The following is a 113,533-nucleotide window of genomic DNA, read 5'->3' as shown; positions in this document are numbered from 1 at the left end:
GTCATGTAAGTTCTCACAACCTAAGATACTGATTGCCAACATGGAAAAATATTTGGATCTAGTTATCTTGGGTGGAAGAAATGTAAAGTGTTTGTAGAAGGACGAACCGCACCTCTCTTATAACGTAGTTATTTATGTTCTGGTCTTTCTGAATCATTGTATGCATCATTTACAGATATTAACTACTCAAGCCGGTGCCAGGCGGTATTGGCAGTGTCGCATATTTTGTTTCGGCACATGATCAGTTTCAATTAAAAACCGAGACTGCCATGTCCATAATTAATGTATGTGGTTTGTGTTTCCGAAGGATCTATCCTTTCAAAATTAATTTAAGACAAAGCATAATTTAAGACATAGCATATTAAATAAGTTAATAGTATTCATGAACTCGTATACAAATCATTACCGCTTCCAGTAGGGATCTTGCTCCAGTGTGATCGGGTTACCAACAACGAACAGTAACGCACGTGCTCTGGTTATTGCGACATTGAATCGCTGAATAAAAAAATGTCAAGGAGAAAAATGTTCGATTAAATATTAAATAAATTCACAATCGTTTGGTTCAGTTACTTTTTCCCTTTTACATAAATTTCAACCGATTTCTTATCATAAATATGCGCTTTTTAAAATCACAAAATGGAATACGGCAATGCACATGCTTCCAAAAGCATGCAATGTTTTTACATAATGTACAAGCATAAAACTCTTCCTAACCAAATACAGCATAAAATATAAATAGTATTTATAACGCAGCAATTAGTCCCTGATATGCGTACCTTTGGGTTCCCCAAGAAGCCAAGGTTAAATAGAAGGTCAATTTCCTGATATGCTAAGCTCTTGTTGCTCCTCACAGTGGAAATAATAATGACCTTGAACTCTTGACCTTGAAACTCTTCCACTGACCCCACCATAATATCCCCTTTCTTCACATTGTATTTCTTCATGCGAATCATTTCTCGCAACTTTTGAACCTAAATTAGGAACACAGTTTTACAAAATATATTTAGTAGATAATTATCATGCGTTGCTATCAATCATACACTCAATATATAAACTTATATGATACCTCTTATTAAAACTGACAATGTCCGAGAAGTTGCTCCGACTGCTTTCCAGCCATAATCACTTGCTCACTATCGTTTCAATATGCTGCAACCCACATAAGAATACATATTTGTATTCTAGCCAGAAATAACTAAAGGCATGTTGAAATCAAAGGTCGAGCATGCTTTTACAACACTATGGATAATGTAAACATTTATAGCATTAACTAATTGACATACATGTATATATGTTACAAAATTCAGCTTGCTTTCATCTCAACCATAAACTTTATATCATATATCATTTGAGCAGGAAAGCATGTTGCCTGCGACAGGTCATGATGGTTATAATGTTCTGGGTGACTCCTTTTTGAGAACATGCAGTTGAGTCTAAAACTACACTTGGATCAAATACACGTTTTACCAATTGTTCTTACACTTGCATCGAATATTTTTAGAACTAACTGTAACCGTTTCTGATAAACAATATACATTCCTCCAACGGGAAAGGACGTCCACTGACCTGTTTCCTATACGGAAAAATGATGCCAATGTCTGCCTGTTTGATCTGTAGTCCCTTCTTCTTCTTGTTTAGCAACTTGTTTAAGTATTTGTCCACTTGTGCGATCTCATCTCTTATAAAAGAACATAAAATATTGCCATGCTAAAAAGGTTCTTGCATTTGTTTTTAAAGAAAAATGACACAATCGTCATAATATCAAATAGCATTTAAAATGCTCACATGGTTGTGTTATTTTATATATAGTACCATAGCTGTGTTTTGTTTAAAATGCTTCAGTATGTTTTCTATGCTTATACATATTTAGTTAACATGCACATTGACATGGTCGTTCTGGTAATTTTACCTTTTGAAGAAAGAGGGACTGTCTTCTTCCCGTTCGTCATTTCCAAACACTGAATGGAAAAGGATTGGGAACTTCTGATTAGGCAGACCGTCCCATCCCAGCATGGAGTTGAGAATCATCTCGTCTCCACATGCTATCAGCTCATTGTCATAAAACAGTTGCCGTGGGATACGTAATATGTCGTCATGGGAACGGTAGTTACGGACAAGTTTGGTGATATAACGAACATTGTAAGCCTTGTCGTCTCTGTATTGGTGTTCTCTTACGTCTCTCATCAGTCGCTCCATTATTGACAAGTCTGCCAGAGCAAACCAAAAAACAAAATAAACATTCCTTAAATGCCATTTAAGTAGATCCATAACAGTGTATTTTAAAACTGTATGTTCCTTGTCAAATTTAAACCGTCAAGGTATGACATATGTCCATTGTTGAATGCATTATGAGGTTTGATATTGAAAAAGGTCCATACATTGTTGCTCTTTTCAGAAAAACAACAACAATCTATACACATGTATTGAAATACAAAGTAATGTCGATGCAATATAATTAAACTTACCAAGTCCATACTCGAAGGAGAAACGAGACCTGAGGACGGGCCCAAGCTGTTTGGGGTCACCAGCAGTGATCAGCTGGGAACAAGATTCTTCACATCTTGAAGTCCTGTTATTAAAAAAAGGTTTTCTAATTTATTTATTGAAAATGCAATATAGGAATTAAATGACCAAAATTTAAGAAAAACTCAGTAAGACATATTATCGTTTCTTATGAAATGTTCCAAACCACAATAATTAATAAAAACAAACTCTTATTTCTACTTATTATAACATTTCTTAATTTTCAATTGTTTTATAGAATTAAACAAATTGAGGTCTGTCCTCATACTGTCCAGCAACCAGTTGTGTTAATTTATGATAAGTAGTTATAAAATTAAGTAAACTGAGGTCTGTCCTGATACTGTCCAGCAACCAGTTGTGTTAATTTATGATAAGTTGTCCACGTGCTATCTGTTGACTTTCGATAAATAAAACCAATAAATTTTGGTCCATGAATAACCATGACCAAATCAAAACCTTATTTTTACAATTAGTTTATATCATTGACTGCTGACAGTTATCGGACATTGATGTCAATTGTAAAGCAACCCTGACATAACCCTACTGACCAAAGAGGCAGATAAGTCATGGAACCATTCATACTACTGACCAGCCAAAAACCGAGCGATATGAGCAGAGCTATATCCTCAACCAGTTTTGTTAAACATGTTTTGGCCAGTCTGTAAATGTCCTTCACCTGCACCGTGCCTGATAAACTCTTGCTGATCAGTTTCAACATGACAATATCGGCGGCAGTGTTCTCCGGGCAGCAGACAAGAATCCTTGACGTCGGAGAAGAGTGGTAAATCTGAAATTATCATTGTTTGATAAATATTTGTTGAAAGAATGGCTATGCTAACTGAATTGTTTTAACACACCACATTAATAGTGTCATGTTAATGAAAGTATAAAGTTGTTTATCACAATATAACTACATTCATGCCACGGTTTATATGCTGGAATTAAATCGAATGCGACCATCGATTAACTTTACAACTGGATGCATAAGTCAGGTGCTACTGTTCACATTTTGATGGATATCTTTATTCATATTCTGCGAGAATTTATAACTTGCGACTCATGAATGGGACCAATTACATTCTTAAGATAGTGTATTTTCTTTTGAAACGTTATATGAAATCAAAGAGCTGCGCATCTGGTGAACTAATTGTGATTTGAATTTTAGTTGAACTCTTTTTCAGTCCGATAGTGTACGTCAATGGTCTTCGAAATTTAATCTAATTTTACCGAACGGATCTAATTACATTATATTTAACTTGACAAAGTATACTGACGAATAAGGCTGAGCCAGTCAAATAGAAAAAAACAACAACATTATATGGTGTCCGAGAGCAAATGCCATTGCCAGAGTTCAAATTACAGGGCCATTATCAAACCAACCACTTAACGACAAATTCATCAAATACGTGATGTGGTAAAATACTATACGGAAGTAAAATCTTTTATACTGGAATAATTTTATAAAGAAGACTTTAAAAAATCATTCTGATAAAAACAATGACATTGAACCTCTTTGGTCGGCCAGTCAGAGTGCTGAAATTACTTATTTGATCTTACCAATAAATGATCAAGACACTGTGTCCATTGATAATTTAACAAAGTTTGAGGACAATAACAAGAGTCCTGGCTAAATAATACGTGTAAGTCTCAAGTTCCGGTAACCACATTTGGCTATTATTTCTGCACCTGTTATTTCCAGTTGTACATGTTTGCGATAAATAGTCCAACCCTTCAGAATCTGGACACAAACAGCAGCTACAAGCACAAAACAATTTATTTATTTAAAAGATCAATCGTTCATAAAAAGATACTCTTTGAATGATGTTCTATTGTCAACATTTAATAAACTTTAATAACAAAATACACACACATACGTAGTATCTTTACTAAATATATCAAATCAAACGGCAAACAATATTTCATGAGCTCCTTTTCTCTAATAAATGTATAAAATAGATACAAATATCACTTTTAAAAATACTTTTACATTTTAGATTTTTAAAGGGAAATCTAAAACGCACTGTGTTTAAATACTACCTTTCATCAACACCTAAGTGAACCCTAGTCTCTTCAACCTTGTGTACGATGCCAATAAAGCACACAGTCAGCTCTTCATGGATGAAAATTTGGATCTTATCGCACCTCATTAGTGATGGTCTTCGTTCCGCTAAACCCGGAACTTACAGTTAACAATAACATAGTATACATCTACTCGACACTCTGTCAGTGTGCTGTTGTTGTTTTTAGTAAGATTCAGTATGAGTGTGTATAAGTTATACTTCTGCGTTCTTTCACCACGCTTATTTTGTTGACATATTGTCATGTTGTCTACAGAAATGTCAGTTGGTTTAGTGATGACCCTGAGGCGACATCAAGGATCAACATCTGTGTTTTCATGTCTAAGATCATGGTGACCCCAACCAGGTCATACTTCTTGATGTCTATCTCCATTTGTATCTCTTCGACCCACAGCAGTGTCTTCATCCTCTCCTTGTAGGTTTCAATAGACAAACCGCAGTCCAGCACAGACCTGATAAAAAGGATTTAGTTTAGTTTATTTGTTTTAGCATCATATTCAGATATGGATGTAATCACTCTTAATGACTGTAAAATGATAATTATCAGTTGCATACTGTATCAAATGCACATGTATTATAACGGTCTATGTCTGTCTATACTACGATTACTTAAAAATGTGGTGTTTAATTCTTCACGGTTTGTCAAAAGGACTGAAACCTCGCATAATCGTGTTGTCACAAGTAAATTGCTTATATTCATTCATTCGTTCGTTCGTTCGTTCGTTCGTTCATTCACAAACAATTAATATCTGAACTGAAATGCTGTGATATTAGTCTCTAATAATAGTAACACCACTTTTATAAGGCACGTGGTTCAAGTGACATTCTTCTAAGCATTATAATGTTAACTTGCCTTTATAGCGGATGATATGGTAATATTAATTTGATATATAAGATTATTACACATACGCAAACGTAAGAGTATTACCAGAAGTGTATTTGTTGTGAGCATGGATGTAAATTATTGCGACGTATGAGCATGTATAACCAACCTGCATTCAGAATGTGCATGTGTGATCAATGCAGCATGATAACACACATTGATTGATACCTTAGCTCGCTACGTTGTGTCGTTTCCGTATGTCTACTTTTAGCGACTGCGCCTTCCGTCTGCACGTATCTTCTTATTTTATCGGATATACGGGCTGGAGGCAACTTGGTTCCAGAGGTTAATGCATTCTTTTTTAACCTGAATTGAAAATTGTATTTAAGGCTATATTTTGGGGTATTTTTCAGCTGTATTTTAAGATTATCGCATTTGGTATTGTCATCTTAAACATTGTTATAATTGTTTATGTTTAAAAATGAAATAAACGTATAAATTGAGTTTGACATATGCATTGACTTTCTGCTTTTCTCAGAGTCAGATATTTTCTTTGTTGTAGAACGACTCCTCCTTCTTTTATATTGCAGCCAGACTTTTTTGACTTTCTCCTTTTCATAGAAGTCTAAAAAAGATGTCAGATTCAAAGCAACGTGGCGAATACCTCTAAAAACAGGAGCAAGTCCCGCAATTTAAGCTCCAGTTCAAAGAAAAGATCTGCACCTAAGAAAACTCAGCAAGTATTACACGAACGTGTTTGCTTCACTGAACATATATATTTACACAGCTCTTTATTTTACTCAACTCTTTGATCTTTTCCCCAGGGATTCTTTCCTTAATATCCTTGTCAGGAATTCGTTTCGGATACTCGAACGGTGCACGTGGTTTGAGCTCATCATGTAAATCACCTGAAAAAAGATACGTTTAATTACAAGTAAACAAATTATACACAACATTAAAAAGCAATGCATCTCAACAATCGCTGCAAGTAAATAAAACATATGAATATCTATCCTTTCATCATATATTTGCAGTTTTGTAAAATATCAACAATTTTAATATGCCATGTTTTTAATATACCAATAAATGCTTGGCTGAAACAGTAAAATTTGACATCAGTTATGAATACCAATGCGGTTATGGTAGATACTTTACCTAAAACATGTAGCGAGAGAAGTCGAAGCACAAAGTCCTGTTCCCCGGCGTTCTCCTCTATAATCTTTCCGGCACTTGTTTTCTTCTTAAAATAAAGCGCCAACGGAACAAAGTGCTCCCCATAATCGTTTGGAGCACTACAGTTGATGGCCACTTCATAAACATGCCGATTGTGTCTAAATGCTGCACCTGTGTTAACATTCACACAGTATGCTGTTAAGGTAATATAAAGTGCATCTACAACGCGAGTTATTAACGTCATACACGGGCGTTTCAGCACGAATGTATAATTTCAGGCACGGGGGTATTAAGTAAGTATATGTTTTGTACCATTATATCAAGGGCAAAGTTCAATACCTATCATCCTTATAAGTAAATAGCATTGTAATTTATCCGCACGATAGTCAAAGCATGGTTAGTATCAGTATTCTTGTAATCGTTCCGATATAAGAGTTCATGAAGGGACGAAAACTTTAATACTCTCCAACATGATTCAGTGTTTACATATTGTAGTTTTTTCTTCTTGCATTGCACGCCAGTGAAACAATCAATTATAAGCGCATTAGTAGTACTTTTTAAGGATATATTTGATAAATATTAGATAAGGCACTTCATTTGTTTTCAACAGACGAAACAAAATCTAAAGTGAAAAATGATTATCCCAATGCAAACATTCTGGGTCTCACTTTCTGTCTTGAAACAAAATGAAAAACATAAAACGATTTCAAACTATACCTTTTGGATAAATGTTGCAGTTTCTATACACTGGGCTGCCTTTCCTACAATCACGGAGTTCAAACATGCCTGTGTCCCAAAGCAAAACATGCCTGGCGAAGACAATAACAGAACCATCTCTACAGTTGTTTTCTATGGTCATCATCATGGTCAAACGCTCACCAGGTCGACACTGCACCTGCATTTTCCCGCCATCTACTACAGTCGGATTTGAATACAGAACGACTCCTTTCGGAACTTTAAACAGTTCATTGCTGAAACAATTTTAGAGTTCTTTTTAATTTATTTTTGTGTACAGTTTATTAGATTATTGTGGCAATGACTGATCTTAATTTTTACCACTTTTTGAAATATGTATTCACCAAACAAATGATAACATACGTGTATCATGACATGATCAGGTATGATTTTAAAACCGATCAAGAGTCGATCTACATACTAAGATCAGCCAATCTTCAACATAAGGCAAATTAAAAAAATCTGTATAAAGCGTATTGTTAAAAGCTAACTATTGTGAACCATTCATCATGAATGGTTTGCGTTACCTTTTGTTGTATATAGCGGCTTAAAGTTTGTGTATCCTGTGTCTGTTCCCAAGTGTGTGCTGTTCAAAATTGATTTCTGATTGGCAGTCGACGCCACAGTACTGACAAAATGTAGGGGTTTCTGTCGACTGTGTCCTCCATTTCTCTAGAATCTCCTCGTAGTCATTTGAGGTATTGAGCTTCTCGTACACTTCCTGTGTATCCTTAGCAAAGGAGAAGTAGTCACCTAGTTCGTGAACGAGCTTGACATCTTTTAAATACTTTATAACATGGCGAAAAGCCAATCGTTCGTGTCTTTGTGGAACGAACTTGGTGTCATACATAGCCCGCATTTCATCTCTTTTGTACATATCTATGTTATTAGTCTTATCTTCATGATCAGATTTATCTTTGTCGACATACTCGTCATTGTTAGCTGCCTTATTTGTATCTGCCGCATTTTCGGATTTTTTTCAGGAACTTTACAAAAGCATCAGATTCCCTCTGAATGTTCCTGTAAGAAGGTCTTCGACTCATAGCAGTCGACTTCTTGAAGAGGGTTACTAATTCTTTCAGGCGGGAACAAACCCTTTTCTTTTTGTAAAAGATAATGCATAGCATTTTGTATTAACACAAAGAACTATTAATAATAGGCCATAACATTAATTAGTCTTATCATTACTGTGTTGCGTTAATGTGCTCAAACGCATCATTGCAAACCTCGCGTTTGCCATAACAAGATTAGGGCCTTCTACAATAATAATGAACGATACCACTGATCAGTCAAATTTAACCGTTAAAATTGATACAGCTTCAATGAATCATTGTATCATTATTTATTATTGAGGTTACATACACTCAGTGATTATAAGATTAACATCGTACGCCAATAAAGTCTTGAATTCTCATATCGTAAAAAGTCATATTTCAATGTTAAAAATATGATTTACATTGCAAATCCATTTACCCGTTTAAATCACACAACTGCGGTTGTTTCCTGTGATACAGCAGAGGAAACTCGGACATGTAAAAACTTCGGACTGGTAGATCAATTTGTAAGTTGCACTTATACCGGACAAGAAATGAGGGCAAATAATAAATTACGTTATTTCAAAGTTATCATGATGACCAGATTGGTGAGATTAGATGACTTTCAATGAACCTACGCTTGAGATTGTAAAACTAACATAGGATCACCTACATGCAGTAGTTTCCTGTGTATATCTTTTTATATAAATTTGTATATATTATTAAGCTACAATTCAAAGACTGTTCGATAAATAGCTCGCTTTCATCTAAATCTATTTATTAATAACAAACCACTTGCTCACATATGATAACACTTAAAACTACTTGTAAATATTATATCGGAAATATATATAACATAGTCTTTGGTCGCTAGAACGATATACCAAGCATTCAGTCATTATGGCGAGTTTTGTAAGTCGTTGTAACGATTTACTTAGTCGTTATACCGTTCTATATATGATCCTTTATATAATGCAACGTGACACGTATAGGTTTCCGTAGTTGTCCGATCGACTTGTGTAAGTTTAAGAGTAACAATATGAATCTTTTTTCAAAACTTAAAACGTTATTTCCACTCCCACGAACCAGTTGATTTCATAGGACTATAACATATGGCTAGAACACAGTTTAAAGATGCACCCTTACTCCCAAATAAGATTTACCTTTACAATTAATACAATTGCTTTGATTTACCAAACAGGGTTAATAAATCTCGAAATCAATGGTTTTTATGAAGGATACCAAGTTGCATTTTGAAGAAAGGCGCAGAAAACATGGTATTTCTACCTTATGAGACGATAGTAGATTGCAGTAAATCTTTAAGCACTCACCAATCAATTGTTGCGTATTCAGTTATTAAAACACGGTTACACGTGTTATCAGTATTAATATTTTCCATAAATGCATTATTTAGGAAGTAGTTAAAGATTTATCACTCAAAAGTACATGTGTATGTACTGATTTTGAATAAGAGTACCACTTTAATATATCACAAGTATAAATTATAAAATCTCATTTAGGAATACACATATCACTTATTTGAATCTGTCCGATTTTTTCGGGTGGGGTGAGGTGGGTCGGCGAGGAAGGGATACCATTTAATATTTTATTCTATGCATTTATCCTCGCACTCTGAAAACTTGCCCATGGTACGGTCCATTAAACAAATCACAACAATTCGTATTATCACTAACTTTAATGGGTTAAATTGATTAAATCTATATGTATATCTAATTTAACAGCTTGCACCTATATATCAATATGACGATTAACTTGCAAAAATGTATCTTTCATTAAGTAAACCAAAACACAGTTTACGAACATGATTTTTACATCTTAAAAATAATTTACCTTAAAGTTATCAAAATTTCTTAAAAGAAAAATGATACATATAGAATGATTATATTTCTATCAAAATCATAAAAAATAAACATTAACTGAACTTACGGCGAAACAACCCCACTTAGCCTAAAACTGCTTTAATTTTTTTTTTAAAATGACAACCTACCTTTGTTTTTGCCTATGTCAACTGATAATTATGTAATCGGAAAAGCTAGGTTACGTTTCATTTATATGCACAATGTGAGACTGAAAGTAAGCGTGTGTTTTTTTTAAAAAACACTATAAATTGGGCATAGTTATTAGTTGATTACAGCAGTGATAAGCTGAGATAGGTCGTTACAATCTCCTACGCAATGATATCCACTGACAAGCAGAATATATCTCTGCACCCAGTGCGAGTATAGCCCGATTTCATTTTCAACTTTAAAAAGTAAATAAAAAAATTCTCTCTTTTCATGGATAGTTTTATCAAATTTCATTAATCAAGGTGCATTCAGTTTAGAATACAAGAATATAATTAAAATGAATTTATTTATTGGTGTGTCTTCATAAATTTTATCGAATCATTTACCCTTCAGTACCAAATACGGGTTTCGTACATATCATGAAGTATTTGCTCTCTATATGAATGTAAGTCACCGTTTTCATGATCTGGGATCAATATTTAAAACCAATAATTAGAAGATATTGAGATATACAATAATAATCGCGATATAACGAAGTCGTGGCCACAAGATAACTGAAGTATGGTGACAGGATAGTAAGTCGTGGCCACAAGATAACTGAAGTATGGTGACAGGATAGTAAGTCGTGGCCACAAGATAACTGAAGTATGGTGACAGGATAGTAAGTCGTGGGACTTATATATCACACACCTCTATGAACGGTGACATATTTTCAGATGGAGAGCAAATACTTCATGAGATGAACGATAAGCCTCTTTGGTACAGAAGAAGTAATAATTTGGAAAAGTCTGTGAAGACATGCCAATGAATCATTAAATATGCTACAGAAACTGCTTGCACCTTACCTCATGACGTTCGATGTGATTTGAAAAATGACTAGTAAGAAAAGAAGTAAGGTGCAATCGGATAAAAGTGACTGCAATTCCGAGTAAAAACCGCGCTAGACAAGGCAGCTACTGGTACCCACTTTTTAACGAAATAACGGTATGACGCAGTGGGGGATGGAACCCGTGACATTTTCAAACCGTAGCGAACTTGAGTAATCCGGGAAGGTAAACTCAGTTCGTAGGGGGTCTGACTTGCATGCAGGGTAGAGCCTGTGGTCTTCCTGCTTGCAAATTCGATATTCAGAACACAAGTGTTAAGGAATAAACAATTAAACATGGAGAGCGCATTATGTTGATAGCCAGGACAGGATAAAGAACAATGTAAACATGCTCTCGACGAAACCGCGGTTAGAATATTTATTACACGTTATAAATACTTTGGTCTGTTTATTTCTTTTTTCCCTAACCAACCGGTATAATAATTGTGTTGGTTGTGCTACTGCCCCTGTGTGTCTAGCAGCCGTTTGCCAACTATTGCTATTGAGGGTCTGATTCGTTTTACTTAGTCTGAAGCTTGCGCAGTTCCGAGCTGGTATTAATTTCCGGCATCCAAGATAATTTACTTCGTTTTCCCCTTAACCCTTAATGTGACCCTACCCAGGCCCAGGAGCCATGATTTGAATAATTCAAACTTAACTTCATGGCCATGCTTGCACAAACTAAATTAAATCGACCTTAAAATATGTTGTACATAAGAATAATATATATTAAAAGTGTTCCCTATATATTTCTATGTAAAACGTTGAACCTCTATTTTGGCAATGTTTTGTAATGTCTGGCCCAGTGGTTCTTGAGAAGATTTAAAATGTCCCACCCGGCTTGGTTGAATGTTACAGTGGTTCTGTCAAATATAACAAAATTTTACGTTGAACATACAAACATTCGCAACTCCTTCTATATTTGGCCGTATTAATGACTTTTTTGTCAGACCATGAACATATCCTATAAACATATGTATTAACTTCAGTATGATAAGTCAATCACTGATTGTTTTTAGTAATAGATTAATTGAAACAGCAAAGTAGTGTTATGTATATCAAAAGAAGTTGGTACATGTCGGTTATTCATAAAGAATTTTAGTTACGGGTATATCTGATTATATGATGTCAAAGCTTATCATTTTAAACTCTACTAAAGGACACATTTCTGCATATCGTGGTTTATATAAACTCTACTATACGTAATCAATACCGTTTTTTAAAAACTGCTTACTTTCGGTTTCATTGTGCAGATAAATGCCACGTATACTTGTTTTACCGATTACATTTCAAACGGCAATAGTGAAGAACCCAGGTGAGTCGTATTTTTAAATTTAGTTTTTGTGTGTTTTCAAATCATACGTGAGTTAAGGTTATGTTTATTTATGTTCATATTGATAATTAAAAAAATCATACGGACAAATACATACATATTTAAGACAACATTAGTTCAGCAGTGTCCTTATTAAAGCCAGCTGAAGAAGTGTTGTATTTTTTTTTTAAATAACAAAAGTTACCGTCTCTAGGGCAAGTATGACTTGGCTCCTTTTTCTCGAACTATCTAACGGGACCTTAAATCCCTCATAACATCAAGATAAGCTCATTAGATTTGTTGTTTTTGGTATAGATTGTGTTATGTTCTCCGATTTAAGAGTTTATATACCTTTAAAGGAAGTTATTTAAAAGGTGTAGAAATCATGATAAACTATGCTTTGGTGTATAAAATACACTGTCAGCAAGTTTGGTGGCTTAGTGAAATATGATTCTGTTTGGCATTGAAATCAATCGTCATATATATATATATTTAAGTCGAGTCACTGTTTTATAATACATCGTATAAAAGGGTATTGTGGTACAAATCGATGGGCCTGATTTGCTTTATAGAACATTCTATGGGTAAGCATGCGGGGAGACCTAGAAGGCCTAGAATAAAATATTAAATGTTTCCCCGACCGACTGAAATGATTGTAATGCGGTTTAAATATGTGACGATATTTTTTTGGGACACGGCTTGTTACAAAACTATTTGCTTAAACAGCATTCTAGTCGCAGTTTGTAGTAAATATATCAGTATGTGTTCTCTTTGTGAGTCTGACCCTAAAAACTAAATCACAGTTACTTCCGTAAACACGGACCTATCCAGTTCGTTCTCCATTTGGGAAATTATTATATTTAAACCATTTATTGACCCACACTCAATAAACCTGTAAACAAATAGTGTTTTAAGTCTGGCCTTAGATAAACACTGTCATTCTTTCATTCTTTAACACAATACACCACTGGATCTGATAACTACGTAAACCTGTACATGTCAAGTAGCTTATATTAAAAGATCCTAAATAAGTAGATATTGTATGTAGGTGACCCTTTATACATTAAATATTGCTGAGCTTAAGTTCTTTTAAAGATCATCTATTCTCATCAATTTGATCATCACTAGTATTGTTATAGGATGTTTTATTGTTTGTCCAAATTTGATGTCCAAACTTAGTGTAACTTACATTTTGATCTACTTGTTTGAAGCTAATAACCCAAGTTTCCTCTACTATATAACAGGAAACTAACTCCTCTTTGTGATTTAGATGGGTAAATGGACTAACAATGTGTATTGTAATTTTTGTACATTGAAATGTGAAGCTTTGCGATATGAGCATATCCCCGCGTGACGCATGAAGCCGCATTAATGCATAATGATAAAAAGATTCATAAAAGCTTTATCACATTAGCTTGTTTAGTAAGACTCATCACGTTTGATTTTCAGTTTCAAATAAACTAAGATACGAGTATTCAAGGCTTCGATAGGGTACGAAGTTTTGTTTACTTATTCAAAATCAATACATACTCATGTAAAACAAATCTCAGTTTTGAGTGGTACTCTCTCAACTACTTACTAAATAATGCATTTATGGAAAATATAAATTACTATTAACAATATTATAAACGTGTATTAAAAAGCTGAAAATCGCAAAAATGAGAAATGATTGGTGAATGCTAAAAGATTTAATGCGATATGCTGTGGTTTTATAAGGTAGCAATACCATGTTTTCTGCAATTTCTTTAAAATTAAACTCGGTATCCTTCATAAGCATTATTGTTTTCGACATTAAAGTCATTAAAGCTGTATCATACATCTTTAGTGGTAAAATTAGTCTAATCGATAAGTCTTATCACGTTCAATTTATAGATCAATTAAACGTCATCATGTTGGCGATTCCGCACGTTTATTTGGCAACCATGTGGACAGACTAGATATTTGGCTGGTTGAACCAAAATGCCAATAGATGAAACAATGAAATGAAATGAAACTTGAGTTATACTTTGGTGACCATGCCTTTTCGGGGAGAAAATATCTGCAGACCCAGTTTATTCTGTTCAATTAAAGGCCGGCCACAATGTAAAAGTGGGTGGGGAAGGTCAAAAACTAGAACGTTAAAAATACCATGTTTTATTTTGTTTTCAGGAACGATCGTTTTAGGAGTGAAACATATATTCTTGGTGACATGTTTTAGGGTAGTAAGGAGTTAAGCAAAGTTTTACAAAAGACGATTTAAACAGATTTTTGATCAAAAAGTACTCACATTATTAAAAGTATGTCGACATTATTACTTTGTTTTTATGTCAAAATGCCTCAGACTATACCTATTCAACAATATCTTGAGAGTTCTTGATAATATCTTGTCAAATAAGAAAGTTATTTAGAAAAATCATATCGACTTTTGCATCGCTGTCGGCCCTCAAGACATTCTACCATATGGTTAACACATGTAACTTTTATCAAAGCAGTTTGTTCAAAGTGATAAAGAAATTTCCACAATACAAAAGTTGGTTCTTCAATTAAGATCTGAATCGTATATTGTGTTATATAATTGTGTGAGGTAAATGATAGCCCATTATTACAGTTAAAAACAAAGTAATGAAAATGATGAAATAATATATTGCCGAGAGTGGTGTTCCGAAAGAGTTAAAGTATTTGATGTTACGATTAAGATCCCTTAATTGACTGGGCCTTAGGAAGAGAATTTAACCCATTAATTTCCCAATTGTTTTTAATATATTTCTTAGTTAAAAATGTATCATTAAGAAGCCGCAATACACTAAGTTAAACCTTTTCAGCATTAAAGGCAACGGTTTATCATTTTGCTGATTCCTAATGGGTTTTTTCGAACTCCCGTAGATTGGAAGAAACATTGTCAATGACCAGATCATTGTGTTATGTTAAATTTTTTTAATTATTATGCAATATAGTTCCAATGAGTTCACAGTCAGGGCTATTTTAAAGATGTTAACTGTTAATATATCCAAATTATTACACTTTCTTACATCTTAATAAACATGAAAATAATTTGTAAACCAAACCTTATTCGAGGTATGTTTCACAAACTGAGGTATTAACTGATTGGTAATGTATATGATGTATGTTCTTCTATCCAACCAAAAATTTTACTAGGTAAATGTAGTTAATTCAGCTAACCTATATTTCAGAAGGGAGAAAACTGCATTGAATTAAAAATAAATTGTGTAGCTGGGTTCCCCTGTAATAGGTTGTTCTTCGTTATTTATATAATTATTATGCAATATAGTTCGTATGAGTTCAAAGTCAGAACTGCCAGTAGGTTTCGAGTTCAAAGGAGTTTTTAAAGTTTGATAACTGTTAATATATCCAAATCATTACACGTTCTTACTTCTGATTAACCCTGAAAATAATATGTAAACCAAACATTATTCAAGGTTTGTTTCACAAACTAATTTGTATTGAAATTTGGTACTGTCGAGTATGATTGTCAACTCTACATGGACAGTTGAATTTTTTGGTCAATAACAACAGCATTGATCTAAAGCTGAAATCCTATGGCGTCAACAAGAGGTATAGATTAGAAGCGTTTCAGTAGAAAACTTCGATAGTTACAGTGACTGCTTCTTTGCCTTTATAACGGTAGAAAATTCCCTCACCAGGTCGACTGCTTTATCCCTAGATAAAAACCTAAAGCGCCAAACAACAAGTCTAGACGCTTTTCAGTAGATAACTTCGATAGTTACAGTGACGGCTCCTTTGCCTCTATAATGGTAGAAAATTCCCTCACCAGGTCGCCTGCTTTAAATATCCCTAGATAAAAACCTACAGCGCTAAACAACAAGTCTAGACGCTTTTTCAGTAGATAACTTCGATAGTTACAGTGACTGCTCCCTTGCCTCTATAATGGTAGAAAATTCCCTCACCAGGTCGCCTGCTTTATCCCTAGATAAAAACCTACAGCGCCAAACAACAAGTCTAGACGCTTTATTTGTCTGTCAGGACTCCACAAATCCCCAAACTTATACGAGTAAGAGCAGGCATATTTGCACACATTTCGTAAAATGAAACTGTACAATTTAAATACTTATACGAGAAGGGAAGAACCGGTTTTATATTGTTTAATTATATTTACTACTAAACAAGTAATGTGGACAGAAGCGACTAACTAACAACCTGTAGTATTTTTCTTTCAAAAAACAGCTTAATTATTTTAGGACAAAGGCTAAAATCATTACAAGACGTAAAATTGAAACAACCTTTTTAAAATGTAAACCGAGCGAATGGCTGCTTGCGCAGTACATTTAAATGACAAACGAGTCACGTGGGTTTACAACACTGTAATATGTGATAATATATTAATTTGAACTTTTTTCATATTTGCAATAACCCGAAAACGTTAGAAATAATGTTTTTACTTTTACAAAGTGATGTTTTTAAAATAAAATAATTTCATCTCTCTTAAAGCATTTTTATTTTAGGAGTTTTGCACTTAATTTGGAATCGTGTAAAACCCTTAGCTTGTTAGGACAAAGAAGAAGCTTGCAAAGACACGTTTGAGCACAATAGTACATTAGCCCAACAAAGCAATAATAATGCAATTAAATGTAATGACCTATTTATAATGGCTCTGGTATAACTTAAACTCTTAATCTGCTTTATCTTTTCCACAAATGAATAATATGTTTTGTTTCAGAATAATTAAAATAGTCCTCTACATGACGTGACAATTGCCATGAATAAAAACCCCTTTTACCGGGACATACAGAGGGAATCTGATGCTTTTGTAAAGTTCTTGAAAACATCCGAAAATGTGGAACAGAAAGATAATGCAGAAAACAAAGACGAGGCTGTCGACAAACATAAATCTGAACATGAAGATAAGACATACCATACAGACATGTATAAAAGGGATGAAATGCGGGCTATATATGACTACAAGTTCGTTCCAAAAAGAAACGAACGAGTGGCTTTTCGCTATGTTATAAAATATTTAAAAGATGTCAAGCTTGTTCACGAACTTGGTGACTACTTCTCCTTTGCTAAAGATATACAGGTAGTGTATGAGAAGCTGAGTACCTCCGATGAATATGAGAAGATACTGGAGAAATGGAGGACACAATCGACAGAAAACCCTTATTTTTGTCAGAATTGTGGCATTGACTGCCAAACGGAAATCAATCTTGAACAGCACACAATGGGGAACAGACACAGGATACACAAACTTCAAGCCGCTATATTTAACAAGAGGTAACGCAAATGTTTTCGTCTTACATTGTAGATTGACTGATTTAATTATGTTGACCGCCTTGACCCAAATAAGTTTTAAAATCATAACTGGTAATATCATGATACATATTTGCTTAGAGATCTTCTTGACTATGTAGCCAATCTGCTTGGTAAATATATCAATCACAAAAGTATTATATGTAAGATTAATCATTGACACAATTATGTTTCTTTCGTTAAATAAAAACATATATTTAATTAGTTGTATTAATATTTTCTTTCAAATTGTTTCAGCGATGAACTTTTCAACATTCCGAAAGGAGTTGTTCTGTTTTCAAATCCGACTGTAGTCGATGGCGGGAAAATGCAGGTGCAGTGTCGACCTGGTGAGCGTTTGACCATGACAATAAACATAGAAAACAACTGTAGAGATGGTTCTATCATTGTCTTCACAAGGCATATATTGCTTTGGGATACAGGCATGTTTGAACTCCGTGATCGTAGGAAAGGCGGGCGTGTGTATAGAAACTGCGATATTTATCCAACAGGTAAAGTTCGAAATCGTTTTCTACTTTCCGAAAAAAGAAAACACAGAAAGCGAGTCCCATCATGTCTGCAGGGTGGTATTACATTTAACTTTGAATGTTGAATATCTTTTTTAAAATAAATTCTTAATAATAGAACTGCTTTTTTCATTAATAACTGAAAAAAAGACTGCAGAAACTTAACATTGTTGAATGTCCATACACTAACTTCCATATCGGAACGGTAACAAGAAGGCGGAGATTTACCGTGCTATATCTAGTGTGTGGTTAAATTACAACGCTGTTCACAAAACGCATGCTATGTTTTACGTTGCCGTTGACATAATATATCAAAACATTTACTTCGCCCACTACTCTTATGATTGGAATGTTACTTTCGCACTGAAAAGCTCGTGTATAATTTAAATAATTCGCGTTGTGGATTTAGTAAATATTACTTAAATAGTATTTTTTTAACGTTACCATAGATGCGGTATTTAAACACAATCGAAAAATTTACAAAGTGGCTATCAACTGCAGTGCTCCAACCGATTATGGGGAACACTTTGTCCCATTGGCTCTTTACTTTAAGAAGAAAACAAGTGCCGGAAAGATTATAGAGGAGGACGCATGGGAACAGGACTTCGTGCTTCGACTTCTCTCATTGCATGTTTTAGGTAAAGTATTACCGCATTGGTATTATTACCTGATGTCAACTTTTAGAATTACAGCCAAGCATTTATGAATACACTAACAACATGACATATTCAAATTGTTTATATTTTACATAACCTGTATAATTATTCTTAAAGGAAAGATCTTCATATATTTCACTATCAGCAATTGTTGACATACAATGCTTTATATTCTTATGTATAATTTGTTGACTTGTATTGTAACGTATTAATTTCGTCAGGTGATTTACATGAGGAGCTGAAACCACGCGCACCGTTCGAGTATCCGAAACGAATCTCTGACAAGGATATTAAGGAAACATTCCCTGGGAAAAAGATCAAAGAGTTGAGTAACATATTTGTCACTGTGTATACATATTTATTTCTTGAAGTAAACACGTTCTTGTTGTCTGAGTTTTATTTGGGGCAGCCAACTATAACGACGTGGTAGATGCCATTGCCAAATGCGATAATATGAAGACGGCTTATACAGTACCCAAAACTATAGCCTCGAATACGTTTTCAAATTCAGGTTAAAAAAGAATGCATTGACCTCTGGAACCAAGTTGGCCCCAGCCCGTATACCCGATAAAATAAGAAGATACGTGCACAAGGAAAGCGCAGTCGCTAAAAGTAGACATACGGAAACGACACAACGTAGCGAGCTAAGGTATCAAAGGATGTGTGTAATAATGCTGGATTGATCACACAGGCACCTTCTTAATGCAGGCTCATATATCGCAATAGTTGACGCTTTTGCTCGATCAAACTCTTACTAGACCCTTGCGTATTTCTTTCTATATTCTCTTTTTAATGTTCATTACCATAGAATCAACTAAGCTCACAATAAACGTCTTAGGAACATTGCACATGCATTATGTGTCTTTATTCAGTTGGAAGTGATCACAAGTATTGTAAAGTAGACTAAGATTACAGTATTTCAGTTAAGATGTTGTCCTGTTCTTGTTTGTTAATGAATTATAGCAATGTCACATGCCACCACTGCACGATTATGTGCCCAGCGAAGTTTGAGTTGTAGTTATGACATAGAAGGTCATAATACACAGAACTACATGTAGTACAATACGCAACTGTCTAAATTTGATGTGAAAACAAATAAACTAAACTAAACTAAATACTTTTATTAGGTCTGTGCTGGACTGCAGTTTGTCTACTGAAACCTACAAGGAGAGAATGAAGACACTGCTGTGGGTCGAAGAGATACAGATGGAGATTGACATCAAGAATTATGACCTGGTTGGGGTCACCATGATCTTAGACTGGATAACACACATGCTGATCCTCGAGGTTGGCTTAGTAAACACAAGCTTAGCAGCGAATTGTATAAAATATTTACAAGTTGTTCACATGTATTCTTTAGGCTATCTTGCACGTTTGAATTATTTGATTGGATAATACATGTAGAAGCTGTTGGATGATTTTTTCACAATCATTGCACGTTTTGCTAACCTTGACACAACCAAATAATTTAACTTGTTTTATAAAGTTGGCTGTAGCTGCTTTTGGTTTTGTTGAGGTGACGAGACATATAAACCACGCCACCCAATTAAAATACCCCATTCATAGTGATATAATCCGGGTTTCTATTTCATTGATCTTGATGAGGCTCAGGAGGTCAAATGTATATGGATATGAAGAATAATAGGTTAGTGCCGTTGATGGGGACGGCGTAGGAATATATCGGGTGAACCGAACGTGTTATTCTTTTTGTCCTCTTCCATATTTGTTTCATATCAAATACGTTATTCAACAAAACACCTGTTTTAAAAGGTGTTTTTCATTTGTAAAAAAGTTAATTACATCTAACATACTCGGCGAATTTGACAAACCTAATGTAAGATGGATATATACATATTTGACTTACCTTGCATTCTCGGAAATCATTATTTTTAACATTGTTCAGCAGATAAAAGCCCATTTACAGTAACACTTACCTGAATGTTCATGTCGCGATTAACGGCTTTCTGGCTATGTGCATGCGAAGAGTCATCACTCTTACAACTGACATTTTTAAACAAGGTGAAATTTTGTTAACACAAAAAGCCTGGTGAAATAACAAGGACGTATTACTAATACATGCACATACCTAGAGTTTGATAAAAAACATGTCGTATATGTGGGTTACGAATTTAAACATAATTTTATTTACTTATCAATAATTAAATTAGAAGATTTTTAACATTAAAACATTAATACTAACATTTCTACATTTCGGTCTTCATCAAATTGTATGCAATACAGGAAAAATGCTGCCATGGACAGGAAATGCTTATACTCACAGAGATCAGAAGCAAACTATTTCAATGTTTTCCTAGCCTATATATTCTATATACAAAGTCTTTGTGTATAAAGAATATATAGGGAAGGATTACATAATAAAGATTGCCTCTGCCCCCTGTGGTTATACTAAATACCAATAAGATGAAGAATATGTAACAATAACTGAATCTAACCAAGTACCCAGCATACTGATTGGACAGAGTGTCGAGCAGATGTATACTGTGCCGATGTAAACTGTAGGTTCCAGGTTTAGCGGAACGAAGACCTTCACTAATGAGGTGTGATAAGATCCAAATCTTCATCCATGGATTACTGACTGTGTGCTATATTGGCATCGTACACAAGGTTGAAGAGACTAGGGTTCACCTAGGTGTTGATGAAAGGTAGGATTCAAGCACAGTGCGTTTTTTTAGATTTCCCTTTAAAAATCTTAAATAAAGTAGAAGTGCTACAAATGACATTTTTAACTATTTTTGTTTATTTATTAGAAAATAGGAACTCATGAAATATCATTTCCTGTTTTGTTTGTTCGATTAGATATATTTAGTTTATATACCGTCGTACTTGTTTTTAATTTAAGTTTAATGAATGTGGACAACAGCACATCGCTCTAAAATTAATGATTCAAAGAGTATCCTTCAACTGACTGCAAATTTGTGTTAATGTTTAGAGCAAATCGATATCTTATTAATCAATATTCAAAAAATTGCTCCAGACTTGTTCAGCGGTGGGTAGAAAATACACGGTTTGATGTGAGGTTTAACTTTTCTCGGACGAACTTGTGGGTGCAACACAGAGCAGTGAGTAAGGGGTCGTTGGTATGGGATGTCCTATTTCCTTCGGCAAGCTCAGCTTTTGAACAGGTCGAATGTTTCACCGAGGTCATGGAAACGGTTGAAGAACGGGAATCCACGTGCTGCCATTCCACACAAAGGACTAGCCCCGATTCGATGCCGATGTATCAACCAAATATGTCTATCGACAAGCCCATACTACAGGGCAAGCCGAAACCCAAATTCACCATAACGGCAGAAGCTCGAAGACATACTATTTTGGCACCAGTTCCACCAGTTCCTGAACCAAGCAGAGAACATATTCAACTGAAGTGAGACAAAAGCTTGTTTACTATCAATATTGTTGCCCATAGCAAAGTTCATTTTAAGAACATTTAAAAGAGATAACTCTCATCTCACCTTTGAATGAATTATGGAGTGTTTATCTGGTATACAGTTAATTGTCTTATACTGCAGTGCTCTCATAATCCAGTTTTGCTCATTCCTTGTTTCTGAGCCAGGTTGTCTTGTCTTTTCTTCAAAAACGACATTAGATATAGATCAATGACACCAATCTTAAACAATGTGTAATCTTTTTTTTATTTTTTATATTCAACTTCACAAATATATGTCAATTGAAAACAAATTATAAACTTTTTTACGTATGTCTGTCTGGTTCATACTTTCAGACCGTGGTACGATAAAAAATTGAACGAAGAGCAGCAGGTAGCAGTAAGCAATATCGTGCAGGGAACCAGCCGACCAGCGCCTTATATGATATTTGGTCCACCGGGGACGGGCAAAACTGTGACAGTCACTGAGGCCATACGTCAAGTAAGAACGTTTAAATTTGTTACATCTTAAAAATGATTAACTATTTAATAAACTGTTTAAGGCTTGTAGTTGCTTGCTGCCTCCAGCAGCCAAGTGAATACAACTTGGTTAAGTTGTCCACAGGTTATCTTTAGGCTAGCTTGCACATTTAAATGATTTGATTGGTAAATATATATAGTTTTGATAAATATTGACCAATCAATAAACGTTTTTGCTAACTTTAACCAAACCTAAACCTTAATCGGTTTTATACAATTGCAATCACAAACAAGTACCACTGGGACATTAAAAGTAAACACGAAAAACATGACATGTACGAGTATTCATGATGCCGCTCTATAGCCAAGATAGTTGCTATTTTATTCAAACTTTATTAACATATAAATGGACACATTATCTCGATCATTCATTGGATTGATCCAAATGCTAATTAGAGCACTATGACTGGCTAACCAACTAGTGCCAATATCATTTGTTTTTCTTCTTAAGATTTAAGCAGCCTTTTTATTAAAAAACTACTATTCGAAAGGATTCAAGTGTAAAAGGTTTCATTACCTTTTAAGTTATTTAACGAATTTGTTATTTAATAAGTGATTTGATATTGTCCCTGTTTTTTGTACCATGACAATGGCATTGACCTTTCGAATCATCCTCGGATTTATTCTTCATAGTTCGTTGTCAAGATAAATGCAATGTAATCAGATCTGGTCCGAAACAATAGATTGGATTTCGAAGATTATTGACGTACACTGTCAGACTGAAAAAGAGTTCAACTTAAATCGAACTCATAAGTTCACCGAATGCACAGCCTCTTCGTTACGTAAAAAAATTGAAATTAAAATACACTGTCTGTTATTGATCCCATTCATGAGTCGCAATTTGTACACTTTTACTATTGATCCAACTAGTTTTAAATCAAATGTGGACAGCAGAACCTGACGTACTCATTTATGAAGTATTCCTTTTTGATTTTTCGATTTAACTCAACCATATTAACCGTGGCATGTATGTAGTTATATTGTGATAGACAACTATACAGTTTATTAACATGACCCTGCTTTTTATGATCATATGTTAATACAATCGGATCAGCGTAGCCGTTCTTTAAACAAATAAACAAATAAATTACCAAACAATGATAATTTCAGATCTACCACTCGTCTCCGACGTCAAGGATTCTTGTCTGCTGCCCGGAGAACACTGCCGCCGATATTGTCATGTTGAAACTGATCAGCAAGAGTTTATCAGGAACGGTGCAATTGAAAGACATTTACAGACTGTGCGCCGTGTACAGACCGTTCGCCAGCATACCCAGTGCCATCAAGGTGATTACCCGTATGTTTAGGCAATAATGTAAATTAAAAGCAGGATAAAGTTTCCATGTACGTTCAACATTCGGTTTAAGCTGTCCATAAACGCTACTTACAAAACTGATTGAGGATATAACTCTGCTCATATCGTTCGGTTTATTGGCCGGTCGGCAGTACAAACATAGTCATATGACTCATATGCCTCTTTGGTCAGTAGGTTAAGGTCACGGTGGCTTTAAAATTGCCATCAAGGTCCGATTAATATCTGGGCAGGACCCAAACAGACCTCCGTTTCGTAAATTTTCATTTGAGAATTCGGAAGTCAGAGTATGTAGTTACTAATTATTGAGCTATGCAACATTTCAACAGAAAAGATCCAAAGCTTTCTAGAAAATTCCAAAATTTTTGTCATTTACTACCTATATTGAATTTATTAATAAATGAATTAGAAAACATTTTTATAACAGGACTCCAAGATGTACAACTTTGACGACAAGGAGAGGGATTTCTACTATCCGGCGAAGTCTGAGCTGGAAAAATACAGAATTCTTATTGTCACCCTTAGTACAAGTGGCAGGTATAGATTTAGAGAGATGTTATAGGTTAAGTAATTAAGTCGGTCAATATATATATATATATATATGTGGCCCAATTTCTCGAAAATTCTTCAGCGTTACAAGCATATGTACCTTATTTTGTTTATCCAAATTACTTACTTAAACTTGATTTTGCAAAATAGACTTTCATCAAGATAATTTTCTTTTAAATCTCAGAATATCAAAATGCCAAATACAAATAGTAAGGAAATACGGTATCATTAATTACAATTTGAATATTATTTCAACATTTATATTATTAAATATAAAATGCGCTTTTCCTTTTCCCAAGAATTTATGACAATCGCTTGGTCCACGTACCAATGCATTAGGTAATGATACAATATCAATTAAACATTGGCAATTCTTTCAGTGGCATTGCCACTATTGATATTGAGGTAAATACCATTGTTTGGAAAGGCTCAGTATGTAAATGGAACCTACTGATTGGCTGACAAAGCAGGGCAAATATAAGTTTGAGCTAACAGATTTACATATTTTAAAATGCTATTTCTGTGTATGTAAGCATATAATATAAAAGGTTCGTGATTATCATACCCGTTTTTTAAAAAGCGGCATTGACGCTCGACCTTTGCCCTCGGGCCAGTACCACTGCCCTGGGACAAATAACAGAGCCAATATCAAATCACTATTTTTTATATCCTACGACCGATGCTTAACTGAGTTATATTTGTATTATCGACACGACTTCAGACTGGTGTCAGCATCTTTTGAGAAGAATTTCTTCACGCATATCTTTATAGACGAGGGCGCTCATGCCATAGAACCCGAGTGTATAGTTCCTATAACCGGACTCATGGACGCCACAAAAAAGGACACATGTCCCCAGCTGGTCATTTCTGGCGACCCCAAACAACTGGGGCCCGTCCTTAGGTCTCGTTTCTCCCTCGAGTATGGACATGGTAAGCTCACTCACCTTGTCTGGACATGGATTTGCATTATGATATTTAGTGTGATTGTAAACAACAACAATGTATGTGCATTTTTCAACTTCAAACCTTATTTTCAATGCAATACTTGCAATGCATTCAGCAATATACATGTATACGAACGGTTTAAATTAGAGACTATTTTAAAATAAACTTTTATTATTACGTTAAAGAAATCTACTTAAACGGCATTTACAGAAGTGTGACAATGTTTATGGTTTGCTCTGGCAGACTTGTCCATAATGGAGCGACTAATGAGAGACTTTGAGGAATACCAACGCAGAGACGACAATACTTATAATGTTCGTTATATCACCAAACTAGTCCGTAACTACCGTTCCCATGACGACATAATAAACATTCCACGGCAACTGTTTTACGACAAAGAGCTCATGGCATGCGGAGATGAGATTCTCAACTCCATGCTGGGATGGGACGGTCTGCCCAACAAGAAGTTCCCAATAATTTTCCATTCAGTGTTTGGAAATGACGAACGGGAAGAGGATAGTCCCTCTTTCTTCAATAGGTAAAATAACCAGAACGACCATGTAGGTGTGTGCATGTTAACTTAATAATTTTACGCATACAAAACATATTGAAGCATTTCAAATCAATCACAGTTATGATGCTTTATATAAAGCAACAGACATAACCCTATGCGCATTTTAAATAACATTTGATTATGTTGTGACGATTGTATTATTCTTTCCCTTAAAAACAACTACAAGAATGTTTTTAATATTTTAAATGTTTGCGATTTTTGAACGTAAGTGACTATCGTTCAGTGTCGTTTGAGCCCAGATCTGTGCCCCTAAACAGGATTTAAGGCTTGTCTCAGAAGTCTTAATTGTATTATTGAAAGCATGGAAATATTTTATGTTCCTCTGTAAGAGATGAGATCGCACAAGTGGACAAATTCTTGAACAAGCTGCTGAAGGAGGAGGAGGAGGGGATAAATATCACACAGTCAGACATTGGCATCATTTCTCCGTATAGGAAACAGGTTAGTGGTTGTCCTTGTCCTATGGATGAATGTGAATTGTTAAGAGAGACATTTTAATAAATCTTCAAAATTGCAAGTGCAATTTCTTTAACGTTTTAACCCTCCGCTATTTTGTATTTGATACAATATTCAAGGGGTCATACTGCTATCAATTCAAAAGAGTTGAACTTTAGGTTACCGAAAGAAATTGGATATTAATTTCTCCGAAACGAAAATAGATACATGTTTCATGTATTCAGACTGAACTTGTTCAAACTTGACATACTGGATAACCTCCATTAATAGCAAAATGATTCAAAGGGGTTTAAGACTCAATTGATCCTCCTAGACCATTATGTCATTTCGCATGCAACATGTGTTCCTGCTCAATTAATATTCGCAACACGGTATTAAGTAAGTGTATGGCCAAGCATACCTTGACTTGGTTTAAAGAGAGAAATGGCGGTATTACAGATCATTAAAACAAGCTGAGTTTTGTTACACATGTATGCCAATTAGGTAATAATATAGATGATCACATCATACAAGGTTCTGTTCAAAGCTCGTTGGCTGCAACCTGCCTTCAGTTATACACAATAATATATTTCTTATTTTTATATACATGTATGTGTGTTGCAGCATAGTGAAACGATAGTGATAGGTAATTGTGACTGAAAGCAGTCGGAACTTCTCGGCCATTTTCATTTGTAATAAGAGTTATCTTATAATTATTCGTAATATGGATTGTATGATGGAAAAGAAAGTATTATAATTATCTAAAATATGTTTCGTTAAACTGTGTTTCTTTTTTAGGTTCAAAAAGTGCGACAAATGATAAGCAGGAAGAAATACAATGAGAAGAAAGGGGATATAATGGTGGGGTCAGTGGAGGAATTTCAAGGTCAAGAGTTCAAGGTCATTATTATTTCCACTGTCAGGAGCAACAAGAGCTTGGCGTATCGGGATATTGATCTTCAATTTAACCTTGGCTTCTTGAGGAATCCCAAGGTACGCTTATGTGAGGACTTATTGTAGCTTTTATATAATAGATATATTCACTTGTTAATTTAGAAGCAAGTACATTGCTGGATATCATATTGTCATTTTAAAAATGTATATATACGATGACACATCGGTTGATATTAGTGAGTGCTTAAAAGTTAAAATGAAGAAAATACCTAAACCAAACAATTGGGCATTAGTATAATCTTTAATTGAACATTTAAAACCTTGAATTTTCATATTCTTTTTACAGCGATTTAATGTTGCCATAACAAGAGCAAGGGCGTTGCTCATCGTTGTTGGTAACCCGATCACATTGGAGCAAGATCCCCACTGGAAGAGGTATTTAGAGCTCTTGGTTACCATTAACTATTTTATATTCGAAGCCAAAATATAATTCGAAAATTATTTTCCGACGTTTGAATGTAATGAATCAGCTGTATGATAATTTCATTGGTCATAACAAACTTGTTATGATAGTCACCTGACCAGTGGTCAGTCATTCGATATTGATGTATATTGGTCATTCAGCGTTGGACTCTCGTTATGAACACTATGGAAATTACTTTTTGACAGACAAAATCAAATGTATTGATGTTTATATGTTTTATAATGCAAAAACATATAGCATGATTGAATATATCGATTTTGGATAGGAATGTATTGTTGAATGTTTTTTGCATGTGTTTGTAACAGCATTGTGCAAGCGCTATCTTACAAATTACTTTTTAACATTGAACTATTTAATAGTTTCGTAATGTATAGTCAATGGATTGGGAATGTTAGAGGAAGGATATATACTGAGAAAGCACACACGCATTTTAGGAAAACAATCGCAGTCTCGGTTTTATTGAGACTGCTCCTTTTCAGAAACGAATATGCTACAATGTTAACCCTGTCTGTCATCAGCTTTAGCATCTCCTCTGAGCAAAAGTTACATTAAATGATTCCGAAAAACTAGAACATAAATAATAATAATAACTATACTTTTAGTGAAGTATGCGGCGACGTTTTACAAACGCTTAACTTGTTTTTATACTTTTAAAATCATATGTAAGGGAAGGTTTTTATCTTTTCATTATTGCCTACTTTTCTAGTCAAACTCAAGACATAATGGCTTTGCAAAAAAAACAAGCAAAGGTTGACAAGTAGTCAATCAAAAGCTTACTTTATAATTGTAAGTACAAACAATTGGTTGTCTTCACAAGTGATTGCTAACTCCCAAAACAAACTAGTGAGACGATGCATTAGCCTCGCCATGTTCTTGCAACGCTGTTGTCGTTCACTTTTGAGAACAAAATGATGCTATTTTAGTTATTTCATTTTGTTTTTGCGTTGTAGTTTCATCGACTTCTGCGATAGGAACGGAGGGTTTTGTGGACCACGGGGTCAGTTCTCCAAGAGAAAAGGTGGGAGCGCCCAAACCGAGGCTTCAAAGTCTGCAAAATAGATCAAAGGTTGACAGTTTATGACTTCTTACAGTTAATGATCAATATCATTCATCTATGAGTATGAACTGATAGAAACGATAGATAATTAATGTTTAATCGAAGTCAGATACTTTTTAAAGGTCGTAGTGTGGTTTAGAGCGATGTGGATGAAAGCTGAGTTTAAATCGTGTAAATTGTTTATGATGAATTATTTCTGACGTGAACTAACATGAACATATACAGACCGACGTGAAAAGTAATAAAATATTTGAGGTTTGACCAATTTTGTCTGTATGTCCATTCGTAAGTGTGGCAACGAAAAGGTACAATTTGTTTGATAATTAACACAATTTTGTAGTTCGAATCATAACGTACACTCCCACACGAGACGTTGTATTGTATATTTGATCTGTGCTTTTATGTTACGACTCTACTGGAATATCTATGTAAGTCGGTCCCAGTGAGAGTATCAGTTTGTTAGGTGGTGGTGCATAGTGCACTCTCAGAATGTTACTCTGATTGGAGCTATCCCGCTTATACAACGCTCGACACAGTATCACATTGTCAACTCCCGGAAGCTGATTGGTAGTCTTATGGTGATGTGGTGGTTCGAAGCTGTAATTCCTGTGTGTTGCCAGTGTATACATTCATCTTCATATGTATATATACATACGTGTTTCAGGTGAGATGGACGAGGTAGGAGCCAGCTATGTGGCTCTGACCGAAGACCCCGAACGGCCTGCGAATAATTAGAAGTGATATCTCAATTCGTGAGATATATTCCAGATGAAAGCTGCATCATTACTTCCATGTTCATTCAATGTTTCTTTACATGAGTGTAAAATATCGAACGATTTAAGGGTGTACTCACGTGCTTATCTGCACTATTGCAAAGAAATCTCTTTTTTAGTATGTATGTCGTAATCTTTAGCAGATTTTGTCGTTTTGTTTTTTGTAAAAATGATTATATTCATAAATATGTAATTGCACCAAAATCCTTCTAAATGTTCAAACATAAATTGAGCACATTCGTTATATAGGTGCAGAACGGCAACTGTTTTAACACATAAAATTAAATACAATTATTGCAAGGAATTGAATTTGTAAACACAGTTTATATTTTTCTGCATATTTCATGCCAGTTAAAGAAAAAAAAAACTAAATAATATTTTTGTTTTTTTATCAAGTTCGATATTTTCAATGAGAACATTTTGATCAAAAAGCTCGATAACGGCTTCTATCTTCCGATAGAGTTTTTGAAAGAAAAAACATAATTTTAGAAGCTTATTTGTTCATGAAATCTTTAAAAATAGTGCATTGAATTTGGAATATGTGAATCCCTAATACATTCAAAACAAAACCTTTTTAATTTGGTATTTTTGTTATGTCTGCTTACTCGTGTAGAAATATGACAGACGTGTTTTTAACGTGCAAAAGCACAAGAACAAGCCCAGATGCTGGCTTTCTTTTAAATGTGTGTTTATATTTGTATAAACGTCATATGTTGTGACCATTATTCAGGAACCATACTAAGATATTTATAAGTCAAGCTTTAGGAAGCAAGTTCAATCTTACATGCACAATTTCGCCGGTATTCTTTTTTTTCTGGTTTTCTGTTGTTTTTTTCCCAAAATATTCGTTCATACAAACAATTATATATGAAGGGTACCCGGGAGAGAGGGTACCTGTGATATAAACAATCAATAGCAAAGAGGTATCCCGTGCCGCTGCAAACCCGAAAGTAGGGTGTTTTTATGAATTTACCACATAATTTAGACTGTTAATTGCCATTCGTATGAATATGATATATAAATGAATACATGTAATATGTATGGTGTGTACATAATCAAACCAGTGGTTCATTTAAGCCCGCAGAACATGCAGAGGCGGTGGGCGAGGCAAGACATATCAATATTGTGTAGCTTATTGTGGAGTTGCAGTAATTGAAAAATGGGCACATAACTTAATAAGACATAGCTATAACATTCTATTGTTTCGTGGTACACTTCTTTTGCACATGACATACCTCCTTTCATCAGTTGAATGAACATTTACTGGCTTGTTGTCCATCGCCGATTTGTTTTCAGCAGAGAATGACCGGGGCATGTGCAAAGAGGGTATCGTTTCAGTAGATTTCGCAAAGAGGGTACCGATGTGGATATGCACCGTGACTCATGTGAATACTATTTATAAATACAGCAGATCTAGGTAAGGGCTTATGTTCGCTTATAAGCGCAAAATCAACATTATATTTATCTAACATATTTGCTAGAGGGAACGCAGAGGACATTATTCCCCTGCAGTTCCAACATAATACGTTTAAAAACATGGATACAATAAGATAAAGATAAACTAAGATTCTTAATTGATACATTGATATTTAGATTTAGACGCTATGTATCTAAGACGATATTGTCAAGAATGTGATCAGTATAGCTCCCTATCATCCATTTGGAGCTCCTCGGCCATTTTATCGAAAACAACCTCGGATGTATGCCGGTACATCTGTTGAAGTAGTTCGTAAAACTTTGAATTATAAAATGTAGTGTTTTAGAGTTGTATTTATTGATCTAAGTTTAAATTGATTGTCATTGAATTGTATTATTGCAAACATAATGAAGAATCCAAAGAGTTAAATCACAAAGTTTAACTGCTAAATAAAATTACTACGCGATCTACTTGTAGCGGACTTAAACGTACCACTTTTTGAGTATGTAAACCGTCCAAATACATCCGAGGTTGTTTTTGAAAAAAAATGGCCGAGGAGTTCCGAATGCCTATCATCTTCACATCGCCATGAGTCGCGCTGAGGATCCCGGTCGTCAGCGTCCTCTTTCTGTTCTCTGAGTCTTTCCCAGTAAGACTCATGTTTACGGTTGTCATTGTAAGCGTTGTCATGGTAGCTCCCGCCGTGGTCGTCTGTTGTCGAAATTGTAATTATCGACTCTGTGAGAGGCCGATTTGAAGCGCGTGTCGTTTACGTGGTAACTGTCGTAGGTTTTTTTGCGATCTTTCTGTTGGTAGCGGTCGTAGTGTTGGGAGCACAGATATGGCTTGCGCTCTTTTAGGTGTTCCTCTTTCGACTTCCATTTCCAGTAGGTTACGCCGTTCGGCCAGAAATATTCGTTGTCTAGAATGTGTTCTATTTCTTCTGGAACGTTTATTTTGGCAGATGACCCATATCAGCTGTGAACCACGATAAAATATGTCATATACTTTCTCAATTTTTCCATGAACGCGTATACGCGGTAGCGAGGCGTTGGCGCTACCACGTATCCGCTGCTTGACGCACGCCCCCAGCACTGAGAGTGCTATACGATTATATTGAAGCGTACGTATTTTGGTTGTGGCGGTGCGGATGAACATAATTGAGGTTTCACTGTGTTGCAAGTTTTGGGTCATTTTCATCCATTTGATCATACGTTGTCATTCCAATAAATTACTAAAGCAGTTTCCATGAGCATTTTTTGTATTAAAAAATATACCGAAGAAATCGCAACCCTCCTCCAAGCATGTAGCATGCTGACAAATTACCTAAAAAATAATGATGATTTCGAGAATTTATTTATTCATCGTACATGCCAAATCTCACGGCGGGGGAGACCATCCCCCGTTTCCCCGGCAGGGGATGAATTTCCTCCAGAATTAAAGATGATGAAAACGGCGATTATGAAAATCCCCTGGAATTCTGAAAAAACTCACCTGGGGAGCCTTTCATAAATATGGCATGTATGATAAGATTTAATGACAGGTTCTTGATACAAAACCAACCTCCAGTCTTCAATGGGAATAACACTATCTCTCCTAAAACGCTTTAAATAATAAATGGTAGTTGGGGTGTGCACCTAATACCGGCATTGGCTGCATCCCAAACTCAGTGTAATATTATGTTCTCCCATCTCCTGTGTATGCTTATCGTTTAAATACCTATGTTTATCTTCAAATAACATAAAATGATGTGTTCATATTTCAAATTTCCAAATGTAACCTTTATAGACTGTTTACTTTAAAAACGTGAATACAAAATAAAAGTGTGGTAATTTTTAAAACTTTCAAATGTGTTCATCTCTAAGACCCTCAAAAGCATACATTAAACAAAAGGCCAACGGGGGCCTATGCTCTACTGACTTGGCTTATTAGGTCATTTTCTATCCAGAGTATGTACTCTGCAGTTAGCTAAAATAGAGTTATGGTACATGTACACTGCACTTCATTGAATGAAGTTTAAATACACTCTATCCAGCGGTTTTTAAATTATGATCTGAACAAGGAAGATTGCAATGGACTGACCGACCACAGTTGACACTGACCAAATGACTGACCAACCACAGTTGACACTGACCAATTGACTGACCAACCACAGTTGACACTGACCTCATTTCATCGTAGTTCATATCAAGTCCTACTACTAATTTAATATATTGGTGCATTAAACTATAAAACAAAATGAATCAAGTCTTGTTGCCATTTATTACAAACGTTTTATTATATATTTTTATTGCCTCCATTCACTGAAGATGCATAAGACACGTTATGTAAGTATATAAACCAGGAAAATTATAAAAGATACACATGACAAGGTAACACATGAAAATTGCATTTAAGATAACATTCATCCAACACATTGTCACACACATTGTCAGACATCATCAATATTATATGGTAGTTTTCCAATGGGCGGTTGTAAGATACCCAAATGAGTGTACATGTGTGTGTTGTCGATAGATGTGTCCCCATACATTATCTGGCTGGGCTTATCACCCAGGCTGCGTTTTCCTCCCATCTCCATATTCGCACATTTTGCCATCTAGTAGGCAAAACTCCACATCTGGGCTTACTCATGCTGACCATCAGCTGAAGGCCATAATGACTGGTGAAAAGGAGGACAATGTAGTCAGCTGGAGCTGTAGCGCAGATAGGCTGTTCACTTTCAGAGTATTAACCAAATTTAAACCTGCAATAGAGACATGTATATGCTACCTTGCCTCACTCAATTGTCTGAATCCCGCTGCAGTGTATAGTACAACACGTTTAGGAATGTTTTTTTATGTTTTTTTATTTCTGTTTAAGATTGAAATTAACATTACTAGATGTCCTTGTTACTAGTGCATACGACTTATGTAGTATTTCCATCCTCAACAATTGAACTGGGCATTTTGTGTTTCATTGTTGTAACTTTATTTTTCTATTTTCTTTCAACTTTAACAATCATCATTACTTACTAAATGACTTATATGTATTTGATTAGGTTTAATGAACTATTTGCACTTGGCTGCTCAACATCAATGTTGGTGTACACTACATACAAAACCAGGTCTTTTTATTTATGTAGCATCAATTTGAGCTGATATCTTGTACATACCAATCATGTATGCAAGGAGTAAATACACCAATTTACATCATTCTGTTGTACATGTACCTTCAAAAATAATAAAAAATATATACATAGAAAATATTTATAACAAAAAATATAAAACTTAAATGCATTTTACACGCAACTGTTGATTTGCTTAAAAAAATCTCCTATGATAAGAAAAAAACAGGAGTGAAATTACGCCTTAACAATCATTAACCATTACTTTAAGACTTATTCACATATATACGTACGTACACATATTAACAACAACAAAAACAGAACTATACATTCATTCAAAGTTTAACATAAAATATTTCAGTAAAAATCAGAACGCAGATTCTTAAAGCAGTGGTAATATTTCTCATAAAATATGGCACATTTATTCGATCAACAATATTGTTTATTTTTCTTGTTGGCTCAAGTGCCTGAGCCATGATTATTACTCTATTTGTAGGAAAACCATTTATTTAAATATATATTTTATTGCCAAAATAAAATAGAAATTAACTTGGACTGAGTATTTTCAAATCACATTTAAATTGCCTTACAGCATTAAAGGTAAAAATCAATCAGCAAGCTCAGAAACAATTTAGAATACAACCTACATTTTCAGCCAATGAGATTGCAGACAGGCAACCATTAAGTAGTAGACTTAATCATTAGTAATTTCAACTTCTGCGCATGTTTAAAGGTCCGCCTAATGCCAATCATCCGATACACACTCCCTGCTTCAGATATTACGCCGACAATGACCGGTATCAGCCAATGAGATTATATTCTAAGTCGTTTAGATGCCAACTCTTAATCATTAAGAATTCACTTCATGTCATCTAACTTTTACTAAGTTCACATTGAAACTTTCAGTCTTAATCATAAATAAACTTAATTTGAAGCCATACAATTGTTGACAGTAAATCTTTCAGTTGAGCCTTAGGGGTGAAAGCAAGATGGTTCATTTTATATCTGTTGCAACCTTTTTGCACTTTTATTCTTCGATGCCAATCCAACATAGTGTGCATGTCATATTGTGGTACATCCAATTACATCCATCTACCAGCCTTCTATGATCCATCTTATTTTCTTCATCTGGAAGAGTGCGGTCAGCAGTAAGTGACCTACAACAAATAGGAAAAACATAGAATACATGTGAAATAAAATGGTGTGTGGTAGCTGGATTTACCCACAAAATTTGTGTCAAAATGGTTAATGAAACCTCATAAGACAGTTTTATGAGAGTTGAATTAGACTGTGTATAATGAATTGTGTCTCCAATAAGCAGTAGGAAAACACAGTATTATTCAGTCACCACATAACACATTCCTGCCAGTTTAAAAAGTAAATTAACCCAGAAATATTTTTTTTATTACTTAATTTTGGGTTTACAGAAGGTGAAACAAACAATAATTGTGTCAAAGTACACAATTTCGGAGACAGTAACAGTTATTCTCTTTGGTTTATACTAATTTATTTTTAGCTAGATTGTGACGAAAGCTGATAGCTTATAGAATCACATCGAGTCCGTTTCCTGGGCAGAATCCAGTACTGTGTTCTTATTGACAGGCTATGAAAAAGTACCCCTGGTGGGGATCGAACCCACAACCTCTTGGGGAGAGGCAGACACCTATACCACTAGATCACTCTCACCCTTGAATTCTCACCCTTGTAATTCTCTTTGCTGCTCATTGCAAGTTTTATATTTCTTTTTTCCCCTGATGATTCATTTTTCTTCAACATGTGCATCAGCAGAATGCATTATCATCAATATGTGCACAAATCTATGCTTGGGAATCCCAGATTGGTTCTCAAGACAAAATTAATGGATGTCTTTACAGTCCTCTTGGTTATAGCAGTAAATATTGTGGCTAAGTAAGAAAGATAACTTACAATTCTACAGTCCCCTTGACAGCCCTCTTGGTTACGGCAGTAAATATGGTAGCTAAGAAAGAAAGATAACTTACAGGCTTCCAGTTCTCTTGACAGCCCTTTTGGTGATGGTAGTAAATATTATGACTATTAAGTAAGAAGGATATCTTACAAGTCTACAGTCCTCCTGTCAGCCCTTTTGGTTGAGGAAGGCACTGATCCATGAGCTGTGTCTGAAATGTCACTATGGAGAAAACATTAAAGTAAAGGCAAAATAAATTGTGAATTATTAACTAGAACTCTGCAAGTCGGATGTGTCGCCTGACAAACGATTTATTGTCATTATTATAGCTGTAAGATTGGCATTTTATACATTTATACACATTGATGTTGACATTTAACTTTCAAGTGCAGGTGGCATTTGAACTGAAGGTAACAGCATTAAGCCAGACAAAAATTAACAAGGAAAATTAAAATGGGCAATAACTCTAAAAATATGGAAGCAAGAGTTACAGATCTTGTGCAATGCACTTGCCCTCAATGAGATCTATCTACCTATAAAGTTACAGGTTGATACTTCTTATTGTTTACGATATATGCCCCTGACAAAATTTAAGCCTGAAAATTAACTACGGGCAATAACTCTAAACATAAATATGCACAAGTTATGGTTCTTGTTCACTGCACTTGCCCTCAATGGGATCTATCTACATCTGAAGTTTCAAGTCTCCAAGTCGATAACTGTTATATTCTTTTCAGATATGCCCAGGACAAAACTTTAAGCATGAAAATTAACTAAGGGCAATTACTCTAAAACTAAATAAGCAAGAGATACTGTTATTGTGCACTGCATTTGCCCTCCATAAGATCTATCTTTATATGAAGTTTCAAGTTGATAACTCTTATATTCTACAAGATATGCCCTGGACAAAACTTTAAGCATGAAAATTAACAAAGGGCAACTACTCCAAAAATATGGAAGCAAGATTAACAGTTCTTGTGCTCTGCACTTGCCCTAAATGAGATATATCTACATATGAAATGTACCAAATCTTCTTCAGGGGCAAAAATAGCAAGATGTTCAACAAAATATCGGGGTAATTGATCTTGTTCTTGTGTGTGATGAGGTACTACCACGTGGATGTTGGCCTCTCAGACTGGTAAAAGAGGTAAATAAAAACGAGATATTTTGGTTTGCTCGTGCAAGGTACGTGTAAATGGATCAATGAAGGCAAGACCTGCTATGAAATTATGTCTGCTAGAAAACAGTGCATAAACACGTACATGTTGCTTAAAACTATATAAAATTTAGAAATTGTTTTAAAGTAAGTCGTTGGTCATGTAGTATATGATGGTTGGGAAGTATACAACTTGCATTTGTGTACGTCCTATAAACACGTAGTGTAAAACTGTAAGTTCCTATTTTGTTTTTGAGAATTTTATTCCTAGTTGCTTTAGGTAAATGTTAAATGAATTTCAAAATGGAGGTTCATTGAGGGGCAGTGTGCCGCAGCTTAGGGAATATGTTTATTAAATTCATAAGCTTTGTGGGTCGCTTACGAGCATGATTCATTGTAATAATGATAGCAACAATTAATAAAACCCATTGTTTAGATTATTTGCCCAGAATATGCAAAATACATATACAAAATATCCTTAGCATGGTTACCATGGGCTTGTTTTGGGTTTTGTTGGCTGGCAGCTGCGAGGGCTCTGGGCGAAAGTAAATTAAATATTATCCTCAGCTTCCCCTCTGACAAAATTGGTGTTTGTCCTAGCAAAACGGCTTCTTACTTCTGTAAGAGGAAGAAAAGAGAAAACTCATACTGTATCTATTACTTTATATCCTATTGTGACTGCTATCACAAATACTGAGTAAAGGAGAGAGTGACTAATGTTTTACTTTTTATCTTCTCAATCTTTATGATGATAAATGTACATAGTACATGTGTTGTTTCAATGCATTTTCAAGAAACAAATAATGTTTAAATTAAATAATAAATTTAAAGGCATTGTTTAAATACCAGAGCAATCAATTTCTATATTGATTATATTGAAAGAACATTCTATCACTACTTAGTAATGTGTGTTACGCAAAAATAGGTGTTTATTCCTTACATATCCTATATTCCTACAAATATACAAATCCTTACATATTCCTTTCATAATCACTTGCTCATATCTTTTGCAAATATTAGGACATTAGCTTAAAACTTTCAGCTCAAAAATGACTTCATAAACGTAAACAATATATATTAAAATACAGCCTGTATGTTATGTGCAAAAAATTTAACATCTCTCTCACCTATGGCAGTCTGTTTCCCAGAAGGGTTTTTGTCCCCACCCTCAACACAGCTTTTGGACTTCTCCATGAGGGCTCCATACAGGAAAGACCTAAAATGGTTAAAATAGTGTATATAGCAAAAAGAGTGCTGTTGTGCAAACCCCAGCAGGTATGTTCTTGATTTCTCAGTATCATTATAGCCAGAGTTAATAACGCTCCTTACCATATTGTATGTATTATATTTGTTAACATGATTCATGATGTATTACAGTATACCAAGTTTCATTTGAATATCTTGAATGGTTTTTGAGTTATGGCCAAAGGTAGATTTTACACACCGGCATTTCTGACATCAGTGCCACCAATGTTATGGTTTTTGAGGTATGGCCAAGGGTTGTTTTTGCACACCGACAATTAGTGTTTGAAAATCGGACTCAATTTGCTATCGATAATCGAATGGAAACGGACCAAGCATTTGGATTTACTATCGGACCATAATCCAAAGTTCAAAATATATTTTGGGAATACATTCATATACATAGTATCACCATGACTATTTAAATGGTTTATCCAGGAGTCAGTAAGTGTGATACTATAGTCATTGGAGCAGTTAAAAAAATGTCCCTAAACTTGTAGTGACTTTAATACCTTCACGAATAAGCAAAACAACAAAACACATATATTAGATGCAAAATGATGCACACCGCATCAAGAACATTTTATTACAGGAAGCAACATAAGCGACATCGATTTTGGACAACCACTATCGATTGTCGCAGACATTACATTGTCAGCGACTTTTTATCGGTTGTACTCAATAATCATTTCATCACTACCGACACTCCTTCGATTTTCAGCAACAGGTGCTCCATTCCATACAAGGCAGATGTACGTTGTAACATTAAACTGTAGAAAATGAAAATTTAACTCCTGTTTGTCTTTTAAGCCTGGATTTAAATCTTAGACTTATATAAAAACTGATATGATCTAACAAGTACTAACTTGTCAAGTGATTGCTGTAGCACAAGAAATTCCAAGTTAAAGTTTGATGGGAGATCTTCGGGCAAGTCTATATGGGTTGTGGAAACCTGTTTCTTCCAGGCCTGTAACAAAGCATAGATATGTATATCATAACTGAATATAATGCTTCCCAATGGTTTACAGAGATTTATCAGTGAAATTAAACTGCATGTTTCAAAGCCTGAAAATATCTACTTCCTATCTTTCACTGTTTTAAACTTTAGCCCAGACCATTAACTAAATCAAATTCCAACCTAAACAGGGCTGGCACATAATATCAATGCAGTACTTTTTCAGATGATTTTACATTTGCATACAATTTGGCATGCATTTCAGATAAATCCAAATAAATGTTATTTCTTTTAGCATTTAATAAAAATAATCCTAAAAGCAAGTATGTAAATTCAACCATGTGAGTTTCAACAATGTTCTTAATGTTCAAAAGTTGTCAAACTACGTCATTGAGAAAAAGAGTGGTCTAGTGGTATAGGTGTGCGCCTCTCACCCAAGAGAGCTATAAGCTATCAGCTTTTGTCACAATCGAGCTTAAATAAATTAGTATAAACCAAAAAGAGTGAAAATTAGATTCAATGATTCATAAAACCACTGAAATCAGAGTTCAGTCACACTTAAACTGTCATTATTACAAACACAAGCCAACACCTGTAAGATATTCCCAGTCCATCCTACACATGTGCTTCTTGTATATGTGAAAACATTTTTAATATGGTTTACAGCCGAGGTAGAAGTTTCTGCACGATGATGGAGCACCAAGGGTATGCCATTACATCAGCTTTTTTTCGAGGAAGAAGAGAACCTAAAAACCAAGTTTTTCACTTCCAAAAATATACTGTTTCTACTACGAGAAAAAAGAAATCACAGTACCTGCCAATCGCTTTCAAGAGCATCTTGCGTTGACTGCGGTATGCTTCACTTGCGAGGGAGTTGGATGTCAATCTCCCTTGACAGGAAGTTGGCTTGCTGCGGGCAGGCGTGACTGGGTTGGGTCAAGCTGGGCGACAGGTCAACAGGTCAATAAGACGCGTAGAGGTCACATAGCTCTGATAAAGATAAAAACCGGCTTGTGATCGCTGGGTCGTACTGGCCAAAACATTCCACTAATTCAAGGGAAGCAACTCCGGCCAAGTCCTGTGATAAATTTGAAATGTTACATAATTTATTATGGAACACGAATTTCATTTACTTAACTGAGTAAAATTGTGTTTTTGGTGATTACTTGTGACACAGCTTATATGTTTGAAAGAGGGGTTTAAAACAAAAGAATATCAGGACGACCTGCAGTAAAAACAACTTTTCAGATGTACATTTACGTACTTCATCCATGTTGATTTTATAATTAATTAAAGTAAGATGTGTGATGCTTTTTTCCGATGATCAGACGGAGAATACAACTATGTTAGAATCATGAGGTGCCATTTTGTTGATTGCAAGAGAAATGGTACAAAAAAAATTTCTAGGGATATTGACAAAATTTGTAACAAGATAAAACCATTTTTACCATATTTCTTGTTTAGGGCCCGTGAAGGACAAGAGTTTGTACGAGACTCTCTGTTGCCTGCACAAGAATACTTGTGTGACACTTTGTAACAAGTCTGTAAAAGAATTATCAAAATCAATTAAAGAGTTTATTATATACAGTTCATAAATCCACACACAAAATAAGGTAATCCGTATTCCACTCAAGTGCAAAAAGCCGTATTCCACTCTTTTGATGTCACATCATAACAAGTATTATTGCACAATGTTAAAATGATTTCATAAAACAAATAAGAATACAACCTACATTTTCAGCCAATGAAATTGCAGGTAGGCAAAAAATTAAGTACAGGTCTTCATCATGAAGAATTACAACTATCACAAGTGTTTAAAGGTTTGCCTTCGGCACTCATCTGGTACACAACCCCTGCGATGCTAGATGTTGAGTCAACATTGTGTCAGCCCATGAGTTTGTATTCTACGTCAGTTAGATGACCTAAAGTAATATCTTAATGATTACGAAGGTCTTCTTTGCTACACTCACTCCAACCATTCTTTATCATTAAGGTTTTACTTCATGTCATCTACCTATTACATACAACCCAATTAAAATGACATTTATTATGAAATCATAAGTCTTATCAATGATATTTATCAGTAATATATTATATAATATAAGGGTTATTAGTACTGCGTTTCGATTAAGTATGTCATATGACTCTCAGGGATTTTTTCAGTTTTTGATTTTACTTGGTTTAGACCTCGTGCAATTTGAAACTGTAAAAATCCACTTGAGTTGAATACAACCTCCTGGATCAAAATGCAGTACTTATATTCCTATTTCTTATTATAGATGATATCACCATCATGAAATAAATATAATTTAACATTTTACATATATACTCATGTAGTGTAATAAATCTTCAACAACATTGAATATAATAAAGGTTTCTCTAGAAAGCCTGAACAAGTATGTACCTTGATGTTACATATATCAGTTGGATGTACTTCAAGAACTATCTAGGGTGAGGGTCAATTTGTCTAATATATATTGTCACCATAATGCACAAACTCAATTAAAAATGCTACGTTTTTTGTATGTGATAATTAAGTTCTTACACAAGGATGACGATTAATTTAATATTTTATGTCTGTCGCATCACTTGAAAATTAGCCCAAAGAAAACTTTTACAAATTTAGACATCTGACTTGTGGACAAAAATCCAGTGTAAGACTCTGTCAGCAAGCTAAAGAAGTAAGTCAATACCTTGATGTTATGTATCTGTTGGGCGTTCTTGAGGAACTGTCTGGAATGAGGGTCCAGCTCTTCTTCTTCCCCACCCTCATTTCCTCAGCGATGCTGGACAACTTTATAAGTTCCTGTTACAGATAAGAGTTTTTTTTCAATTATGTGCAATTCTTCCTAATGCTATCACAACTATTATTAATACCTGATATATGTCAATACCGGTAAGTTTATATTAACATTTTCAAATATCTATTGTGACAAAGAAGCTAACAGCTTATGATTCAAAGCTGCACTCTCACAGATATATCATTTTGACCACCTTTTTACTTATTGTCTTGGATAGAGCAAAATCTTGCGTAAATATCTGCAAACCAATGATATAACTAAAGATTGCTGACAAAAAATCAGATTGAAGATTTTTATATTTCTTTTTCAAAAAATTAATGTTTTATGGCTTAAACTGTTACTAACGGTTTAAGAAAAATGCATAAAACATTAATTTTAGAACTTAAATATCAAAATCTACGATCTAATTTTTTATCAGCAGTCTTATATAACTGATTTCCATGAATTTGTCAAAAGGTTCAATCTGTGAGAGTGCATCTTTAAGAATTATGCTTGAATCTATTTGCTAGGAAGTCAATAACCAACAAGTACAGAGGCCATAAGGAAGTTCCCAAAGTACAAATAGAAGCCCAGAATCTTTTTACTAGTTAGATGTGTAACCTTTACCACTAGTCCATTCTTACCAAAATATATTACTACATAATTTTATAACACTTTGGCCATAATCATTATGGTTGTTTATTGCACCATGTTCTTTAAAGTGACAGATTAATATGGTATTTTAGCATGGTTGATATAATTTTGAGATTTTTGAAAGAACATTTAAGGCCAATTTGATATAATTTTGCAATTTTTTAAAAGAGCTTTAAATAGCGGTAGTTTTCAACGGTAAAACGGTATGGCTTTAGAAGGGTCTCAAAAGCGGTATATTTTACCTACCACCAATAGAGTTCACATGTATGATAATGACTGTCATGGTACAATTAAACTTAATTCTCACAAAGGTTCCATTCAAATTGGTGTTATTTCTACTGAGCTTGTAGTTCCATTTACTTCTTTTAGCTATTTTGGTAAGATTACAAATTTCGCATGTAGAAATTGATACCGGGAAATTGACTCAGGAAGTGTACTTAAATCCTAGACTAAAAAGAAACATTTCAGTTTAAGGTAGCACCCCCCTAATGAAAACCTCCACTTGAAACTCTTCAATTTTAATGCTTTCGCCTTTGTTGTTAAACACAGGACTACAGATCTTTTGAGGGTTTCAAGGTAGTGGTTCGATTATCCAGCCAGAAGCACAAATGTTTTTTTTACCTTTTTCTTCATTGTTTCATTAGCTAACATTTTTCACAGAAGTTAATATTGTTTTTTCATTAAAAAGTAATTAAATTCATTTCTACACATAAATATTAGCTTCAGTGAAGATCTTATAACTTGCAGGCATGGCTGAAATAGGTGGTTGGGTATTACAAACTTAATTTTCTTTAAAATGAGACGGTAAAACATTTTGATTTTTTTTGCATAATGTTCCCAAAAGATTAAAGATAATTATTAATAAAGAACAGGTCATAAGTATTTCTAAAACTAAAAATGTTGCTTTTGCTTTTAAATGTCGATGTTCCAATTTTACGCGGTCAAAAAGTATGTTAAATTGAAATACCATATGGCTATTTCAGTACAATATGATTATATTTGTTGGTGATGTGATCAATAATGTATAATTTCTGAAAGCAAATATATATTTCTTGTTACTCTGATACCAAATTATTACCAAAATGTTGAAAAATAAATGAAATAAAGGATTGTTCTTGTCTCTCGGGTGATGTCGTTTTTATCGACAATTCTGAAATGGGGTAAATTTCTTTTAAATTTTGTTTTTGAATCCAGGAAATGATACACATTAAGAAATTATCAAGCTGATCATAGTTTGAAATGGTGCCCATTACCTACCTTAATGGAAACATAGTTAAATAACAGCTTTAAAAATAACTGAAAAAGCCTGTGATCGATTCACAAGATTAACCAATCTACAGTAATTAAGATCAAGTTAATTTAAGGGAGAAATCACATTTTATAATCATTGAACTTCATGTTATTAATTTTCTTTAAAGAAAATAGAAAATGGATATTCAATCACGATACATGAAACTTTTACTTCATTACTCTATTATAAATAAATGCTAACAAGCATTCAAACAAAATGCATCATACACTGGCTCAGATCCAAAAGTTCTGTCATATTTGTCATTGAGTGCTCGGCCAATATCAAGCAAACTCGGCCAATATGAGTTTCCTTGTATAAACGTATTTGGAATACTTGAACCTATTTAATGCTTGAACCACTTTGTACGGTTTGATATTACAGTTGTATTTAACCCGTTGGTGGATTTTAAAATATTATGATTTTGTACACCGACAAAATAGACGACCAAGTTGAAACATTTGACGAATGATTTGCCACCGACACATTAAATTTTGGGTGTTAAGTTTGATAAACAATAAGTCAATCTATGTATTTGTACTGAACATATAACAACAGCACAATGATGTTTCCAGAAGGTCTCAAGTCTGAGTTAAGACTCAAGGCTGCAAATGTTCATTTTATTTATTCTAGCAGAGCACTGATTATGAGATTATTTTTATTAAAACAGAGCTTAATATTATCTTGGAAAAAACAAGGAAAAATACATTTAGTTTAGACTTATTTATTTTACAACGATTATGAAACAAGCTTTTGCAACTTATATCAATCACTCTCGTTGGCACGATGTTGCGCGAGAGGGTGGTCTTGTGATGTGGGGGAAACTGGAGTACCCGGAGAAAACCCACTTGTCTGACTTGATGACCACAAACCAAACTAACATGCACCCAGGCCGGGAATTAAACCCAGATCACCTAGGTGAGAAGCGAGTGTGCTAACCACTGCGCTAACCAGACAACCATAAATTCATTTAAATAAGGACTGCATGAAAGATTTCTCTAGCTTAAGAACTTGGTAACCTATACTCAAATGTATCGACCCATTCTCGTTCCATGTGGGTTAATAATGATCTAGGGTGGCACGGATAAAATCTTCCACCATCTTGAGCACGAAGCCTTCAAGTTGGTCCTCGAGCTGTAGCGCGCTGGTTTCCCGGGCATGAAAGCGGAATATCTCCAGCAGAAGTTCCCCCCATGCAAGTTTAATATCTCCAGTCTCGCGTTGTACAGGAAGTGACATGCCACGAGTCTGCAAATGAAATTGTAGATGATAGTAGCATATTTTTTTCAAGTACAAACTATTTTTTGTTATAGTGTGCTCATATATTTATAAAAAAAGAAGAAAAGCTGAAATGTTAGAAAAACTGCAGATTTTATGTATTTCCATGAAATATAGTATGGGCTATTCCATTTAAACATTTAACCCCAAGGGGGAAGACACTTTTTAAGTATACCACCCCCTACAGAAACAAATTTACCTTTAAGGGTCCAAATTAGCGAAAAAAGACAACCACCCATATACTATTCAAATAATTGCCTTCCCCCCGTGGGTTACATGTTTTACTGGAACAGCCCTAAAGATTAAAACGTTAAAAAATGATGATTTAAACATCATTGTTAACTTCTTTAACACAAAGTTCTGAACAATCAACCCTTTGTTTTTATACAATTTTCCACAATTGTTATCGATGTTTTATTATTTTAGGACAAAGTTGAGTCAATCCATATTAAAGTTCATAATTCAGAAAAGAAGAATTGTAGGAAAACATGTACTTTTATGACAGCTTCAACTGGATACATAATTGCACATAGGGTTACCTTTATGGTGTTTAAACCATGTTGTTGTTGTTTTTCCATATTATACTACCTTGTAAAATAATATCATAATTTGAATCTGCTGTTTTCATTAAATTTTATTAAACAAACGGTTGACAAGGCCCATTTAGGTTTTTTTGTCACATTTCTATGATAGCCCATGGTTTAATATTTTATTTGTGCATCCAATATGGATATAAGAATGCTACCATGTACCTCTTTTAGGAGGTGAGTTTCTGTACATCTTGTAGAACCAGATCCGCAGCCCATACGGCCTCCCTTAGAACAATTGCCGGCCGAAATAAATAGAACAATTTTTTCCAAATGGTATGAAATTTCCGTTTTAGAATTTTGTGAATTATATTCTTCTTCTGTTGTTATTGGTTTCCAGTGTTATAATTACAAGCCTTTTTTTGCACCAAAAATTGTTAAGATGTGACAAATGTCGTCATTTTCGGAAGACCTGTCGGACCCGTACTAAATTTTACACATGTCCAGCGGACCGGCACATTTCGGGAAGACTGCAGGTATATTCAAATATTTACAATACCTGAAGATAGACTGTGTCGAATCTCAGGTTCCAAGGAATAGTGCGCCATACGTGTGAGAATAGCTGCATGTTCAGGCATCAATGGTAACGCCTCTTGTCTATAACCCAGCCGAACATTAGTGAGCCTATACACTAATCATATTTCTGAAATGCAGCTTTTTCTCGTTATAATTTACAATTTGCATCGGTTTAACACAAAAATTCCAAAATTTCTTACTGATTTTATTTTTTTAGAAATTTCATTATTATTATCATTATAATGATAATGATGATGATTATCATTATTACTGTTAGTATTATTATTATTATTATTATTACATGTGGTCATAACGAATTTATTCATGACATCCTTAAATCTTGGAACATACTTAAACCAAAACAAGAACAAGTTGATATCAGAAAATTCATCATATGGAACAACTCAGAAATTAAATGCAATAATAAGATTATATATTACAAAGAATGGCATAAGAAGGGAATATTGTACCTAGGACACATATTTGACTTCAGGGAAAAGAAATCACTACTCATTTGATAATATACAATTTTTATACCAAATTCCTAATGGTGATTATTTAATTTATCAGCAACTAATCCACAGTATACCACACTATATGAAATCAAATCTTCAGTGTTCAGATATCTCGATTCCAGCTGCATATACATCCATCCTTGAAAAAATAAAATCCAGAAAGAAAATATCTAAATTCCTATATAATACACATACCAAAAATAACTTATTAGAACTAAGCACAAACAGAAGTGGGAAAGCTCTGTAAATAAGGTTTTTGTCTGGAAAGAAATTTACAGAATGCCATACATTGCAACAATTGATACATGTATACAAGCTTTTCAATTTAAGCTAATAAACAGAATCATACCTACAAACGAATATTTACTCAAATGCAAATTATCTAACACTAGCTTATGCGACATGTGTTCTAGCAATATAGAAACTATTAATCACTTATTCTGGGAGTGCCATATCATACAAGACCTATGGAATAACTTAAAGACCTATCTCCAAACAAGAAGTACATTTATTGAACTCAACCTGGTTAACGTTCTATTTGGAATAAATGTAAGTAGTAAATATAGCAGTATTAACTTCATTATTCTACTCATGAAATATTACATATTTTGTTCAAAATACCGACAAGTGATTCCAAACTTTCCTCATTTTGAAAAATACTTGCACATACGCATTCAAATTGAACGTGAAATAGCTATCATGAAAAACAAACTTAATGTCCCTCCCTCCCTTCCTTCCTTCCTTCCTCCCTTCCTCCCTTCCTTCCTCACTTCCCTTCATCCTTCCTTCCTCCCTTCATCCTTCCGTCCTCCTTCAGGCCGAGGCTACGCCACTGCTAATCTTTGTAATAAATGCAATGCAGATCGTACCGAATGGAAAACAACAACAATATTTCATTAAAAGTAAAATATGCATTGATATCGGCATTGTTGTCTACTTTTTAAATCATGACGTATTCATTTTGCCTTTTAAATTCTCATATTTGCAATAGTTGATAATGTATTTTAAGTGAGAAATGTTTTGTTTCAGGTTAGATGCATCTGGGTTTTTTTAGGGCTGAAGTTTAAGTGTTTTAATGCTCTTAAGGTAGCACACCCCTAATGAAAACCTACAATTGAAACTCTTCAATGTTAATGCTTTAGCCTATGTTGTTCAGCACAGGACTACACTTATTTTGAGGGTCTCACGGTAGTGGTTCGAATCCAGTCCGAAGCACAAATATTGTGTTGTTTGTTTTCATTAGCTAACATTTTTTACAGAAGTTGATATTGTATTTTCATTAAAAGGAAATTAAATACATTTCTGCACATAAATATTAGCTTTTGCGAATATTTTATAACTTGCAGGCACGACTGAAATAAATGGTTGGGAATTACAAACTTTATTTTTTTTCAATGAGACGGTAAAGCATTTTGATTTTATGCCATAATGTTCCCAAAGATCAAAGATAATTAAAGAAGTAGTCCCTTTGCTTACACGTACAAACCGTAAGAGGGCTTGTGCAGACAAACGCTTCAAGCCCGTATTAATAAAGAATAAACAGAATGTTAAAATTGAAATAACATATGGCTATTTCAGTACAGTATGATTATATGTGTTGGTCATGTGATCAATAATGTATGATTTCTGAATGCAAATATATTTCTTGTAAGCCTGATACCAAATTATTACCAAAATGTTGAAAAATAAATGAAATAAAGGCTTTTTCTTGTCTCTCGGAACATGTCGTTTTTATCGACAATTCTGATATGGGGGTGGGGTAATTCAAATTTAAATAAAACTGTAATAAAACGGACAGTAAATTTCTTTTAAATGTTGTTTTTGAATTCAGGAAATGATACGCATTAAGAAATTATCAAGCTGATCGTTTTGAAATGGTGCCCATTAGGGGTGTGCTACCTTTAACGGAGTTGTTAGTATACATTTCCTGCTTATGATTTCCGGTCCTCTTTATAAGGGAAACTCTCGATTTATCATTCACGCTTTTTCTTTATTTAGGATTGTTGGAACAAGGGTCTTGGAGTGAGGTTTGTGCACGTAAACTGGGACTGTACACCAGATTTCTGTAACGAATCTAAGGACAATTATTTAATAGATGCTTTGATATCATAATTGTAAAAACAGTACCAGAATGTAAAAAAAAATTGTGTCGGAGACCGGGTTTGAACCCGTGTCGCCAAAATTGCAGTCCAGCGTCGTATCCACTAAGCTACGACAGCTTTTTCTTTTTGGGTGACATAATTAAGCTATACACCTAACTCGGTAATATCACGTGATAACACCGACTAGCCAATCACGCGTAAGGAATGAGTTCTATTAGGTAGACATACCCAGTTATCTTTTTTGATGGAAGAATACGAAATAACTCCTATACTTAAATAAATTGCAAACTATGTGGTACTTCTGTTAGTAAGTTTCAATGCATTGTACACATCGATGCCAAGTTTATGTCAGTTTTCGACAACTTTCTTTTTTTCTTGCAAATTGATCATCTGGTGCACAGTTGCTTTAAACCCCCAGTAAATTTATATGTTGCTGACCGTTCCAAGGCGGTACTTAACAATCCTTGATAAACATACCTAGTTTTTTTATATATAGTATGTATGCACTGTGCTGTTTATGTAGTTTTGTGCTGTTCTTCCATGTTTCTTGTTTGTGATTTTTTTTGTGTTGTATGTCTTTAACGTTTACCTAGTTTACCCAGTGCCATTAAACCGGGTTTATGTTTAAACTTTATGCTACTGAGCTTGTTTCTGTAGTTTTTCAAAAAATTATTTCAAAAGTTCGATTTTTTATTATTATTTTGTATTTACATAACAATGCTTCTCGAATTAATCTTTGTAACGTATTTCATTCGCCTTTTGGGGATGTCCATTAGTTTAGTGTTGATATTTTGTTTATTTTGATATTTTGGTGAATGGCAAAATGTTAAATCCATATCTTACAATTATAAGGATTGTAATTGGTTTGAAAAAAACACTTTCAGGCTGCCGAACCAGCATGCTCTAAGTTCGACTTCGGGGAGCGACTGCTTGCCTAAGTTGTAAAACTGGAACATACGCTTCAGAAAACTCAGGAAAGGCTTGCATCTATTCAATCGAGAAAAAGTAAGTCATTAAATTTTGTGAACAATTTATTCGTAGCGCCTCAGATAAAATCAATTTCAATACTTCGTACTATTTTAATAATATGTACAAACACAAATGTATCATTTAAATGCGTGCCAACCACGTAGTCTAGAACACTTCGTAAATAAAGGATGTCAAAAATCAACTGACATCTCAGCTCTGACGGCATATATGTTTCAGCTGCTGGGTTTGTGTGTACTAAGTAACATTATGCACCAGTCAATTGTAACCACGCCCTCCCCCCCCCTCTGGTCCGGGGGTATACCGGGGATAGCCGGGGAAATGGGCCGTGTTTTTACCTTTCAGGTGGCCCCGTAGTGCCGGGCAAATGCGTTGGTTTTGTCTTCGCTTTAAATATAGCGGGGAATAGGCCTTAACTATGGTCCCTGGGGTGCGGCGGCATTTGGCGGGGATTTTACAATCTGTTCGTCCCCGCAGGGTGGGGATTTTAGCCGGGATTGACTGGACCGAAAGTCAAAGTCCCCGCTATTCCACGGACCTGGGGGGGGGGGAGGGGCGTGGTTACAATTGACTGGTGCATTGACACGCTTGTGACTTTATGTTTCTTTTTTTGGTCATTTATGGATAATAAACAGTTACAAGGAAGAGTGATCGACAGTTATTTACAATAAATCTCCAACGTTCAAAAATAATCTGAAAACTTGTCACTTGAAATGCTTTAGAATAGTCACATTGCACAATGTCATAAATGCCTCTATACCACTGTGTGTATACCATGTGATAAATTGCGTCATAAATGCTACGTCAGAAGGCAATATTTTGTTTAGAATGTAGACATTAAACAAAGATAACTTCACTATTCTTTCAACATATTGAATGAAACTTAGCGCCGCTTATACGGAGCTCCGCCTTCGGGTATTTACCAGAGTTTGATTGAGAGTTTAGTTTCTTTTCTTTAAAAACTTCGACAAAACTTTTCACAATACGGCCGCCAAAACATTATTTTGAAAACAGGTTTTCAAGTGTTTGATGAAACCCATCACCATATCAAACTTTGGTAATAATATTAGACAAAGACTGCCCATTGTTTTAATTGAAATGTTGGAGTAAAAGAAAAGAAATCTTTGAATTAAGTCTTCATTTTAAGCAAAATGTTGCCTTTCGACGTAGCACATATATGACGCAATTTATCACGTGGTATACATACACTGTTTACTAGCATTTTGAAAATCGTACGACTATAACGGTATCAATGAAACACCATCTAAATTCTATTAAGATATCATTAACATCATTTAATCTTATATAACATTCACAATTTAATTGATTACCCTTGTATGAAGCCGACTAGGCCACTTTTCTACACAATGGTAACAGTTCCACGTTACATTGAGCATGGATGCTTTAAAAAAATATCTACTACATTGGTAAATTATTGCGTCCAGGAAAAACAAAGGCAAAATTAATGTAAAACATGAATTTAACTTGGCCGAAATATTAGGCTGCTAGATTGGAAATGAAATTAACATAGATACAAGAAAGAAATTAATGTATAGCATCAAGTCGGCGCAATCAAATTAGAAGAAAAACGTGCATGTAGATAACCAAAAATGGTTATTATTTCAATTAAAATTTGTTGGGTATACAGATGTTCGAAGGACATTGTGGTTGATAATATTGTTACATTAGTCTAAGCCCGGAATTATAGATATTCTGTTTTTTCCAAGCTAATCCTCCGGTACAAACTAAATTATACCAAAAATATAAACACGTTACTTCGGAAGAAATAAGAGGCGTTGGTCTAATACATGAATTTCAATAGCATGAAATTTACCTTATATTTGTACCGGCATGGGAAAACCCAGTTAATTGAATTCCGGGCTAAATATATATTGATTTTTTGTTTTTGTGAGTACATTTTATTCTTGAATAAATAGAACGGGGATAAAAAATACTATATATTCAGAGGGAATTATCTGGAGTTCATTCTTTCGAATGACATTTTCGAAACAAACAATTAAGCTCAATGTAAATTGTTCAAAACTCGCCCTTTCGCTCTCGCCAAGGGAGCTTACTGCGTTGGAGGTTTAGAAACATAAATGATATTGTAATAGTACTGTGTAACCTTCATCTATGGGGGGATGGTATGAATCGGAACACCTCGGCCAGTATCTATCTCGAAGCCATTCGGAGCTCCTCGGCCATTTTTTTCAAAAACAACATTCGGAGCTCCTCGGCCATTTTTTTTCAAAAACAACCTCGGATGTATTTGGACGGTTTACATACTAAAAAGAGGTACGTTTACGTCCGCTGCAAGTAGATCGCGTAGTGATTTTATTTAGCAGTTAAACTTTATGAATTCTAAAACACTACATTTCTATAATAATTTAATTAAAAAAATAAGAACTACTTTAACCGATAAACCGGCATACATCCGAGGTTGTTTTCGAAAAAATGGCCGAGGAGTTCCGAATGTCTCGAAGCTTGTCGGAGGTGGCCGAGTTGTCATTTGTGATTTATCCTCTGCTTTAGATGTATTCTGTGAAATTTTAGTTCTGGCTTCCATAACTTTAATGTTGATATTTACTTTTTTGATGTTTACAACGCATTAAAGTTATGGCGTAACCCCCATAGTAAAGTCAACCAGAATCAATTGAGTGTGATGATGCAATGCAATCACATGACCATGATGACGTCGATGGATTCTATTTATAGCATCGGATTCACATTGTTCATTTAGTTGAATCCAATTGCAGTAAGGCTGTAAATACCTTTTGATAAGTAAAAACAATTTATTTATTCCAAATTTGTTATTAGTTATTTATTAATTATTCGAAATAGAAAAAATAACAGCAAAATAAACACTAGGTCACATGGGTATTTTCTGAAAATCTTGGTGTCACGTGATTAAATTTGAACACAACTATGACCTAGATAAGGAATGCTTGTAATAGGATTTATTAAAATGCTAAATCAACTATCTTTAAAGCGTTTTTTGGTTTTGAAAATGAGTTTGTGAACTACATTTTACTTCATTAACCTATGGATACAGCTATTTTGTCTGTACAATGCATACAAGTGAAATAACACCGTGACATAAAAATGTCACGAATTCTGGTAGGGTTTGGATACGGCGTTCTCTTCAGCGAACACATCCAAAAAGGTAATATATAACGTGTTCGCTGAAGTTCTTTAGCTAGTGAAATTTAAACCTGTTTTGAACAATCAGCGTATCTCAGTCTGGTAGAAAATACAAAATATAGAAATGTTTTGGCTAAATTACGTCTTTCTTCGCATAAATTAAATATAGAGATAGGTCGACATAATAAAATTCCTAGACATGAAAGAAAATGTACATTGTGTTTTTTAAATGATATTGAGGACGAATCCCATTTTGTTCTTAAATGCCCTGTGTATGCAGACCTTTGACGCCAGTATATTCCTAAGTACTTTTATACTCATATTAGGTTGATGAAATATATTTTATTGATGCAAAGTAGTAATAAAATACTCATTAGAAAATTAGCAATGTATTGTGATAAGGCGTTCAAACTTCGTGATTCGTTGATATAATGTATGTGTCATGGGTGTTTTTTATCTTATTTTTGATAGGGTAAAAAACTCATATTGGGTTGTTGTATTCTCCCTATGTTTTGTTATTTCGGTACATGTTTGCATCATGTTCCTGGTCCTTACGATGTAATCAAATATACTTTCATTACCCACTATACGCAGTCATATGTGGCTATACACATAACCAATACGTGATTACTGTTTGATCAATCTTAAATAATGTCCGACTGTATGTAATATTCAATTAAAAAAATATATGATATAATATTCATAATTCATTCTCACTTGTATATCCCAGAAACAATCAAATCAAACGAATTTAGCGTATAATATGCTATGTGTTAAATTTGTTGCTTGCCATGTAGAATGGGTTTAGTGAAAGACAAAGTTGGTTGATTCATCGGAATCGAATCGGCAGAAGTGCTTGGTTTGGAATGACAGCATATGGATTCCCGATCCTCGACCGTTTCTATAACCTCTGTACCATATTCGACCTGTTCAAAAGCTGAGCTTGCCGAGGGAAAAAGGACATCCCAGACCAATGACCCCTTACTCACTGCTCTGTGTTGTACCCACAAGTTCGTCAAAGAGAAATTAAACCTCACATCAAACCTTGTTTTTTCAACACACCGTTGAACAAGTCTGAAACACATTTTGGAATCTCTTGATATATAAGACATTTATTGGTACTCAACAAGTACATTCATTCATTTGCAGTTAGTAAAAAGATACTCTTTGAATGATGTTCTATTGTCAACATTTAATAAACTTTAATAACAAAATACACACACATTGGTATCTTTACTTAATATATCAAATCGAACAGCAAATGATATTTCATGAGCTCCTTTTCTCTAATGAATGTATAAAAATAGTTACAAATATCACTTTTAAAAATACTTCTACATTTTAGATTTTTAAAGGGAAATCTAAAACGCACTGTGTTTAAATCCTACCTTTCATCAACACCTAAGTGAACCCTAGTCTCTTCAACCTTGTGTACGATGCCAATAAAGCACACAGTCAGCTCTTCATGAATGAAGATTTGGATCTTATCGCACCTAATTAGTGATGGTCTTCGTTCCGCTAAACCCGGAACCTATAGTTAACAATAACATAGTATACATCTACTCGACACTCTGTCAGTGTGTTGTTGTTGTTGTTTTTAGTAAGATTCAGTATGAGTGTGTATAAGTTATACTTCTGCGTGCTTTCACCACGCTTATTTTGTTGACATAGTGTCATGTTGTCTACAGAAATGTCAGTTGGTTGAGTGAAGACCCTGAGGCGACATGAAATTTGAATACTGTAAATGATGTGTTCTCTACTAAAGTATGTCAAAACAATGATTCCAGAGCATGCAAGGTATACCAAATATTTCTATATCCAACTTTTTCCGAACATGTTAGGTGTTGTTTACTTTTCAAACAGATGTTTTGTTCAAATGAAGTTTTTGATATGAAACAATATATGAGAGGATAAATATAATAACAGGTATGGTTATCTCGATCAATTCCAACGCCTCGCTAGATAAAATTGCCCCATCAACCGCTATACAGTTGACTGTGCGAGTCTATCAAGATCAGTGACATAAAACCTCTGATTATGAAAGGTATTTTTTAAACAAGTGGAAGGAGAGGTCAATATGTCTTTTTACCTCAACACAACGACAAACAGCTACAGTCAAGTGAATACAACTAAATCTTTAACTTTGTCAATGTTAGTCAAACTATTGATCGATTGGTTTAACTGTTTCCAATTGATACTATTATCCAAAACAATAACTAGGCTTAAGATTACATGTGCACAACTTGACACTATATTATAAAATTTGCTGTTGAGCTTGTTTTTACTAAGCCAACCTCAAGGATCAACATCTGTGTTATCATGTCTAAGATCATGGTGACCCCAACCAGGTCATAATCCTTGATGTCTATATCAATTTGTATCTCTTCGACCCACAGTAGTGTCTTCATCCTCTCCGTGTAGGTTTCAGTAGACAAACTGCAGTCCAGCACAGACCTGATAAAAAGGATTTAGTTTAGTTTATTTGTTTTAGCATCATATTCAGATATGGATGTAATGACTCTTAATGACTGTAAAATGTTAATTATCAGTTGCATACTGTATAAAATGCACATGTATTATGACGGTCTATGTCTGTCTATACTACGATAACTTAAAAATGTGGTGTTGAATTCTTCACGGTTTGTCAAAAAGACTGAAACCTCGCGTAATCGTGCTGTTACAAGCAAATTGCTTATATTCATTCATTCGTTCGTTCATTCATTCATTCACAAACAATAAATATCTGAACTGAAATACTGTGATATTAGTCTTTAATAATAATAACACCACTTTAATAAGGCACGTGGTTCAAGTGACCTTCTTCTAAGAATTATATTGTTAACTTGCGTTTATAGTGGATGATATGGTAATATTAATAAGATATATAAGATTATTACACATACGCAAACGTAAGAGTATTACCAGAAGTGTATTTGTTGTGAGCATGGATGTAAATTATTGCGACGTATGAGCATGTATAACCAGCCTGCATTCAGAATGTGCCTGTGTGATCAAAGCAGCGTTATAACACACATTCATTTATACCTTAGCTCGCTACGTTGTGTCGTTTCCGTATGTCCACTTTTAGCGACTGCGCTTTCCTTGTGCACGTATCTTCTGATTTTATTGGGTATACGGGCTGGAGGCAACTTGGTTCCAGAGGTTAATGCATTTTTTTTTTAACCTGAATTAAAAATTGTAATTAAGGCTATAATTTGGGGTATTTTTCAGGCTGTATTTTAAAATTATCGCATTTGGTATCGTCATCTTAAACGTTGTTATAATTGTTTATGTTTAAAAATGAAATAAACGTATAAATTGAGTTTGGTTTTGACATATGCATTGACTTTCTGCTTTTCTCAGAGTCAGATATTTTCTTTGTTCTAGAACGCCTCCTCGTTCTTTTATATTGCAGCCAGACTTTTTTGACTTGCTCCTTTTCATAGAAGTCAAAAAAGGATTCAAAGCAACGTGGCAATACCTCTAAAAACAGGAGCAAGTCCCGCAATTTAAGCTCCAGTTCAAAGAAAAGATCTGCACCTAAGAAAACTCAGCAAGCATTACACGAACGTGTTTGCTTGACTGAACCTATATATTTAAACTGCTATATATTTTACTCAACTCTTTGATCTTTTACCCAGGGATTCTTTCCTTAAAATCCTTGTCAGGAATTCGTTTCGGATACTCGAACGGTGCACGTGGTTTGAGCTCATCATGTAAATCACCTGAAAAAGATACGTTTCATTACAGGTAAACAAATTATAACAACATTAAAAAGCAATGTTTCTCAACAATCGCTGCAAGTAAATAAAACATATGCATATCTATCCTTTCATCATATATTTGCAGTTTTGTAAAATATCAACAATTTTAATATGCCATGTTTTTAATGTACCTGAAACAGTAGATTTTGACATCAGTTATGAATACCAATGCGGTTATGGTAGATACTTTACCCAAAACATGCAGCGAGAGAAGTCGAAGCACAAAGTCCTGTTTCCAGGCGTTCTCCTCTATAATCTTTCAGGAACTTGTTTTCTTCTTAAAGTAAAGCGCCAACGGGACAAAGTGCTCCCCATAATCGTTTGGAGCACTACAGTTGATGGCCACTTCGTAAACATGTCGATTGTGTCAAAATGCTGTACCATTTTGTCAAGGGCAAAGTTCAATACCTATCATCCTTATAAGTAAATAGCATTGTAATTTATTCGCACGATAGTAAAAGCACGGTCAGTATCAGTCTTCTTGTAATCGTTCCGATATAGGAGTTCATGAAGAAACGAAAACTTAAATACCCTCAACATGGTACAATTTTTACATATTGCGGTTTTTTCTTCTTACATTTCTCGCCAGTGAAACAATCAATTATAAGCGCATTAGAAGTACTTTTTAAGGATATACTTGATAAATTTAAGACAAGGCACTTCATTTGTTTTCAACAGACGAAACAAAATCTAAAGTGAAAAATGATTATCCCAATGCAGACATTCTGGGTCTCACTTTATGTCTTGAAACTAAAGAAAAACGGAAAACGATTTCAAACTATACCTTTTGGATAAATGTTGCAGTTTCTATACACTGGGCCGCCTCTCCTACAATCACGGAGTTCAAACATACCTGTGTCCCAAAGCAAAACATGCCTGGCGAAGACAATAACAGACCATCTCTACAGTTGTTTTCTTTGGTCATTATCATGGTCAAACGCTCACCAGGTCAACGCTGCACCTGCACTTTCCCGCCATCGACTACAGTCGGATTTGAATACAGAACGACTCCTTTCGAAACGTTAAACAGTTCATTGCTGAAAAAGTGTTGTTCTTTTTAATTTATTTTTGTGTACAGTTAATGAGATTATTGTGGCAATGACTGATCTTAAATTTTACCACTTTTTGAAATATGTATTCACCAAACAGATGATTATATAGTCGAGAAGTTTTACATGCAAAATACGTATATCATGACATTATCAGGTATGATTTTAAAACCGATCCAGAGTCGATCTACATACTAAGATCAGCCAATCTCGAACATAATGCAAAATAAAAATCTGTATAAAACGTATTGTTGTATATAGCGGCTTGAAGTCAAAATTGATTTCTGATTGGCAGTCAACGCCACAGTACTGACAAAATGTAGGGTTTTCTGTCGACTGTGTTCTCCATTTCTCCAGTATCTCCTCATAGTCATTTGAGGTATTGAGCTTCTCGTACACTTCCTATATATCCTTAGCAAAGGAGAAGTAGTTACCTAGTTCGTGAACAAGCTTGAACTCTTTTAAATACCGTATAACATGCCGGAAAGCCACTCGTTCGTGTCTTTGTGGAACGAACTTAGTGTCATACATAGCCCGCATTTCATCTCTTTTGTACATATCTATGTTATTAGTCTTATCTTCATGATCAGATTTATCTTTGTCGACATACTCGTCATTGTTAGCTGCCTTATTTGTATCTGCCGCATTTTCGGATTTTTTCAGGAACTTTACAAAAGCCTTAGATTCCCTCTGAATGTTCCGGTAAGAGGGTCTTCGACTCATGGCAGTCGACTTCTTGAAGAGGGTTACTAATTCTTTCAGTCGGGAACAAACCCTTTTCTTTTTGTAAAAGATAATGCATAGCATTTTGTACTAACACAAAGAACTATTAATAATAGGCCATAACATTAATTAGTCTTATCATTACTGTGTTGCGTTAATGTGCTCAAACGCATCATTGCAAACCTCGCGTTTGCCATAACAAGATTAGGGCCTTCTACAATAATAATGAACGATACCACTGATCAGGCAAATTTAACCGTTAAAATTAATACAGCTTCAATGAATCATTGTATCATTATTTATTATTGAGGTTACATACACTCAGTGATTATAAGATTTACATCGTACGCCAATAAAGTCTTGAATTCTCATATCGTAAAAAGTCATATTTCAATGTTAAAAATATAATTTACATTGCAAATCCATTTACCCGTTTAAATCACACAGCTGCGGTTGTTTCCTGTGATACAGCAGAGGAAACTCGGACATGTAAAAACTTCGGACTGGTAGATCAATTTGTAAGTTGCACTTATACCGGACAAGAAATGAGGGCAAATTATAAATTACGTTATTTCAAAGTTATCATGATGACCAGATTGGTGAGATTAGATGACCTTCAATGAACCTACGCTTGAGATTGTAAAACGAACATAGGATCACCTACATGCAGTAGTTTCCTGTGTATATCTTTTTATATAAATTTGTATATATTATTAAGCTACACTTCAAAGACTGTTCGATAAATAGCTCGCTTTCATCTAAATTTATTTATTAATAACAAACCACTTGCTCACATATGATAACACTTAAAACTACATGTAAATATTATATCGGAAATATATATAACATAGTCTGGGTCGCTAGAACGATATACTAAGCATTAAGTCACTATGACGAGTTTTGTAAGTCGTTGTCACGATTTGCTTAGTCGTTATACCGTGCTATATATGATCCTTCAAATAATGCAACGTGACACGTATAGGTTTCCGTAGTTGTCCGATCGAGTTGTGTACTATGTTTAAGAGTAACAAAATGAATCTGTTTTCTTAGGCAAAACTTAAAACATTATTTCCACTCCCTTGAACCAGCTGATTTCATAGGACTATAACATATGGCTAGATCACAGTTTAAAGATGCACCCTTACTCCCAAATAAGATTTACCTTTACAATTAATACAATTGCTTTGATTTACCAAACAGGGTTAATACATCTCGAAATCAATGGTTTTTATGAAGGATACCAAGTTGCATTTTGAAGAAAGGCGCAGAAAACATGGTATTTCTACCTTATGAGACGATAGTAGATTGCAGTAAATCTTTAAGCACTCACCAATCAATTGCGTATTCAGCTATTAAAACACGGTTACACGTGTTATCAGTATTAATATTTTCCATAAATGCATTATTTAGGAAGTAGTTAAAGATTTATCACTCAAAAGTACATGTGTATGTGCTGATTTTGAATAAGAGTACCACTTTAATATATCACGAGTATAAATGATAAAATATCATTTAGGAATGCACATATCACATGTTTGAATCTGTCCGATTTTTTTTTATTCGGGCGAGGAAGGGATACCATTTAATATTTTATTCTATGCATTTATCCTCGCACTCTGAAATCTTGCCCATGGTACGGTCCAGTAAACAAAGCACATCAATTCGTATTATCACTACCTTTAATGCGTTAAACTGATTAAATATATAGGTATATCTAATTTAACAGCTTGCACCTATATAACAATATGACGATTATATTCAATGCAAATTTTTGCATTGAAGTTATCAAAATTTCTTAAATGATACATATAGAATGATTATATTTTTATCAAAATCATAAAAAAATAAACATAAACTGAACTTAAGGCAAAACAACCCCACTTAGCCTAAAACATTTTTTTTTGAAAATGACAACCTACCTTTGTTCTTGTCTATGTCCACTCATATGTAATTGGTAAAGCTAGGATACGTGTCATTTATATGCACAATGTGAAACTGAAAGTAAGCGTGTTTTTTTTTTTGAAAAACACTATTAATTAGGTATAGTAATTAGTTGATTACAGCACTGATAAGCTGAGTTAGGTCGTTACAATCTCCTACGCAATGATATCCCCTGACAAGCAGAATATATCTCTGCCCCCATAAGCGAGTATAGCCCGATTTCATTTTCAACTTAAATTTTTTTCTCTCTTTTCATCGATAGTTTTATCAAATTTCATTAATCAAGGTGCATTCAGTTTAGAATAAAAGAATATAATTAAAATGAATTTATTTATTGGCGTGTCTTCATAATTTTATCGAATTATTTACCCTTTAGTACCAAATACGGGTTTCGTTCATATCATGAAGTATTTGCTCTCTATATGAATGTAAGTCACCGTTCTCATTATCTGGGATCAATATTTCAAACCAATAATTAGAAGATTCATGCCAACGTTCAATTGAGATATACAATAATAATCGCGATATAACGAAGTCGTGGCCACAAGATAACTGAAGTATGGTGACAGGATAGTAAGTCGTGGCCACAAGATAACTGAAGTATGGTGACAGGATAGTAAGTCGTGGCCACAAGATAACTGAAGTATGGTGACAGGATAGTAAGTCGTGGGACTTAGTTATCACACACCTCTATGAACGGTGACTTATTTTCAGATAGAGAGCAAATACTTCATAAACGATAAGCATCTTTGGTACAGAAGAAGTAATAATTCGGAAAAGTCTGTGGAGTCATGCCAATGAATCATTAAATTTGCTACAGAAACTGCTTGCACCTTACCTCATGACGTTCGATGTGATTTGAAAAATGACTTGTAAGAAAAGAAGTTATGTGCAATCGGATAAAAGTGACTGCAATTCCGAATAAATACAGCGCTAGACAAGGCCGCTACTGGTACCCACTTTTTAACGAAATAACGGTATGACGCGGTAGGGGATGGAACCCATGACCTTTTAAAACCGTAGCGAACTTGAGTAATCCGGGAAGATAAACTCAGTTCGTAGGGGCTTGATCACAGAGCTGCCGCATATTTTTCAGAGCCTGTGGTCTTCCTGCTTGCAAATTCGATATTCAGAACACAAGTGTTAAGGAATAAACAATTAAACATGGAGAGCGCATTATGTTGATAGCCAGGACAGGATAAAGAACAATGTAAACATGCTCTTGATAAAACCGCGGTTAGAATATTTATTACACGTTATAAATACTGCTGATCAAAAAACAGTTTAATGTCAGATCCATATTGTGCAGATACATGACACATTTACTGGCTTTACCGATTACATATCAGTGGACAATAATCAACTTGAAAGGTAGGTCTTCATTTATTTATTTTTTTGGATTCGTTTACCTTTTTCGTTTTACTGTTGTTGTTATGTTTTAATTATAAGTTAAGTTTATGTTTATTTTAAGGTTTATAGTCATTGCCGAGCGTCCGGAAGCATTTTTTTCTCAAGTTTCTGAATGTTATTTGTTCTTAGCCATTGTAACGTCGTTTTACTTAGTCTGAAGCTTGCGTAGTTCCGAGCTTGTGGTAATTTCCTACATCCTAGATAATTTACTTCGTTTTCCCTTAACCCTTAATGAGACCCTACCCAGACCCAGGAGCCATGATTTGAACAACTCAAACTTAACTACATGGCCATGCTTGAACAAACTAAATAAAAAGACCTTAAAATATGTTTTACATAAGAAAGTATATATTAAGAGTTTTCCCTATATATTTATATGTAAAACGTCGGATCCCCATTTTGGCAATGTTTTGTAATGTCTAGCCCTAGTGGGTCTAGAGAAGATTTTTAATGTCCCACCCGGCTTGGTTGAATGTTACAGTGGCTCTGTCAAATATAACAAAATTTTACGTTGAACTTACAAACATTCGCAACTCCTTCTATATTTGGCCGTATTAATGACATTTTTTTTGTCAGACCATGAACATATTTTATAAACATATGTATTAACTTCAGTATGATAAGTCAATCACTGATTGTTTTTAGAAATAGATTAATTGAAACAGCAAACATAGTTCTGCATAACTGAGAGTAATTTGCAATTCAAGTAGTGTTATGTATATTAAATGACGTCGGTACATGTCAGTAATTCATAAAGAATTTTAGTTACGTGTTTATCTGATTATATAATGTCACAGCCGATCATTTTAAACTCTACTAAAGGACACATTTCTGCATATCGTGGTTTATATAAACTCTACTATACGTAATCAATACCGTTTTTTAAAAACTGCTTACTTTCGGTTTCAAATTGTGCAGATAAATGCCACGTATACTTGTTTTATCGATTACATTTCAAACGGCAATAGTGAAGAACCCAGGTGAGTCGTATTTTTAAATTTAGTTTTTGTGTGTTTTCAAATCATACGTGAGTTAAGGTTATGTTTATTTATGTTCATATTGATAACAAACAAAAAATACGGACAAATACATACATATTTAAGACAACATTAGTTCAGCAGTGTCCTTATTAAAGCCAGATGAAGAAGTATTGTATTTTTTTTTTATAAAATAACAAAAGTTACCGTCTCTAGGGCAAGTATGACTTGGCTCCTTTTTCTCGAACTATCTAACGGGACCTAAAATCCCTCATAACATCAAGATAAGCTCATTAGATTTGTTGTTTTTGGTATAGATTGTGTTATGTTCTCCGATTTAAGAGTTTATATACTTTTAAAGAATGTTTTTAAAAGGTGCAGAAATCATGATAAACTATGCTTTGGTGTATAAAATACACTGTCAGCAAGTTTGGTGGCTTAGTGAAATATGATTCTGTTTGGCATTGAAATCAATCGTCATATATATATATATATTTAAGTCGAGTCACTGTTTTATAATACATCGTATAAACGGGTATTGTGGTACAAATCGATGGGCCTGGTTTGCTTTATCGAACATTCTATGGGTAAGAATGCGGGGAGTCCTAGGAGGTCTAGAATTAAATATTAAATGTTTCCCCGACCGACTGAAATGATTGTATTGCGTTTTAAATATGTGACGATATTTTTTTGGGACACGGCTTGTTACAAAACTATTTGCTTCAACAGCATTCTAGTCGCAGTTTGTAGTAAATATATCAGTATGTGTTCTCTTTGTGAGTCTGACCCTAAAAACTAAATCACAATTACTTCCGTAAACGACCTACACTCAATAAACCTGTTAACAAATAGTGTTTTAAGTCTGGCCTTAGATAAACAGTGTCATTCATTCATTATTTTACACAATACACCACTGGATCTGATAACTACGTAAACCTGTACATGTCAAGTAGCTTATATTAAAAGATCCTTAATAAGTAAATATTGTATGAAGGTGACCCTTTATACAATAAAAATGCTGAGCTTAAGTTCTTTAAAAGATCATCTATTCTCATCAATCTGGTCATCACTAGTATTGTAATAGGGTGTTTTATTGTTTGTCCAAATTTTATGTCCAAACTTACATTTTGATCTACTTGTTTGAAGCTAATAACCCAAGTTTCCTCTACTATATAACAGGAAACTAACTCATCTTTGTGATTTAGACGGGTAAATGGTTTAACAATGGGCATTGTTATTTTTGTACATTGAAATGTGAAGCTTTGTGATATGAGCATATCCCCGCGTGACGCATGAAGCCGCATTAATGCATAATGATAAAAAGATTCATAAAAGCTTTATCACCTTAGCTTGTTAAATTAGACTGAACGATAAGACTCATCACGTTTGATTTTCAGTTTCAAATAAACTAAGATACGAGTATTCAAGGCTTCAATGAGGTGCGAAGTTTTGTATACTTGTATTTGTAAAGTAACACTCTTATTCAAAATCAATTCATACTCATGTAAAACAAATATCAATTTTGAGTGGTACACTCTCAACTACTTACTAAATAATGCATTTATGGAAAATATAAATTACTATATAACGTGTATTAAATAGCTGAAAATCGCAAAAATATTAAATGATTGGTGAATGCAAAAATATTTACTGCGATATGATATGGTTTTATAAGGTTGCAATACCGTGTTTTCTGCACATTTCTTTAAAATTAAACTCGGTATCCTTCATAAGCATAATTGTTTTCGACATTTGTTTATCCTTTTATATATATTTCATATTGTATTAAATTTGTTAAATCTATTTGGAAGTAATTGTGCACCTTATGCGTAGCCTCACAATAAATAATGGAACAATGAGTCATTAAAGCTGTATCATACATTTTTAGTGGTAAAATTAGTCTGATCGATAAGTCTTATCACGTTCAATTTATAGATCAAATAAACGTCATCATGTTGGCGATTCCGCACGTTTATTTGGCAACCATGTGGACAGATTAGATATTTGGCTGGTCGAACCAAAATGCCAATAGATGAAACAATGAAATTAAACAAGAGTTATGCTTTGATGGCCTTTTCGGGGAGAAAATAGCTGCAGACGAAGTTTATTCTGTTCAATTAAGGGCCGGCCACAATGTAAAAGTAGGTGGGAAGGTCAAAAACTAGAACGTTAAAAAAGATCATGTTTTATTTTGTCTTGAGGAACGATCTTTTTGGGAGTGAAACATACATTCTTGGTGACATGTTTTAAGGTAGTAAGGAGTTAAGCAAACTTTTACAAAAGACGATTTAAACAGATTTTGGATCAAAAAGTACTCACATTATTTCGGAAAGGTCTGTCGACATTATTACTTTGTTTTTTATGTCAAAATGCCTCAGACTACCTATTCAACAATATCTTGAGAGTACTTGATAATATCTTGTCAAATAAGAAAGTTATTTAGAAAAATAATATAAAAAAGTGGATGAAATTTATTTCCGGGTTACAAAAATGCATACACCTTTGTTAATGTAGCTGCAATCAACACAAAGCCCCAAGACATTGTTGATGAGGCAGTTCCGATAAATTTGAATTATAAACATATTATTTTGGTATTAAGACAATTCCGGGAAAACGTAAATGCTTTTTGATTGGAAATCTGATAAAATATTCTTTCGTAAAAATGCTTGACTCCTTTTTACAGCTTTTCATGTTGCAACGGATATATGAATCATGCTTGTTAAATATTGAATCTCAAAACTAAATAGACATTGATTTTTTTAAACATTTTAAATTTTGGTCCTTCAACCGACTTTTGCATCGCTGTTGGCCCTTAAGACGTTCTGCCGTATGGTTAACACATGTAACTATAATCAAAGCAGTTTGTTTAAAGTGATAAAGAAATTTCCACAATACAAAAGTTGGTTCTACAATAAAGATCTTATTCGTATATTGTGTTATATAATTGTATGAGGTAAATGATAGCCAAATATTACAGTTAAAAATAAAGTAGAGTAAATGATGAAATAATATATTGCCGAGAGTGGTGTTCCGAAAGAGTTAAAGTATTTGATGGTACGATCAAGATCCCTTATTTGACTGGGCCTAAGGAAGAGAATTTAACCCATTAATTTCAATATATTTCTTAGTTAAAAATGTATCATTAAGAAGCCGCAATACACTAAGTTTATCTTTTTTAGCATTAAAAGCAACGGTTTATCATTTTGCTGATTCCTAGTGTGTGTTTTTTCGAACTTCCGTAGTTTGGCAGAAACATTGTCAATGACCAGATCATTGTGTTATGTTACAAAGCTTTAAATTATTATGCAATATAGATCCAAGTAGTTCACAGTCAGAACTTTTTTAAATATTGTTAACTGTTAATATATCCAAATTTTTACACTTTCTTACATCTGAATAAATATGAAAATAATTTCTTAACCAAACCTTATTCGAGGTATGTTTTACAAACTCAGGTATTAATTGATTGGTAATGTATATGATGTATGTTCTTTTATCCAACCAACAATTCTACTGGGTAAATGTAGTTAATTTAGCTAACTTATATTTCAAAAGGAAGAAAACTGCATTGAATTAATAATGAATTGTATAGCTGGGTTCCTTCCCCTGTAATAGGTTGTTCTTCGTTATTTATATAATTATTATGCAATATAGTTCAAATGAGTTCACATTCAGAACTGCCAGTAGTTTTCGAGTTTTCCCTACCCATATCCGTATTTTAAAGTTTTACTAACTGTTAATATATCCAACTTGTTACACATTCTAATTTCTGAATAACCATAAAAATAATTTGTTTACAAAACATTATTCAAGGTTTGTTTCACAAACTGATTTGTATTGAAATCTGGTATTGTCGAGTATGATTTTCAACTCCACATGGACAGTTGAATTATCTGGTCAATAACAGCTCAAGCCTAAAATCCTTCGGCGTCAACAAGAGGTGTAGACTAGAAGAGGTGTAGAACTTCAACAGTTACAGTAACTGCTCCTTTGCCTGTATAATGGTAGAAAATTCCCTCACCAGGTCGCCTGCTTTATCTCTAGACAAAGTCCTTCAGTGCCAAAAAAGGTCCAGACGATTTTCAGTAGATAACTTCGATAGTAACAGTGACTGTTTCCTTGCTTCTATTATAATTGGAACTGCCCTTACTTGAAAGTTTGCTTTGTCTCACAGGACTCCGCAAAGCCCAAAAGCCAAGCGACTTTTAAACTTATACGAGTAAGAGTGGGTATATTTGAAAAGAAAAGAAACTGTACAATTTAGATATTTATACGAGATGGGTAGAGCATTTTTTATGCTGTTTAATTACAATATCTACTGAACAAGTAAGGTGGACAGTAGCGACTAAGTAACAACTTTTTTATGACAGAGGCTTAAATCAAAACAAGACGTAAAATTGAAACAGTTACATCTGTTTTGAAATGTGAACTGAGCGAATATTTGCTTGCGCAGTACCTTGAAATGACAACACGAGGGGTTTACAAAACTCAACTATGTGATCATATATTAAAGTGACACACTTATTCAAAATCAAAACATAAACATGTATAAAAAAACCCATCAAATTTGAATGATGAACCTTTAACTACTTACTAAATAATGCATTTATGTCATTTTTAACTACTAATAACAATATTGTAACAGTGAATTTAATAGCTGAATACACACAAATATTAAATGATTGGTGAATGCTAAAAGATTAACTGTGATCTACTACCGTCTCATAAGCCGGTTTAAATATCGTGTTTTCTGCGCCTTTCTTTTAAATTCAAGACGGTATGCTTAACAAGAACCATTGTTTTCGACATTTATTAATACCTTTTTGGTATATTAAAACATTTGTATTAAATTTGGTAAATCTTATTTGGGAGTAAGAGTGCATTTTAAATGCGTATTTTTTTCATATTCGCAATACACCGAACATGTTGGAAAGTGATGTATTTTTAAACATTTACTTTTTATTTCTAAAGCACTTTAATTTTAGGACTTCTCCACTTATTCGTGTAAAGCCCTTAACTTGTAATGACAAATAAGAAGCTTGCAAAGATACGTTTGAGCACTTAAGTACATTAGACCAACAAAGCAATAATAATACAATTTAATGTAATGACCTATTTATAATGGCTCTCGTAGTGTTTTAACACTTTATCTGATTTATCTTTTCCACAAATGAATAGCATGTTTTGTTTCAGAATAATTCAAATAGTCCTCTACATGACGTGACAACTGCCATGAGTCGAAAACCCTCTTACAGGAACATACAGAGGGAATCTGAAGCTTTTGTAAAGTTCTTGAAAAATGAAGAAAATAAAAATAATGCAGATAACAAAGACGAGGCTGACAAACATGAAACTGAACATGAAGATAAGACATACCATACAGATATGTACAAAAGGGATGAAATGCGGACTATGTATGACTACAAGTTTGTTCAAAAAGGAAACGAACGAGTGGCTTTTCGCCATGTTATAAAGTATTTAAAAGATGTCAAGCTTGTTCACGAACTTGGTGACTACTTCTCCTTTGCTAAGGATATACAGGTAGTGTATGAGAAGCTAAGAACCTCCGATGAATATGTGAAGATACTACAGAAATGGAGGACACAGTCGACAGAAAACCCTTATTTTTGTCAGAATTGTGGCATTGACTGCCAAACAGAAATCAATTTTGAACAGCACACAATGGGGAACAGACACAGGATTCACAAACTTCAAGCCGCTATATTTAACAAGAGGTAACGCAAATATATTCTTCTTATATTGTAGATTGAATTGTTTAATTATTTAGACTGTCTTGATCCAGATAAGTTTTAAAATGATACCTGATAGTGTCATGATAAATGTTTGCTTAGAGATCTTCTTAACTATTTCACCAATCTGATTTGTAAATAGATCTTTCACAAGGGGGTTATATGCCAGATTTATCATTGGCACCATAATGTTATTTTCGTTAAATAAAAACATGTCTATGATTATGTGTATTATCAATTGCTTTAAAATTGTTTCAGCGATGAACTTTTCAACATTCCGAAAGGAGTTGTTCTGTACTCAAATCCGACTGTAGTCGATGGCGGGAAAATGCAGGTGCAGTGTCGACCTGGTGAGCGTTTGTCCATGACAATAACCATGGAAAACATATGTACCGATGGTTCTGTCATTGTGTTCACCAGGCATTTATTGCTTTGGGACACAGGAATGTTTGAACTGCGGGATCTTAGGAAGGGCGGACCTGTGTATAGAAACTGCAATATCTATCCAAAAGGTATAGTTTAAAATCGTTTTTCACTTTTCCTAAAAACAAATTGAGATAGAATGTGAGTCCCATAATGTTTGCAGGGTGGTTTCATATTTCACTTTACATTTAATATAAATAAAATGCCTTATCTCAAATTCATCAGTAATTCATTTTGCACTTATAATTGAATGTAACGTTAGTTTGCATTGAGGAAAAAGACTGCACTAACTAAACATTACTCCATGTTGGAGAGTTTTTTCTATATTTTCGTCTATACACTTACTCCCATATCGGAGTGGTAATTGAAAGGCTGAGATTAACAATGCTATAACTATTGTGTGGATGAATTTCAATGCTCTTTACTTATGCGCACGCTAGTTATTGAACAATGTCCTAAACAACACTTTTTTTCGTTCATCACCTTTCCTTTATGATTGGAATTATACAATTGCTCTGAAACACTTGTGTATTATATCAGAACTGGCATTAGGGATGAAGTAAGTATTAACTTAACAACATCTTATGCGTGAACGATACGATAGGTGCTGTATCTAGACACAATCGACATATGTACGAGATGGCCATCAACTGCAGTGCTCCAAGCGATTATGGCGAACATTTTGTCCCTTTGGCTCTGTACTTTAAAAAGAAAACAAGTGCCGGAAAGCCTATAGAGGAGGATGGCTGGAAACAGGACTTTGTGCTTCGACTTCTCTCGCTGCATGTTTTAGGTAAAGTTTATCCGCATTGGTATTATCAACATTTAAAGTTTTAGCCAAGCATTTATAATAGATACATACACCAATATGATACAATCAACTATTATACCAAAACTGTAAAAAAAAATGTTGTGAAAAGATAGGATTTTATATATTTTACTATCCTGAAGAGATATACTGCTTTTTAATGTGATGTATAATGTACTTACCTGTTTGTCAGGTGATTTACATGAGGAGCTGAAACCACGCGCACCGTTCGCGTATCCGAAACGAATCCCTGACAAGAATATTAAGGAATGGATCCCTGGGGAAAAGATCAAAGTGTGAGTAACATGTATGGCAGTGTATATACATGTATTTAGTAAAGTAGAAACGTTCGTGTAATACTTGCTGAGTTTTCTTAGAAGCAGACCTCTTCCTGGAACGAGAACGCCACTAGTGGGACTTGCTCCTGATTTTAAAGATATTTGCTACGTTTCTTGAACTTTGACCTCTTAATAGAAAAAGGAAAGGAGCAAGTCAATAAAGAAGTTTTGCTGTAACTAAAACGGACAAGAAGGCGTTCTCGATCAAAGAACATTTTTGTTTCTTAGAAAAGCAGCAAGACTAAGATGATGTGAGACTGCACCAATTATTTTGATTCTGTTTAAAACACAAACTATAATTTACGAGAAAGATGACGATACCAAAAGCGATAATACAAAAATACATCATATTTAGTACTCATATTCAAACCATAGCCTAAAATACGTTTTCAAATTCAGGTTAAAGAAGAACGCATTGACCTCTGGAACCAAGTTGCCTCCAGCCCGTATACCCAATAAAATCAGAAGATACGTGCAGAAGGAAGGGGGAGCCGCTCAAAGTAGACAAGTGGAAACGACACAACGTAGCGAGCTAAGGTATCAATGAATGTGTGTTATGATGCTGGATTGATCACTCAGGCACATTCTGAATGCAGAATGATTATACATGCTCGTATTTTGCAATTATTTACCTCTTTGCTCACAAGTTGCAGAAATAAATACCCACTTTTAGTCAAACTTATACATTGTCGTAATTGTTTTTAGCTCCACTGGCCGAAGGCCATGGAGTTTATGTCGTCACAGATTGTCCGTCGTGAGTTCGTGCGCGCGTGCGTGCGTGCGTGCGTAAACTTTTACTTTAAACGACATCTCCTCTGAAACTGATAAGCGGATTTTGACAAAACTTCACAGGAATGTTCCTTTGGTGGTCCTTTACCAAAATTGCTCAAATGGTTCCGGTCCATTGCACAATATGGCCGCCAGAGCTAAAAATAGCAAAATCTTTAAACGACATCTCCTCTGAAACGGTTCGGTAGATTTTGATGAAACTTGACAGTAATGTTCCTTGGGTGGTCCTTTATTAAAATTGCTCAAATGGTTCTGGTCCATTGCACAATATGGCCGCCACAGCTAAAAACAGCAAAATCTTTAAACGACATCTCCTCTGAAACGGATAGGCAGATTTTGATGAAACTCGACAGAATTGTTCCTTGGGTAGTCCTTAACCAAAATTGCTCAAATGGTTCCGGTCCGCTGCACAACATGGCTGCCAGGGCAAAAAAATAGAAAAACCTTTAAAGAACATCTTTTCAGAAACCGATGATCAGATTTTGATGAAACTTAACAGAAATGTTCCTTGGATGGTCCTTTATCGAATTTGCTTCAATGGTTTCGGTCCACTGCACAAGATGGCACCCAGAGGTAAAAATAGAAAAACCTTTAAACGACTTCTCCTCAGAAACCGATGATCGTATTGCAATGAAACTTGACAGAAATGTTACTTGGGTAGTCCTTAACCAAAATAGCCCAAACAGTTCTGGTCTGCTGCTCAACATGGGCACCAGAGCTAAGAATAGAAAAAAACGTTAAACTACATCTTCTCAGAAACCGATTATCAGATTTTAATGAAACTTTACATAAATGTTCATCGTGATGCCCTTTAACCAAAATTCCCCAAATGGTTCCGGTCCGCTGCACAACATGGCTGCGAGAGTTAAAAAATAAAAAAAAACTTTATACGACTTGTCGTCGAAACCGATGACCTTTTTTCGATAAAACTTGACAGAAATGTTTGTTTGGTGCTCCTTTACTCAAATTGCCCAAATCATTTCGGTCCACTGCACAACATGGCAGCCAGAGCTATTAAAGTAAAAATTTTTTTTAAATAACTTCTACTCAAAAATTGATGATTGTATTTCTATGAAACTTGACGAAAATGTTCGTTAGGTGGTCTTTGCTTGAACCTTTTGGCCAGTGGAGCACAGGCACTGATGTGCCTCTTGTTATCTTATATTTTAAATGAATATTACCATATCATCCACTATACAGTCAAGCTAACAATATAGTTTTAGGAAGAGGTCACTTGTATTACGTGTCTTAATGCCCTGCTGTAATGTAGACCAAATGACAGTATTTAAGCACATGCGGTTTCCTGTTCCTGTTTTTTAATGACACACTAGGATTGATCAAACGAGGTTAAAGTCCTTTTTACAAACCATGCAGAGTAGCACACCGATCAATGAATATATCGTAGTGTAGCCAGAGATAGAAAATCATAATACACAGAACTTCATCTTGTAAAATACCAAACTGGTAAAAACCAAATTTGCAGTCATCAAATCATCCATGTAAATATTTGATGTGAAAATGAGTTAGTTTATATAACACTACACACTTTGTCAGGTCTATGCTGGACTGCAGTTTGTCTATTAAAACCTACACGGAGAGAATGAAGATACTGCTGTGGGTCGAGGAGATACAGATGGAGATTGACATCAAGAATTATGACCTGGTTGGGGTCGAGATGAAATTAGACATGAAAACACAGTTGCTGATCCTCGAGGTTGGATTAATATAACAAGCTCAGCAGCAAATTGTATAAGATATTGACAACTTGTCTACAGGTTATCTTTAGCATAGCTTGCACGTTTGAATTATTTGGTTTGATAATACTAACATTTGGATACATTTTACCAATCGATAGCTATTTTGGCTAACCTTGACCGAACCAAAGAGCTTAACTAGTTTGTTTTCCTTTTATAAACGACAGTAGTTGTTTTCCATTTTTTGTGGACAATACTTTTCAACCCCGCCAACCAATTCCAAAAATACCGTTTATAGTGATGAAAGCAGGGTTTCATGTAACTGGTGTTGCTAGCGTCTTGCCATCAAATGTAAACGTATATATATAATAGTCTAAGGAGACGTAATGTATATCGTGATCAAATGAAATCTTCTTATACTGGTTTACTAGTTTAGTGTATATTAAGTATTGTAAGTCCAACATATAACATTAAAACAGGTATACTAATAACGTTTCGGTTATTTTGACCTTAATCAGGTTGTATCCAATACAGGACATGACGTCATGAATTGAAAATTCTTGTAACACTTAAAGATGAAAAATATTACAGATTTATACTGTTTTGTTGCAAATTTTAGGTCCCTGGTTTAGCGGAACGAAGGCCGTCAGTGATGAATTGCGATGCGATCGATATTTTCATCCATGGAGAGTTAACTGTCTGCTATACTGGCATCGTACACAAGGTTGAAGAAACTACGGTTCACCTAGGTGTTAATAGAAGGTAAGCTTCAATAGTGTGTTTAAGATTTCCCGTTAAAGACTTTTTAACCACAATCACTAGAGTTAAATGTTAGTTCAAAGAGTAATGAAATTGTAACAAATGATCCTTTACTAACATTTGATAATAAAAAAAATAAAAAATACAAACCTTTTTTAATATCATTTGCTGACACATTTGTTCATTTTGTTATATAACTCCGTTATACTATTTTTTGCAAGTTGATTGTCAAGTTGACAAGATTCCAAGAGTATCGTTCCTCTGAATGCAAATAAGATGGTACAAATGTTAAGAGCCCATTAATGACTTATTTGAGATTACTTAACAATCAAGATTACAACATTTATTTTAGACTTATTAAGCGGTGGGTAGACAAGACACGGTTTGATGTGAGGTTTAATTTCTCTCGGACGAACTTGTGGTTACAACACAGAGCAGCGAGTATGGGACCATCGGTATGGGATGTCCTATTTCCCTCGGCAACATCGGAACAGGTCGAATTCGGTACCGAGGTCACTGAAACAGTTGAGGAACGCGAACCCACGTGCTGCCATTCCAATGAAAGCATTAGCACAGATTCATTGCCGACACATCATCCAACTATTTTTATTGACAAACCCGTACTACATGGCAAGACGAATCCAGAATTCACCATATCACCAGAAGCTCGAAGGCATACTATTTCGGCACCAGTACCGCAAGTACCTAAACCAGGAAGAGAACATATTCAACTCAAGTGAGAGAATAGCTTGTTTATTATCAATATTGTTGCTCAAGCAAAGTCCATTATTTGAACATAAAAACGAAAGTTCAAAAATAACACCCACGTTTGAACAGATATATTCATTGTTTATATGGTAAACAGTTTATTTTCTAGTTCTTCACTGTTGGCCTAAACCCGTGTCGCGACATGATACGGCCTTTACTCTTTTTCTTCGAAAATATCGTTGAAGGTACAATGTAGATCAATGACACCAATCCAAAGCAATGTATTTTTGTGTTTTCACCTCCACAAATAAAATTCATTTGGAAATAAAGTTTAAAATGTTTACTTATGTCCTATTGATCCGTATATTCAGACCTTGGTACGATAAGAAATTGAACGAAGAGCAGAAGGTAGCAGTGAGCAATATTGTGAAAGGAACCAGTCGACCAGCGCCATATATGATATTTGGTCCACCGGGGACTGGCAAAACAGTGACAGTCACTGAGGCCATACGACAAGTAAGTTCGTACAATATCGTTACAACCTTGAAATGATTCATCCTTTAATGAATTGTTTTATACTTGTAATTGCTTGAAGGTTCCGAAGGTTTGGGCAATTTGCCATTCGCAAAGATGTATCACTGACATTCATGACATTCACGTGTATTCTTAATTGCCGCGATACTTGCTTTTGTCCTCAAACATTGTAAACATATTAATGGGCAAAGTATCTCGATCATGTATTGGATTGATCCAAGAAATAATTGGAGCACTTTGACGGGCTTACCAGCAATAGCCAATGCCATGTTTATCTTTCTCAAATTTTAGCAGACTTTTTGATGTCTAAAAATACTTTTTGAAATGATTCAAATGTTAAAGGTTTCTATACTCTTTATGAAACAAATCAGTTATTTTACGAAATTGTCATGAAACAATGATTCGATATTAACCCTGTTATTTATACTATGGAAATGGCATTAACCTTTCGAACGATCAACGGACTTTGCCATAGTTTATCATAGTTCATTGTCAAGTCAATACATTGTAACCAGACCAGTTCCGAAACATAATATTGGAATGCTTTAACCATTGACGTACAATGTCGGACTAAAAAAGATAAAAAAAAAAACGTCAATCCAACTCAGAGTGATTTCACCAGATTTACAGCCTCTTTATTGCGTGAACAATGTGACAAAAAAAATTCATTGTCTGAGAACGTCATTGATCTCATTCATGAGTCAACATTTGTACATTCTCACAAAAGATCCAACTGGTCTCTAAATCAGTAGCACCTGGCTTATGCATTTATGAAGTTAATCCATTTTCATTTTTAGCTTTAACTAAAACATATCAACTTTGGCATGTATGTAGACTTTTAACAAATAAATAACCGAACAATGAAATTTCAGATCTACCACTCGTCTCAAACGTCAAGGATTCTTGTCTGCTGCCCGGAGAACACTGCCGCCGACATTGTCATGTTGAAACTGATCAGCAAGAGCTTATCAGGCACGGTGCAGTTAAAGGACATTTATAGACTGTGCGCCGTGTACAGACCGTTCGCCAGCATACCTAGTGCCATCAAGGTGATTAACAGTATGTTAAAGCGAAACTGTCAAGTCAAGAATGATCAACATTCCGTTAAGAACGTCCGAAAACGTTTCTAACACAACTGGATGTAGCTTTCATCATATTGTTCTGTTTACCGGCCGGTCTGCAGTATGAACATTGTTCCATGACCCATTCACGGGGGACGAAAGCAAACTATTTCTATGTTTTCCTAGCTATATGTATATATATATATATAGAGAGAGAGAGAGATAGAAGAAAGAGAGTGAGAGTAAAGGGACACATCGGCTATTTACACCTCTTTTTCGAAAAATATCACATATATAAACTTGAGTGATATCCAATATGACACATTCACACACAGGTTAGGTATCCATCTACACGACAAAGTCATTCAAATGATACCAAACGGGCCTATATGTCCGAAAACTCAAAACGTTTTATTCCAAGGCAGTCGGCGTCCACGGTGTCAAGACCGACATCCAATAAGTCACGCATGAAAATGAAACTGGCTTATTCTGACAGTTTCGCCGCGACGTCACGCCCTGATTGGTCGGTCTGAACATTAGGAATACATTGGACAATCAGGAAATATCTAGACTAGATAAGGCCGTTCTTGACATCATGGCTGAGTTAAAACGGCGAAGTGGCGAAAAATTTCAATACAATTTGTTATTCGTACAAGCACATCGCAGGTGGATAGAAAGAGTTCAGAGTTGGGAAATCGATGCCAAATTTGTAACGTCGCTTTGTCTTAGTTTATTTCTGTCCCTGTGGACTCATATCCCTTTTTGGGCCGGTAGGATAAGGTCACAGTGGCTTTAAAACTGACATAAATGTCCAATTATTAACACATGAAAATTCGGAAATGTTAAGTTGTAGTAAGAGATAGAGCTTTGCATGATTTCAACAGAAACTTTTTTTTGGGTGAATTGTTATCTATAATGAAATATTAATAAATAGATTATAAAACATTTCTTTATTAACAGGACTCGAAGATGTACAACTTTGACGACACGGAGGGAGAATTCTTCTATCCGTCAAGGCCTGAGCTGGAAAAATACAGAATTCTTATTGTCACTCTAAGTACCAGCGGCAGGTATTTATTTAGAAAGAGTTTATAGCGACAGTAAATCAATGGCATACGTGCGTTTTTCTGAAACATTTTGCTTTCAATTTAGGGAGGTAAAACGAAAAATAGCACGGAGAACCTGTACATGTACCTGAACAACACATATATTATTTAATTCGTAATGCTGTTTTCCCAGAAGTAAAGATATCCGTTTGGTTCACGATGGCTAGATGTAATGGTAAAATATCAATGAAACCTGGTCAATGATTTTAGTAACTTGGTAATGTATATCTGCACAAAAAAGTCATTGAATGGATTCCAAACAGGCCTATATACGTTTTATTGATATTACGGCAACTACTACTGCTTAGACAGGCGTAAAAGAGTATTATGAATAACTTGCAAAGCAGGGATTATTCAGGGTATGTCAGGAGATATAAATATGGAACGAATGTGATTTATTTACCCGGTATTTAATAAATGGTATTGGCTCTCAATGTTTACTCTTAGGCCAGTTTCTCTTTCCGTGGACAAAAATTGGGGCCAATATCAAATCATTACTTTTTACTTTTTAGCATACATGTATTTTCAAAACTATTCTACAACACCGATGCTTAACTTATTCATATTTGTATTATCGACACGACTTCAGACTGGTGTCAGCATCTTTTGAGAAGAATTTCTTCACACATATCTTCATAGACGAGGGCGCACATGCCATAGAACCCGAGTGTATAGTTCCTATAACCGGACTCATGGACGCCACAAAAAAGGACACATGTCCCCAGCTGGTCATTTCTGGAGACCCCAAACAACTGGGGCCTGTCCTTAGGTCTCGTTTCTCCCTCGAGTATGGACTTGGTACGTTTACTCACCTTGCCTAAACATGGTTTTGTATTACAAAATTTATTATTATTGTAAACAACAACAAGGTATGGACATTTTCCACTTCAAAACTCATGTTCAATGCAATACATGCTATGCATTCAGCAATGTACATGTATACGTCATACCTGAAAGGTTTAAGCTTAAGACATTGTTTAATAATAAATTTGTCTTATTAAGTTAAAGGGATCTACTTAAATGGCATTTACCGAAGAGTTACTTTGTTTATGGTTTGTTCTGACAGACTTGTCCATAATGGAGCGACTGATGAGAGACTTTGAGCAATACAAACGCAGAGACGACAAGGCTTATAATGTTCGTTACATTACCAAACTCGTCCGTAACTACCGGTCCCATGACGACATAATAAGCATTCCCCGGCAACTGTTTTATGACAATGAGCTGATAGCATGCGGGGATGAGATGATTCGCAATGCCATGCTTGGATGGGATGGTCTGCCTAACAAGAAGTTCCCCATACTTTTCCATTCAGTGTTTGGAAAAGACGAACGGGAAGAAGACAGTCCCTCTTTCTTCAATAGGTAAATTAACCTGAACGACCATGAAGAAAAGTGCATGTTTACTTAATCCTTGTTACCATAAACATACTGACGCAATTCAAACAAAACAGTTATGATGATTTATATAACGCAACAAACACGATCCAACATTATAAGCGATTTAAATGTCATTTGGAAGTACTATGAATTACTTATTGAATTATTTTACGTGTTTGACACTAGTTCAATGTCATCTGGGACCTTACCTTATGGCTTCAAACAGGGTTTATATTTGGGTTCTTGCCTACTGGGTTTCTTTTTGTATTTAACATTGTTGTATTAAAAGCATGACACTGTTTTGTTGTATTAATAGAATGGCACAGTTTTCTGATCTTTTATAAGAGATGAGATCGCACAAGTGGACAAATACTTGAACAAGCTACTAAAGGAAAAGAAGAAGGGGCTACAGATCAAACAGTCAGACATTGGCATCATTTCTCCGTATAGGAAACAGGTAAGTGGACGTTCATTTCCTTGGGATGAATGGGTATTGTTTATCAGAAACAAACACTTGTTTACGTTTTAACATGCTGTTGTTCATAGCCAAGCATACCCTTACTTGATTTTAAGAAAGAAATGGCGGTATTAAAGTCCATTACAACAAGCTGAGATATGTTACATGTCAATTAGGTATTGTTAAAAGCATATTCACCCGTTGGCTGCAAAATGTCTTCTGTCATACACAAGAATATGTTCTTATTTTTATATATGTGTGTTGCACCATAGTGAAACGATAGTGAACATGTGATTATGACTTGAAAGTAGTCGGAACTTTATTAAGAGTTAACATATAATTATAATAAGTAACTTGGGTTGTATGATTGATTGAAAAGCATAATAATTATCTTAAAATATGTTTCGAAAAACTGTGATTGTATTTTAGGTTCAAAAGTTGCGAGAGATGATTCACTTGAAGAAATACAATGTGAAGAAAGGGGATATAACGGTGAAGAAAGGGGATATAACGGTGGGGTCAGTGGAGGAGTTTCAAGGTCAAGAGTTCAAGGTCATCATTATCTCCACTGTCAGGAGCAACAAGAGCTTGGCGTATCGGGATATTGATCTTCAATTTAACCTTGGATTCTTGAGGAATCCCAAGGTACCAATATATGATGACTAATTGTAGCTTTTATATTGAATAAGTATATTCACTTGTTGATTCGGAAATATGTTAATTGTTGCATATCATATTGACATTTAAAAAACAACATATATACGATAACACATCGGATGAAATTGGTGTATGCTTTAAAATTCAAATTGAGAAAATACCTAAACCAAACAATTGGGCATTAGTATATTCTTATGTGAAACATTTAAAACCTTGAAATTTCATATGCTTTTTACAGCGATTTAATGTTGCCATAACCAGAGCAAGGGCGTTGCTCATCGTTGTTGGTAACCCGATCACACTGGAGCAAGATTCCCACTGGAAGAGGTATTTAGAGCTTATTATATTTGAAGCCAAAATATAGTATGAAGGATAGATACCGCTTAAGCACTTAAACATTTTAAGTAAAATAATAATTAAGACTGTTCATTTGAAGAAACGAATATGCTACAATGTTAATCCCGTCTGGCATCGGCTTTAGTATTTCCTCTGGGCAAAAGATACATTTAATGATTCCGAAAGACCACAGCATAAATAACAACGCTTTAAGTGAAGTATGCGGAGACGTTTTGCAAAAACTACATTTGTTTTTATACTTTTCAGGACATATGGTAAAATTTTAGGATTTTTAATTGTTTTTATAATTGCCTATTTTTCTTGTCAAACACCAAACACAATGGGTTTGCGAAATTCAATCGAAGTTTATACTATACTAGTAGTCAAACAAAAGCTTATTTTATAATTGTTAGTACAAACAATTGTCCGTGTTCACAAGTTATTGCTTACTCTCACTACATACTAGTTAGACGATGCATTAATCTTTCCATGTTCTTGCAACGCTGCTGTCATTTACTTTTGAGAATTAATGTTATGCTATTTAAGTTATATCATAATGTTTTTTCATTGTAGGTTCATCGACTTCTGCGATAGGAACGGAGGGTTTTGTGGATCACGGGGTCAGTTCGCCAAGAGTAAAGGTGGTAAAGGTGGGAACGTCAAAACCGAGACTTCAAAGTCTGCAGAAGAGATCAAAGGTTGACAGTTTATGATCAATATCATTTAAAGCACCTCTTTGAACTGATAGAAACGTTAGATAAATACAGTTTAATCGAAGTCAGATCCTTTATAAAGGTAGTAAGGTAGTTAAGAGCGATGTGGATGTGAGCTGAGCTTAAATCGTCTAAATCTTCTATGATGAAGCAATTCTGACGAGAATAATAATATATACAGACCGAGGTGAAAAGTAATGATAGGGTTAAATGGTTTGACCAATTATGTCTGTCCACACGTAAGTCTGGCAATGATATGGTACAATTTGTTTGGTAAGTAACCCGATATAACACAACTTTGATTATTCGAACAATAACGTAGAATCCCACACGAGACGCTGTATTGTATAGTGGATGTTAGTTTTTATTTAACGACTCCACTGGAATATCTATGTACGTCGGCCCCAGTGAGAGTATCAGTCTTGTAAGGTGGTTGCACTGTTAGAATGTTACTCTGATTGGAGCTATCCTGTTTATACAACGCTCGACAGGGTATCGCATTGTCACCTCCTGGAAGCCGATTGATATTGTTATGGTGATGTGTTGGATCGAAGCTGCAATCCCTGTGTGTTGCCAGTGTATACATTAATCCTCATATGTATATATACATACGTGTTTCAGGTGAGATGGACGAGATAGGGGCCAGCTATGTGGCACTGACTGAAGACCCCGAGTGGCCTGCGAGGAATTAGAAGTGATATCTCAATTGTTGAGATATATTCCAGATAGAAGAAGATCCCTTTACTCTGCATGAGTATTTACATGCGCATGCAATGTTTCCTTATTTATTATTGGAGAGAAATCTCTTTTTAATATGTGTGTCGCATTCTTTAGCAGATATTTGTTGTTTTGTTTTTGTTAAAATGATTAGATTCAGAAAAATGTTATAATACCACCTTCCATTCATATATATATATATATATATATATATATATATATATATATATATATATATATATATATATATATATATATATATATATAGGTGCAGAACCGCAGATAGAAGATTATCCCTTTACTCTGCATGATTAAAAACATGCTCATGCAATGTTTCTTTACAGAAGGGTAAAATATCGTACGGTTAAAGAGTGTACTGAAGTCGCACTTCTTACCGTATGCTTATCTGCACTTTTAAAGAGAAATCTCTTTTTAATATGTATGTCATCATCAGATTTTTGTTGTTTTGTTTTTGTAAAATTGATATTCAGAAATATGTTATAATACCACATTCCTTCATAATATTAAAACATAAATTGACCATGTTCATTATATAGCGGCAGAACGGCACCTGGATTTTAACACGTGTTATTAAAATACAATTATTTCATGGAATTGAATTTGTAAACACAGTTTATATTTTTGTGCATGTTTCATGTCAGTTAAAGATAAAACTGCATTCTTTTTTTATCAAGTTCGATATTTTCATTCTTGCTCAACGGTCTATATTTTAAAGTTTTCGATAACGACTTCTATCATCCGATAGAGAATTTGAAAAATAAAATAAAATTAGAAGTTTATTTGTTCATGATATCATTAAATGATGAAAGTGCATTGGATTTGGCATATGTGAATCCCTAATACGTTCAAAACAAATCATTTTTAATAGGGTATTTTTGTAATGTCCTTTTACTCAAGTAGAAATATGACAGACGTGTTTTTAAAGTGCAAAAACACTTAAACATTCACCGATGTAGGCTTTCATTTAAAGGTGTGTTTATATTTGTATAAACGTCATATGTTGTGACTAACCATGTTTCCAGAAACGTCTTTCATTATTCAGGAACCATACATATTTATAAATCAAGCTCTATAAAGCAAGTTCAATCTTACATGCAAAATTGTGCCGGTATTCTACTCAAGGGTCAACCCATTGTTCTTGGTATATAGTATTGTTATGGTAATAATCAAATTATTCATAGAATAGTTATGAATAATATACGTCGACTGACGCAAAAAAACGGAAAACAGAAACGATATTTATAACCCCCTAAAATATGATAATTAACACAATTTTAGTGACAAATAATTCCGGAATGAAATTGAAACTAAAAACGCCGCAAAAAAAAGAGTTTTCAATATAAGTGCAAAGAGATTGTTTGGGCAAGTTATATAAGTGAGGGTTAACAATGGCTTTAAATTATGGATTTATCGGCCTTCAAAATAAGTCGACATATTCATTTTTTGATGCTCTCGGATGGAATTCAATACTGGTCTTAATTGGATGTAAGAACGATGTAGCTAATCGGATTGCTCGATATAAATAATGGACCTACACGATTGATGGAGTCAGTGATGTAAGACCATAGTCTTGTCTTAAGTTTCATATGGAATACTCCCCCTCCCCCCGTGAAAGACTAAGATGATGCTACAGAAATTGTTTTTAGACAATCATGTTCATTTCTTAACCAACATGAGAATGCCTTTAGCAAAGAAAAAGACTAGCAAATACTGAGATATGTTAATCAAAAATCTTACAACACGGAATATATCTTTGATGTCCAGCAATATTCTACTTGCGAATGGAAGGTCAGAGGTTATTGCCAAATCCAGAAGTATTGTGACTATGGGAACACACCGAGTTTGGGCTGCCATAGGTCATGCGATAAAAGTTGTGGATGTAAATGCTGGTATTTTGCAGCATTACAGAGATACTCTGGATGGTGATGATAATTCTGCCATGGTTATTTAACAATTCGACTTTAAAATATAAACAGGTAGGAGACAGAGTTTGAGCTGTATTAGAAACGATGAATTTAAATATATGAGCGAAATAGTTTAGACGACGTGGTATAATAAACTGAAAACTTCTTTAGAATGTTTATGATTATGTACACAAAATATGCAAACATCTTGCAGGTTAACTAAATGTTATAGAAATTGTTGAAGTTACGTTGCTTAAGATTTTTTAAAAACATATTGAGAGTTGAACCCAACTCTGTCTTGTCTCTGTTCATATTTTAAAGTCAGGAGCTGTGTAAGAAAAATACCCCTTGAATACTTCTTATAACCAAAGTAGCCGAAAACAAACACTGTCGGCAAAATTGATAGCTTTGAAAAGTATCAATTCACTTGACAATTACAGGTATAGTTTAATCAAACAGCTTAGACCACAAACCATACTCTTGAGTTTAATGAACTATCTGTAAAGTAAAGCCTGTACGTTTGTCGATATTTTTTTCCACACTCTCACTTAAACTCGATTATTATCAAAATAGTTGTATTGTCCTTCGGGATTAAATATTCTGGAAAAAGAGATTTATCCTGACGATCGTCCAATTTAAGGCATTATTCATTCTTGTACGTAAATACAAACAAATCAACTAGTTAAAACCGACAATGCCTCTATTGTACTATATTCGGTTTTGATTTTTATTTTTAAAAGCGTATCCATTAGTTTTTATCTTGTGTTCAAAATATATGTAACAACAATATAATAAAGTTTTTTCTTATTTATTAGCTTTATTTTTGGCTAACAAATTCCACTCGTTTGTGGATGGTCACATAATCTAAAGCCCGGGGAAGGTGCGGAGCATGCAGGAGGCCGTTCGAAGTGATCAGCGTCCTGGGGCCGAAAGCCAATGTCGATTTGGAAATTGCACATCTCCTCCTCCTCACTCATTCTGGAAAAGAAAACAGTTTCAGGTTACCAGAACCTACACTAGAGTGCACCATCTTAGAATAAAGTTAGCTACACTTTTATCAAGGTCGTGTCACATAAAGCAACCTTTGGAGCCTTTTTTATTCCTGTAAGAACAAATCTTGGACCCGCCCCCTGTTGTATCTCGTTAGTATGAGATTTAGTCACGCAATACCGAAATGTTACCTTTATTATAATATATCATTTTTGTTATAACAAATGTTATGTCAACATTGAGATTTGATTTTACTTTTTTAATAAATCATTCAATAACTTTCTCTGCAACACTTGAACTTTTGTTAATAAAATAAAATACTCTAAAAGTAACTAATTCATATATAATAAGACAATACATACATACTAATGCTTACCCAAATTTGACGGGTTCATCTTTGTTATTAATGTAGAGACAACGAGCGACCTGTTAACGACAATACATAACACTTAAAATAGTACACACTGCACATAAATATAATTTTATTTTAGTATATGGAACAAATAGTTCTGCAATACGAAAAAAACACACAATGTAGTTGGTGAAATCTGGAATTTGTTTTTACCCACACTCGGATACCCACAATACTTAAACACAGATTTATCATTGATTTAGGGAAAATTACTAAAACAATATGCCACTGTTCATGCGGGATTCGATATACAAAAAAAGAATATAAAAAAGCCCCACTACAAAAGTAAAATTACTTGTCCAGCATCTGGGTAAGTCATGTAATTCAACAAGTGCGTTGAATTTAGCCTGTATTGATGTTGAGTACTTAGGTTATATTTGGCACAATCTAGTAAATTGCCGTTTTTAAGTTAGATTTTCTTTTTACCTATCTTTTTTAGTATTTTTATTTCCTTCTCCGACCATTTTTTTCACAAAATCAGAGAAAGGAACACTGGTTAACGCTTGTAGTGATAATACTTGCATGATAATGTGCAATGCATTAATTAGCGCTGTCTGTAATAACTACGGGATCTCACTCAAACTGAGCATGCTCCGTATGTGAAAACCTTAGGTAAATATTATTACAAACATAAAACATGGTTGTATTACCAGAACATCGCCTTGCGTTATTTCAATAGGGCCTCCTGGAATGTCATACAAGTCCTGTTTGAAAAAAACAAAAACACACAGAAATATCGATAATAGTTACCGAATATTGTTTAAAATAAATTCACACGAAATAACACAAACTATATCTAAAATATGCAAACATGCAAATATACCGTACGAACGGCTTAAATAAGCGTCGATACATCCATTTTAAAATAATCACGCTATTCCGACCCACCAGTAAGCAAAAAACACTACACTGCGGACGAAGTACGTGTTTTTTTACATGTCTTAAATTACCACCTTTTCTTTGTCCATAGATAGTTGACTACCAATCAGTGTCCACGTGCTATTTCTAACCAGAAATCCTTCGACCAGATACCCTACATTAATACAGAGAAATAATTTGTGCATAAGTTTTATTACAGATTATTTTAAAGTACGTTTGAAATTATGTATGCGCTGACAATCACAACGCTTGTTGTTTTAAGGTGTTAATAATGGTTAAATAATATGGATTTATCTGCAGAAAAAATGAAATAAATAATTGCGTTTTGCTTCTCATGTGGTATAAGCTCAACATGTTACTTTCTTTGTTTTACTGACCATAATGGTGCGTATGTAGATAATATCTGAATGCAAATGCATTAGGTCGTGTCCACGCGCATGCTATTTCAGAGAAGAAACCTGAAGATAAAGGGTTACATGAATATGTTTTAAGTGTGCCTTTTTAAAAGTATTGTTCCCAAGGTAATTATCATTGCAATTTTACAGTACTTTATTATAATAGTCCACTTGTAATCAGGGGTCAAGAGACAGAACTTCTGAGGAGTTTTGCTGTGTTTGCTCCATGGAAACAATTGGACCGCTTCATTTATTAATGACACTTTATGTGTTCACATGCATTGTGATTGGAAGGTGAAATTAAAACTTGTTGATAATGGTGTGAGTTTGCATGCAGTGAATTCCAGTTTGTCTGCCTGTTCTAAGGTTCATCCAACATTTGTTAAAGCAGATTTTCGATATATGTGTCTGTTTTTGTTCGGTACCGTCTTGTGTCTCTTGATTATTGTCTGTTTGATCTTCACCTTGTGCCTCTAAACAGGGTCTTTATTATTGGCTTTACTACTGGGCTTGCCCCGCTGTTCCCGTTGTATTAATGGAGATTCAAGTAGGAGAGAGAGGTACTTAATTCATGTTTACGCGCCAAAAAAACGATGTTTAATTTGTATATAAAACAAAAATACAAAAAAAAATCTACCGTTTTTGCGTTTTGCAGGAATTACCCCGGAATTCAAAAATGAGTATGTCTGGTAACGTAGAGGGGATCTGAAAAAAAAAACGAATAGGTAGTCATACTTAGAAGAATAATAGTATAACTTTAATGTACTTTTGGTCTTTTAAATTTGAAAAATGCTAAAAATAGTACTAAATTATTTTTCTAAACATTACCATACTTACGGGATTTGGACAAAGTCTAGGGTTATGTTTGCGACAGGCGGCTTGAGATCTGAAAAATAAAATTTTCATATCAGTTGAAGCATAATTGTTAAACGTATACATCGTTATTGTATACATATATGTATGACTGGCCTAAAAGAAGCAAACATATTGTAATCGCACTTCAAAATATATTTATTTTTAAAACAGCAATATTTAAAAAAAAAATTGAAAATATAACAATATTTTAGAACTATGTCGCTAAAGCAAATACGAAAAGTAAGTATGTTTAAATCTTACCCTGGACAGGATCCATAAAGTGGATTTCAATCATGAAATACCTCAGTTTTGTGTTGTTTCCTACTCTAAATGAAACATCTACAAAAAGAAAATTAAACGGATTAATTAATAGTTATATCTTTTTAGATGTCCCACATTATTGTACGGTCAATAGCTGGATTTCCAATAAATAAAAATACCTCTATTCATGCAGAATACAATTTGAATAGACTCTGCCTAAAAGTAGAAATCAATACCGTATACGCATATGATACATGTCATACTTAATGAATACGGTCCCATATGTGTATGCACGTTTTGAGTAAGTCTACTAAGCTTAACCAAAATACTTGCTTTCAGTTGCATTAAACTCATGTTGATAACTTCAGAATATATTTTAACAGAATTGATCTGCATACCTTCTGGAAATTTGAAAATTCCGTTTTTCTTAGTGAATTCATCCCATCCACCGAAATTGACAGCTTCGCCTTTGCATAAATGCCCTTGGTCTCGCGTGCAATCCCTAATTACATGTAAAATATATGAAAAATCATTGTGCGTCGGACTTCTTTGGCCTTCCTAAGACATTGTTTAAACAGGAATTTAAAATAAATCACTTATATAGTTTATTTTATCCTGTAATAAATAAACACGTCATAAATATCGCAAAATACGGTAGTCCGTATTCCAGTGCAATACGGTCGTATTCCGTTCTGCTGACATGACATCATAAACGTATCATTATTAAAATTACGTCATAAAACAAAATAATGCGTCATTGAAATAACAGTTATTATAAAACACTTGTCTTTTAATTAATTTAACCAGTAATGAATATAATAAAAGGGTTAATGATACTACGATTGATCTAGAATGTTGTGAATGACTCCCGTGGATTTTTGCAGCTATTGATTTCACTCGGGTTGCGCCTCGTGAATCTAATTCTGCAAAAATCCACTCTAGTCGAATAATACACCACCTAATAAAAACGCAGTACTACTGACCCAATTATATACAGCGTCTACCTTGCACAAATACATATATTCTTGAAGAGAGATCTTTTGGAACCTAGTATGTAAACTTTTTACCATGTTCTGTCAGTATGCATAGGTTCCTCACATACTCCTGTTGCTACATGATGGACTGCTGATCTGTCTGCTTCAGTCTTAGAGCTCACTGTAAAAGTAAAATGTGAAATTAAGCTTTTTTACACACATGGCATATAACAGTTAGCAAGATTTCCACAATAGGCTTAAGACGACAGTTATCTGCCCCCCCCCCTTTTGATCCCGGATCTGGATGTTAATACTGAAAAAGTGCTTGTGTTCAAGTATTAATATTTTATCAAAGTGTAATGAAAGAGAAGCAACAGGGGCTCTTTTTGCATAGAACGTAATATAATTTGACCTGAATTTCCCAAAACTGATAGATTACAGTGTAAAATTTTGGAAGAATCGTAGCCGATGGAAGTCTGTTTATTTCATGTTTTGTAGCCTAGTTATTGACTGGCCTCAGTGGTATGCATTTCTTCTCAGTTGTGACAGACACCGAATTTGTTAGCGTTATATTTTTTGTGATTAATTTTTGTGTCTTGGGTAGTTCTAAAGCAGTCAGTTGCTTGTTTTTAAATCAAAATCCAGGTTTGCGTCTATATCAACAATATAGTAAAAATAGCTGTTGTCTTTGGCCAATACAGTTGTAATGAGATGATACGGAGACCACTCGCTTCAAAAGATCAAAAATTAATATTAACCACATTATATCATTTGGTCGTCTCTGTGCAATGTTTATTTTTATCACTTTTGTATATCTGAAAATAAATAGGTGTCTGTGAAAAAATAAAGTGGCGATTTTACGCATTCAGGCAAACCCCGTTAATATCAAAAAGGTTGGGGAGAGGACTAAAGATTGAATCATGGTCTGGTTGAGTAGGTCGTGCTTCTGAGGTGAAGGCAATGCACCTGTAGTTAGGGGGGTCTTTGCTGCATAAAAAACATGAAAGGCGATGGTCAGTGTGTCTGCTTTCACGTAGGCGACATTTTTCAGGAACCAGAAATTCTATGTGTTAAGGGAAGCGAGCGGTTTTAGCGTATAAATCCTAATTCTGCTGAAACATCTGCTATTCGTGGCCCCGCAGTGTATGTCGTTTTGTAGTCACACTGTAAGCGGTAAAGCATCTGCTATTCGTGACCGCGCAGTGTATGTCGTTTTGTAGTCATACTGTAGGCGGTAAAGCATCTGCTATTCGTGACCCCGCAGTGTATGTCGTTTTGTAGTCATACTGTAGGCGGTAAAGCATCTGCAATTCGTGACCCCGCAGTGTATGTCGTTTTGTAGTCATACTGTAGGCGGTAAAGCATCTGCTATTCGTGGCCCCGCAGTGTATGTCGTTTTGTAGTCATACTGTAGGCGGTAAAGCGTTCAAGGCAAGGGAGCGTCTTGATAATATTGGTATTTAAGTGTATGTTGTATCTACTTACGGACATAGATGTCGCCCACAGAATCCAGTCGATGTGCATAACAGATGTATTGGTCTGGCTGTAAAATAGTAACCATGGTAAGTTTTAAACGGAGACAGAGTTGTATCGTCAAGACATGCTTAAAACGATACATTTCCCGACACACTATTTGACAAAAACACTTTATATTTTCTAAGAAGCTGTTATTAAATTCATTATTGCAAAAAAACAAATCTGCTAAATATGTAGAGATATCATAGATGTCGCCATGAAAATACCTTTTAATACCGGCTTTAGTTAACTCCATACACAAATATAGATGCAACGTTAAAAGATCAGATCAACTGAAGAGTCCTTACAAATATAAGCATATTCCATGACCAAGCCGAGAGTGTAAGATTTATCCTGACCCGAGCGCAGGGTGTTTTGCGGAAAAGAGGTTTACCGAGTTTCCGCAAAACACCCTGCGCGAGGGTTGGGATGAACACGAGCAGCATTGGTAGATGCTTTTTCTCCCACCTCAGTTAAACAAAATTAAGTAAAAATGTATATTTTGCTGAAACTCTTTTTTTGCGTTGTGAAAATTAATGCGTATGACTATGTGATAAATCGTGGTTGTCATGGATATGCGCGCAGTGATTCAGATTACGTTAATAGTCAAATCGGTCTTTAAATAGTTCTGTGGAGAGTGAAGCATTATTTCTTGAAATGTGCGTGAAACCTTTTTTATGGTGACATTTGAAGCGAGAAATAATTAATTAGCATTCTAAAAATTGCCACAAGACAAGGTTTCTATGATGTTACAGACGACACTCTTGAACAAGGGAGGTAATTACAATGTGATGACTATTAAAAAGGAGTTCCATTCGGGTACTTGTTTTATTTTTGCCGTGGGCAAGATAAGAATTTCTAGCATGGTTAATTTTTTGGATCTACTTATCTGAGGTGGGAGAAAAAATTATCCCAACCCGAGCGTAGGTGTTGTAACACAATGGCCCTCGCCAATCTGCTAAGGTCATTACTCATTTCTTTAGCTACTAAGTGGTCAAAATGCCATAGCGTTATTTTCATTGAGCTTCATTACCGTTACCGGAAGGTGTCAATTAGGTATCCTAAGAATAGATGGAAAGGTTAATCTCTTTATCATATATTAATAACAGCTTGAATAATAATTATCAAATGATCTGCTTTCTGATAAACTCATATATTACTTGGTGCCGTCGAAGATCTATCAGCAACGGCCAAGGTCAACCGCTAATGGCTAATTTAATTACCTTGTTTACTAAAATCCTATCAAAGGGGTTTGGTCTAGTCCATTTTGACGTCACTAGACATATTGATTGACAAGCTCCTTTTTGTGGCGATAGCCAGTAAGATACTTTGAGTATGGTCACGTGAGGTCAAATATATCACCTGATATCATTAAACTATTAAGGAAAATTAGGAAACACTTCTGAATGGTCAACTGCAATTCGGGTCAATTGCGAAATATAAAAACACTTACCCAGAGCTTAAGGGATAGTTTTAGAGTTTGAGAGTTCTTGAGTAGTCCGCTTCTGGTTAGGATTCTAATAATATACCTGGTTAAGATTAATTCGAACGAAGAAATAAATAATTGCTAACAATAAAACTTGTATTATCGGACGTGGTTGTTTTGACTTTGTAACTATACGATAGAACGGCTAAGTGTATAAGACACAGTTTAATAGTGAGGGTGTTACAGTTCTCAAATTGGTGCCGTGACCAGGATCGAAAACACAACGCGAAGGAAAGAAGGATAGACGAGGTTAGTCATTATAACATTTCCTTAAATTGGGCTTCCCTAATTATATTTTTTCCAAAGTTCTTTCTATTGTTATTAAGCATATTTACAATGGCACAAGAGTTTAAACAAATCAAGCTACCTTTGATTAAACAAATGATGCAGGTTCTAGATAGCTTGAATGAAAATTATTTCCGTAAAAAATATATCGGAATGTAATCAAAAACGGGGGGTTATGGATGTTTCATAAATAATGTAAACATTAGTCATTTGTTCAAGTGCATATTTAGAAAAGATAAAATGTTAAATTTAACACTAGATGTTTAAGGGAATTTAATTAATGTGAATTTAGAGACCAAATACATAATCTAGTAGAAAACAACGCGGTCAATAGAACGACATGTAATCAATCTGACGCGAGATCCGAATAGTCGTTTATTTTTACTGAACACAACATTAATCGTTAATTAAATCATATACAATTCATCGTAGTGTTGTTTTACAATTTCATAAACACATGGCAAAAAAAAGAAAGAAAGGATAAATGCGAAAGTGCAATATACATTTTGAAAATCAAAAAGTTGAACACATGTTAAATATAAAGTTTAGCAATAATATTATATTGAATAGTTATATCGTAATTTAAAATTATGTTGCGATATAAAGCTGGTTTTCCAGGCATGTAGTATTTTCTTAGTTTTATTATTTATTTCATAATTTTAGATACTTTTTGTCGTTCGTGCAGTATGTTCATTCAATTTGTTATTAATCTTCAATATCCGCTGTAGTTTTAAAATACGCATAAACGTTCATTTTCTTTTACATTTACATATCTACCTCTTTTAACAATTAACATGTGCGAAGATAGTCTAGCCTAGTAATGATATTCCTTTAATTAGAAATAAACACTATGTTAGAATGCAAGCCCATTTAAACATATCATTTAATTTAAAAGGGAAGATCAAACTTACATTTGAGATGAAAATATTACAACTCAATCGAAGATTATTTTTTTAAATGTTATGTGACGTTAAGTAGAAGGAATTAATAAAACATTATTCTTGGGGATGGTTGGTTGAAACTTATTAGCATAGAATGTGCTTAGAGGAGTTAAGATGTATTAGAATTAAAGGTGTTGATGTTCATTTAATGTCTGTTAAATTGCCGACTATCTCATTCAAATACTTTACTCCAGAAATCAGAAAATAAGCTTTTTTTCATCAGACAATGAGAAATATGTTAGAATCATTAAATGACCACCATTGTTCTTATCAACCTGTTGTAGAAGTCAATTAATTAATTGTGAGTCTGGAGATAATCATGATTAGCGAGGTTATCGCTTCCCGAAGAAAGTAAGCGATTTACCACCAAGATAGTTATCTGTTAGAACAATTCAATGACCATTCAATTAGCTTTAGTAAGGCTAACAAAAGGAAATCGTATGAAGTCCCTTAATTAACTTACAGGTAAATAAAGTTCAAGCAAAGTGATTTTTTTTTTTAGAAACATGCAGTTAATTTAAGCTAGGGTCAAATTTTATGGAAATGTCCAAACAGTAGAATAGAAATAGTTGGGTTACAAATAAGCTGATAGTGGTGGGCAAGAGAATTATCCTAAAAGTACATTTAAAAGTAGTTATAGTAGTTACAGTAGTAAAATAGCAATGATAATAAAGTTAAGATACTATGAAGTTTTAAGCTCCTTCAGCGAAGAAGATAAATAAGAATTAGAATAATTAGGTAATATAAAATAGAATAAAGAAATTCTAGAAAAATAAATCAGGTGCGAAAAGTTCGGCCGAAAATTATGCGTTATCTGGTAACGACCGAAAGTTCCGACATCTTCCATTAGTCTTATGGTCTTTAAGTAATTAGAAGCAAGTTTTTTTTTCTTTAATTAGTAGTGTTTTTTTATACTTGCAGTTAGGACAATAGTTGTTGCCGCATTTAGTAATGATATTGGTTGTTGAATAAGAAGTGTAATGATTAGTACAGTTCTCGCTCAAATAAGAAGAGAAATTGTTCTTGAGTAAGAAGTGCAGATGTTGATGTAATAAGTAGTATAGCTGTTGCTGTAGCTAGTAGTAAATTTGTTTTGAAGCTAATACTTAGTGTTGATGTTGCTCTGTCGTTTGAAGAGTAGTTGTTGTTGAAGTCGGTGATGGTGGTGTTGTTGAAAATGTTATCGGGTTTGACGCATATTGATGTTTAAGATATTTCTTCTCGTATTTGAATTAGTAATATACTTAGAGTGAATTGTTCGGAATTGCCGAACGTGGCATTCGTTTTGGGAAGTGGATGGTGTGTTATGAGATAAATAATCAATTTAGGTTGTAAGTCATCTAATGATGAGCATTGCGAATTAGCGGTGTAAGACGATACTTGACGTCTTCATACCGAATAGCCTATGAATAGTTGATGGTGTGTTATGAGATAAATAATCAATTTAGGTTGTATGTCATTTAATAATATGAGCATTGCGAATTAGCGATGTAAGACGATACTTGACGTCTTCATACTGAATAGCCTATGAATAGTTGATTACGTGTTATGAAATAAATAGGTTAAGTGCCACGAAATATATAGGATGTAAAAGATAAGTTATGTATGTAATAATTGAATTTTAAACCGTAGGCGAGCACTGGACGCTCCGTATTAAAAAACAAGTTCGATACTAATTGCGATTTGTGTACGATGAGATAATTCAAGAAGTTCCATTTGGTAATAATTCTGTCAAAATCCTATACTAAAGAGATTAGCAAACCTAAATTCGTTTCGATAAAAGCGCACATAAAGGGCTTCTATTATTACTTTTGGCAAACTTGAACTGATGACATATGTTTTGTTTTTAAAAATGGGTTTTCTATAATTGTAATTATATTATGACACTCCGTTTGCTATTTGTTATATGTTTGATAAGAAAAAAGCAAATGAACTTTTCAAAATTCTGTTCTTTTTTATAAGAAGCTCATAACTAGGATATGTATTAACGTGACGTAAGCTAACGTTTCTCCAGATATCATAGAGGTCCTCGAACGGTAGTGGTACGGACGATAACAACGCTGATGCAACGTAAATGCTGAGAGTGGATAATCGTGAACCTAGTTCCAACATCGTTTGCAGTGCTGGACATATAAATGTAACTGCGTGCAGTGATACCTATTAAGGTGGACACTTGACAATCGACAGGCAAACCGCCTGTAGTAAATAATAGTTTCATATAAATTCATCGGGCAACCGCCTGGTGTTGACATTATAATAATTGTCTTAAAACCCAGAAATAAATAAGCAGAAATTATATAATAGATAAACCCAGCGAGAACAGTATTATGATGAAGCAATACACGTATGCGTATGCAGAGTGGTGTATCCAGCCAATATTAACGTGAGGGCCACCATGAAAACCAGTACATGTACGATCATGTAGTTAAATCAGACGTTATTATTGACGCAGACAAACGGGGTCCAGAAACGAAATAATGTGTGGGCAACAAATGTAAAGAAATAGAAGATGGATATAAAGTACGTTCCATAATGGAAGAAAACAAACGAAAACTAATCGATGAACTATGACAAATATGCAACTAAACGTGGATAGTTACGCAATGGGAAAACTGAGGCACATTCACCTTGAGCAAGGCAATAACGTCGAACTTCTCCATCCGATATTCATTGGACGCTTATGGATCGGACACTAGGGACGCCTGGGACGATACCGTTAGTAACGATGGGACAGCGAGCGGCGCCGACGACAACGACGACAACAAACCAGACGAGGAGGAAACCAATGATAAAGATATCATTGTATTGACTTAATAAAACGTGAACGTTTTGATTTAGGACATGAAAGAACTTATTATGCTGTGTTTTAAATACTTTTTTTGTGTGCTGTGAATTGGTTGCTGTGTATTCTTTTATTGTTTGTGTATTTTGACTTTCGTGCATGTTTACTATTCTGCATTCATCTCAATGTTAATGATTTAAAATATTCCAGGAAATATTTTATTTTGGAAAGGAAAGAATGTAACACAATGACCCTCGCCAATCTGCTAAGGTCATTACTCGTTAATTTAGCTACTAAGTGGTCAAAATGCCATAGCGTTATTTTCATTGAGCTTCATTACCGTTACCGGAATGTGTCAATGAGGTATCCTATGAATAGATGGAAAGGTTAATCTCTTTATCATATGTTAATAACGACCCTAAGGCTTGAATAATAATTATCAAATGATCTGCATTCTGATAAACTCATATATTACTTGGTGCCGTCGAAGATCTATCAGCAACGGCCAAGGTCAACCGCTAATGGCTAATTTAATTACCGTTCAGAGATGAGCTTAATTACCTTGTTTTCTAAAATCCTATCAAAGGGGTTTGGTCTAGTCCATTGATTGACAAGGTCCTTTTTGTGGCAATAGCCAGTAAAATACTTTGAGTGTTGTCACGTGAGGTCAAATGTATTACCTGATATCATTAAACTATTAAGGAAAATAAGGAAACACTTCTGAATGGTCAACTGCAATTTGGGTCAATTGCGAGATATAAAAACCCTTATCCAGAGCTTAAGTTAGAGAGTTTGGAGTCTGCTTCTCGTTAGGATAGTCGAGAATGTAACTGGGTTTAAATCTTCAGGTCTACGGACCGAGATCAGGCGGTCTGCCAGCTTAAGATCTCAGAGTCAGCTTTGCTCTTCTTTAATAGATCAAATTATTAATAATAATCGGAACTAGGAAATAAATAATTGCTAACAATAAAACTTGTATTGTCGGACGTGGTTGTTTTGACTCTATACGATAGAACGGCTTAGTGTATAACACGCGGTTTAATAGTGAGGGTGTACAGTGTGTTTGCGGAGACGAGGTTTACCGATTTCGGTAGAACGCTTTTCGTGAGGGTTGGTATGAAGCTATCTTACACAAACAAATGCTTTTTCTCCAACCTCAGTTTAACAAAAATAGAATTCATTGGAACTCTTTTGGGCGTAGTGAAAAAACCCAGTTCAATTCTGGTACTTTTTTCCGTGGGCAACATAAGGATATCCATAATGGTCTACTATTTTGATCTACTTAGCAGAAGTGGGAGTAAACTTTCTCTGTCATCAATGAAGCTGACGCGTTACATAGATATACGCCGATGAAAGCTCGAACTATCATACAAAAGCAGTGAAAACAATTATTTCACGTTGAAAAATGTATTTAAGATTATAACGAACGCATTTTTTATCTGTTTCTAATTAAAACAACTATATTGCACGTCGCCTATCTTTACATAATTTGAAAGATATGTAAAAAAAAATATTTTTTAAAAAAAACACGATTTTTATTTACACTGCCTGGTACAAATTGCAATTTAAAACAGTTAAGGATGACGTTTTGATTTGAAAATTCGATGTCTTAAAATTGTCCATTAATTAAGCCGTGATGTTTTCACCAATTCAAAACATGAATCTATGGGGCCTTCTAAATCTATAATTTGATACGCATATTAAACATAATAAACCTTACAGAAAGTTTATTGGCTGATGCATTTTTTAATTTATTTTATTTTATAACTTTAATGCATAATCGTGTTTAACTCATATGACTTGATTGATCAAAACAGAACATGCATATGATTGAGGTTGAGATAAAAAAAAATATTAGCGACATTTTGGCGCTTTTAAAACAGGTGAATTTTTGGTCACGCAGCTCTTAATTAAAAAGCACTTATTTCTGTAATTTGTTTTCCGAAACATAAATAAACACGGTAGTTGCATGCTATTTTTCTTTAAAATGTAAATTAATATATAAGTGTATACTTAATGATAAAACTCAATGATAGGTCAAACAGTTATTTATTAAAACTCGCTACGCTCGCTCGTGATTATTCCATAAAATAACTAATATACTAGTAAAACATTCGTTTCAAATATAGCTGAATATTAATAATAATAATAATAATAATAATAATAATAATAATAATAATAATAATAATAATAATAATAATAATAATAAAATAATAATAATAATAATAATAATAATAATAATAATAATAATAATAACATCAACCACAACAACAACGACATCAACAACAACAATATTAATAATAATAATAATAATAATAATAATAATAATAATAATAATAATAATAATAATACAAGTGCCTTACGTATGTTGTTTTCACTGGTGGCATAGAAATGATAAGTTTCAAATTATTCTCTCCTTCGATTTGAGCATATAAATGTGCAGCGCACAACAGAATCAACATCAATTGTGTATGACGATAAATCATCTTGACAATCCTCTCTTCTTGCGAGACGGTGCGCGTTTATATATGCGAATAATCATGTTACAGACGTCATTGCACTTGCTTATCTTACAATCGTGGTGAACAAAATTGTCAACCTTTACCTTTTCTAGAGGGCATAAATGTTACTTTATAGTAACATAGGATTGACTTAATTTATATATACTTTGAATGAAAATAAAGACAACGATCTCCCGACTAGCTTTGCAATAATATTTGTTTCAAAGGAATGGCAGTATTTTACAAAAATGCTGCCTATATATTATGGTAAATCACTTAGTCAGCCGTTTTGTTTAATTTTAACCATGTATACGGTTAATATCATAATATTATTAATTAGGTGATTTCATATTGGCCCAGTTATTTGTCCAAAGTTAGCTGTATTTGCCTGAGCCCGAAAGGGACTAAATACAAATTTTGTAGTTTCTGTTTTGGTAAATATATTTGTGTGTATTTAAGATCAAAGCTGCATCAGGCCTCTTGAACACATCTTATTGATATTCAGTCGCCAAAACTATTACTTTGTTTGAAAGTATGTTCACTTAACATGTAAATCGACAACTTTCACTGCATTCACTGCAATGTTGACAGATTCCGCCGAACTTATAACGTGTATTTATATGTCGCATTTTCCTAGGAATGTATCTGTCTATCATGGTGCATTGGACACTGTCCTAAATTCAATTCAATTCAAGGAACATGTACATGTATGTCAAGTATTAACTTATCAGCTGGATCGTTTTGTCACAATGTTTGGAAAATGGATATGTTTAATTACATGTATATCAAAACTGCAGCTAATGGTCCATTGACGGGTGAATTCAATTAACCGTATACAACCGTTACCGTCTGACTGCTTTTTAAGACTGACTCGTTGAAAAGAATGTTCTTGTTTATACCTGTATTTTTTCTCCTGTTTTTAGTGGCTTTTTACACTGGTTAATTCAACAGCCAATTGCAACCACGCTCCCCGCCCCAAAGGTCCGGAGAATAGTGGGGACTTTGTCTTTCGGTCCACTCAATCCCAGGTAAAATCCCCGCCTTGCGGAAACAAACTGCTGGTAAATTCCCCGCCAAATGCCCCCGCACCCCGGGGACATCCCAGGTCAGGCCTATTATAATGTACATATTTAAAGTATACGTTTTGTACTTACTTTATATTGATGTTTTTTTTAAGATAACAGATGATATCTCGCGAGAACTCGTTAAATTCTCGGAAACGCTTGGCTAATACGTGGACAAATCCCGTTAAAAGAAAGGATATTTCCCGGCACAACGCCACGGCCAATTCACCGCTTTATTGTGCGCGAAAATAAAACCACCGCGATCACTCGGTACTGCGGGGCCACCTGGAAGGTAAAAATAGGGCCCATTTCCCCCGCTATCCCCGGTATACCCACGGACCTGGGGGAAGGGGGGGGCATGGTTACAAATGATTGGTGCATAGCGTTTTACATAATTGCTACACATTATTTTGAACGATATCACCACTTTAAAATGGATATGCTGTTGTTGTTTGAAAATATTTATCTCTTTAATAGAGGAAAAATTAGATTTCTTTTCTTAATTAGACAATAACATTCATAAGTGAGTAACATATATGGCCCTTGGCATTATCCAGTGATAAACACATATAGAATAAATTATATTACTCTAGTTATTATAGAGGAACTTCTTTATAATAAATAATTTAATGTTGCATGTCCATTAGTTCTAACAACTGTATGCTGTTTAAAAGGGAACGTTGGGTTGCAGACCGAGACTCCTTTAAAATTGAGAAGTATACTTTTGTTGGTTATCTTATATGTCCTTGCTGATTTTGTTCTGTTTACCAAGACGCACTTCTTATATGTCCTGGCTGATTTTGTTCTGTTTACCAAGACGCACTTGAAGCGGACGTTTTGCTAGTCGGAAGTCACACACTGCGACTATTTATAACATCTGTTCGCTGATACGTTGATGCGATAAGGATTAAAATATTCCACATTGGTATAAAAGACATACGCATCTCTTGAAGCAGTATTGACAAAATGCCGTTACAAATGCACCTGTTTGTGTTTTTGGGCGTTGTCGCATCTCTCGCATCAAGTAAGTTTGTTTACAATTTTAAGATAAAACATTTTAAATTATATTACATGACCTCCAATTTATGAATGCGATTCTAAAATGCACGTTTTAGATGAAATCCGAGCGGTGAAAACATAATCCAAATTCATACCGATTGCAATTTTAATTTTAAATCATCTCGAGGGAAAAGTTGCTTTCAATGAGAAAATGTATACATATAATGTGCATGTGATGATGACACAAGTCATAGAAACAGCTTATTAATTTAATAAGAATAGGACACTACGAAACAAAACTATCGTGACAACAGGAAAGACCGATTAAATTGAGATTGTATTGAGAAAAAAAGAATAACAAATCCTATAATGACCAAATCAAATTTAAACTACGAGAGTAAATGTTAGCAACAAGCAATTTTAGAAATGAATGAATCAAGTTCAATGGATTATTAAAAACGGAAATAATAAATGAATTCGAAATGTGTTCGCGTTGTAGAAAAATACTAAGACAGAAAACTTAAGACATAATATCGTTACAAAATAAAGTAAAACTAACAAGTTGATTGGTATGGAGAGGAATTTTGGTTCAAAAATGAAATTGGCAATTTGTTTACATTTGTATGCTTGATTTATAATCTCTTACACTACATTTTTATTCATGCATTGTTTAATTCATTGTACTAAAGTGATAAATCGTAATTTACATTTCGTTTTCCATGTTTCTTGAATAGACATTGTCTGTATCAGGCTCGCAAATTCCAAGATGTTCCAAACCGCTATCTGTTTAAGGTCTAACGCCAAACCGCAATAAGCTTAACTGGATTTCGATTAAGAAACTAAACATGTAAATGTCAACTTGTAATTGTCTTCATATGTTGCAAACGGAATGTGTCTATTGCTTAATTTCAAACCGCGATACGATAAAACTAGAATTTGATTACGAAACTTAATATGAGCTTGTCAATTGTAGCTCCAACTATTCACGGAAAAGTTACTTCCCCTTTCTTTAAAATTACCATTTGTATTAGTAAGTTGGAACAGCAGGGCCGATGTAAAGAATATCTACATCTGGCCAAATGAACGTATAAGTCACCTTATTACAAATGTTAGGAATATTTTACGTACCAAGGTCAAGTATTGTTTCTAGAAGTTATGTTGGCAAACGAAAATAGTCCATATAAAGGGTCCGCATATAAACAGCCGCGTCAGAGTCATTTGACGTTGTTTTTTGCTTGCTTATGTTAAGGTGGAACGCGACCCTGAGCGATTTTTCAAGTTAATGTCTTAAAATTAATAATTCAACAATCTTTTTTTCTGTTGAAGTCCAAATAGTGAACATGATTCAATTATAATTGCACTGATTATAAATGAACACATTAAATAGTTTTTGTAAGCCCATTTTGTTTAGGTTTGTTTCTACAAACACACACACACATACGCATGTACATAAAAAGGCACGCACGCACGCACGCACGCACGCACGCACGCACGCACGCACAACCCCTTTAAGTTCATCAATTTTGAAATACATATTTTATCTTATTGTGCGTGCGTGTGTGTGTGTGTGTGTGTGTGTGTGTGTGTGTGTGTGTTGCTTGCGTGGGTGCATGTGTGTGGGCGTGCGCGCAAGTATGAGGGCATATACGTGTGAGCATGTGTGTGCGTGAGCTATAACAACCCTTAACAAGATGAGATAGTGGAAATTATAATCAGTGCAATTCTGATTGAATCATGCTGTTGAAATGTCAACAGAAAAATAATATATAATATCAAACACAATACGCGATGCTTAATATTTTAGTGTGTTTTATGTTAACGCCGGTGTAACTTTTAAATTTGACCCCGTTGAAAACTGACCCCAGTAGTCATTTTTTTCTGTTTAACGAATGACTGGATCAATTTTTAACGTTAAAAAAGTACACCCCCCACACACACCACCACTATTAATTTATGACTGTTCGTCGCATGACAAATGACCCTCGTTGAAAGTTGATCGAGGATTCAATACCAAACTTAGTCCATCATATGGTCAAAATTAATGGCATTTATTTATTGTATATGTGGTGTTTTTTTCATACAACGATAACCGATTGGCTATCAAACTTAGATTTAAAAAAAACAAACTGACCACTATAGTTCGCATGCAAGTTTCTTATTAGGGGCGTTTCAACGAAATGACGTTAGAGAGGGTGTTACTTAGGGTCACAATCGTTTGACATTCGCGCCTCAGAGCCGAAATTAAACTAATTCGACAGGGGGATGGGGGGTAAACCCCAATGAAAATTTCTAGTCCGGGTGGTGTATTTGAGCGTATTTAATTGCATTTTTTCTCCAATATTGATATGAAAAAGGAAACTTGGAAAACTGTTGTTTTTATTTTTGTTGTTGCATGTTGTTTTTTGTTGTTGTTGTTCGTTTTTTTTTTGTTGTTTTTTTGTTGTTATTTTTTATTTTTATTTTTTTTTTGGGGGGGGGGGGGCGGGGTTGCGCCCGGATCCACCTGTGCTTATAACAATGCAGATTTCTATCGTATGCCACGATTTCTTGATATAAGGCGATTTGTAATAAAGTTTTCAATTAATATATATATATAAAAATTCAAAAATTAAATGAGCAGGGTTTTTTTCAAAAATTAAAGATAGGCGCACTTTTTTCAGCGAAACATGTAGCCGTTGTGTTCCGCGAAAAATGACGTTTTAGACGCATTAAAGATAAGATACGTTAACAACAGAAATAAAAATACATGTCCGTGAACGTTTCCACAAGACGCACTTGAGAGGGAAATTTCATAGTAGTAAACAAAGAATCGATGAAAATATCGGTTATTGTAGCTGAAACGCAAAAAAATGACAAACGTCTCAATGTTGACGTAATTGGTATAGCTTCAAAACTGTTACGAATATTGAAAATGTAAAAACCGTCCCTAATAAATTAAAGACATTAATTCGCTCAGCGTCGCGTTCCATCTTAACAGAAGCAAGCAAAAACAACGTCAAATGACTCTGAATCTGCTGTTTATATGCGGACCCTTTATATGGGGAACATTATTAAGTGCATATTGTTTATTGTCCAACATAAAGATAGTAACAATACTTGACCTTGGGGGTTCAAATATAGCTCACGTTTGTAATAAGGCGATTTATACGTTCATCTGGCCAGTTGTAGATAATCGTGACATCGACCCGTTGTCCCAATCTCATTTCCACCAAAGGCATCTGGCTCATTGTTTGTGTCTAAAATGTTGATTGATATAATTTTGGGTATATATAATGAGATAAACAACACATTTGAATTTCTTTAATGCCTTTAATATTCAAGAAAGAAACAAGGTAAGTAACTCAAACTTACCAAAATTCAAGGTAGAGTCCAGTTTTCTTCAAATTGCTTAATCAACATAGAAATAATCCATTTTTAAAAAGGTGACATGAAAACGTGATTCCCACCTTAGTACAAACGGCAATTTCAACGTAAGGGGAAGTAACTTTTCAGTGACTAGTTGGAGATAGCATTACACGCTCATCTTCAGCTTCGTAATCAAATTCTAGTTTTATCGTATCGCGGTTTGAACTAATAGACACATTCCGATTTGCAACATATAAAGACAATTCCATTTCAAATGACATAACATTTCAGGGATAAGTTGACACTAAGTCTTACATTTTTAGTTTCGTAATCGAAATCCAGTTAAGCATATTGCGGTTTGGCGTTAGGCGTTAGACACATAGCGGTTTGTATCATCTTGAAATTTGCTAGCCAGATACAGACAATGCCTATTCAAGAAACATGGAAAACGAAATGTAAAATACGATTTATCACTTTATTACAACGAATTAAACAATGCATGAAGTGAATGTATTGTAGAATATTATAAATCAAGCATACAATTGTAAACAAATTGCCAATTTCATTTTTGAACCGAATACCGCTTCATAGATTGGTATCTTTACGCTTCATCAATGAATATTGTGTTAACAAATTACGATTGAAATACTTAAACTGAAGTTTTATATTACAACATGAAGATGGTTATATATTCTAGCAGGTAATATTATTCATCTTTAATGCATTTTTATCACAAAGGGGAGTTCTAAGGACAATATAAAAATCAGAATGTTAATTGCTAAATTCACTCTGAAAAGGAAAAATAAGAGACCATACAGACCGTTTACGACCTTTTTAACTCATTGACAGTACACGGAAGACGCGTTGGGTTGGAGCATTTCAACGTATAGCATATTGTGCGACTTCAATGATTGCCCGCTGTGCACTATACATTTTTTCCAAAATGCATCAACGCTTATATTAATTAACATATTCCTAGTTTACTCCAGGTCATACTTTTCTTTACAATTATACAGCCATATACATTTAGAATACAACCTACATTTTCAGCCAATGATTACAGCTCTAGACTTGATCATTCAGAATTTCAACTTTCTCGGGGTTTTAAAGGTTCGCCTACTGCCACTTATTCGATACACAATCCTTGTGTCATATTTTACGTTGACATTGTGTCAGTGAATGAGGTTTGTTTTCTTTGTCAGTTAAATGAAGTAAGTTTTTAATGATTTAAAGAGCTCGTTCGCTACCGCTTATATCGCCAATTCTAAATCATTCTGATTTTACTTAATGTCATCTAACTATTACTTTGCTTGAATTGATACGTTGGGCATATTCCTTGGTCGCCCAATACTATTAAGCTTGGTACTGATTTTGATACTATTATTCCAATTTAAATTGAAACAGTGTCAGTTTATAGTATAAAGACTTTCAAAAGCCAAAACTCTACTAAGCTACAGCACACAGCAGAAATGACCTTATAACAGAAAGAGAGCCAAGAGGGCTGTTAACAAGGGCTCTTGTCCACTAAGGTACTGAGTCTGGGTTTGAGTATCGGGCGCAGAAAACAAAAATATATTTATGACATATCTTGCTTTGACAATATATCAGTACGATCAGGCATATGCATATCCTGATCGAGACCATATCATTGAAAACAAATACAACAGTTTATAGCATTTTCCCTCCAGTAATTGCATTGAACAACACAATTAAAATTATGCTTTTCCGAGTCAGTGTCTCAAACTCAAGACCTTAGTGAATATACGCCCCGTAAACTGTTCACAATTAAACAAGAAATACATCCTTCAGAATCACAAACTACATTTAAATTTGAGTTGAGTTGAGTTGAGTTCAAAGCAGTCGAGTTGATATAAATAGCAATACTGTCAACGTTCATGTTGATACAGAATGTGCATGGGGTCAATTCTGCATTTGTATATTTAATGCCATCCTTCAATTTTATGCTGTTATATACACTATGGCTAGGGTTTCTGACAAGATGATATTTAAACTCTAATTTAGCTATGGCGGTCATGTCCACTAACTTAAAATAAGAAACATTTGATTACACAATCGTTTTGAAGAGAATGAACTCCTACGTTGGTGCCATATTACCTGTATTGTTTTAGTGACATTAAACCTAAAATCATTTATTTTTCTTTAGGTTTATCAAATTTCTCCCAACTACCAACGATCTAGCATTAATAAACTATGACTTACTGCAGTAGAACATTGTCAGAAACTCTCGAAATAGCGTAAGACCATTTTTATTACATCTGAGAGAGATTGCGAAAATTCTTTTTGTCCAAGTTTGACAAGAATTCTTTTTGTCCAAGTTTGAAGTTAAAAAAGTGTTGGCATTAGACGACGTTCGGTCACAATGAATAACCATGAGCACTACGTGCTCAGATGAGCTGGAAAATGAAACAAAAATCTTACTTCTTATTTTGCAAAATAACAACATTAAAAAGGAGCATTCGTATTCCTAAAAATAACCTAGTCGCTAATTGGGTGTTTATTTCGGATCTTATTTGACGGTATGAAAAAGTAATTTTTGACTCCTGTACAAAACTAACCCCAGTGTGTTGACTGTTGATACTAGATTATGTTTGCCAAATTCCAATTGTGTCCGATTTAAGAAAAATTGATAAACGTTTTGATAAATTGGGTGGGCTATCACTACGCACCCGAACAACTTAACGTAGTTTATGGACATGTGAACCAAGAAAGAAAACAATACTTTGGGAGTTAACCTAGTCAAGTAATAAAAGTACAATTTTATATCTTCTTGATTCAATAAAATATGTTAAGAAATTTAAGTATTTTGTAATGCATCTTACATTGGAACAGCAACATCATTGTCAATAATGCTTAATATTTTCCAGATAAACAAAATGTTGTTACCGCTACTGATCCAACTGTTTCTGGGATCAAAATAATTAATGCTGATTTCGAACAGCCGCTGCACCGTTCGGTCCATCCGCACAAAGATGACACGAAGCGCACTGTCAATAGCGAAGTCTTAGTCAACAATGCTGGGATCAAACAAATTAATGCTGATTTCGAACAGCCGCTGCACCGTTCTGTCCATCCGCACAAAGATGACACGAAGCGCACTGTCAATAGCGAAGTCTTAGGCAACAATGCTGGAATCAATCAAATTAATGCTGATTTCGAACAGCCGCTGCATCGTTCTGTCGATCCGCACAAAGATGACACGAAGCGCACTGTCAATAGCGAAGTCTTAGTCAACAATGCTGGAATCAAACAAATTAATGCTGATTTCGAACAGCCGCTGCACCGTTCTGTCCATCCGCACAAAGATGACACGAAGCGCACTGTCAATAGCGAAGTCTTAGGCAACAATGCTGGAATCAAACAAATTAATGCTGATTTCGAACAGCCGCTGCACCGTTCTGTCCATCCGCACAAAGATGACACGAAGCGCACTGTCAATAGCGAAGTCTTAGGCAACAATGCTGGAATCAAACAAATTAATGCTGATTTCGAACAGCCGCTGCACCGTTCTGTCCATCCGCACAAAGATGACACGAAGCGCACTGTCAATAGCGAAGTCATAGGCAACAATGCTGGAATCAAACAAATTAATGCTGATTTCGAACAGCCGCTGCACCGTTCTGTCCATCCGCACAACGATGACACGAAGCGCACTGTCAACAGCGAAGTCATAGAAAACAATGCTGGAATCAAACAAATTAATGCTGATTTCGAGCAGCCGCTGCACCGTTCTGTCTATCCGCACAAAGAAGACACGAAGCGCACTGTCAATAGCGAAGTCTTAGGCAACAATGCTGGAATCAAACAAATTAATGCTGATTTCGAACAGCCGCTGCACCGTTCTGTCCATCCACACAACGATGACACGAAGCGCACTGTCAACAGTGAAGTCATAGGCAACAATGCTGGGATCAAACAAATTAATGCTGATTTCGAACAGCCGCTGCACCGTTCTGTCCATCCGCACAACGATGACACGAAGCGCACTGTCAACAGTGAAGTCTTAGGCAACAATGCTGGGATCAAACAAATTAATGCTGATTTCGAACAGCCGCTGCACCGTTCTGTCCATCCACACAACGATGACACGAAGCGCACTGTCAACAGTGAAGTCATAGGCAACAATGCTGGGATCAAACAAATTAATGCTGATTTCGAACAGCCGCTGCACCGTTCTGTCCATCCGCACAACGATGACACGAAGCGCACTGTCAACAGTGAAGTCTTAGGCAACAATGCTGGAATCAAACAAATTAATGCTGATTTCGAACAGCCGCTGCACCGTTCAGTCCATCCGCACAAAGATGACACGAAGCGCACTGTCAACAGCGAAGTCATAGGCAACAATGCTGGAATCAAACAAATTAATGCTGATTTCGAACAGCCGCTGCACCGTTCTGTCCATCCGCACAAAGATGACAAGAAGCGCACTGTCAATAGCGAAGTCATAGGAAACAATGCTGGAATCAAACAAATTAATGCTGATTTCGAGCAGCCGCTGCACCGCTCTGTCTATCCGCACAAAGATGACACGAAGCGCACTGTCAAAAGCGAAGTCCTAGGCAACAATGCTGGCATCAAACAAATTAATGCTGATTTCGAACAGCCGCTGCACCGTTCAGTCCATCCGCACAAAGATGACACGAAGCGCACTGTCAACAGCGAAGTCATAGGAAACAATGCTGGAATCAAACAAATTAATGCTGATTTCGAGCAGCCGCTGCACCGCTCTGTCTATCCGCACAAAGATTACACGAAGCGCACTGTCAATAGCGAAGTCTTAGGAAACAATGCTGGAATCAATCAAATTAATGCTGATTTCGAACAGCCGCTGCACCGTTCAGTCCATCCGCACAAAGATGACAAGAAGCGCACTGTCAATAGCGAAGTCATAGGAAACAATGCTGGAATCAAACAAATAAATGCTGATTTCGAACAGGCGCTGCACCGTTCTGTCCATCCGCACATAGATGACACGAAGCGCACTGTCAAAAGCGAAGTCCTAGGCAACAATGCTGGCATCAAACAAATTAATGCTGATTTCGAACAGCCGCTGCACCGTTCTGTCCATCCGCACAAAGATGACACGAAGCGCACTGTCAAAAGCGAAGTCATAGGCAACAATGCTGGAATCAAACAAATTAATGCCGCCTTTGAACAGCCTATTCTGCGTTCTTTCGACTCAGTTGAGGAAATAAATAGCTCGAAACGCAAATCCAGCACGTTTATTTCATCTATCTTTCAAAATGAAGTCAGTGTTCAGATGCCGTATTTTGAAACTAGTAAGGTACGTGTATTTTATATAACGAATTTTCTTGTTATTAGATTTTAATAGAATGGACGTCTTTTTAATGTATAGTTACATCGATACAATTTCAGCATTTTAACAAGATAAATATTACAATTGTTTGATGAACGTTTCCCTATCGGACGTAAAATCACCTCAATCTGTTCATCTGTCCGGCACTCAGTTTCCCACCCGGAGAGTGTAATAAAACATGTACATTTCATATCTCACAAAAATGGTCATTTTGCCTTGTCTGTAAATAAAGTTATTTTGCATGTCATATAAATGTACTTTTATCATGGATCTTTAAATGGTATCTTGGTACTATTTTTGCGTTGCACCAGTCTATTTTAATACGTTTAGTTGTGCTAATGATGTCACAAGAATTGTAGATGTAACAACCTTTTAATGTTGTATTGAAAGCAAATGTATTAAGTTGTCAGTACGTGCACAATGTGCTGATAATGATGAATACACGCTGCATATGAATCAAATACTATATTTTAGTTATTCGACAAAATTTGTTTTACAGAGCGGGGAGTATATTTGCTATGCACATCCGTTAGACTGGTTTGACGAACAATATATCGGTACGTAGACCATATTCGTAATAGGATAAGAACTCAATTTGAGAAGGGCAATACGAATATGTTCTCTTCTGGAATGTATTCATGTCAATATTAACATTACATCTCCAAGACTGGGTACAAAGTGTAAGTGTAATGTGTATCACCGATTCTCATTCTTTGAATATCTTAATACCGCGAGCCAACAGGAATGTGTCCATTTGTTTGACAACAATAATATATTCATTTGTCCAGACAACACCATTAGCAAACCAGTTACAGACAGAAGTTACTGGCTCTTATTTGTCAAGATATAAATCCTCTCGACAATCTCCCAGTGTTTTGGGACTAAGAAGACAGGAATTTGCTACATAAATTATATAAAATAATCAATCTTGTTTATGACAAAATATTATATTATATTATAGAAGTGCATTATTTTATGCTTTGATTTGTTTGCAGAAAGTGTGTTAATAGAAATAGATGGTCCATCGAATATTCACCATGCCATCACCGGCGTTTGCGAAGAACCTGCTTCAGAGACCAACCTTTGGTAATAAATCATGTTTATTGTAGGTTTGTTTATAACATACCAAGTAGACGGATATCATGTCAATGTCATATGATGAATAATGGGCTGAAGATTGAAAAAAGTTGGAAAACAATAACCTTAATTAAAAATAAGATCCTTTATAGATAAATATTACATTTCGTTTCGAATTTATAAAGGTTACATTTTAAGGCAATAGTTTTGATGTCAATAATCGCTTTATGTTTTTTAAAAAAAAATAGTGTGCAAACATGTTTTGCAAACGTATCTTGGATTTACTATATATGACTAGTGTTATTTTATTAACAAACTGATAAGGAAACACCTGTACAACACGACATTCTATTTTGATTTCAGGGCATGCGGCAGATCCCACTTACAAGGGGCTACCTGCAAAGGAGCTGCCATAAATTTTGTCGGATGGGATGACCTGATTGTTTCTCGAAATACCGACAAATTTTCGCCTCCCAGAGGTTACACTGCTTTAATACTCACTTTTTTATATGCTAAATAGGTTTAATTTCCTTATCCGGCATACTTTCATGGAGTTTCCAGGATACACTTAGCTGTAAATAATTGTCATGATACCCTTTATTATGGTTACTATATCCTGTAGTATGAATGATCGTACTCACGCGCTGTAAAATATGTACTTCCATTGGTTAAAAAACCCCGATATGTTAGGGTTGTTAATATTCTATTTACTCATATTGTCAAATATTAAGTTGTAATTATTGTGCTTTGTTTTGTTATTTGTCGTCTTTGTTAATTATATTAATTTCCTTATATTTTATACAACAGCTTTCATAAATATGATACAAAATGTTGCTTCGCTTGGTCCACCCTTCTTAATTATTGAGAATTTACATTGTTTATTCCAACTTCGGGACACTCTTATTCAAAATCAATACACACACATGTATAACAAATATCAATTTTGACTGATAAACCTTAAACTGCTTACTAAATAATGCATTTATGGAAAATATTCATTTCTGATAACAAGATTGTAACCGTTTATTTAATAGCAGAAAGCGCAAAAAATATTAAATGATTGGTGAATGCTAAAAGATTTACTGTGATAACCTATCGTCTCATGAGGTAGAAATACCGTGTTTTTGCTCATTTCTTTCAAATTAAGTTCGGTATCCTTCATAGCAACCATTGTTTTCGAAATTAATTCATCCTTTTTGGAATATTAACACAAGAATATTAATTGTGGTAAATCTTATTTGGGAGTAAAAGTGCATCTTTAAGACACCAAACACAAAACTAAATGGATGTTTCGATCATCTTGCACTTATTTTAGGATCGTGTTGATGGGAATACTTACCACCTTGCATTTGTTTGGATATTTTGTGTAACAATGTAACAGTTAGAAGATTTGAAGTAAAATCTTATTGATTGAGAAGGGGTGGATGAGCGAGCGCAGCGATCGAGTCTTAAGCAAGAACATTTTACTTTATATCTTTTAACGTACTTACATGTAACCTACATTTCGATTGGCTGCCGAATTTGCGATAATTAGGTATTTGTAATATACAAATTAGTGGTTTTTGTTATTTCGTTGATATACTAATGTAAATCAAAAAAAAAAATCGACCAGGAAGACCATTCGCGCCTGTATATCACGAAACAAGAGTAGTATACTTTTAATATCGTTAATTTGTTATTTTGATTTCAAGGGCTTAATGGACAGACAATACATGTTTTCTGAATTTATTCTTAACGATTAAACGGAGTTTTTCATATAGGCCGAAGAGAAATTCGTTGACTGAAACTGAAAACGTAGGTAATATTAAAACCTCTGTTTCAGACTTGGGCATCAAAGTTGGGCGAAAGACCAAATATAAATATCTCCTCATTGAAGTTCATTACAAAGGCAAGAACGGTAAGTCCACCTCACTAAAACAGTTGTATTTCTTATTATTTCCATCTTTGCTGAAAATGGCAAGGTGTATTTAATTGACCAAAAAGATATAATACGTATGCTTTCGAAACCTTACGTCTCTGGGAGGTTTGTTATGCAATCAAATGCAAACGCTAATAAAACCATTTGTATCCAAGGATAAAAGTTTTGTGCTAAAACATCAAAACAACAAAGTTCTGTGCCATTTTTTTGTAATTAATCTAGCACAAAGAACTGTTTAACTAGACAACTGGTCCCTTTTTGTAACCAGGAGGTAAACCGAGGTAACCATGTTCCAAGTTCTTTTTTGACGACATATCAGCAAACACCATGTGATACATTCTTGGCAAGCATTTGGTTACATACACGCATGCGTATTGTTGCAACACTTGCTGTTTTAAAATACCATAGTGATATATCGTCTTTGATATCAATAGTTTCGTTCCCCAACGCATCAAATTGTATAACTATATATGGTGCATGCGTTTGATACTCTTACAGCAGAATACATCAATCGAAAGAAAGTAGAATCCGCCCTTTTTGTTTTGTTGAACAGCCGGGCATGTCTTTGTATTTGCTTTTTATCAAAAATAATTTTTTCAGTACCGTCCATTTCCCCGACGAACGTTACACTAACATTTAAAGCAACACCGTGAGTATAAAAACATACATTTACATGAATTAATTATGCTTTTGAAAACACGTTGTCGTATAATTTTATGTTTTCGTCAACATGCTAATTTGTATGATATAGTGTTATTTTAAATAATGAAGCGCCTTCGCGGTACAATTTTCACAAGTTTTTGACTTAACAATAAAATAAATAAACAGGCGTTTTCCGTGCACAAACCCTTTTAAAATTTCATGGTCCAAAAACTAAATTTTCCGACTAATAACGGGCTAAATGTTGCATTTAAATTAATGACACTTATATTTCATTGTTAAGATACCTTTTATGAGCGGTTACTCAGTATTGTGCGTGATGGTAAATTGTATCATTTCCACTCAAAACACTCGAAAACTTTATTTAATCACTAACCATAACCATGATTCAAGTACTAAGCGGGCTGCAAAAACAACGGCAAAGCGAAGGCCGACGCAAAAGTGCCTAAAATACACTTCAGATTCTTAAACAAGTAGGGAATACAGGAGACGGTTCAATGCCCCAAAGTATATTACCACTCAAGTACAATAAATGCAGTTAAGGCAAATAGTGTTAAGAAAAGACGGCATATTCATATATTTTCAGGAAAAAAATGTTGTATCAATCCTATATTCTGCTGAATTCTGGATACATTCCTGCCAATCGAGAACACGGTAAGCTTTCAAGACATTCATTTGGTTTTATCAAAACACGTTATTTACCTTCAATTCATATTTACATAAAAGGAAAAACTGTAACAATGATAAATGCGTATTGTTAAATTAATAATTGAAAGAACAATGATGTTATAAGAAACACATTGTAAGGAGTGAATACACATCTTAATAAAGGTCGTAATGTAATAGGTGGTTAAACTTGTTTAAGGATACTTTACGGAAATGGCTTGTGCATGGAATAAACCAGATGTAGTGGCGTACCGGTACTTTCTTCACACACATCATAACGGTAAAGTTTAATTTCCTGGTTCATATGACAGAGTACTATTGCTGAACATACTATAAATGGCATTGAAAAGAGATTACTGTTTTCATCCCTTGGATGTAATGTTTGCTTCCATAGGCTCCCTTCTAGATTTTTTTAATACATAATGGTGTTTACGAGATTCATTTTCATTACAGACATGAAACTACAAAAATGCTTTAAAGGAGCACAATATAGATTTACACTTGATCAAAAAACATAATTTGTGTACAGATAAATACTGTTTTTATTAACGGGGTTTTCAATAAAAGTGGCTACAA

At 34.6% G+C, this 113,533-nt stretch overlaps 3 protein-coding genes and 1 long non-coding RNA gene across 4 annotated transcripts; 2 read left to right on the top strand and 2 right to left on the bottom strand.

Annotated features, from left to right (window-relative positions):
• Positions 1-12,539: 12,539 nt before the first annotated feature.
• Positions 12,540-31,437, top strand: LOC128235395 (putative helicase MOV-10). The gene is made up of 19 exons (XM_052950210.1): positions 12,540-12,573; positions 17,246-17,799; positions 18,073-18,326; positions 18,791-18,979; positions 19,219-19,321; positions 19,509-19,646; positions 20,125-20,284; positions 21,518-21,660; positions 21,993-22,382; positions 22,740-22,884; positions 24,033-24,209; positions 24,662-24,771; positions 25,505-25,713; positions 25,972-26,266; positions 26,632-26,743; positions 27,536-27,730; positions 27,978-28,066; positions 29,066-29,181; positions 29,837-31,437. Exons 2-18 carry the CDS (start codon positions 17,285-17,287, stop codon positions 29,172-29,174), a joined length of 3,333 nt encoding a protein of 1,110 aa, XP_052806170.1. The 5' UTR covers positions 12,540-12,573; positions 17,246-17,284; the 3' UTR covers positions 29,175-29,181; positions 29,837-31,437.
• Positions 31,438-35,346: 3,909 nt separating this feature from the next.
• LOC128235396 (uncharacterized) lies at positions 35,347-39,763 on the bottom strand. Its single transcript, XR_008261208.1, has 5 exons — positions 39,660-39,763; positions 38,679-38,767; positions 38,043-38,169; positions 36,546-36,617; positions 35,347-35,625 (listed from the first exon to the last, which is right to left on the bottom strand). It is a non-coding gene; the product is annotated as an uncharacterized LOC128235396 (long non-coding RNA).
• Positions 39,764-63,395: 23,632 nt separating this feature from the next.
• LOC128235394 (putative helicase mov-10-B.1) lies at positions 63,396-81,882 on the top strand. Its single transcript, XM_052950209.1, has 19 exons — positions 63,396-63,463; positions 68,654-69,195; positions 69,469-69,722; positions 70,238-70,426; positions 70,635-70,737; positions 71,179-71,316; positions 73,123-73,282; positions 73,882-74,024; positions 74,374-74,757; positions 75,101-75,245; positions 76,136-76,312; positions 77,285-77,394; positions 78,020-78,228; positions 78,497-78,794; positions 79,155-79,266; positions 79,696-79,911; positions 80,162-80,250; positions 80,833-80,957; positions 81,594-81,882. The coding sequence occupies exons 2-19, from the start codon at positions 68,693-68,695 to the stop codon at positions 81,662-81,664; spliced, it is 3,426 nt and encodes a 1,141-aa protein (XP_052806169.1). The 5' UTR covers positions 63,396-63,463; positions 68,654-68,692; the 3' UTR covers positions 81,665-81,882.
• A 2,559-nt stretch (positions 81,883-84,441) lies between these two features.
• Positions 84,442-97,875, bottom strand: LOC128235583 (peptidyl-glycine alpha-amidating monooxygenase B-like). Its single transcript, XM_052950394.1, has 12 exons — positions 97,753-97,875; positions 89,866-89,923; positions 88,474-88,561; positions 87,805-87,908; positions 87,407-87,484; positions 87,128-87,176; positions 86,928-86,995; positions 86,273-86,353; positions 85,970-86,049; positions 85,667-85,720; positions 84,981-85,030; positions 84,442-84,592 (listed from the first exon to the last, which is right to left on the bottom strand). The coding sequence occupies exons 1-12, from the start codon at positions 97,873-97,875 to the stop codon at positions 84,442-84,444; spliced, it is 984 nt and encodes a 327-aa protein (XP_052806354.1).
• Positions 97,876-113,533: the final 15,658 nt, after the last annotated feature.

This window comes from Mya arenaria, chromosome 5, assembly GCF_026914265.1.
Source record: "Mya arenaria isolate MELC-2E11 chromosome 5, ASM2691426v1".
NCBI lineage: Eukaryota > Metazoa > Mollusca > Bivalvia > Myida > Myidae > Mya > Mya arenaria.
Note: the sequence above shows the minus strand (reverse complement) of the source record. Positions and strands in the feature narration are given on the sequence as shown.

What these genes read in the sequence shown, in the direction of transcription:
- LOC128235395 (XM_052950210.1), top strand. Translation starts at nt 17,285, where the DNA reads ATGAATAAAAACCCCTTTTACCGGGACATACAGAGGGAATCTGATGCT. An exon ending in CACACATGCTGATCCTCGAG is followed by an intron (nt 20,285 to 21,517) that starts GTTGGCTTAGTA and finishes TGTAAACTGTAG; the next exon opens with GTTCCAGGTTTAGCGGAACG. An exon ending in AGTCCCTCTTTCTTCAATAG is followed by an intron (nt 26,267 to 26,631) that starts GTAAAATAACCA and finishes TTCCTCTGTAAG; the next exon opens with AGATGAGATCGCACAAGTGG.
- LOC128235394 (XM_052950209.1), top strand. Translation starts at nt 68,693, where the DNA reads ATGAGTCGAAAACCCTCTTACAGGAACATACAGAGGGAATCTGAAGCT. An exon ending in CCTGGGGAAAAGATCAAAGT is followed by an intron (nt 70,738 to 71,178) that starts GTGAGTAACATG and finishes TTTCAAATTCAG; the next exon opens with GTTAAAGAAGAACGCATTGA. An exon ending in AGTCCCTCTTTCTTCAATAG is followed by an intron (nt 78,795 to 79,154) that starts GTAAATTAACCT and finishes ATCTTTTATAAG; the next exon opens with AGATGAGATCGCACAAGTGG.
- LOC128235583 (XM_052950394.1), bottom strand. Translation starts at nt 97,875, where the DNA reads ATGATTTATCGTCATACACAATTGATGTTGATTCTGTTGTGCGCTGCA. An exon ending in TATCTATGGACAAAGAAAAG is followed by an intron (nt 85,721 to 85,969) that starts GTGGTAATTTAA and finishes TTTTTCAAACAG; the next exon opens with GACTTGTATGACATTCCAGG. An exon ending in TAACGCAAGGCGATGTTCTG is followed by an intron (nt 85,031 to 85,666) that starts GTAATACAACCA and finishes TGTCGTTAACAG; the next exon opens with GTCGCTCGTTGTCTCTACAT.